The sequence below is a fragment of the Desmodus rotundus genome, chromosome 12 (assembly GCF_022682495.2).
Source record: "Desmodus rotundus isolate HL8 chromosome 12, HLdesRot8A.1, whole genome shotgun sequence".
NCBI lineage: Eukaryota > Metazoa > Chordata > Mammalia > Chiroptera > Phyllostomidae > Desmodus > Desmodus rotundus.
Genome location: NC_071398.1, coordinates 31,495,426 through 31,637,233, shown reverse-complemented (window position 1 = coordinate 31,637,233; position 141,808 = coordinate 31,495,426). Strand labels below are relative to the sequence as shown.

The 141,808-nt window shown below is 53.7% G+C and overlaps 1 protein-coding gene across 7 annotated transcripts; it reads left to right on the top strand.

Moving 5' to 3' along the window:
- Nucleotides 1-47,644: 47,644 nt before the first annotated feature.
- CBFA2T3 (CBFA2/RUNX1 partner transcriptional co-repressor 3) lies at nucleotides 47,645-137,750 on the top strand. 7 transcript variants are annotated; one of them, XM_045191727.3, is made up of 12 exons: nucleotides 47,645-48,018; nucleotides 115,503-115,652; nucleotides 118,876-118,953; nucleotides 122,175-122,416; nucleotides 122,566-122,655; nucleotides 127,277-127,458; nucleotides 128,124-128,344; nucleotides 132,138-132,223; nucleotides 132,871-133,069; nucleotides 133,550-133,618; nucleotides 135,150-135,340; nucleotides 136,292-137,750. In XM_045191727.3, the coding sequence occupies exons 1-12, from the start codon at nucleotides 47,931-47,933 to the stop codon at nucleotides 136,580-136,582; spliced, it is 1,887 nt and encodes a 628-aa protein (XP_045047662.2). In that variant the 5' UTR covers nucleotides 47,645-47,930; the 3' UTR covers nucleotides 136,583-137,750. The 7 variants fall into 7 exon arrangements, with proteins under 7 accessions (XP_045047662.2, XP_045047661.2, XP_024411718.3 ...); XM_045191726.3 differs by having other exon boundaries at nucleotides 115,500-115,652; XM_045191729.3 differs by lacking the exon at nucleotides 47,645-48,018 and adding an exon at nucleotides 82,455-82,570 and having other exon boundaries at nucleotides 115,500-115,652.
- Nucleotides 137,751-141,808: the final 4,058 nt, after the last annotated feature.

The window sequence follows — 141,808 nt, the reverse complement described above, 5'->3', positions numbered from 1 at the left end:
ACAATGTATAAAACAACTTGTGAGAGGTGCCACTGAGAGGGAGTTGGGGGTGAGGGTCCCACATGTTCAGTCAACCCCTGCCTGCCCCTCAGGAAGCCCTCTGGGGCAGCACCAGAGTGCATCCAACCCAGCATGAACCACTGTCCCAGACCTAGTCCAGCAGGGCTGACCACCCTGGCCAGTTCTGGGCCGCTGTTTGGTCCTGACCACAGGCACCACTGGGATCTTGGCGGGGACTCTTGTTATCAGAGAAGAATGTGGGGTCTGGCCATTAAGGGTCTCCATTCAGGGATGGTGTTCAGGGTCTCCCCTTGCCGGGGTCAGAGTGTGGAGGGGACCCTGTATCCCCTTCCTGAGCCTGGGTAACTGGTGGTCACTGCCGGGTCACGTCTGCCAGGCACACAGGAGCGGCTCCGGATGTACCAGAAGGGCCAAGCTCGATGTCAGCTCCACCTTCTCACAATCATTTCAGCATCCTCTTAGCTCTGAGAATGCAGCCTGCTCGTTTGAATGCATAATTAGCTGAGCAGTCTACCTCGCTAATTTCAAGGCAGGGGAAGAGAGTAGGAGGGGGTTTAGGAATTTGCATATTAATTTAGCCGAGGGAGAGAAAAATTGTTTACCACTTCCTTCTCCAGTGGCTCACAGAGGACTTAACTCTTTCCTGTTTGTTGTTTGGAGCCTTAGAAAGAGGGTAGGATGAGGGCTCAGCCAGCCCATCCAGAGCCTCCGGGCTCACCCAAGCTTCCTGCTTTGTCTCATCTCCAGGGTGGCTGGCAGGCCCCCCTTTTTTTTGCAGGTTCCATGTGAGGGCACTTATGGGGCCAGATGATACAAGCACTGGGAATAAATCTGCTAATGACCCCAAACTGTTCTCCTCAGCTGGCCCTTACTTATGGTTTTCAGGAATTGGAGATACCTGGGTCCTCCTATCCTCCCCTTATCTTCATCTATTTATTCCACAATCTCCACAGCACATCAAATCCAGTCTCAGCACAGTGATGGGGGCTATGGTGGGTACTTGTGGATGTCCTCTCCCCCCGTCTCCAAAAGTAGGCCAGCAGTAGGTTAGGCAATGATGAGAGCCCTCTAATTTCAAAGAGGAAGATGAGCTTCTGCTGGAGTGGTCAAGGCAAGCTTCCTGGAGGAGGCAGCATTTGCCCCGGGCCTTTCAAGAGGAGTATTCTTACTGGCAGGGAAGGATGTCTTTTTAAGTGATGGAGCTGGTGAAGTGCCTGGGAGGCAGAGGGCACGGGGAACTGCCTGGGGATCTGGACTCTTTGTTCTGACCAGATTCAGGGCTTGTGAGGTGTCAGAAGCTGGAAAGAAAGGCCCCTGATGACAGACAGAGCAAGGCGTGTGCCCTGGCAAACAATTAAACCACTCTGAGCCTCTGTCTGGTTTGCCAGGTGGATAATAATAACGTTAAGGTTGTTGCAGGATGGAATAACACACCATAAAATGTTGGTATGGTTGGCATGGATTGTGTCTTCAGGCAATGCCACCGCATGCTACAGTTGAGATTCCCACTCACTAGGGGAGCAGCGACCACTGAGAAAAGGTACAATGCGTCACAGCGATGCAGGCCGCTCTGTGTCCCCAGAGACGATGTGTAATGGGAGCAGTGTTTCTAGCCGAAGGCCTGATCTTCACCATGGCAGACACAAAGACAGGCACAGTATTTCATCCCCCCTGGGTCTGGTGAGGACCAGATGAGGCGAGATGTGGAGAGCCCACCCATGCTTGCCCCATATGTGGTGACCTGGATAAGAGCAGCCCACTGTCATAGTGCCTGACAGCAACTAGGAGCACAAGCTGCACACGGGACAACAAAAAACGCTTTAAAGTGCACACACACCTCAGCCACAGCAGGCCATGCAGCATTTCACCTTCCTTAGCATCGAAATGGTGTGCCCCATGTCAGGAAGTAGCCAGGTGGGGGCTGGAGGGCAGCTGGCAAGGCACCCTGAGGACCCATGGGGGCTTTGGACATGAATCACAACACACAGGACTCTGGAGAGGATGACCAAATAGACAGCTACCAGAGTCTGCAGGGCAGGGTCCAGGCCAGACACCTGCCCTCATGAAGACTCCATTTCTCTGCATCACCAGAGGCCTGGCCCGGCCTGGCCTGGCTTGGCCTGGCCCATCCTGACCTAGGACAGACATCACTAATCAATCACAGCATCTCTCCCACACCCCCCAGGGATTCCCAGAGTTGCTTTTTGCTACCTGAGTTAGATGAGCTCCGAACACTCCCTCTCAGGGCTAGTCTACACCCCATACACAGGTCACTGAGGAGCCTGCGTGTCTGCCAGCATCAAAGGTCTGGGCCACAGACCCATGGGCATCCTGCTCCCTCCAAGCTTTTCCCCGGCTGCCAGACCCGCAGGCAGCTGGCAAACAGCGCACTCTCTCTGGTCTGCAACATGGTAGGCTGGCTTCCTGCACCAGATCCAAAATCTGCCCCGAATGTTGCCCACCTTCTGGCTCAGCAGCACACTGTGACCAAGAACACAGGCTTGGGGTCAGAGACCTGGGGTCTGGGAGGCCTGGGCTCTACCACTGACTGTCCCATGGCCCAGATGAGAGGCCTATAATGGGGTTATATGTGCCTGGTACACAGCACATGCTCAGTGAAGTCAGTGCCAGTGGTCATTGACACACATGTTCAACCAACGAAGCTGACAACGAAGAGCTGCAGAACAACCAGCGGGACATGAGGTGGGGCCCAGGGATGTGCCCCTCCCAGCATGTGAGGCCTGAGGACATGGGGATGGGGCGGGACAGGAAAGGAGGGTGAAGGAAACATGGGGGCTGGCCCAGAGCTTGGGAGCTGTGGGCAAGAAGGAGCAGCGGCAGAACCAGAGCTGTTGGCTGTAGTGCGAGGAGTAGGGCTGGCATACAAGAGGTGTCCCTGGGCCACCGGCCACACTGCAGCAGGCAACAATGCACCCCAGAGCCGGTGGGAGCGAGTCAGAGACGAACAAGTCCTGGATCCCCCTGACCTTGCCGGGCCCTCAGTGTAGACCCCTCTGCTGGGGGTGAGGCATAGAGATGGGACGTACAGCCACTACCGAGCCTCTCCCTATACACTTGGTTAAGCTGCCAAGATGTGTGCCTGAGGTGTAGGAGAAGCTGGGGCACAGCGGCACAATTGCCCAAAGCACACAGCCAGTGCAGAGTGGTTTGCCCCAGCTCCCTGGCCCCTCAGAGTGTCACCTGCAGGGACTCTGGTGAGGGCTGGTGCTCTGGGAGCTCTCAGGGCACAGCCCAGGAGCCTGGCAGGTACAGAGGCAGAGGAGCTGCTCCACCTCCCCTGCATCCAGGCTGGGAAAAAGACACTGAATGGAATGTGGAAGGGCTGAAATCACTGCTGCATCTGGTAGAGGGGGAAGGAGAAAAGCCCAACCCTGCACCCTGTCTGGTCCAGGAGAGCATCACCACCCCTCATCCTCTGCCTCCAGCAAATGAAGGCGAGGAGGCCCAGGGTCAGCAAGTGGCATTGAGGGAGGGAGTCCACAGGGCTGTCCAGGGTGTCCCAGCCACCCTGAAGGAGTTCCCTAAACATCTGCTGAGGATGCAGGTTCCTGGGCCCATCCAGGCCCAGTGAGTCCAGACCACTATCATAGCCCCACTGACTAATTGTCGGGTCTGAGAGCCCGGTTCCCTCACATCTCATGTGGGGCAACAGCCTCCTGCTTCTGTACCTCTTCCTTCAGGGAACCTGTGAGATGAGAAAGCAATGGACTCAAAAGCTGAGCTGTGGGCAGAGGTGAGGGGCTGTTGCCAGGGGAGGGAAGCCAGTGGGGCACAGGCCCCTATGCATGTGGACACAGGCCCTCAAGGAACAGTGACTGGTTGGGGGGTACTGCCCTGCGGGGGAGTGGGAGCAGCTTGCTCGGCCCCCTGCCATCCCCGCTCATCCAAGTGAGCCAGGATGGCTCTTTTGTTTGGCTCCATGGGTGATGTGGGCTGGGTCTGGAGGTAATCTGTCTGCTTCCTGCAGCTGGCTGTCAGCTCACATCTGCACACCAGCTTCATTTTCACTGTCATTAAAAATCCCAGGTCTGACAGGTAGAGAAAATCCAATATAAAAACAACCACGCAGGGACCAACTGAAGCTGCAGGGGGAGCCTGGCTTCCAACCCAGGGCCAAGCCCCTTTGGGAGACAAGTGGGGAGATTGCCCAGCTCCCCATTATCCTGGGGTATTCTGGGTAAGCTAAACAGGTGTTGGCCTGCCATCAGACTGTAGGACCAAAGAAGAGACACAGAGAAAAGGCAGAAGGAAGGGATGGAGGAGGAGAGCGAACGCAGGCAATGACTTGCCCCTGGGCCACACCTGCACATCACCCTGCCCTTGAGGTCAGAGCTTGTGCACTGCGCCAGTCACATGGCTAAAACCCGCCTGTCCTTGAGGCTGTTGGACTTCCTGATCTTCTGGGCAGGGGAGGTGCACCTGTTGGGGGTCTCTCTGGGTCCTGGGGAAGAACCTGGCATATCCCTCCCTGGGTACTAGAGGAGGCCAGGTACTAGGGGTATTTGGGACACTGATGGAGATCATGAGAACAGCTTTGTTTCTTGAGATTTCTCCATCATTTGGGCAAGCCACATGTCCCTTCTGAACTTCCAGGCCCACAACTGTAGATGGTGGCAGGTGGGTGGATGCACCCAGTGTGGGCATATGAAGGGTGTTGGGCCCCGGCCTGTGTGGCGGGACTGGCCCTACAAATCACCCCAGGGTCCTGCACTTGCTTCACTCCACTAGGCCCTGAGCTGCAGTGATGTGCTTAGCTCTTGGAGGAGCCTGCCACCATCCCTGTCTCTCATGGGGTCACAGTGCACACAGGACACTGGTCCCCAGGTCACAGATCTGGGAAGTGGGTCCTTAGCACTCACCGCCCTGAAGCCCTCCCTCTGTGATGGGACAGGAGCATCAGGCCTCAGGCATTTTCTGCTGTTGGCTGGGGCTGCTGGTAGCCAGGGTGAGGACAGTCCCATGGAGAACCCAGAGACAGGCCGAGTCCCTGCGGTCTGGGGCCTTGGTTGGAGCCTGAGGTGGGCTCAGAGCCTAGGGTGCTGGCGTTCATGCAGTTGTTAACATCTGGAAAAAGTTCATAGAAGGCTTGGGAGGATGTGACCCTCCCAGCCTGGCCAGTCCCCGCCCACTTGGGAACAGGAAGACCTCCTTAAGGCAGGACCACCCACCCCCAGAGCCCAGGCAGTGTGGGAGCTGAGGAGTTGGCATGTGAAGGGTTAGCCGCTGATTATAGCTTTGTCTCTGCATCGGGTGCATAATGTGCTCATTTGCATACTGCAGTGTGCGCTCAATTAAAATGAACTTTTAATTTCTTCTAAGTAAATTACTTCTTGCTGGTACGTGACGCGCACAAATGTCAGAATAATGGGAGAGCCTTAATGAGCTGGGGAGTAGAGTGGGGTGGGGGCTGCTGGGAATAACCCCAGGAACATGCATGCATGTCTATAGAAACACACATGCATGAATGGATGCACAGACCTGTGACACAACTGGCACACTCATTCTTCTACACACAGCCTACCTCAGCTCCCCCTCAAGTGAGAGCATGCCCATGTGCACAAAAGGGCTACAGGCTCCCACCTGAGATGGACACAGACACAAGGACACATTCCTCACCAGCCCCAACCTCCGTTTCTGCAGCTTCTTATTTAACTTATAAGTGAGGATGTAAGTCTAGAGGGGTTGAAACAATGAAACAATCCTGAGTAACAACGATGTGAGGCTATTTCCCTGGCCAGTGACTAGAAGGAGCCCAGAGCTGCACTGGGGGAGAGCGGGCGAGCCCCCAGCTGCAGGCCTGAGCAGCAAACATCACCCCTTGGGCATCTAGGAGCCTGAGCCCTTATCTCCATCATCCCTCCTTCTGTGGCATCTGAGTGAAGTAGGAGGCATTACTCCCACTGGACAGCAGGGGAAACTGAGATTCTGACAGGCGATGTAATCTTGGGTCACACAGCTCTGTCCTGTGAGAGAGCAGCGTGGGGACTATCTGCCCTTTCCTCTCCTCACCCTTGGGAGCCAAGATCAGAGAATGGGGAGGTAGCATCAGCCTTCTGATGGGCAGGCAGGGATAAGAGGCAGTAAAAGAGGAAGCCGATCAATGCTCCTAGTTCCCAGGCCCCTTGCTCCAGCTTGGTATTATTTCAGCACCTTGGAGAGGACCAGAAACCACCTAGCACCCTGATCCCAGGCAGAGCAAGAGTGAGGAGGAGTGGTGGTAAGAGGCCCAAGCTCTGCCACCGGGCAGGGCCAGGGGCCATGAAAGGTCTGAGGCTTGATCACAGGCGGGACTTGATTTACTAGGAGAGTCTCAGGAGGGGTTGCAGCCTCTGCCCAGAGCCCTGCATGAGATCTATCCCCATCCAGAGGAGGAAGTAGGCAGGGTATGGGTACACATGGCCAGACATCAAGCCTCAGCTCCAGAACCCATGAATGGCTCTGGACAAATAATGGAGCCCCTCCACCACCCAGCTGTCTCCTCTGCACTTGCCTGGGTCTCCCTGGGGCCATGTTTAACCCCTGACCTGTGCTGTGATGAAGCCACTACTGGGTGACTCTGCAACCAGGAACCACCCTGTGGACCTGGGCTGGAGCCATGGCTGGACTCCTGCAGAGCCACTGCCCAGATGCCTGTGGACAAGCACCCCCTGGACCCCGAGGCTTCAGTCTTGGGGGAGGCCAGTCTTCTCAGCCTCCTCAGAGCCCAAAAGGGTCTCAGGAGAGCCAGTGACATTGTAATGCATCTCAGCATGTGCAGACATGGCTCCCAAGAGGACAGAGCAGAAGCAGGAGCCTGCAGGCATGAGCCCTGGGCCTGCAGTGCAACTTGTATTGTGTAAAGAGGCCCATGACCTTGTGGGGAGCAGCACAGACATCACTGACAATGAAGGATGAGCACCCGCTCTTAGGAGGGTGGACATGGAGGGCCTCCTGGACGAGGATGAGGACTCACCTGGGGAACTCAAGGGCTGAATGACCCAGGCCGGTGGAGGGTTTGTATCCAGGTGAGTTAGGATGAGGCAGAGGTGGTGACTAAGAGTGCACCCAGGAGAGGCATGCACGGGTGTGAACTACACGTGATGGGCATGAGGTGCAATGTCCCGTCTCAGAGCCACACACCAGAGGGCCTCAAAGGGACGTGCTGGGAATGACCAAACTGAGGGAGGCGACAGGAAGGCATAGAGTCATAGAGAGGCCACAAAAAGTGTGCGGCAGGGCCCGAGAGGTCCAAGGCTCAGACTGGAGCTCCCAAGTTGGGCTGTGAGATGATTCCTCAGCAATGGGTGGGGATCACACTGATAAGGTGGCAGGTGATGCATTTACAAATAATTTATTATTTGTAGGCCAGGGGAAGCCATGATGGTAGCCAGAGTGAAGGGCAGAGGCCCCCCAAGGCCACAGCTCCCTCCTCTGACATAGCCTAGGGCACCCAGGGTGCAGGTGGAAAGCCTGCTTAGCCCTCATTGAGCAGATAAGTAAACTGAGGCCAAGAGGGTCTCAGCCAGCCCAGCCGGGTAGAAGACAGCCTGACAGGGGTGGCCCAGCCTATACTGGCTATAGGAGGTGGAGCCTCTGCCACATCTGCCTGCCACAGTCTCTTCAAGGTGACGGGGTGGAGAGTGGTGGCAAGTAGGAGAGTAAAGGAGAGAAAGAGGCAGCCCAAGCTAAGAGACTCTGTGAAAGGACCATGCAGGTGTGCTCACACCATCCCGCTGCTCAGGGGCTCCCTGGCTCCCCAGTGCCCCTTGAACCAGAGCACTGCCCTGGCTGGGCACCTGCCCTGCAGTGCACCTCACAATCAGCCAAACTGAGTGACAACATGCTGTCCCCAGACTGGCATGATCTGGCCTCCGTGCATTTGCTCACAGAGTCTTTGCACCTAGATGGCTCTGCCCTACCCCAACTGGTTGACTGAAACCCCAGAACCAGCTCAACTGCTGTCCCTTCCCCCAGAGCATATATCTCTCCCTTCTGATCTTCCATGAAGCAATATCACACCACGCTGATGGTCCTGAGCAATTGTGCCCTGTAGTCAGAGGACAGCTGCCACAGTGGTAGTGCAGGGACACCCGCCGGGCAAGAGGCAGTACCCAGCTATATGTGCATCTCTCCCAAGCTGAGGGCAGCAGTACCCTCCTTGGGCTGTTGTGATAGCAGAGGGTTTGAGCTCGAACCCTGACCAGCTGGACAGTACCTCCAAGCTCCTGCCCTCTCTTTGGGGGAGGGGCATTTCTCCTCCTGCTCATCTGAGCACCTGTGTCTTTAAGAGGAGGAATCCCCCACACCCCCCACTGCCTCCTTCCTCCCTGTTTTTCATGCCAGTCTTTCCCCCTGGATAGGTTCTGACAATTACCACTTCCCTAGCAGCTGGGGTGTGCTGTGTGTGTGTATGTGTGCGTGTGTGCGTGTCTATCTGTGCACATGAGGTGACTGAGCCCAGCTTTCCCCCATTGCTGAAATTTACATTGAACCACAAATTAATTTCATAATTTTTTCCTCTCTAATTATGCCAACATCTGCTGCAAAGCCAAGCTGTGCACATGCATTTTAATATTCTCTCCCCCTCCTCTCCTCCTCACAGCATTGCTGTCTGTCTCTGCACTGAACTTTTCAATAATTATCACCAAGAGAAGATCTTGACTTCTATTCCTCTTGCCTTTTAAGAGGGGAGGAGAGAGAGGGAAGAGGTGGGAGGGGGTGAGGAGGATGGAGAGAAAGAAAGAATGAAGAAAACAGAGAAAGCGCAGGAGAGAGAAAGAAGAATAAGGGGAAGAAAAAGAAAGAATAAGGGAGAGAAGAAAAAGGGAGAGGGGAGGGTGGGGGAGGGAGAGGAGCAAGGGGAAAGGGAGGGGAGGGGAGGAAGATTGGCAAGTTAATAAACAGGTCTGCGCATCAGTGTCTCCAGGAGAGAGCTGTGGGGTGGGGGTGGAGGGGTGGCTGACAGTCGATTTCTTTGTTGCTGCAGGAGAGGGTGGGTCTGAAGGGAGAGAGAAAGAGGAAAGGACAAAAGTGGAGGGAGAAAGAGAAGAAAACGGAGAGAAGAAACTGCAGGTGGAATAGGGAGTGGGGTGTCGGGAGAGACAAGGTTAGGGTTGGGAGGGGTGCTTGTTTGCAGGCACACCAGCAGCCCAAGAGCATAGCCACCCTGGGGCAAGGGACATGCTGAGGGGAACCTGTGGGTCTGCCTGTCCCTCTCTTATTGACAAGTGTAGTCAAAACAAAGTTGTTTTTCGTTATCACAAGCACAGGGCCAGACAAGGTTGTGGGGACCCACTCCTTCTCACCATCTTTCTTAAAAGGGGTGGTCACCGTCAGGCAGGGTGCACTTGGCCTTGGTGCTGCTGTCTTGGGGTGACCTTGGAACTTCACTGTGAGACATTCTGTCAGGTCTCTGAGGAGAGCTGGCCTGGCATATGTATGTGGGCACCCACACCTGGCAGGTGTTTCCCATGTACACGACCCCCCACCCACTACCTTTTCCTCCCCCCCTGTGCCCACAGCCAACCCGGCCTCCACTGCCTGCTTGAGAGTCTTCTGTCAAGACTCAGGGGCCAGGGCAGCTCCCCACATGATTCCTCTCCACCTGAACTCAGAGTGGGTGTGTGCACACACGTGTGTTCACGTGTGAGTGTGCATGCGCATACCTGTGTGCATTGTGCATGCATGTGAGTGTGAGCTCACACTGTGAGAATGTGTGCACATGCGTGTAACTGCGAGCATGTGGGGTGCACATGTGTGTGCATACGTGTGAGGTGTGTGTGTTTGTGGGGATGAGTGTACATGTATGAGAATGTGCATGCACTTTAGAATGTTCACAAAGGCACAGGAGAGTGTGTGTGTATGCATGTGCATACATAAGTCTGTATATGAATATGCATGCATATGTATGCAGGTATGAGAGTGTGCACATGAATATGTGCATGCATGTGTGACCATTACACATTTGGGTATACATATATAAGTGTGTATGAGGGTATGAGCACCTGTGTGAATAAACATGTGCATGGGGATGTGAGCACACATGTGTGGGAGTGCATATGCATAAGGCGTGTACACACATGCACACACATGCATGTGTGACAGCATATGCATGTATATATGTGTGTGCACATCTGTATCAGTGAGGGTGTATGCACATGTGCGTATACGAGCATGTATGTGGAGTTCTGGCTGCATATCATCTCTGCTGAGCCCTGTAGTGTGGGGACGGACACCCAAAGAGAGACAGTTCACAGCAGAGCACCCAACAAGAGTCAGGGGGCTGCATTTTGCCCCAGCTGAGTCAGCTGGACTGTGAGAACTCAGGCAAGACATCGCCTGTCTGTGAGCCCTAGTCTCTTTAGGTGGCCCCCAAGAGTAAAACATCTGTCTGTTCACACGGAGTACCTGCACACAGTAGGTTCACCCCAACACGTGTTGAATGAAAAGTTGTGAAGCTCTGCTTTTTTCTCCATGCCCTTGGGGCTGGCCTTGGCTTGAGGATAGCAGGTTGGCATTCAGTGGGTGGGTCTTCTTTCCTGTTTATCTCTTGCTTCCCCTGAGCCCACCTTCTCTTCTCCACCCCCATGACTCCTTGCCATAAGAGCTCCCAGCACTCCCCCTGCCTCCTAGCTCCCTTTGCCTCCAGCCACAGTGGCTGGAGTGATGCGCACATTTGACCATGCTACCCTGGTTTAAAGCTTTCCGTGCTTCCTCACTGCCATTGCATTAAGTCAATTCTCCTTATTGCGGCACGAACCCTGCTCCTCTTCCTAGGTGGTTTACAACCAAGCTCTAGCCTCCCTTCTTCTAGAAGAACTTCCATGTCCTTACCAGACTGGATGAGGACCCTCTGTGGACCTCCATGGACCTTGCAGGGTCCCTGAGTAGGTGTCACTTTTTAAAAAATCTTCATCCGAGGATATGTTCATTGATTTTAGAGACAGAGGAAGGGAGAGAGAGGGAGAGGGGGAGGAACATCAATGTGAGAGAAACATCAATTTGTTGCCTCTCGTACACGCCCTGGCTGGGGACAGAACCTGAAACCTGACAACTTTTTTTTTTTTTTTTTTTTGGTGTACGGGACAACACTCCAACCAATTGAGCCACCCAGCCAGGGTGGACATCATTTAGTTTTTCCTCTATTTCTCCCATCTCACCTTAGACTCAGAGATTTTTCAAGGCAAAGTATTTTATCTCTAGTCCCAGTGCCTCGCACATGGTTGATGTTTGAAAACTTTTTGTTAAATAATGAATAGATGAATGACATAACTGAATAAATCACCAAACTTCCCTGGGTCCATTACCTCATATAAAAAATGAAGGGGCTAGCTCTCTTGTAGCCAAGGACTCTCAGCCTCATTCTTTTCAATGTCTGCTCTCAGAGGTCAGTGGTAGAGGGAGAGCAGTTTCCTCTGATTTAATAATTAATTAAATGAACCCACATTTATTGAATCTAAAATGGGCCAGGCACTGTGAAGGGTTTTTACAGATCACTATGGAGAGACCCTGACTTCCCAGGTGCTCACTGTCCAGAAGAAGATACACCAACAGCCAACCGTGCACCTGAGAGAATGCGATACAGTTCAGTGTGGGGACTGCTCTGCCCCAAAGGGATGGAGAGGAAAGTAACTGATGACAGAGCATCTGAATGGGGTCCAGAGGAGTGAGAGGGACTTTGACAGAACTGGGGTGTTTTCAGAGAGGACATTGCAAATGGAAGGCAACAGGTTGCAAAAGTAAATAGTGGGTTTCTGCCTCTGGCCATGATAAAGACAGTGGGAGTCAGACTTACCCTCCTGCTACAGATAACTATTGAACTGGACAAGGTATGTGCTACAAATGTGTTCGGGAATTGCACAGCAGTAAGCTCCACATTCACCCCAGCTTTCTGCCTGGAAGCCCTTCCCAAACCAGCATGAGGATGCAGAGCTCCAATGCAGTGCAGTGGTCTCAACAGCAGAGGAAACACAGGTGGAAGTCAGGGTTCTGAGGTGTCTACAATTTGCAGAGTACAGGGAGTAGCAAGTTGTGTAAAGGAGGCCCAGAAATCTGCACAAGGTGTTCCCTGAGTCTTTGTGTTGTAAGGTGTAATATGCAAGGTGGGACTCCACTCTGGCAGAGAACCACTAAGTGCTGCAAGTGGACTGGAGAGTCTGAAGTTGATGCAGTACCGGCGGACACTGTGCAGTCTAAACAGCTAGAGCAGACAGACCCTACTGACCATCTCAGAACTCAGGAGTAGGACTATCTTGAGATCCTGCCCTAACAAAGCCCCAAACCAAGCTCTGACAGATCAAGCCAAGCTTCCAGTAACCTCTCTACCACAGCAAAACTCAACACCCTTTAAAGCAGAGGTGGCAAACACAAAGCCCGCGGGCCGAATCCAGCCCTCCACTTTGTTTTATCTGGCCTGGCACCTTGTTTCTACCTGGCAGCAGCGCCCAGCTTTCACTGAACTGTTAAGGAGTAGTTACATTTATACAGTCCTAAAATTACATTCGGCCCTTTGAAGGCAACTGTGAGGCTGATGTGGTCCCCAGGGAAAATGAGTTTGACACCCCTGCTGTAAAGACTACAACACAATCCAGACTCCCAACAACATAGGGTTGACAATGTCTAGCACACAATAGAAAAATATTAAATATTCCAAGAAGCAGGAAAGTTTAACTGGAAAATAAAAAAGAAGTTCTGGTCAATAGAACAGACCCGCAGATGACAAAGATGTTGAAATTACAAAAGAAAGATTTAAAACAAAATGAAAATGTGAGTGAAGAGTTGGAAACTCTCAACAGAATAGAAACTATGGACGGAAAGAATGGAAAGTGTAGAACTTTCCATTCAGAATGACATAATTTCCAACAGAATGGAAAGTGTAGAACTGAAAAATGCAGAATTGGAAATGAAAATTTCACTGGGTAAGCCTAACAGCAGATTAAACTACAGAAGAAACAATTTGTTAACTTGAAGAGATCCATAAAACATATCCAAATATAAGCACAGAGAAAAAAATAGCCTTTTTAAAAATCAACAAAGACCCTCAGTGACCTGTGGGGCAATACGAGGCAGTCTATGTATGTATATAATTTAAGTCCCAGAAGGAGAAGAAAGAGAGTTAGTAGAAAAAATATTTGAAGAAATAATAACAGGTAATTTTCCAAATTTGATGAAAAATATAAACCCACAAATCAATCAAACCTAAGCAGCATAAACATTAAAAAAAACATATTGAGGAACATCTTAAAACCAAAGATAAAGAGACCACTTTAAAAGCTGCCAGAGAAAGAGACACATTACAAGGGAACAAAGATGAGAAATACAGCTGACTTCTTTGCAGGCCAGAATATAGTGGAATGACATATTTAAGGAAAAAAACTGTGAACCTAAAATTCTATATACTGCAAAAAAAGAGTTCCTTCAATAATGAAGATAAGCCCTGATCAGTGTGGCTCAGTTGGTTGGGCCTCGAAACCCTCAAAGTGAAAGGTTTCCGGTTCGATTCCCAGATGGGGCATATGCCTTGGTTGCAGGTTCAGTCCCTGGTCAGGGAATGTATGACAGGTAACTAATCAATGTTTTTCTCTCACACTGATGTTTCTCTCCCTCTCTTTCTCCCTCCCTTCCCCTCTCTCCCTCTCTCTTAAAAAAAGTGAAATACAGGTATTTTCAATACATCAGGAAGGCAAAAACAGTCATAAATGAGTATGCACTTAATAAGAGCTTCAAAATATATGAAGCAAAAACTAAGAGATCTAAAGGGAGACAAATCTATGATTATGGTTGGAGATTTTAACACTACTCTCTCAGGAATTGATTGAAGATCAGGAAGGGTGTAAACACTATCAAACAACACAACCTGACCAACATTACAGGGCGCTCCACACAACAAGAGCCAAATACACACATACATTTTTAAATACATGTGGGGTATTTACCATAAACTGTCTCAATAAATAAGAAAGAATTAAAATTATACAAGATATATTCTCTAGTTGTAGTTGGAAATCATTTACACTAAAATATCTGTAAAATTCTCTGAAATGTTTGGAAATTAAACAAAAAAACTTTTCAATAACCAATGAGCAAAACAAATCACAAAGAATTAGATAATATTTTGAACTGAATAATAATGAAAACATGAAATATCAAATTTTGTGTGCTATAACCAAAGCAGTGCTTAAAGTAAAAAGTATATCTTTACATGCTTGTGTTTAAAAAGACTAACAGTTTTAAATAAAATCTCTAAGCTTCCACCTTGAAAATCTAGAAAAAGATGAGCAAATTAAGTTTAAAATGTAAGAAAGGATATAAGGAGCAGAAATCAATGAAATAGAAATTGAAAAAACAACAGAAAAAATGAAAAACCCAGAAAGTTCTTTGAAATATTAATAAAATTAACTCCTAGCTAGATTAGAAAGAGACAGAGAGAGAGAAAGACACAAATTTCCAGTGTAAGGAATGAAAGTTAAGACATCACCACAGATCCTATAGAAATTAAAAGGGAAAAAAGAGAATATTACAAACAACTTTAATGCCAATAAATTTGACAACTAGAGGAAATGGACAAACCCCTTGAAGAATACAAATTACCAAACTGACACAAGAAGAAATAGAAATTCTGAAAAGACATATTTCTGATAACAAAATGAACTTATAATTAACTACCTCCCCTTCACACAGAAAAAGGTGGAAGCCATCTGGTCCCAGGAAGGGTGACTCATGGGTTTTGCTGAAGAAGAAAATTGTGGAAAGGTTAATGCACATGTGGTAACGATGACAGGAGTCATAATGCCACCTGCCTTTTCTGCTTCAGGCATGATGCCTGGTGATTTACCCAACTGTTTCTTACCCTCACAACAACCTTGGTTTGCAGATGAGAAGATAAGTTTCCATTAAGAGGTTTCATTTCTTGCCAAAGTCACACAGGAGGTAGCAGAGCTCTCTCCAAGTGCCCACGGCAAGGAGTGTGCAAGGAGCTGCCCAGAGCTTGCTTCCCACATCTTTTCCTTCTCATTCCCAGCCTTTAAGATGAAGGACAAAGGCCCCTGTGAGCTGTGGAATCAATCTATGTTTTCAATGTGACATCTTTCAGACAACATCCCTGCTTGCTCTCTGGATTTAGTGTCTTGTAACTCTTTCATAACAGGTGCCCCTGGAGATCAGGGGCTCCAATTTATTAATATATTATTAATAAAACAGAAATATAAATGCATATACACACATATGGTAACCATAAAATTCATCCTCCAAGCCAAGGAGAGTGAAAGGAGGTTGTCCTGATAGTTACATCAGGACTACAGGCACAGACCTGGGCTGACCTGGAAACATAAAGACGAATGGCCTGACCTGACCAGCAGGTGTGACCTCATCCTTGCTCTCAGGAACTTACTGTAATACAGTAACTTATATTGAGAGTCCACAATCACTTTACAGTTTGCACTGTGCTCCCAAGCCTGGCCACCACCCAAGGAAGCAGGTGACACTATTACTATTCCTGCTTTAGGCAAGCTAAGTGATTTTCTTGAGGTCAGAGAAGGGGGACCCATTCCAGGCCTTTCATGGCTTTCGATTGAGAGCTCCTTCCTCTCCTACAATTTCCTGAAAAACTTAGCATACAAACATGCATCTTCCCTGGCTGCATGTGGCTCAGTGGACTGAGCACTGTCCTGAGAACCAAAGGGTTGCCGGCTCGATACCCAGTCAGGGTACATGACCACATGCCTGGGTTGTAGGCCAGATGCCCAGTAGGGGGCGCTCAAGAGGCAACCACAGATTGATGTTTCTCTCCCTCTCTTTTGCCTTCCCTTCCATGCTCTAAAAATAAATAAGTAAAATCTTTTTTAAAAACCCATAAATCTATAGCTAACACATCCTTCTTGCCTCCCTTTTTGCCTTAGGTGCCAGGAAGTTCAGAATAAAACTTCAGACTGACGTGGAGTATAATAATTTATGTAATTAACCTGCCACTTCTGTTTGCAAAATTCTATTATTTCCTTGCATGTCCCAAACTCCTTTTGGAAGCCAATGGGGTACATGTTATGCATAACATTTTTGAAGGAGCCAATCTGAGTGCACAGGTGGACCTCATGATTCCCTAACCAGTCCTGTCCAACACTAAGTCTCCTGGAAAGTGCCTTTCTGGGGTGTGTCCAAATAGCCAGCCCTCTTCTCTGGAGTCAACTTGAGAGTGCTTCCCGGAGGACCCCAGACCCTCACCTTGGGGAGGTGATGGGTGTTTCTGGTGCTGTGAATGGAGCACTAACTTGGGAGTCAGGCGAGTCTCCCTGACACTCCAACCCTGCGGGCTGGGACTCAGGCCCCTCCTAGAGCCACCTCTGCAGAGTGCCAGATCCATGAGCAAAAGAATTCATGGCACACAAGGCCATGAGCCTGTCCAAGGACAGTGCTGGCTCTGTGGCTGTGCCCAGCCCCTGTTCCAGCCCCTCCACTCACACTGCCTTTGCTCACATCCCCCTTACGGAGGGCCAAAACATTGTCAGTGAAGCCCTTTGAATCTCATCCAAAATCTGGCACCCAGCCACCCAGCCTCCCTACTCCTGAAACACATTGCATAGGGCCTCCACCACAGCTCACGTGTCATTCTGCCCGGACCCTGGTGAGCTGGGAACTTGCCCATTCCCTGGACAGCCACACAGGGACTCTGCACATTATTGAGTCTCCTGAAGCTGGACCTCCTCAGGGTCCCAGGATGTGGGTGTACCAAGCCCAGCTCCTAAGAACTGAGACTGTGGAGTGAGGCTGCTGCTTACACGACGAGGGCACGGAGGCACTGGCAGACCAAGGCCACTGTGCCAGTGCAAAGAATGTCAAGCACTGTTCGAGCAGTCCCTGCACTGGTATGGGACAGTGAGGACCTGAGAGCTGCCTCTGGAGGCCGCCACCCACTGCCTGCCTCTTCACACCCCCTTTTTGGATGTTTGCTATTTTGTTATTATTGTTAATTCCTTGCCAGGTGGAACCTGGTACTGTGGGGCTTAATTAAGCTCAACCAGCTGTTGCCAAACCTGGGAATGTGATGCATGGAGGAGCCAGCATCAAGCAGTGGTGGGAGGGGACAGGGGTGGAGGCAGAGAAGCAGGTGGGACCTCAGAGGCTCTGGGGACTGGTAACCCCAGGCCCACAGTGGATAGGGTCTGAGTTTGGGAGACATGAGGTTGGGCTGCCAGAGGGGTCTTCTTGGAAGGCCTCAAGATGTGGGTGGACCAGGCCCACCCCCACCCCCTGTTGATGCATAGACCACACTCCTAAGAACTAAGACCCTACAGGACAGAGGAAGACTTTGCAAAGGGAGCTCCTGTGCAGGGGGACAATTGCCAAGGTCCAGCACCAAGGCTGTGCTGCTCAGCAGCCCCCAGGGAGCACAAGGTGTGGTATGTGGATACATGTGTGTGTGTGTGTGGATATGTGGTGTGCACACATGTGTGTGGGTTGTGTGTAGTGTGCATGTATGTGTGTGGTATGGTATATGTGGTGTGAATGTATGTGTAGTGTGTGAGTATATACTCACATGTGGTATGTACGTGGGAAGGTGTACATGTATGTGTGTGTCTGTATATGATATGGTGTGTGTATGTCTATGTGTGTGTAGTGTGTGGTGTGTATTGTGTGTACAAAACTGTCCACTTGCCCTGAGATAGTTGCATTTCATGATTTTTCTTGTCACTGGGGCCTGTTCAACTTCTGTGAAAACAGCTAGTTGGTGGGGCCTCATTTGCATCCAGAAAGCTAGCTGCAAGGGAGTCCAAAACCAAATGTTAGCTTTTCAGCCTCTCCAAAGAGAAAGGTGGTAGAATTGTAGTTAAGAGAGCAGATCTACAGTATCTTCCTCAGTCTACCCTGTGATGGCTCAAAAGCCATCTTTTGTTCAGACTTGAACTTCCAAATAACAACAGTGGCAACCAAGCATGCTCCCAACTAACACAATGCAACTTTCCTGTGTCCAAACAAGAAGAAGCTCACCCTCTCTCCAACATCCAAGACTTTTATGCTATATTCTCTCCAATGACCAAAAAAAAAGACAATATCCAAGTGAATTTGAAATTCACATGCCCTTCAATCCATCAACTCCACTTTCAGAAATTCACCTCCAATCCAGATGCTGTGTGCTTTCCCAGGGCACACAGCATCTTTGTAGAGGCAGAGGAGTGAGAACACCCCAATGTCATCACTGAGGAATGACTATGGATTAAATACAGCCAAAAGCTCATGTTCAAGAGGATTGTAGAAACAAAACTAGACATGTCAAAGGAAAAATGACAAGTCACACAACTGGGTTCCACTGTGGGGTTCTCAGTACTGGCTGAATACTGAAATTGTCTGAGAAGTCAAACACACAAAATAACTCCTGCTCCACACACCTCCTGGGATGGGCTTGGAACTTCTGTGGGTAGGCGGGCTCCTTTCCCTTCGTCAGTGTAATGTGCAGCGAGAATGGGACTTACTGTTCCGTAGCTGCTGCCATTTGGGCAGGTCCAGGATGTAAGATGCCAGACACAGGCATACATTTGCATACCCACCTGGGAATCATGCAGTCACACACATACTGTAGCTCACAAGGGTATCACGTGATCATATACACTTGCACACTCACACTCACGTGGTTGAGCACCATGCGATGCCACATGGTCACACAGATACTTGTCTGTGTGCAGCTATCTCCAGAACGGTGTGGGGACAGAAGTGCTGGAGTGAGGATCAAGGGAATATTTTGGGGGCTGCCTTACAGTGCTGGGTATTTGGCTTTTGTTGCTGCTTTTGGCATTTATTCTCCATTTAATGTTAAATTTTTTAATAAAAACGGTGCCTCCTCCAGGCACTGCTCTCTTCAAGAATAGATTTCTGGCCAGTAATGACCTTGGAATATTATTTGGGGGCAGACAGTCTGCCTCAGCAACCCCACTATGGGACTCCCATCTCAGCCCCCAGGACTAGGAGCTTGTCATGCAAAGGACCAGATGCTGCTCTGGGTGTGCAAATGATGCTGGCAGGAGCCGATCCCTCTGTGGCCTGTCCTGCTGATGGCCCTGAGCAATTCAGTCTCACTAATGCAGGCCTGCTCTGGGCTGGGCCCTGGGGAAATAAGCCTCATGGAATTAAGCCTGGAATTCAGTCCCCACCTGGCAAACAGCTGTGTCCCCCACCTGATAATGGATGTTTCAGGGGAGGAATATGTCCAGATTCCTGAGAAAGCCTATTCCAGCAAGATGGTTCCTACGAAGGCCCTCCGACACAGAAGGCATCCTTGCTTTCCTCACCCTGACCCTGGGCACTGGCTGCTGCCTGAGGTCCCTCTCCACAGCTGAAATCCCAGTGCTGCAGGCTCCTGTACAGCCTTGGGCCAAGCTTCCTCTCTGAGCTGCAGGTTAATCTTCTCTGATGGGAAGGCACTGGAGTAGGACCACCAGCTATCAGAATTGCCAGGGCCTTATTATAAATTCAGAGTCCCGAGACCCAATAGCCAGGATGGATTGAGGCCAATGAATCTACATTTAACAAGCACCCAGGTGGTTCGGATGCCACAAGTGTGAAGGTCACAAACTCAGAGGGTCTGGAGACAGCCCTGAGTGAATGCATTTTGGATTATATCTTGGTTTGCAGGTTGACTAGGGGAGAGCAGTACTTACCAGGCACCCCAAAGGGAGAAGGGGAAGCAAGGAGGTGACCCAGGAAACAGGAGAGGACAGCAGGGGCCAGGATGAGGAGAGTGAAGCACAGGCTCCTCAGAGATGTGGTGGGTGCTTGGCCACCTTTGTTCCACCTTCACAGTCCAGGCCAGTGAGCACTGGGAAGGCTGCCAAGGCAGGTTGGAGGTGGGCTGAGTTTTCATGGAAAAGCAGTTGAAAATAGCAGTTGTCCAGCAGTCCCTAGAAGTCCCCTCATGGTTTATTTTTAATTGGATTTAATTCTTTTCCATTTAATTGCATTTTTTTTAAAGCTCTCCCCAGTGGTTTCCTGATCTGAGGATCTCTCCACTTCTCTGTGGGCTGGAGGCTTAGCATGGATAGGGATGAAGAGACAGAGCCCAGGCTGCCACAGGCTGCTGTGGTCCCACAGGGAGCCTGGTCCCACTGGGCGGGCCCTGGGGCTGAGAGCAGTGGAGGTGGGAAGTAAGCTGCCCCATGTCCTTCAATGGGCCAAGCATTCCCAGAGGGGCCTCCTCACAGGTCACAGGCACAGCCATGAGATACCTGGGGCTGTCCTCCTGGGGTCCCAGCTCACACTTGGGGTGCCGTGTGTTCCCCTCCCCCATGTCACAGTCTTCTTTCCTACAGACAGCAGCCCTGAGAGGCTGTTTAACAAGACGCCAGACTCAGCCAGCTTGCCATCATGAATCCATGTATATCTGCACACATGTGAGGGGGAACCCCCGAAAACGGACTTTATTTGTAAAAAATTGTGTGTTTATCCTTACATATTTAAACTTCAGTCACATTCAAAGTCCTCTCCATTTGATGCAATACACCTATTGAGACATTTTTTCCACTGCTCAAAACTGTTTTTGGACTGGTCAATTTTGATGCCTTTCAGTGCTTCTGCCGTTGTTTTGTTTCACCTCTTCCACGTTGGCAAAACGTTTCACTTTGAGGACTTTTTTCATCCAGGGAAACAACAACAAAAAATCACTCAGGGAGAGATGAGATTAATAGGGAGGGTGGGGCATAGGGGTCATGCTGGTTTTGGTTAAAAACTGCTGAACACTCAGTGTGGTATGGGCAGGTGTGCACATAAATCACCCATCATGAAATGGGCAAACATATTGAGTCTTCAAAAATAAATTCACTGAAGCTGAATGCAGCCTCTCACAATAACACCAGCTTGTACACAGATACAGATGGGTTCCTAGAACACTCACCTAGAGAAGCCTGTACTACAAGGGGCCCACCCTCCAGAAGATAATTCTGGATGGACATATATATATCTCCATACATCTCTAACAACACATGCACACGTGTGCATATGTATACATGTACACAATGGGTATGCTTCTCAGGCAGAGCTGTGTTGGATTCTTGCACAGGCTTGATCAGGGACCCACAGGTGGAGCACATGAGAAGGAGAATCATGGCAAGTAATCCCATGGAAAATATCCTCCTTAGGAACCATGATTATTGAAAAATGACATCAACGCTAAAATTCCTTTTCTTTTCTGGAGACATGTCAGTGAACGTGTGCCCCCTTGTCTGAGTCTTAGCCCATCGCTGTCTCTGTCTCTCTTTCTCTCTGCCAGTGTCTCTCTTTCTCTCCTGCTCTCCTTCTGGTTCTCTTTCTTTCCTCCACTTCCCCATCCTTCCTGACAGTTCCTTGCCTCTCACCTGGCTCAGACTGCCTGGGAAAAGTTGGGTGGGGTGTCAGGGTCCCAGGGTAGGGGAGCAACATTTCCCGCCACTGGTTCAGCACCATGGCCAGAGGTGCAGTTCTAGAAGAACCTCTGCCCCCAGACATTTTACACCATGCTGGGCCCCACACCCCTTGTCATCACCACCCAGGACTGCATTTATTTGCTTGTCATTCCCTGGGCAAGCCCAGCCAGTACAACAGAAACAGTTGTGACCCTCTCTGTGCCAGTGGCGCTGCCTGTAACTCATGTAGCTCATTTAATCCCTGTATCTGTCCGCGGGGTCAGCACTATGATACTCATTTTGCAGACGAGAAAATTGAAATTCAGAGCAGGAAGTGACTGGCCCAGGGTCCCACAGCTTGAAAGAAGAGGAGCTAGGGATCATACTGACCACATACCCCGCCTCCCCCTTAGTTTATGCATCTTCCTTGCAAGGCTTAGAGAAAGATTGTGGGATGCTAGCCAATTCTAGATACCAGCTCATCCACCCACAGTCTATATTTGGGCACACTGGGCCACATATCCATTGGAGTCACACCTTCTAGAGGAGGTGTGTCTGTCCCAGAGCCACAGGGACTGTGCCAGCCACCCAGAAGCAGCCACAGCCCAGCCTGTCATGAAGAGTAGGGGAGGGGCAGATGGGTCAGCCATGGCTCCCTATGCCCACTGGGTACCCACTCTCAAGAGAGACCTTCCTATTATAATTCTCATTAATGATTACTAATGATTGCTGATATTTGCCCAGAGCTTGCTGCTGACTAAGAGCTCTGGATCTGGGTGAGTTGGCATTTGCTTATGAATGAAGCCAGATGCAGAAGCAGACCAGCCTCAAGGGAGGCGAGAGATGGCAGTGGTGGTCACATGATGAAGACCAGCTATGAGGATGAGTGCTGGCACAAACGGCCACCACTGGCCAGAGGGCAGCGACCCTAATATGCAGGGTCTGATGCTTCCAAGGATGTGGGGGCTCTTCACAAGCACCACATGTGCCCCAAGAGTTAGGGGAATTGGGAATTTGGCTATTCTTCCATACTGTGCTTTCTGAAACATTTCCTCTTTGTGTTCTGTAAATTTTCCTTTGAATGTGCTTGCTGATACTGGCTCAGCCAGGATGCCTTGTCGTCCCATCTGCCACTGAGATCCCAGAGGCAGGGGAGCAGAGAAGTGCTGTGGGAGGGTCTGACAGCAGCAGTCCCCGCCTCCTCGGGTGCGCCCTGCTTACCACTTGCAGCACCTTGTTGGGGAGTGCCCAGAGTTATGCTCATCTACAGACAAGGAAACAGAGGGTCAGAGAGGAGAGAGGCCTCTCTAGGTACATCCAACCAGGAGCATGGAGCCAGCTGACTGAGTGTAGTTAACCTCCCTTCACGTCAGTCTCCTCAACTGTGGAATGGATGTGATACGAGCACCCACCTTACAGAATTGCTGTGAGCATTAATGAGTGAATGTGTGAAGCAAGAGAAAAGCGAGAGTGGCTAGTGAGCGGTATCAGCGATCCTTAAACTCACACGGAGTCCCCCCAAACCGAAGTTGCATAAATACTGTTTACTTCCTCCGTGTGTGATGCACACTAATGGTTTTAAAAATATTGGTCTTTACCCACAAGTTAATCTCACAGACCACGCATCTAAAAAGCCTTGCTGCTGACATTGGAAGAACCTCACCTGGAAGAAGAGTGCCCCTGGGGAGAGAGCCCGGGACCTACCGACGTCCCTCCAAGGTCCCACCTGCTTGGCCAGGGGTCTTGGTATTTTGTTTTGGGAAAATGAGGTCCTCCCTCTTCCTTTTGTCCACTCTGTGGAAGCCTGGTTATGACACGCAGGAGGTGTAACATAGAAAGGAGCATGAGCAGAGAAGGATGAGCTGTGCAGAGTGGCTTCAGCATCTTTTCTTTAGGTGCCAGCAAGTAAAACCACCTCCTCCACTCGTTCAACAGCTGTCACTGGGGCTGGAATGCAACCAGTGTTCACTGATGTGGAGATGCTCTAGTGCTCTGCCATGTCCCTTAGTCCCTTGGCTTTTCAGTGCACAACAGCCAGGCATTCACCTGCCAGTCCCAGCATCTCTTTATCTGGCTGCTGGAGCCCACCTTAAAGCTTGCTTTGGGGGCAGCCCAAACCAAGACAGCTGAGCATGAGCTTCATGCCTGGATGCTATGTGCCAGGGTGCAGTCAGTATGCCAGGGTGCTGTGTGCACAGGTGTGGAATGCTGGGGTGCTGTGTACCCAGGAGGAGCTGGATGTGTTCTTGTACTCCTATTGGGAAAAGCCCTCCAGAGTCTTGTACGGCCTGAGGGCTGGTTTGTTTGGCCCACCTGAAAACTCACTTCTCTCTATCTCTACTGCAGCCACCTCACCACATTAGACCACTGCAGGGCCTCTGCACAAGCCAGCTCCTCTACCTGCAGGTCCTTTCCTTGTTCCTGCACTTTGTCCAAGCTCAGCTTTTCTGAGGATGTGGCATTTGAGCAGACTTGAAGGAGGTGAGGGAAGGAGCTGAGTAGACATTTGGAGGAAGAGGGCTCTTAAAAGGCAGTGTAGAATGTGCAAAGTGCCAGTGCAGAATGAGCCTGACAGTAAACCAGACAAGCACACAGGAGGCCGAGAGGAGGCTGGGGCCTCAGGGTCAGGGGGTGGGAGTCACGGAGGGATTCAGTCAGAGGGGTGGCTAGACCCCTGTCACATTCCTTACTTTCCCTTTGTAATTTGTTTGTGTGGTTGTTTGTTCAGCCTTTGTCTCTGTCAGCAGGCAAGACAGCTCAGGAGGAGAAGGCCACAGCCCACACACAAAGCACTCAGAAGGGTGAGGCTGCCCCAAGCCCCGCCCATGCTCCGCAGAGTCCCTGTGCCAAAGCCAAGTTGTTTCCTTCCGGAATCACTGCCGCTTCCAAAGACCCTGGCTGGGATACCACTCAGTCCCCTCCCCTGACTGGAGTGACCTCCACCAGGTGTCTGAACAGCTACCCCCCTTACCCCCACCACCACCAATCCTGGTCCCTCCACCTGAATCTGGAAACTTCACTTCCAAGTGAAGCTACAGACATGGAAACAATGGCTGAGGAGGGGTGGGAGGGAAAGAAAGTGAGGAAGTGTCAAGTTCTTGATGGCTGCACCCTAAACTCTGTATTTTCCACGGCATTTAAATGCCTGCAAGCGGATTAATAAGGTCTCGGTCACAGCAGCAGCAGTCTATATTTAATCTATCTGGAACGCCAGTTGGTCAGGCCGTGTGAATATTGATGGCCGGGAGGGATTGAGGACAGGCAGCCTGGCACCAGCTTTATCTCTTCAACACAGGCGGCCTGGCCCTTATCAGGCTGGCCCGGCTGTTGCAGCTGTGTCTTCAAGGGCCCGCACCCCGCCTTCCGCTGCCTGCTTTGTAATCAGAAGAAGAGAAGTTGCTGCCTTGATATTTCCATTTTTATCTCCTTTATTTACTTCTTTTTAATGTCTTTCAGGGAATATCTTCTTTGCACCAAGGCAAGGCGAGGCTGACGGTCGTTCACATCTTTCAGCTGCCCCTGGCCAGGCTGGGACAAGGGGGAGGAGGAGTGAGGAATGGGGTGAGGGGCACTGTCCCATCACTGCCCTCTTTGCCCTCAGTCTCCCTCACTCTCCCGGTCCCTGCTGCCTCTCTCCTGTCTGCCTTTTGCTTCCTTCTTTTTGTGGGTTCCTTCCCAAATGATTCATATCCTCCAGCTCTAAGCCCCCTCACTCTGCCCGTCCTCACCCCTCACCCAAATCTTGAATGCCAGCCCAGCCTTGATGATGAGGGATTAATTACAAGCAGCCTTAACCCACAACCTGGAGGGTGATCCCAGGAGTTGGGGCAGTTCCTCTGTTCCTAAGAGGAGACCGTCACAGTTGAGGAACAAGCGGGTTCAAGCCTCCTGCCCTCCACTACCGCCACAGACCTGGGCGAGCCGTGATTATCTCCTTTGCCAGAAGAGGAAGCTGAAGTTCCGAGAGGTTATCAGTCATAGTCACCCTGCTCAGCCCTGGCAACCCTTGACAGAGAGAGGAACTGCCAAGTGGCCGGGCCCACAGAGACAGTCTCGGTCCAGCATTCCGCAGGCGCTGAGGTCTATTCGCCTTGCCTGTGTCTCCTCCCCCGACTGCAGCAAGCAAAGGCAACATGTGAAGCAGCTCACGGGAAGGGCCTGGCCCATGGAAGGGCAAAAGGGGCCACCTCCTCTGCGTGCCTGGTTTAGTGTCATCGGTGCCCCTGTAGTGGATTGAACAGTTTCCCAAAAAGATATGTCCACATCCCAACCCCCAGAACTTGTAACTGTGACCTTGTTTGGAGGAAGGGTCTTTACAGATGTGATTAAGTGAAGAATCTCAAGATGAGGTCATCCTGGATTAGGGTGGCCCCAAATCCATTGACTAAGGTTTTCATAAGGAAAGAGAAAGATTTAAACACAGAGGGAGAGGCCAAGTGAGGACAAGGGCAAAGATTGAATGGATGCGGCCCCAAGCCAAGGAACGCATGGGGCTCCCAGGAGCTGGAAGAGGCAGGCAGGATCATTCCTCAGAGCCTCCAGAGAGAGAACAGCTCTGTGACACCTGGATTTCAGACTCTGCCTCCAGAACTGGGAGGGAACAGATTCTTGTTTTAGGCCTCCCATCTGATGTCACAGCAACACCAGGACACTCCCATGGTCTCCCACCTGGCTGAGAGCCCTTGGCGGGCGTGGATGGCAGTATTCTGATCCACTCCAAAGCCATAGCAACATGCCTGGTGCCTGCTACTGCAAAAATGCTCAGTGGAAGTTCGTTGAACAAGTGAATGAACCCAGGGGTAAGAATTGGTTCTGAGCATGTAAGAGCTCGGGTGACTGGGAACCCACATACAACAGGCATTGGTGCTGAGCTCAAGAAAACCAAAGGCAACAGGACAGCATGCTCCCCCTCCAAGTCCCATGTGCACCCACATTTCCAGTTCCTCACATCAGGGTACATGTGCCATCTCGGGGTTCCACTTCCTTCCTGGAGATGCAGAGATGCCGGCTCTGGAGATCTGAGCAGGCTCTGTTCAAGTCACTGCGTGGGGGACAGAAGAGTGGGTGGGGGTGGTTTTCCATTTGCATGGACATTTCTGTGAGTGGGAAATGAATTTTGGGGAGCAATTTGCTCTGGCAGCAGGCCTGGCCTGTCCTGACTAACAGTGACTGTCCACCAGGGACAGTGATCCTCATGTTTGTGGGCATAGAACCCCATCTGCGGGATGTGGGAGACATTTTGCATCTTCACAAATGGTGTGACAACCAGGGGCCGCCCCAGGAAGGGATTGGGATGGAAATGGTACAGTTGATCTAAAAAGCAGAAAGCCAAGCGTCTGTGGGGAGGGCAGCTGTGTGCCGCTCGGGATGCCTTATTTTCCAGATTTCATGCTGGAGAACAGAAAGTCGAGGCACTGGTGGGGATCGATGTGGTTTCTGTCACTAAAGAGAGAAAAGTCAAGGCTGGAGATGATGCATTGCCACACCTCTGGGAGCCACAGAGGTACTTGGCTAAGCTGTTGTTCCCGCCGGCGGCCTGAGGAGACCACACAGTATGGGGTTGTCCCTTCACCCTTGCAGACCGAGGCCTGCCTATAGCCAAGACCCCCCATGCATGTGGGACCAGGCATGGGGGTAGGTATATGAGGGCCACTCTCATGGGGCCTCCGGTGATTGCATCTGGGATGGGGTGGGTGGAAGCGGGATACTCAGAAGTGGTCAGAGCAAGAGAGAAACACCCTGGTTGGAGGGGAAGGACTCCCAGGAGGATGGGGATGGGAAATGTTTGGGCCTAGGACCCAGGTGTCACTGCAGGGAGGGGGAATGTTTGGGGAGCTGTCCATCTGGCCAGGATGGCAGACACAGTGAAGGAGAGAGCAATGAGAAAGGATGAGTATTACTGGGTTAACCCATTGGGGTCCCAATGAGAGGCTCCCCCAAAGAGGCCGAAGTGGGAGATCTGGGAGGGCTACCCCCACCTAGATTCCTCTTTCCTACACACGTGCGTCCCACACCGGCAAGGCACTAGGGGGCTGGAGGAGCAAGTACAGCAGGCCCAGGATACTAGGCTCAGAGGAGGTGGGAGCTGGAAAAACCTGAAGGAAGCTAGAGGACATCCAGGTCACACAGGGCAGTGACAACACAGCCAGAACAGGCCTCTCATAGCCTGGCAAGGTTGTCAATGGGCGGATGATAGCCCCCGGGATCACACCCCAGCTGTCACCCCAATTCCTCACAACCAGCACAAAGCAGACACTGCCATCACCCCACTGTGCTGCCAGAAGCGCTGGGGCCAAGAGCTGGAAGGTGCCATCAGTCAGGATGAGGCAGAGCCATGGGGTAGGCCTCCTGCTCTCAGGCAGGGCCAGGGCCCCTCCACAATTAAGGGCCATTAGACCGCCAAGTGAAAAGCCCTCATTAACTAATAAAAAGTGCTTGCCCTCCCTTGTCACGTAATTAGTGGGAGCAAGGACTTTAATTAAGCTCTGTCCAGCTTGCAAAAGGCCACAATCACTGCTTCACAGAGGCCAGGGCTGGGCAACTGCCAACCGCACCTACCTGCCTCTTCCTCAGTGGGGCCCCTCCTTGCCCTCCCTTTCCCTATGGACACCCTCCCACCAAAGATGGGGTGTGTAGCTGGGCACGGGGGCTTTTCCCTCTCTCCCAGCCAGGATACAGGCTCCATCCCTGGTCAGTCTGCCGTGATTTGGGGCTTTTTGCTCTTCCAGTTAAACCTAAACCTACTTGATCCTCCTTGGAGCCCTCCCACTGCCCCCCTTCCCACCCACCCATCCTCTCCCAGCCCCCCACCATGCCCTTTACCCCAAGCCCCCAGAGACAGCCCTTTCTTTCCTGCCTCCCCCTATTTGATCCCAGGGGCCTCCCGGGCAAACCCTCCAACTCTCCCCTCTCTGCTCCTCACTCCCAGAACCAGACCAACTTCCCAACCTCTCCAACTTTCCTTTCTCCCTGGCCTGCCAGGGAGACAATGTCAGACCCTGGCCTCCTGCCCCAGACCCCCTGCCCCCCGATCCAGCTCCCTGTCCTAGTTTCTGCTTGAGGTAATCAGGCCTCAGGGATTCCACCTGCAAATACCTCTTGGGTCAACCCAGACACTCGGTCTCTGGGGCCTGAGTACAGACCAGGTGCCCACAGCCACTCATGTGGTCCACCCAGACACCTACTGGCTCCAGAGCTATGAGAGAAGACATTTCAAGCTGCCCTGTATGGTCCTTTGTTGCAGCAGCCCCAGGACACTCATCCAGTGGGCAAGGTAGCCCAGGCCCAGGCTGTGGACCATCCTTCTTAGCACATGGGGCATGGACACTGGGGTGTGATGAGGGACACCCAGGGCTCGGGGTGGGGGGGGATGGTGGCAGCACCCACACTATCACTTTCACAAAGGTGCCAGGGAACTTGATAAGGAAAGGAGGTCCCCACCAGGAAGCACGTCATTAGAGATGTGCCACCCTCCACTTGGGACAACATCAAAGGCCTCCAAAGACTCTGAGCTGGGACTGGGAGGCCAGGTGAGGAAGGGACACAGGCAGCCCAGGAGAGGGGCTGTCCCTAGAGCTGAGAGAACGAAGGTGCAGATGGGTTGGGGACAATGATAATCGCCACACATAATGAGCTCTACGTGCCCCGGGCTTTGCTGCACACATGGCATATTTTAGCTCCTAGATTCTCACACAGCCCCACAGAGTAGGCACTACCTGGAGGAACTAGAAGTACAGGCAGAATACAGGACCTGCCCGAAGTGTGCAGTGAGCAGAGAGGCCTGTGTGAGACCAGGTGGCCTGGCATCAAGGTTCATGCTCCACTGCTGGTTCTTGTGGTGTGGATAGTATAGTTGAGGTTGAGGACACCCCTGGGGCTGGAACACCATGTTGCCAGCCTCATCCTCTGCCAGGAATGTGCTGGGATGCACCAGGCCACAAAAGAGCCAGCCCAGGTTGCCTGGCCTGCTGTCAGCTGAGAGAGCTGCCAGGCCGGCCAGCTGTGAGCCAGGATGCCGGCGGCCAGGGGGCACAGCTTCCCACCTGTCTACTCTCCCAGGTGGCACCTATTTTTAGTGCCAAGGATTGAGAGCTGTGGGGTGGGCTCAGGCTCTGCAGGTGGGGTGCCCACCACAGGCAAGCTCAGCTGGGGCCACTGGTCGAGAGGCCAGCAGGCTGGAGAGGGCACCCTGCCAGGCCTGGCTGCCCCTTCTCCTGAGCCCCCTGTCTGCATTCCCTGGACTTCCTCCTTTCTCTCTGGCAACACCTTTGCCACCTGGCCATCAGGACACCATGCTCTCCAGCTCTCCCCACAGCCCCTCCACTGGCCCCATAACTTAGGAAAGTGCAGGAGTTGGTCCCTGGCTCTCTTCCCTCTCATTTGCGCCTTCTTCCTGCTTGGCTTAGATTCTCCCTTCCCCCTGGCAACTCCCTCACTCACACACAGGACCAAAGTGTCCCTGAGCACCGCTGCCAGGCCATTTCACCAGCAGGCGTCTGCAACTGAACACACGATGAGCTCCCGACCCTCCTCCACCAGCCCATCTCACCTGGGTAGCCCGCCCTCCCACACACCTTAGTGTCCTTCTCACCCCTCCTACTCCCCACAATCACCTGTCAGCTCTACCTTCACCAGCCCCAGAATCAGCCTCCCTCCTCCCTGGTAACCCTGGGTCCAGGCCACCATCAGCTCTTGTGGGATTCTTACCACGGCTGCTCGCTCCCCTTGTCCGAGTTTGACCAGTCCATAGCTACACCCTGGTGACACCCTCACTCATGCAAGGCTCTGTGGCTCTGCATGACCTCTGACTGCACCTTCTACACCTCCCACTCCAGCCACAATGGCCGCAGTGGTGAACACCAAACCAGCTCCTGCCCCAGGTCCTTTGTGTCTTCTGCCTTGTCCACATCCTCCCTTACCTTCATGTCTTTGCTCTAACATCCGCTCCAGGGGCAATCATCCCAGCCTTGCCCCCTCTACCTGCTGTACTCCCACACCCCACTTCTCTTCCTGGCTGCAATTTTCTCCGTGAGTGCATCACCCATTAGCAGAGTATAGATCCCACTTCCTTGTTTTGTTTATTTTCTGTCTCCCATCATGGGGATTTGTGTCCATTTTGCTCATGCTGTGTCCCCACTTCCTAGAACAGCACCTGACACACAGTAGGTACTCAATGAACCTTTGTTGACTTAGTTACTCATAATTGCTCAGACTTGGGGGGGAGGAGACAGATGCACAGGAAGACCATTTCTGGATGGGGGAGATGCTCAGGTGTGGCACAGCATGGTGTGTCCTACATAGATGAAGATACCTGGTTGGATGCAGCCAGATACTCAGTCTTCCAGAAGACCAGGCAGGTCCCCCAAGTTGGTAGCCCTGTCTTACCCCCATTTAACCCTCTAGTCTGGTCCCTACAAATGCCAGATCATCAATAGCAGATAACAGTGGACTGCACGCATTTAAGCAAGTGGCCCTAGTTGTAGAAAATGTGCCAGCCATGGCATCTTTGCTGGGTGACATCAGTGCAGCTCCCACCTAACATGGTAAGCGGCCGCTCACCTAGCAAACAAGGGTCCTTCTCATTCCATCAGGAAAGAGGTCTGCAGGTGTGGACAACAGCACGCATTTCAGGTCTGCCCCAGCACCATGCTAGATCTCCAGCCCACTGTCCACTTCACCTTGATACCCAGCAGAACATCACAGTGGTCCACAGAGCAACGACACCAGGTTAACTGGACCAGATGAGCAAGAAGCACACTGGAGGCCTGGGTGAGATTCATGCACATCAGAGCATGGAGATAAATCATGCAAAGATTCAAGGGTGTGCCATATCAGTGAAAAAATGCAAGGACCACATTGTCTGGGGTGTGCCAGAATGTCTCCTCCAGAGTGAAGAACAATTTCAGCTTTCACATCCCACCTCTAAGAAACAAGCTTGGTCAGGCCCAGGAGGTATGGAGGCAGTGTACAAGAGAATAGTGCTTCAGTGCTGGGATCATGTTCCAGGGGCATAAATGCTGCCAGTTGTGAGGGGACCAGGCGGGGAAGGGCTCAGCAGCAGGCCCAGGCTGTGGTATAAGCAGTCCTGCCACTGACCATCTGGTCTGGTGTGTCCTACAGCCCAGGGGCATCTGTGGTGAGAAAAGACATTGTGTGGTGTCCATGGAAAAATTCCAACAGGAGAACTGAAATGCAGATGCCAAGGGTTCTAGAGAAGAGCATACCCTCTGCAACAGAAAACTATATCCCTACTCAAAAGGAAGCTCCTGCATGCTGCCAGGTCTTGAAAAGACCAAACAACTGACCAGATATAGCAAGTGACAGTGCAGCCAGAGCTTCCCATCATGAGCAAGGTTGTGTCAGCCCCCCAAATCCTAAGGCCAGCAGCCATCCATCATCTGAAGGAAGTGGTCCAGGCAGGATGGGTGGGTGCAGACAGCTGCATGAGGAAGCAGGCCCCTACCTCACCCACCGGCACCCCTCTCTCAGTGTACATCTATTGCTACATGGGGGCTGTATGATCACCTGACAGGGGAGGTTCTCAGGTGGGTCATTCCTGAGTGTTGCTGTGAGGTGACAGTGGCAAGTTGCTGCTCTACATTCCCACTAGGGTGTCACCTTCGAAGAGAGTGGTGAGCAGAATCCTCCAAGGTCAGGGCTCTGAATGGTACACTTAGTCATCCACTTTGGGTGGAGAGGGGACTGGCTCAGGGTAAGGTTAAGCATAAAAGCATGGGCAGTGGACAATGGCTTGGCCTGGTAATGGGCCTTGAAGGAGAGAGATTGGAAATTGGGGTCTAGGACGAGGCATGAGGATGGACATATGGGAATGGGGACTGAGTCTGAGACTGTGTCCCCCTGTCTGTCATGCATCCTTTCTCTTTGGCTATTTTCATGATTTTCTTTAGCTTTCAACAGTTTGACTATGACGTGCCTATGTCTGGTTTCCTCTCTATTTATTCTGTCTGAGGTTCGCTGAACTTCTTGGGTCTGGAAATTGATGCTTTTCACTAAATTCAGGAAAGTTTTGGCTGTTATTTATTTAAATATTTTATGCCCAATTTCTATCTCCTTCCATTCTAAGATTCCAAATGTAAATATATTAGAGTTTTATATTGATCTACAAATCACTAGACTCGGGGTTTTTTTTTTTTCAATGTTTCTTTAAAATCACTATCCTTTAAAGGAGATTATTTCTGTTGCTCTGTCTTCAAATTCACGAACACTTTCTTCTATGATTTGTAATTGATATTAATTCCATCTGGTGAATTTTTTAATTTCAGATATGTACTTTTTAGTTCTAAAATTTCTATGTGTTTCTTTTTTAGTTTTTATTTTTCTGCTGGGAAATCCCATTGTTCCCTCATTATGAACATCTTTTTTTTTTTTAAAGCATTTTTAACACATTTGTTATAGCTGCTTTGAAGTCCTCATATACTAAGTCTAATATCTGGGTCACATGCATGCCTACTGCTACTAACTGATTTTTCCATAGACTCTGGGTTAAATTTTGCTGTTTCTTCACAAGTCTAGTTATTTTGTTATAGTATTTTGAGTATTGGGAATGGTGCCTTATAGAGACTGGACTCTATTTTTTCCTTTAAAGAGTAATCCCCTTCTTCTTCATCTTTTCCTGCCTTCTCTGGTTGTAATTGAGTATTTTATATGATTCATTTTATCTTCTCTCTTAGCATGTAAATTCTATTTTTTAAGAAAATATTGGTAGTTCTACAATTTACCATATACATTTTAAACTCACTTAACCACCTTCAAATAACATTATATGGCTTCCTGTGTATTACAGTTACCTCATATAGTGCATTTCAAATTTCTCTCTCTCTTCCCTGTGACATTGCTGTCATTCACTTCACTGATCAGTAATATCACCCAATACATTATTAGTATTATTGCTTTACACGGTTCTTATAGATCCATTAAGAAAGAGAAAAATAGCCCTGGCTGGTGTGGCTCAGTGGATTGAGTGCTGGCCTGTGAACCACAGGGTCACCAATTCGATCCCCAGTCAGGGCACATGCCTGGGTTGTGGGCCAGGTCCCCAGTAGGGGGCGCAGGAAAGGCAACCACACATTGAGGTTTCTCTCCCTCTCTTTCTCCCTTCCTTCCCCTCTCTAAAGATAATAAATAAAATCTTAAAAAAAAAAAAAACTTTTAAAAAAGAATGAGAAGGCCCTGCTGGGTAGCTCAGTTGGTTAGAACATCATCCCAATACATTAAGGTTACTGGTCTTACCAGTTTGATCCCTGGTCAGGGCACACACAAGAATCAACCAATGAATGCATAAATAAGTGGAACAACAAATCAATGTTCTCTCTCTCTCTCCCACCTTTTTCTCTCCCTAAAAATTAATACAAATATATATATTCTGGTTTCCCTTCAGGGAAAATAAATCTTTTGCCTTTTACTTAAAGTTAATAAATAAAGAATTTTAAAAATGAAAGATTTTATTTTACCTTCATTTGTTCCTTCTTTGGAACAAATGCTTTTTTTTTTCTTTTCTTCTGTTTTTTTTTTCTTTCTGTAGACCCAAGTTCCTGACCTATATAATTTTCTTTCTGTCTGAGCACTTATTTTAACATTTCTGGTGATGAATTCCCTCAGTTTTTGTCTGTCTAAAATGTCTTTATTTTTCATTCACCTTGAAGAATAATTTCACTGACTTCTAGGTTGGGGATTTTCTTCACTAAACACTTGAAATATTTCACTTCACTCTCCTCTTGCTTGTGTGGCTCCTGACAAGAAATTCACACTTCACACCATTGTTCTTCCACAGGGGGGATTACCCCTCTGGCTTCTTTCAAGACTCTTTCTGCCTTTGGTTTTTTGCAGTTTGAATATAATATTCCTAGCTGTGTGTTACATTGTTGTTGCTGTGTTGTTTTTATCCTGAGTGGTGCTCTCTGAGCTTCCAAGATCTGTGGTTTGGTGTTTGTCATCAATTTTGGAAAGTTCTTCATCATTAATACTTCAAATATTTCTGTTTTCTCTTGCTTTTCCTCTGGGACTCCACTTATGTGTATACTACACCTTTGGATGTTGTCCCATGTTTCTTGGATGTTTTCATTGTTTCTTTTTGTTTTAGTTTAAGAATTTTCTGTTCCCCTACCTTCAAGTTCATTGATTGTTCTCAGCTCTGTTGAATCTACTAACGAGCCTGTTGAAGGCATTCTGCGTTTCTGTTATGGTGTTGATTTCTAGCATTTTTCTTTTCTTTTCTTTTTTTTAGAGTTTGAATGTTTCTGCTCACATTACCTGTCTGTTCTTGCATGTTGTCCACTTTCTCCATTAGTGCCCTGAGCACATTAATTACAGTCATCTTAAATCCCCTGTGTGCGATGAGAGCTGCAGCATCTGTGCCACGTTTGAGTCTGGTCTGGTGCCTGCTTGGTCCCTTCAGACTGTACTTTTTCTTGCCTTTGGCCTGCCTCCTAACTTTTTTTAATTGTTTTATTATTTTTATTTTATGCTGGATTGATAATAGTTCCAGAACTTTTGGTGTATGGGGGGTAGGGGGTAGGTTCTAATCTGAGCATTGGGAGACAAGGGCAGAGAAGCAGACGAGTGCCCTCAGGGGCCTGGGCACCTTGTGCTGTTTTTGTGCCCAGTCTTAATGGAGACAACACGGCAGCCATGCCCAAAAAGAGCCTGGTAACCAGAACCTCATTACCTCTACCAGGCAGGCTGCCCATGAGGGACATGCTCATCAGCGGAGAGAATGTGCAGAGCGGGTGGGGTCAGCCACAGGCCCAGGGTCACCTGCAGTGGTTGTCGATGTAGTCCTCCACTTCTCCTAAAGCCTTCCTTAGAAAACACTAGCAGAGTTCATGTTTGCTCGTACAAGGGGCAAAGCTCTGAGGAGCCAGCCTGCCTCTACCTTACAATCAGGCGGTGGATGGCATTGTCCAGGTGGGTGAAATGGCATAAACAAAGGCTAGAGGTCAATTCCACAGCAGCCCATTTACCTGTACGCTCTGGCCGACCATGGTGGGAACCTTGGGCAGCCTGAGGCAGGAGAGAGACCCTGACACTCTCTTAAGTCCTGGCCTACCCTGGCAGCAGCCCTATCACAGACCCAGAAGGCCTTAGAAATTGGTCCTTAAATTGAATGCAAGTGCCCTCAGTAATGAAGAAATAATTCACTCTCAATTGGCCCAGGGGACGATCTCTGCAGCAGCCTTTCCCAAGCTCCAGCAGGAGGTTTTTCTGCACTGGGATCCACCAGGCCCCATGACTGGGCGGCTGGGCAGGGGGTCTGCAGCCCCAATCAGTAACCCCTCAGGAGCAGCAGTAAGGCATTTTCAATCAATGCTGCTTTTGACTCAGTCTCAAAACCTGTATTATTGGCCCAATGGGGTGTGACTGGCTGCTTAAGGGTTCGTCCAAGGCTGTTGGGTGAGACTAATGTGAAAGGCTACAAGGCTGGAGGCCAACAGAGCAGTGCCTGGGCTGCAGCAGGTTATTGCGCTGTGTCCACACTGACTCGCTACAGCCCCTCCCCAGGAGCCCAAGCCCATCTTGCCAGTTTAAACCTTACCCTGGCCCCACATTGCACCAATTCTCTGGGAACCCAGGGTTGGCACAGGGGTGAAATTCAGGGTATTTAACTGTCCTGGATTGAACTGAGTTTCCCCAAAATTTATGTTGTGGGCCTGACCCCCAGGACCTCAGAATGTGGCCTTCTTTGGAAATAGGGTCATTGCAGGTGTAATTAGTTAAAATGAGATCACTAGTGTGGATCTAAGCCAACATGGCTGGTTTCCTTATATGACTGGGAAATTTGGACACAGACAGACACACACAGGGAGGACACCCTGTGAATATGGAGGCAAAGAGGAGTGATGCTTCTACTAGCAAGGAACATCAAAGGCTGCCAACAGACCAGCAGGAGCTGGAAGAGGCCTGGACAGGTTCTCCTCACAGACTCAGAAGGAGCCAGCCCTGCTGACACCTTGATCTCAGACTTCTGGCCTCCAGAGCTGTGGAAGAGCACATTCCTGTGCTTGAAGTCTCCCCGTGTGTGGGACTTTGTTTCAGAGCCCCGGGGCACTCCTACACATAGCATCTGAGCAGGCTTGGCCATCATGTGGGGCTGGAGCAGGGTCCCAGAGCACACCCCACCCTGGCCTGGCATCACCCCTTTAGTTGCTGGATGGTGGGGGGGGTGGTCTTGGGAGCCTTGGTGGGAGGGGTGGGGGTAGCCAAGACAGGGTCGGGGTCCCAGGGTCCTCAGAGTGGGGAGCACAGCAGCTGTTCATAGATGTTTCAACATCACACCCAGAGCGGTTTCACCGAGCTCCAGAGCATTTCCATTCTCCCAAAAGGAAACTCTGGACCAATGGCAGCCACTCCCCATTTTCCCCAAACTCCCGGCCCCTACAACCACAATCCACTTTCTGTCTCTGTGGATTTGCCTCTTCTGGACATTTCATATAGACGGAATCAAATACATGTGGCCTTCTGTGAACGGCTTCTTTCCCTCAGCATATGTTTTATGATCAGCATTTTTATAGCGAAATCCTGTAGAATAAAATGGAAAATATGAAAGCTGGGAAGCACAAACCTAGGACCCAGCAGGTCACCCCTGCACCAGGAGATGCAAGAACATCAGTGAACGTGCTTGTAACAGTGCAAACCCAGAACAGCCCAAGGGACGGAGAGAGAGAGGCCACTCCTGATAAAGCAATGTCAGGTGGGACGACCGTGCACACACAGCAGCTACACTCATCACCACGGTACAGGAAGCAAAGTTCTCGTGATCCTAGTCACACACTGAGAAGACTACACTCTGCATTTAGGAAGAAACAGAGGAATGGCTAAACAGTGAAGCAAAGCAGGGGTGTGAGCCTCATGGAAGTCAGGAGAAAGGTTATGGGGGGAAGGCAACAGAGCCACTGGAGGCCACCAGCCACTGTGATGCAAAGGTGTGTTTTTTAACAATGAAAAGGTTAAGGAAATGCTAAGCTACATAAAATAGAAGCATCACCACTCTCAGAAGGGTAACGATAGTGTTATCTTACACAACTTTTTCAACATAAACATACATGTGTATATGTTTGTGCCTCAGTGTTCTCATCTACAGGCTGTCCTGTCATTCTTCCCCCAGCCATATCCAGATTCCAGCCCCTTCTCTCCATGCCTCCCCCACCCCACGGCCTTCGTTGTGTGTGTATACACACACACACACACACACACTACACATACAAATTTTATGTCTACATATACATCCACACATATAAGCAACGTGTTATTTATGCAACACACATGAGCATGTAAATATCAAGCAGGATATAAAATGTATTTCTCACTATCACCCTGGCTGGTGTGGCTCAGTGGATTGAGCACCGGCCTACAAACCAAAGGGTTGCTGGTTCGATTCCCAGTCAAGGCACTTGCCTGGGTTGCAGGTCAGGCCCCCAGTAGAGGGCATGTGAGAGGCAATCACACATTGATGTTTCTCTCCTGTTTCTCCCTCCTTTCCCCTCTCTCTAAAAATAAATAAATACAATCTTTTTTAAAGATGTATTTTTCACTATAGATTATTCTCAAAAAAGCTTGAAATTCACAGGTCTGGGCAGTTCTTAATAAAAAACACCAAGATGGCCCTGACTGCTGTAACTCAGTGGGTTGAGCATCATCCCGCAAACCGAATGGTCTCCAGTTTGATTCCCGGTCAGGGCACATGTCAGGGTTGCAGGCCAGGTCCCTGGTTGGAGGCGTGTATGAGAAGCAACCAATCAACATTTCTCTCTCACATCAATATTTCTCTCCCTCTTTTTCTCCCTTTCTTCTCCTCTCTCTAAAATATATAAATAAAATCTTTACAAACACCAGGATGCCCACTTGACAGATGAGGCACTGAGGTTTCTGAGGGATGGGTAACAGACGGGGGCCTGGGGTCCCTGTGTGGGGAGCCCTTGCTCCGAGAGCCTCCTCAGGGTCTGCAGGAGCACTGAGTGGGTTGACTCCTGGCTCAAAGTCTCTCCCACAGGCTCTCAGCTGTGACCACTGCTGAGAGGACACAGCCTGGGGCAACTGGCATGGCCGCTCAGCAAAGCAGAGCTTGCCTGGGTCCCACATCTCAGTCATTGGGACCAGAAGATATGGATGCCTGAAACTTGGAGGAGACTCTGGTTCAAATTCCAGGTTTGCCGTCTCTTGCTTGGGAAACTGTGGCCCTCAGTGCCCACCTTGGTTCAGTAGAAAGGGACACAGGAGAAAATAAAGGGCCTTAAAACGAGACTACCCTCCTGCCCACCACAGCCCCCATAGCCACAGCGAAAGGCCACTGCATGCCTAGTGAGAACTCAGGGTGAGGCCCAGAGGGATTGGACAGGTGGACGAGGCCTTGCAGTGTTCTCCCAGGGCCTGGGTGTGGGTCTCCACGCCTGTCCAGGAAAGGGCCTAGTCCCTAGGACTCGGCTGCAATGGTCTGTCTCCCTCTGGGACAGGCCCTGGTTCATTCATACCCAGCTAGCCAACCCCTGGGTCTGGGGCCACCACTCACTTGGCTGTCCCTGGAACTGAACAGGCAGTGACTACAGGGGAGCCTCATGGGCAGGTACCTGGGAGGAAGTGGGCATCTGACAAGAGGAAGGGGGCAGAGTGGCCACATATCGGGCCTCAGTGTCCTCATCTACAGGCTGCCCTGCCATTCTTCCCCCAGCCACATACAGATTCCAGCCCCTTCTCCCCATGCCTCCCCCGCCCCCTGGCCTTCGTGGTCCAGTCCCACCCTCCACTCCTGGATCACAGCCTCCTCTCTGGTCTCCTGCTTCTGCCGTTATCCTCCTTCATGGGGATTTAGGGGAGGGAGGGACATCTTCCTTTTTCCTTTATCTTCCCCTCCTGAAATAACACCAGTAAAGGTGTTCATAAGATGATGTAGACAGGTCTGATCTGAGCCTCAAAGCAAGATAAAAAACAGTCCTATCTGTTTAGTTCCAACCTCATCTGAGCAAAGATCTGAAGGAGGTGGGGGAGTGGGCCACATAGCCCCTGGGGAAAGTGGTCCAGGTGGAGGGAACCGCAGGTGCAAGTGCCCTGAGGAGGCCGTACCTGGTACCTGGCACTGGGCTGTTCTATGACTCCATTCAGAGCAGAGTCCTTGGCCCTGTCCCTACTGTAACCCCTTGGCCAGGCTTACACAGTGGGGGCTCAGGGCAAAGGGGCCAGCTGGACTTGGCAGGAGTGTCCTGCCTCCCAGCTGGTGGGTGAGGCTCTTTGTGGGTCCTGACACAGGTGGGGGGAAGAGTCAAGCTCTTCCAGAGGAGGGGGTTGTTTTGGCTGCCAGGATCCTGGGGCTGGGAGGGGCAGCGGAAGTGGGGGGAATGGGGCAGCAGGTGCCTCTTCTAACAGCCTTGACTGGCTGCCAGTCGCTTCTGAAATCCAGAGCACATCTGCGTTCATCAGTTGGCCAACAGATGGGCCCCGGTTTAATATTTTTGGATTCGGTTAGACTTGGGGGCTGATGTGAACCCATACTGAGAGCAGGTGTGAGCAAAACAGCTTCGTGCAGCAGGGTGGGGTGGGAGGAGATTGTCATGGTGAGGGGCAGAAGAGAGGGGACAGGAACTTGCTTGGGGCAAGTACCTGGGAGCCTGGCTAAAGATGCCCCCGGGAAAGGATCCTCATTTTGCACCTTGGATTTGGCTGAGGATTTGGGTAGAAGCTTCTCGAAAAGACACTGGGACATTGCAATTCCCAGTCCACCCTGGCAGTGATAATGGGCAGCCAGCAGGGCTGGGCCAGGGGAGATAAATTGGGAGAGAGGCAAAGCAGGGCTGGGCAGGGCCAGATGGAGGGTGTCAAGGTTGATTTTCCCACCAGCAACTGCTTTTGTTACTTAATCATGTCACAGACAGGAAAGCACCCACCCCCACGTCTAGTATCTCGGGGGCCACCTTCGCTGCCAGCCCAGGGGAAGTTCCCAGGAACCAAGATAAGTCTGCCGGATGCAGCCTCCAGACTTCAGAGCTCCAACCAGGATCCTGCAGACAGCGACCCCTGGGCAATTGTTTGTGGTAGGAATGGGAGATGGTGCCGGCTGAGGTGCTGGGAGTGCGGTGCAGGAAGATGTCCTGCAGCCAAGGTCCTCCACCAGGTCAGCTGCAACGCCAGGCCTGCCTCACCCAGGGCTCTTTCTGCACTCAGGGCTCTGCAGAAAACAATGTGCTTCCTCTCACAACACCCTGTTATTCCTGGCTGATGATAGGGAAACTGAGGCGCAGGGCAGTCCAAGAGCCTGCTCCAATCACAGCCATGCAGTCCAGTCACAGCAGGCTCAGTGCCAGACCATTTGCTCCACCAGTATTCAGTGTTGCATCTCTTCCCAGCCTTGATGGTCCTATGAGACCGGATATGTTTTGTGAATGTTCTCTTGTTCCTAAGGAGGGTGAGATTCTCCAGGCATTAGCCAGCCATCTCCCAGGGCCTCCCGTGATTGCAGCTGCGAGTTCGGTTCTCAGTCATGGTGAGGCCTTGGGGAATGAGCTCCTCCCTGTGGCTCCAGTCCAGGGGAGAGAGAAAAGACTCACGCAAGGGCCACCACGTGGAACCAGACACAGGCCATGCTGGTCACATCCAGCTTCCTGAGGCCAGTACAGAGGAGACTGCAGCTCACTCATTCATTAGTGCATTCTTCCATTCAGCAAGTGCTTATTGATCACCTACTGTGTGTCAGGCATGGCCCCAGGTGTTGGGGACATGGCAGTGAAGAAACAGGCCTGCCCTCCATAAATATAAATATCAATATCTGGTGATTAAAAGAACAGCTAAAGGAATCAGGGACACATCATTTTAAAGGTAAGAATTCAGATTTTAAGTGGGAATAATGAAGCTAGCCTCTTCTGGGCTCTTTATAGGCACCAGATAGCAGACCTGGCATTAACATGAAGCCACATGGGCCTCCTGGAAGCCTCTGGGAGAAAGGCATTGCTGAGAGGGCACCAGGCTCCCTCACGCACCCAGCACATATTCCTGGGTAGCAGAGGGAAACACCATTGTTGCTCCCCAAGGAGCCTCTGGAGGTGAGAGTTATACAAAGTCTGTCTGGCAGGGAGAGTTTGCTGCCTCCCAACCCTCCACCAGGAAGAGAAGGGCCCCCTCAGTCTTCAGGTGTGAATATGCTCCCCGGCCCCTGGTACACGATTCATTTGTCTAAGTCCCAGCAGAGCTACCCTGAGCCTCTTGCCAGGAAAGACTCCTGTACCCCATTGTCATCATTTGAAGATGTATTGTCCACACCCAGAGTCCACTGTGAAGGGTCACCCTTCTCTCCTAAACTCTCCCCCACCCCCTGCCACAGCCTCAGGAAAGCACCACCTGTCCTTCCAGTCCTGCCTCCTCTGAGCCTTCCCTTCCATCTCCACCCTCCCTGGTGAACATGGAAAGCTCATCCCTCCCAAAGGGAAGGACTGTAGGGATGTGCACTCCCTCACTCCTGGCACAGCTGTGTGACCCACATAGCCAGTAAACTGAAAGGGGAGAACTGCCTGGAGGTTCTGGGAAAGATTTTCCTCTTTGGATCCTTTTCTTCCATCCTTGAAAGCAGTGGTCAGAAATCACAGTAGTTGAAACTATAGCAGCCGACTTGGAAGCCCGAGGCAAAAACCAGCACATAGAAGATGGCAGAAGGTGGGATGGAAGGAGCCAGGGTCCCTGATGACATCAGTGACTTTCTGCACCTAATCTAGCACCCTTCCTTCAGGTTGCCAAATAAGTAAATGTCTATGTTTGGTAAACCACTGTTAGCTGGATACTGTGGTACTTGCAATAGAAAGAATCCCAAAAGAAATGCAAAGTCTTGTGCCCATGAGTCCCTGGGCTCAACCTGGGCCACTGTCATCCCTGCTTGAGGGCCAGTGATGGAGGGAGAACATGAGGAGGAGGAGACCAAGATGGCTCTGCCACTCACTGCCTGGTGACTTTTGGCAAGTCACTGAACCCCATTCCCTAACTGGGCCTCTTTCTCCATTGGAAATTGGGGAGGGCCCTGTAGCCCCCTGGGGGACCCTCCTCTAGCACACCCCAGTTGGGAACCATGACACTGGGCCATCTCGGAGGGTTTTGCTAGCTTAAATCACCCTAACCCCATGACTTTAGGATAGGATACTTGAGCTGAATGTGGGGAAAGGGGCGGTGCTGGGCATCCTAGAGAAGGGGACTTCACAAAAACTGCCTGGAGCCACACATGGAGGATGGTTTGCTCAGGGCCTGGCTGGAGTGCTGAGCTGTGACTTGGCCTGGCTTCAATGGGAGATGGTGAGCCAGTGACTGCTCTTGATGGGAGGTATATAATTGGTCCAACCTGAGTCCTGACTCTGTTCCCATCTTCCAGGGTTCCCAGGCATCTCTCAAACTCTGCTGGGAGGAGTCTCAGTCTGTTGGCAGGAGGAGGCAAGAATTCAGAGGCCTTCCATGTGGCCAGGGGAGGCATCTGAGCCTGCCTTCTTCCTCAAGAAGATGATCCTGCGACAGGCCATCTGGTTTACCCACTGGGCCACAGGCAAACACCTGGCTTTTCCCCTGACCTGGATCAGAGCCAAGAGTGAGAAAGAGAAAAATAACAACAATGCTGCTTGGGGCTGCCAGGCACATGCAACCACTGTGGCCAGCACTGGGCCCAGCTCTTTGCACTGCCCCCATCCTTAGCACCAGGGCTGTAGGCTTGGTCATACTCCATTCAGCATATGGGAAAAGTAAGGCTTGGGAAGGTGACAAAGCAGTTGTCAAGACAGAGGGCCAGGACTTAGGCCCAGGTCATCAGACTGCAGACACTCCCAGGGGGACCCCAGCAGCCACCAACCCCTGACAGTCTATCCTGTGCTTGCCTCATCCCTGCTGCCACCTTCGTGAGAAAGAGAGGCAGCTTGAAGAGAAACCATATGGCCCAGATTCCTGACTTCCTGAGAGACACACATGCACAGGACCTCATCTCCCAGCTACTCTTGCGGCTGCAAATATTTACATCCAAATATGTCCTTATATGCCATATTTTTGCCTTAAGCAGCCTGGGAGTCTATCCTCACACATTGGGAGGAGGCAAGGCCTGACTTAGGAGGGATTTGCCTTCCAGAGGAGCTGATGACAATCTTGGAAACGTTATAGAAGGTTGGTTTGTATGCCCGAGCCAGTCTCCTCCCCTTTTAAGCTGCTGCCAACCCCAAGGCAGGATGGAGAGGAGAAAGAAAGAGCAAAAAGGAAAAAAACTATATCAAAGCCCAGAAGAGGCTTCTTTCTGTTTTTTCTGAAGCAAACACACTGTGCCCAGGTCAGCTGAGCTCATGGTCTTGTGGACTCAAAGGGAATGCAATTATAGCCCATCCCTAAAGCGAGGGCTGGATACGGCTTCTCTGCAGGCAGGGCAGCTTGGCCAGGGCGTGGGAAACTTCAGCCCGAAGAGTCAGAGAGAAACCAGGAGCCAGGACAGAGTCAGTGCCCAAGGTCTCACCCTACCCCACCCTCCACCTGGGGCTCCTCAAAGTGAAAGTGGTGGGAAGGGGCTTTCCCCTTTGAAGCATGGTTGATCAAGGGAGAAGAGTGGGCAAGACCCCAGGACCCAGAGGATGCGGCTTTGCAGGCACATGGTCTGGGGCCAGGCCCATCCCCCCACCCCCAGGAGTGCTGGGTCATGCAGGAGTGACACTCTACAACATCCCTCTCAGGGCCTTGGTTTCCCATTCAGCTGAATGGGCTGCCTTGCCTGCCACTCGAGAAGGTGAGCGGCTGGTGAGGAGCAAAATAGATCAAGGGTGGGGCCAGAGGGGCTGTGTGTGGGAAGGTTGGGGTCGTCATCGCAGCAAGATCCTCCACCTTGTTCCCTGGCCACCCTCCAGGGTCTATCCAGGCTGCATCCCAAACCCCAGCTGTCTGAGCAGGTGACATGAGGAGATTGCTCTGAGCTTCTTAGTGATGGGGTGTTAACAGTCGCAGTCTCCTTGTGTGCAGAGCAGACTCAACGAGACCTCGAGAAGCTGTCGGCACATTTCAGTGCTCAGTAAATTGGAGCTTTACTGTCATAGCTGTCACTGTTAGCATTTTCATTTCCTTCCTCCAACTCACTCAGGCACACACATGGCACCTTCCCCATGGCTCCGAGTTTGCTCAGCAGCACCCTGAGCTGGAGAGTGGTGGATGAAGCATCCAGCCCTAGGCTGCCCTGAGCAAGAGCATGGGGCAGGTTTTTCCTGCCCCATCCCTGTCACCCACCACCACCTGGTGACACCTCATTTGAGACCTGGACGCAGAGTTTGGCTGCCTGCTAGGCACTGGATTAGAGGGTGCTGGCCTGACTTGGCTTACATGGAGCTGCCCAAATCTCCCCATTCAGCCTCCTCCGGGGCTGCCTGGTGACTTATATCCCTGTTCCGGGGCTCTGTGACTGTAGATGTTACCCCTCTAAAGAAGCACCCTCTTCTTTAAATAGGACTGGTATAAGACACCCATGGTATGTGTTTCCACTGATTTGTTCATCCATCTATTTACCCACCCATTCATCCATCCACCCACCTACCCATCCATCCATCCATCCATCCGTCTACTCATCCAGCTAGCCTGCCACCCACCCACCCATCTACCCATCTACCACTTGCTGTCACTTACCCATTCATCCATCCATCCACTCAGCCATCCATCCACCATCATGAACCCATCAACCCATTTACCTATTCATCTACCCAGCAGTCCTGGGACTCCTATGTGCTTGGAGAAAAGGCAGAAATATGAAACCCATTCTGGTGGGCTTCCCTGCCCACCTGCACCTAGGGTCATCTCCCCTCTGGCTTCCCTCCAGCTCTCTGACTATTTTGAAGCTTTCTGAAAGCCTGAAGATGGGACTCTCTCAGGGCCCCTCTACCTGGGCTCTCCCCACCTCCCTACAGTCAATCCTAACTGATCCCTCAGTCACAACTTCCAAATCACCTCTGCTAACAGCCTCATGGGCCACATCTGTTAGGGGCTTATTGAGCAGGAATAGGGCTGTTCTGAGCCCGTGTATGACTCCAGAGTGGACCCTCATAGTATTTGTAGGAAGGCAGTAAAGGAAAAAGTGGGGGAGGTGGAAGGAAAGGAAGAGGGGAGGTCCCTGGCCCCCTCTACTCTACTCTCCCTGCAGATGGCAATGGTCTCTGAGGGAGCAGCTCTGGGACCAAGAGGGACCAGCCCAGGACCCCACCCCCTTGCACCACCTCCAGCTGCAGCCGCTTCCTCCTCAGCTCTTTATCTTCCAGGCCGCCCAGCTCCAAAAGCCACAGCCAACGTCTGCTTCCCCACAGACACCAACTACCCAGCCCGGGGCAGGGGGTGGGGGACAGGGAGCAGGCACATACCCCCAAGGTGGCCAACAAGGGACCAGGGCAGACCCCACTCATGGGGAACTTTCTTATCTTTCCAACCCAAACTCTGGCAGCCCCAATAATTAGAAAACCAGGCAGGACAGAGGACTCATCACAAAAGTGGAAGTATCCCATCTGCGAGGGGTGCTCCCACAGGTGCAAGACACTCAAACATCTGCCTAGAGCTGGGTGTGGGGGCTGCCCCACCCAGGCTGCCGTCCTATTGGCTTCACAGAGGGCTTCTCAGTTCCTGGCTCAAAAACCCACTCCCACCCGCCTCTTGAGGCCTGGAAAACAACAATGACAGTGACAAGAATACTAATATCAGCTCTCAGAGTCACAGCTGCATCACTGCACACCAATCGTGTGGCAGACCACGCGCAGAGTTTCAATGCAGTGTCTCCTCTCCCAGAAACAGTCTGGGAGCTGGGACCACTACAATCACAATGTCATGCCAAGGAGGACACTGGCCAGGGGAGGTCAGCAAGGCTGACCCTCAGATCCTGAATCCCAGTCCAAGTCAGAGCATGGGAAGCAAGGAAGGGCCATGAGGACAATGGTGATGCCCAGGGGCTGGCCAGGCTCACAGACCCTCCTCTGCACGTGAGCTCTGGAGCCATGTACGGAGGCCACGCATGTGGCAGCCCCTTCCAGGAATAGTCTTGACCCTATACGGACTCTAGAAGTATGCCCAAACTACTATGACAGAACTGGCCTCTGAATAAGGACAAGGAGGAAGGGAAGTGTGTACTTTTCTCAGTGCTTCCTTCTGCACTGCTTGAATTAGTCACCATGTGCAGGCATTACCTAAAAACTCAATTCAATCAAAATGGCCCAGAAGCCTGTGTGTCAGCTCTGGGTCTGCAGATTGCACACGGTGGCCTGGGTGAGGCCACTGCACCTGCAGCTGTGGTTGGTCCCCAGGGAGTGGGCCACAGGGCTAGCAGAGGGGCATGGGCAACAGGGCACACGTCTCCTTTGTGAAGGTGCTTGTTATCTGCTGGCTTCCCACAGTGGTGACCTTTTTAGTGCTTATGATGTGCTTCCTCTTTGCCAGTTAGGTGCCCAGAAGAGAGGGGACTCCAGGACACCCCCTGGTGTCCAAGTGGTTACAGAAGGCTCTGATGTGGTTTGTGGAGTCCCTCAGACTGGGAAGCAGCCCCAGCTGCCTCAGCAATTCCATCCATGAGCCAGAATTGGCCCCTGTTCCCCCAAGGTATCTATTGAGAAATGGGTATAAAGGGTCTCAAAGGAGCTCTCACCCAGGAGGCCAGGACCCCCACAACACTGTGCAGATAGCCAAGCACAAAGAGGGGGCTCCTGACAGGTGGTACTTCCAGGGTGGGTGGGGCCAGCAGCCCCAGGCAGCTGCTGCAGAACCCTGAGTAGAGAAGGGCAGGCCAGAGCATCTGGACCGTACCAGAACTCACCTCGAGGTCTGGTTCTAGGGACACAGTCGATGCTGACAGAGGGTTGGTCCCAACAATGGGGCTCTAGGAAAAATCTGGCTTGAGAAGTGGAAGGAGAGCCTCTGACCACCCCAGGCTGAAGGCAGGGCCAGGGCCAGGAGGGTGGGAAGACAGGTGGGTGGGGCTGGCAGGTAGAGAATCAGCCAGGATGGACACTGACCCCATGTGCTACTCTGAGCCCCCACCCAGGCCAAGAAAACACACCCAACAGGCCAGGGTTCAGGTGGGTGGGGTGTCACCGGCCTGCGGTAGGAGGAAGTTGTTGGAAAGTCAGACCGGAATGGCTGAGAGGGAAGGCTGGGCAGGGCCGTGTCCAGATGGTTCCTGTTGAGGAAGCAGTAGGCACAGCTGCATGGCTGCTTCCCTGTCCCCCAGACACACTATCACGGTGATACAGCTGGTTGCCTTGCCTGCAGGCTGCAAGGAGACCTCCCCCCACCGCCAGCCTCCCCAAGCCCGCCCTGAATCACATGAGCCCCTGTGGCCTCCCACCTCTTCCCCAGGCAGGCGACAGTGGATGCCTGAAGGCCCAGAGCTGACTGGGACACAGAAGCCTCTGGTTCTCAGAAACCCCAGCTGGCCAGGGCCCCTCATCTGACTCTTGAGGCCCCACCAAGTCGGTAAACGCACTTACAGCCAAGCTCGACCCTGGTCCCACGCTGGCCCCTGCTGGCCCCTGGAGGGCTGTCTGCCTTGCACCCAGGACTCAGTCTCCCGGATCCACCTCCAGCTCCATGTCCTACGTGTCCCTGGTGCTGGATAGCAGGCTCTTGGCATCCACCAGCTGCTCAGCTCCCCGGGGTCCCAGAAAGGGCGGCCCAGGTAAGGGGGTTGGGGGGAAGGGAGAGCAGCTGGAGCAGGTGGCTGGAGAGGGTGACATCTCCAAGCTGCTACTTGCCCAGCTCTGTTGACAGCTCCAGCCTGCTGTGTTGACTCACCTCAAACATCCACACAGCCTCCCCATAGGGCACGTCCTGCACAGCTGGGGCAGGTGGCTCATGGAGGACCCACCAGGTGCCAGGCTGGGCATGTGGGCCCTACCCAGAGGCAGATGCTGGAGGCAGGGGCTGCTGAGTCCCATTAGGAGAGTGGGTTCTGTGTTCCTCAGTGGGTAGGATCCTGGATTCAGTGAGGGAGGTGATGTGCAGATGGGTGGAGTGCACAGCGCCCCTCTCCTGGGAGACCCCAGGATGTGGAGATTGGATGAGGAAACTGAGGCCAAAGGGGAGAGGGCCTAGCCCAGGACCCCAGAGCGAGTGATGGTCCACACTGGACCCTGTCCCTGCCAAGGATCAGCCCTGCCAGCGTTTCCGCCCTTTTCAGCCAGTGTCAGAATGACGTGGGGGGCCATGGAGAACCTGGCCTCTGTCCTTCCTAACACCCCTGACTTCAGCTGTTAAGTGCTTGGAGGCCCTGTAAGACCTCATCCCAGGACACAGGGGCCAGAAAAATTATAAGCAGATGGTCCCCTTCCTTAACCTATAGCCACATGACCACACTCCAAGGAGACTTTGGAACCTTCCAGAGCCCACAGCCCCAAGTCTCACTGCTGCAGTCTTCTCCAGGGACCAAGCAGGCCCCTGACAGCCATGTTCAGCACCCCAACCCAGGGGCAGCCCTCCCTTCTCTGCAGAGAGACCATGTTCCCTGAGCAGGTTCCCACCTGCCGCCGCGCAGGGGCCCAAGGGCCAACCCCCTGCGACTGGGACTCTGTCAGTCACTCAGACGCATCCCAAGCTGGAGTGGTCTGACTTCACAAACAGGAACAAGCATGTTTGTTGGCTTCTCCTAATTGAGAAGAAGATGCCTACGGGGAGGTGCCAGGTTGCTGGCCCTGTGGGGGTGTTCTGGTCCAGTCCAGTTCCTGATGGGCACCACAAGCAGCCCTACCTGACCCCTCTGTCCTGGAGCCAGCAGCCCAGTTCTGCCACCCGCCACTGTGCCCTGGGCCAACCTCTCCACACCTGCGCCTCAGTTTCCTTGTGTGTCAACCCCCATTCTCCTGCTTCCCGATGGAGTATAGGAGTGGCTCTCAAAGGCCAGGACAGGAAAGAGGGGAAAGGAGGGTGGGGTGCGCATGAGAACTGCTGGTTGCTGTTTTGTTTGGATTGCGGGGAGTTTGAGGGGTAATGAACTGTGAAAGAACTTAAGGCCAAGAGGTGGCCATGAATCTGGCTGCACTCAGGTCATTCGCCGTGTTGGTTGGGCTGCAGATACCTGGGGCTGATGGTCTGGGTGGACCTCTGACTCAAATTCTCAGCCATCGATTTATTGACCTCACGGTCATGTGCATCCCAAGAAAGGCACTGCTTGCTTGGGGTGAGGGAGTTCACTGGGAGGAGGGAAAGTAGTATCTATTTGGTTAGTGGTTTGGGTTGAGGGCTTACCTGGGCACGAAGGTCCCAGCTTTGTGACACTGGCTTTTAGGAGCTCATGTCCCATCTTCTCTAAATTACCTGACCCCAAAGACAGCTACAAGGGGAAACATCCTGCCTTGCCCCTGGGCTCCCTCAGGGAAACAAATGCTGGGCTCTGTGGTGCCAGAAGGCAGCACCAGGGAAGAAGCCATGGGATGGGCTTCAAGGAGCCCTCCGGGGGCCCTGAGGTCCTAGGAGGGCATGAGAGGCCTTCAGGCAGCATAGCTCCCCATGCAGCTTCCCGGGCCTGCAGTCTTCCCCAGCATCTGTGAAAACCTTTGGGACCCAAAACCATGTTCAGTGGCTCTAAAGTATGGAAAGAACAGTAAATCCCATCTTTAAAGCTGAAGTGTAAGATTCTTTCTGTCTGAGAGCAAACATAAATAAATGCTGCCCTGCTGTTTGGTAGGAGATGGGAGAGGAGGGGGCTTCAGGGCTGAGAATGGGGGAACCATCGGACCCCATGGCCAAATGCAGGGTAGCCCTGAGCAGCCTGGCCCCTCTCTGGCCCATCCCCTCAGGAACTAGTGTTCTCATCAGCCCCACTGTGGCAGAGGGTCCGGGACCCATTAGGACCCCATGGTGCTGAGGAGCTGCTGAAGGCAGGTGACAACCTGGGGAGAAAGGAACGGCCCCATTTAGAGGAGTATTTGCTGTGCTCAGGTTTATTAGGTGCCTACTATATTTACTAGGAGCTATGCAGGAACTGGGAACTTGTCCCCACAAGCCCACTTTCCAGATGCGCAGACTGAAGGTCAGGGTGCTGTGCCCCCACAGAAAGGACAGGTAGGCCCCAGGACACTTGGAAGAGATGTGGGGAGTGGAGACCTTGAAATCTGTTCAAGATTTAGCCTGAAGCAGAGGAGGCTTGTGTGTGTGTCAGGGGGTGTGTGAGTATTGGGAGTGGTGACCCCCCTGAGCTTGCTCAGTATCACCCAAGAGGCTAACATGAGATCCAGGTAACAGAATTCAGCTTAAGCACTGGATAGTGGGCATCCTGTCACTGGAGGAGTCCAAGCAAAGGCAGCCTGAGATGTTCGGGGTATCAGGATGAATCCCACGGAAGGCACTATCCTGTGAGGAAGCCTGAAGCTGCCAGATCCCAGCCTTGGGTCACCTGATCTAGAGGCAGGGTTCAGAGGCCACCACAGTCACCAAATGGCACAGGCTCCTCCTCCCACCTTGCTTTCCCTCCCCCATGCTGCTCCTCCCCCTCTAGCTGCTACCTGACCGTGGGCTTTTCTCTGCAATGTTCTCTGCCTGGAATGCTCTTCCCGCTGTATTAATTTTCTGGGATTGCTATAACAAATTACCATAAACCAGTGATTTAGAACAACAGAAATCTATTCCCCCCCAGTTCTGGAGGCAGAGTCTGAAACCCAGGTGGGGGCAAGGCCACGCTCCCTCCAGAGGCGGTCAGGGAGGGTCATTCTGGCCTCTTTCCCCTCCTGGGGGCTCCAGGCATCCCCGGCTTGTGGCCAATTCCCTTGTCTCTGCCTCCATCATCACACATCCTTCTCCATGTGCGTCTCCATGTCCTCTCCTCTTATAAAGACATGTCATTGGATTTAGGGCCACTCCAATCCAGGTGACCAGTGCTCCAACTGTCCTGCCTGCATTCCATGCAGCAGGATTGGGGGGAGGTGCCCAGAGCCTGCACAGCCCACACTTTCACAGTGCATGGCTAGGGAGTGGACACATGGCCTCCAGCTGCAGGGGAGGCTGGGAATGAGCAATCTGAAGCTGGAGGAGTTTCTGTCTTGACCCGCTCTGCCCCAATTTTTATTCAGCCCTGGCCCCTGTGGGGAGATGGTCAGGTATGGACACTGGTAGATTCACACAGGGAAGGCCCAGGGCATCTGGGATTAGAGCATGTGTGAAAGGACATCAGAGTCACAGCCTCTCTCTGCAGTGAGGGACTGAATGCCAATCCCACAGTGACCGTCTGACCTGTGATATGGGAATAGGGAATGACTGTCCATCCATGTCTGTGCAAAGTACTGTTAGTACTTACTTGATTTTGCCTGTACCATCGCTCTTGCCCCTACTCTGCTCACTCACTGCAGGGCTTCTTCCCAAAGTGGCCCACCTCACCCCCCACCTCCTGTTCCTTCCTTGTTGACCACACAGTGCTGGGGGCTCCTGGGTCAGGACTGAAGCTCAGAGCCTGCCAAGCTGCTGTGACTGCCATCACAGGAAGTACCGAGGTTCCTAAGGTCACACAGCAAGCAAGAGCAGAGGCCCAACCGAACCCAGTTCTGCCAACCCCGAGAATGGATACAGAGGCACATGGTGTGAGGGCCCATTTAAGGTGGAAAGCTGGCCCCAGAGCCCTTGCCAGATCAGGTGGCCCTGGCAGGAAACCAGTAGTGCAAGGATGGGGCAATGGAGTATGGGTAGCTGGCAGAGGAGCCACTTTCAAAGGCCAAACATAGTGGCAGGGACAGCACAGAAGTCTGGGAAGGGGGTGAGTGGGGGTAGAGAGAGGGGGGGACAGGAGAGGGAGTAAGGGCTATGGATGTCCAGAGAGCCAGGGCACTCCCAGGAGGGTAAACTGCAGAGCAAACATCCACCTCTCTCCTACCCCAACCCCCCACATCTCCCAAAGCCCCTGGACAGTCCCCAGGACCAGTGTCCAGGGCACAAAGCACTGGAGCAGGGGCTCAACTTTGGGACCAGTAGATGTTCTGGACTGAGTCCCACAGCCAATTCCAAGTACAGAGCCCCCACCCCGGTGTCCTTGAGTCAGGAAGGGGAGGAAGCCTGTGGAGGGAAGACTCTGCTCCACGCCAGATCCTAGGAAAGTAGGTCTCCTTTCCTCCCCTGGTAAATGTGGAGTGCTCTTTCCCTGGGACCCACAGTTTCTGCTAAAACTCTCCCATTCCTTCACCATCCCTCGAATCCTCAGGGCAAGCCTTCTGAGCCAGTCAGCAAGAGGCCACTAATCACCAATGTCCTCCTCATTCATCAGACCCTGAATCTGAGCCTAGGAAGAGACCCACAGGGCAGGGTGTCACCCAGGGGGACAGGGTGTAATCCAAGCCAGCTTCTTGGAGGAAGTGGTCCCACAGGGGCAGCTGGAGGAGGCAAAGAACACTTTCACTTCTTGACTTGTCCTGAGAAGAAAGGCATCCTTAACCTGTCTGCACTGGGCTGCGTGGGGCTTTCTCATGCACTTTCACTTCCGTGACTGCAGTTGACCAGATGTTGTACAGCTGGGAAGAGGGGTCTGGGGAGAGGCCCAACCTGGTCGTAGCTGAGCCAAGACTCCCCAACCAGTGCTCCTTCCTCAAGATGTCCACTCGGGATGGGGCTGAAGGAGGGGAGAGGGCCAGGGCAGCCATGGCAGGAGAAAAGAGGGGCTTCTTCCAGCGCTACCCACCCTCTAAGTGCACTCCAGGCTAGCCAGGCGTCTGTGGACTCCAAGTCATTCTTATCAGTTGTTATGGAGCCAAAGTTGTTTTGCAGCAGACACTAATGAAGTTCTCATCATCAAAACCATGGGCACATTCCGCTGGCACGTGGCTCTTTTCCTGTCCCTGCCCCAGCGCCCTCTTGGCCACAGTGCCCCAGGGCATCTGGGTCAGAGGCCCACACTTTCACATACCCCTTCCTCCGAGCTGGCAGATCAGTGGTATGGGGTGCAGCCTGCCTTCAGCTGCGCTCACCTGAGTTGACACCTGAAGATGTGGACACCTGAAAGAGTCTCTACTCAGGCTCGGCTGCCTCTACTGCAGGTGGGAGGACACAGGTAGTGTTGCCAGGGGCTCAGCAACCTTTGGATGACTAGCAGGGAATGCACCAGGAGGCCGGTCTCTCGAACAAAACAGTCTTCTGAGTGTGCCATGATCTGCCTCAGACTCAGCGAGCCCTGACTGACAACGTGGGAGAGGGCCTCTGTGGTTGTTTCCCGCAAACGCAGGCTGCTGGAGGGGAGGGGACAGGCAGAGTGAGACTGGCGATCCCATTCCAGGCTCCTTTCTAGCCCCAGGTATGGCTTCCTCCCAGCCACCCTTCAAGGCATCAACTTGGTTGTACAGGGGAGGGCACAAATCAGAGAAGTCAAGGAACCTGCCTAAGGTAACACAGCACTGCTGTTAGGGCTGGAGACCTCCCCTTCTGCTGAGCATCCTTCCCAGGAAGAGATGTAGCCCAGTTGGGACTCGGGATGGGGATCCCTTTTGCACCCACAAATTCTCATGTGAAAGCCACGCCCTGCAATCCACACTCTCAGCTGGATCCTCCTAGAGCCTTCAGTAGGGTCTGCCTGCTCCATACCAGGGAGCCCAAGGCAGGTGCTGCCTGGTGCCCACAGCTGACACCCGGATTAAGCACATCCCAGCTGATGGGGCATAGCTGCCTGCCCATCCCAGTATTCTTGGGGAGCCCCGGCCCCTCTGCTGGTTGCTGTTTTGAAACCTTTTGAAAAGTGAGCTCATCCCTGCCCAGGTCTAAAGTGTACATGGGTGTTTGAGTGCCCACTCCATCAATCTGAGAGTTCTAGAAGGGTATGGCCCTCTGAACTTGACTTTCACTCTTGCGGGGGACAGGTGCAGAAAGGAGTCCCTCTGTGAGAGGGCCACTTGCCAGCATGGCACTCACAGCCCTGAGGGACACTTGGCCACACCCCTTCCCTGGGTCTGCATAGCTTCACAAGCATGTAGAGGGGATGGAAGGTTCAAGACAGGCGAGGAGGCCTGAGAAGAACAGGGAGGTGTCAGAGGAGGCTGCTTTGAAGGCAAGACCTTGGGCAGAGTTCTGTACTCTGGTCTCTGTAGTCTGGGTTCCCTGAGTCTCAGTTTGCTCCTCTGCAAGGGCAGCGGGTTGGACCAGAGCAGTAGGTGAGATAGGAGGGCTGGGCTGGGAACCAGCTCTGACATCTGACCCATGGCCCAGCAGGCTTGTCTGGGATGTGGGGATGACAGCCAGCATCCACAGAGGATAGGGGATGGTAAGGGACACCCCCTTCACCCATACCCACCTGGCCCAGTGCCCAGCTCGCCTTCCAGACCCGCCTTGCTCTCATACTCATGCCTATCCCTTCCTGGAATCCTGGCTGTGACCCCCTGCAGACCCTCCCCTGGCAAAGGCCACTTGGTACAGCTGAGAGGGAGCCCATGGAGAAGGAAGTGGGGGATTTACTCTGCCCTGCGGGCTCCCAGTGCTTCCTCCTTCCTCCCAAATCGTGTACATTTTGAGTGTTGTGGAAAGCCCCAAGTTCACAGACCCTAGGAGGGGGGAGTGGAGTGGGAGGAAGGACAAGCAGGAGGGGCAGGAAAGATCTACACACTGGCCCACCCTCCAGACTGCTGGGGCCTGGGACCCCAGGCCAGCTGGGGCCAGCCCAGCCACCTCTGTCTGAGGCTCAGGGCTTCCTCAGAAATGGGGCCCCTCTGCTGAGTTCTGAGGCTGAGAACCTAGGGTTTTCTCATGCTGGGCTCTCTTATTCAGAGATCTCAGGTCTCCAGCTCCTGCTCTGGGCAGGGGTCCTGCTAGCCAGGGCATGGGACCCCAACGCCCAGAGCTCAGAGAGGTTATAGTTTGCCAGAAGGCCTCAGGTCCTGCCTTGCTTAGGACCCCCTCTTGCTGGCCTTGCTCCTACTGCTGCCTCAGCCAGAAGAGGAAAGGGTCTTCTTCCCTAGAAGTGCTGCGCAGCCCGACTCCCTCCTTCTTCCCGCTTGTTTCCCAGGGGTCCTCAGTGCAGCGTGTTGTCTCTATGTCCTCCCAGCCCTGGACGGACAGACAGACAGAGAGATGTCAGAGCTCATTCTCTCCCCTCCACCACCACAGAATTTCCTAGACCAGGGTTGGGACCAAACAACCTGAAAGCAGGCGAGAGTCAGGTGACAAAAAGTGCAAGTCAGAACCTGTGTGACTCCCCTGTTTTTGGCCCTCAAGGGCATTGCACCCCGAAATTCTCCAAGGCCCAGGAGGCCAGCTGAGGAGCTGAGCTTGGTGCCAGACTCTCAGCCAGGGCTTCCTTGTCTGCAGCTGGAGGGACTGTCCCCACCTGGGGGGCTCTCCAGGCGAGGGCTCCACCCAGAACTTCAGGGCAGAGAGTGCAGCTGGTGCAGGGGAGATAGGAGCATGCAGCTTCCTGTCGGAAACTGAAACTGCCAGGTGCTTCCCTCCCTCCCAAGGTGACCCAGAGACAGCTGGACCTGAAGTCCTGCAGCCCCACCCCTCCGGGGCTGCTCTCCTGGGCAGGGTCAGGAAGCTCCCTTTTCGGGCAAACACCTGTGTCCACCCCAACTTGGCCTCTCACCTCTCCCCACACCATGCACCTCTGAGCCCCAGTTCACCACCTGTGGAATGCACTGAGGTGGCCTCTGCCTCCTGGGGAGTACAAGCGGTGGAGTCTCCAAGCCCTGCCTCCACCTGGGGCTGCCGGTCCGACCTGCGCCACCTTGACAAAGGGTTTCAAAGTCTTCGGACAAAACCAAGGAGGCAAAATACCTTAATCATTTTAATTTGAACCCTTGTAAAAATGATAGCATTTCAGATAGATCAAATGTAACAGACTATTAAAGCCAATTTTGCTTATTTCTCCTTACTCCTTCACTCTGGCTGCCAGAACACGAACATTTCACACAAGGCTCACATTCAAATCCTGCTCCAGGATCTGCTCTGAGTCCATAGGACCCAGGAGTCAGGAAACGCAGTCCTCACCTGTCACCAGCATCTGGGCCTCTAATGTGCGCCTTGTGCATCTCACCCCTTTCTGTTGGTGGCCAGACTTTAATTTAAATTATGAAATAATTCACGCACACATGCACACACCACAAAAGCCCCATCAGGGAAGCCAACAGGGCAAAAGGCAGGCCCCCTCCCTGCCCCTACCTCGTTAAAAAGGAATTTTATAGACTCAGTGCCCCCTACCCGGAGGCCACCCTCCTCTGGGGTGGTGAGATGGGCTCATGAGCCGTTTCAGGCCAGGCTGCTGGGGCTGGACCCAGCTCAGCGTCCTCAGCTGGGTCTTGGCCACGCTGCTCAGCCCCCACCCCCAGTCTCCATTCTCTTGTAAGTAAAACGGAGCCAGTAACACCTGTCAGTGCTCAGAGCCGCTCTGTGTGTCTTTTCCAGGTACATCGTGCCTTTCTGTGTTTTACATTGTTACATGTTCTATGAATTCTTTTGCAATTTTCTATTTTCTCTCCTCATGATCATTTTACAGGGCATCAGTGCCAGTGGCTCCTTCACGGTTGTCCTGTGGTCATACAAGCCCAGGCAGGGCCAGAGGATGGAGCCATAGGAAGAGTCCCTCCCAGTTCTGGGGGAGAGGCCTTTTGTACAAAATGTCCAGGAAAGTTTCTGGAGGTCGTGAGCATTAGTGCGTGGCTCCTGCGGGAGTTCCTAGTTCTCCAAAGCCTAGGCAGGAGGCAGGGCACTGAGTGGGGTGCCTCAGAGCACATGAGGGGTCTCAGCCAACCGAGCCTCATCCTTTCTGAACACAGGTTCAGTAGTCAACCCAGGTGAGGATGTGAGGGGAAGTCCAGCTTCGATGAGTAGGTGGGAGAGAGCCAGGGAGGTGGGGCACCGGGCCCTTGCTCTGCTGTGTGTGCAAGCGCTCCCAGGGACAGAGGCCCTCCACGGCTGCTGTGTGCTCCTGCTGAGGACGGGTTAAACCTGCAGTGCTCCGGGGAAAGTCCTGGCATCGTGTGAGATGAGAGATGTAACCTTTGAAGCATGAGGCCTCCGAGTAAGCTGGGAAACCCCACTCCACTCCAGGAGGCAAGAGACAGGGTTCCAGGCAGTCAGGGGAAAGGCCTTGGCCCTCCGTGGCGCTTGCTAGAAGGAAGAGGAGGCTGAGGGGACTTCTGTGGCTGCTATTTGCTAGCTGAGCCCCTCGCTGCCTCCTACCCCACCAACATCAGCCACGGCACAGATGAGGGGACCTTGGCCTGTCCTGGAAAGGTCAGGAGACTGAACTAGTGGGAGGACATCCCCGCTGGTCCCTTGATTAGCCCAGGAACATGTGATAGAGCAGTGCCTCATGCTGCTGATAGGGCTGCCCCAGCTCCTGCAGTCGGGCCTGGAGTGGGCAACACAGGAGACTGCAGCTGCCTCTGACATCACAGCAGCCAGCTGGGACACCGGGGGTCTGTGGGAGCCCAGTGGGGACCCTGTGAGGGTCCAGGATAGGAGGTGGAGGTGATCATAATCACATTTCCCACTCTTGGAGCTCTTAGGGAAGCGCTTTCCTTCATCCTCTTGTGTCTGTGAGGGAGGTGTGTCGGCACCCAACTTTGCCCCTGTGCGCCAAGACAGAACAGCAGTCACTCAGTGGGGGAGGGACCTGCCACGTATTGGACATCAGGGCCTATTCTTGAGGCCAGTGGTTCAGTGTTTTTTACTTGTTTTTGCTTGCAGGCCTTCTGAAATGTTCTTGAAAAGCCAAGTCCCCTTTAAGGTGATACTTCTTATAAAACGGCCTCGCTCTGCTCAGTCACACCCAACCCTAGGGTTGCCTCTTTTTTGGTGGACAACAATGGCCCAATGGGTACCAGAGAAGTTTGCAAAAGTAACAATTAGCTACATCCCACAACCTGGCCACAGGGTCAGGACTTGGCACTCCCCCACAGCCTCCGCGCAGCCCTGCATTAGTGAGTGCCACACAGAACACACGCCTATTTCACAAAAACCTTCTGACCCGGAGGCACCCAGCCCACTCGGTATGAATCACAGCAACACAGCAGAGGCAGGACCCAGGGACCCTGGGGATCATGAACCTCGAATATTGTACTGAACCAATGCCTGAGGGTAGGACCCGTGGCCATGGTGACGGCGGGCCAGTTTGCCACATCTAGGTATTGTTTAAAGAGTCACAACGGTTGTATTGTGCAGTGTGCTATGCGTTTTCTACTGTAGTACACACCTATTTTATGAAAACCTTGAAGGTGCAGATTTAGTGCACTTGAATAATGGAAATGTTGCCACAGAATCAAACTGCCAGGTTGGTCTGCACTGGAAACCATTCTACCCAGATTGGTGCTTGTCTGCTTTTAACTCAAATAAGCCTATTATTAAATGACCCAGATGTCTCACTTTTGACTTCCAATTCTGATATAAATGAATGGATGCATGGATGGATGGAGGGGTATGTGGTGGGATGGAAGGGTGGATGGACGGATGGTAGATGGATGGTTGGATGAACTGGTAGAAAAGAAAGAAAGTAGGCAGACAGGCAGGAAGAAAAGTTCAATGTATACCTTTCAAAAAGGTAAAAAACATAAGCCTTAAATGAACGTGTGTCAAAGATATGTCTCTCTCATTGATAAGGGAACCAGCAGAGGGCAAAGTTGATTCCATGAAGGGATAATGCCTCACAAAGACCAGTAAACCCGTCAGTAAAGCACAAACTTTTCTATGGAACAAAAGTAGTTTGCAACTTGTCCATTTCCTACAACTTGACACCTAACTTGCAGAGTCTGGGACCCAATCAGCAATAAATAGAAAGTCAACATAGGCATGTCCCCTAAGGGCCACTGACCCTTGGCAGCTGCAGGCTTGACACCAAGAGAACATGAGGAAGGCGGGGGGTGGGGGGCGTATGGCATGGGAGCCTTGGTGCTTTTTGTGCCTTGGGGCAAAGCACTGTGGTTGGATTTAGGCTGCACACAGAGAAGGGTCAGAAGGGGTGAGGTGAGAAAGGGGAATGGGCAGATCACAGGCCCCCCTTTTTTCCCAGAATAATCTGGAAGTCGAGGACCTCACAGATTTCTTTAAGCTCTCTTGCCCAGGTAACTGGAAAGTCCTGAGTGCATGCTCATTTTGAAGATCCCAGAAATAGGGCAAGAGACATCCTGCCTGCTGCAGGGGACAGGGCTGGGCGGGCGGGGCATGGGGGGGATTCTCTATACTCTCTTCACTGGAAAACAGAACCCCTATTCTTTCTGAGGACACCACTCAAGCCAACTGCCCTCCATTCGGCGCCCCCCCCTTCATGGTGAGGAAATAGGGACTAAGAGAAATGACCCCAAACCCTGCCTGCTGCCTCCCCGCCCACTCTCTGCTACTGTCTGCAATTCAGCGGAGGTATTATCATGCAGGTCTGCATTTTGCCTGGTCATTTCACTGCCAAAACAGTGAAGTGGCAACATTAGCTGAGAGAATTTGGGAGAATGATCTGGTAGAAGCATGGATGAACCTGCAAAAATTATACTAAGTGAAAGAAGCCAGACACAAAAGGCCTCATTCCATTCAAAGTCCAGAACAGGCAAATCGTCAGACACAGAAAGCAGATTAGTGGTTGTCAGGGCCTGGGAGAGGGAGTAACAGGAAGTAGCTGCTGAAGGGGATGGAGTTCACTTTGGGGGCGAAGAAAAGCCCTGAAAGTAGGTAGAGGTGATGATCGCATAGCCATGTGAATGCACTTACTGCCCCTGCCCCGTTCTCTTTAATGTTTTTTGTATTGTTCTTTTTTAAGTGGCTAAAAGGGTAAATTTTATATTCTGTGTATCGAATCACAATAAAAAAGCTTCTATTTCTTTTTCTAAAAAAGCATGGAAAGTGAGCACTTCATCCAGGCTTCAGGGCTCCCGCTGACCCATCCAATGCGTGTCCTGCAAACAGGGAACAGTGACCTTGCCCCAGAGAACCCTGTGTCACCTCCCCTCTCCTAGGCTGTGGCCAGTTATCTGCCTCCTGCTCTGGGCCTGTGCAGCTTCCTCTGGCTTCCACTCCAGATTCCAGATTTGCTGTGGGAGGAGCCAGCCCCCAGCATCCTGCCTGCTGCCCTTAGCCGGGTGCTTATCTGCCCAGGAGCCTCCCTGCTGCCCTGGGGCAGGGGGAAGGGGAGTGGCTAAGAAGAGAGGACACAGAGGCCCCTTCTTTACCTCCTCTTCTGCAGGCAACAGAGCATGTTTATTCAAGCGTGTTGTCTGACCTCCCTGAGCCACCTGTGCACAACTGTAATGCAGGGTGCACACTCGTGTCCCCTTCTGAGCAGGAGGGATCAGGGGACATCTGTGTGCAGAAACCAGTCAGGGGGCTGGAACGTGTGACTCTCAGGGTACAGGGCGCCAGGGTGTGTCCTCCCCATTATAACACCAGGCTTCTGGGAACATCTGTGTTGGGGGCATGCTAAGTGCCTCCAGTGGGACAAGGGAGATGCTGAGCATGACAGCGCTCTGCAAGGCTCAACCAGTGTCACGTCTGAAATGCAGCTGCTGAGAACCACTTGGACATTTGAGTCCAAGTCCATCTCTCAAGTGGACTTGTGGGTGATTGTCCGCACTGACTGGTCTGGGCTGCAGGTGTGGCCAATCTAACACAGCACATTTCTGCTGAGCTTGGATGAGGTCTCAGCATTCTTCACCACACAGTGCTCCCATGGGCCAGGGCACTTCCTGCAAGTCCTGGGTCAGTAGTCACACACTATCCACAGGGAACAGTTGTCCACCCCCCATCTATGGGTGACTGATACTTTTTAAAATGCAATTAAAATGTCATGCCACAGTCAAGTTGCTGTAGAAGCATCTACCACTCTCACTTTCCACAGTTCTCTTGTCTGAGCACCAACCTTAGTTACTGTCCTGGGTGAGGATTCATGTGGTTTTTCTAAATCCTCTTTACACACCCTTTATGGCAGCTTTGGTTGAGTGCTGACCTGCAAACCAAAGAGTTACCGGTTCAATTACCAGTCAGGGCACATACCTGGGTTACAGGCCACATCCCCAGTAGGCAACCACAGATTAATGTTTCTCTCCCTCTCTTTCTCCCTCCCTTCCCCTCTCTCTAAAACTAAATAAATAAAATCTTTTTTTAAAAGTGTAGTTTTAAAAAAAGAAAGAAAGCACTAGCGACATCAAGCAGGATGGAAATAAGGGAGGCCCAGAACAAAAAGAGCACAACCCGCTCAGCTCAGGACAAGGCTCTGGACAGACCTGTCTGGGTTCTGATGCTTCCTCCGCAAACAGGACTGCAGTGGAAATCAGATTCCAGGTAAACAGAATTTCGGTGTGTGTCCTAACTACTGACTGGGACACTCTTACACTGAAAATTCTTCACTGTTTATCTGAAATTCTAATTTAACGAGGCATTTTGTATTTTTTTTTTCTTCAATCTGCCAGCCACAAACATGAAGGATTTGAACCCTGTATCCATAGGGTTGCCTTTAGCTGCAAACAGCAGAAAATGAATAGCAGTATAAACCGGGCTGTTTGGTTTAGTCCATGTAACAAAACACAGAGGCACTTCTGTCAGGCTGGTGCAGCTATGATGACATCTGGAACACAGGCTTTTTTTTTTTTTTTTTTTCTCATTCTCTTCTACCATCCTCTGATTTGTAGCTTCCTAGTTGCAAAGTGGCTGTTACCTCCAGGCATCACATTTGCCTTCCACCCAGAAAGAAAGAGCAAGAGAAAAGGTGCAGAGGACAAAAACTGGGCTAGTCCTTTTTAATAAGGGAACTGTTGTAGACACCCAGCTCAACAGACTTCGTAGGGTCCCAGTCCAAATCTCTAAGGCTCTTCTCACACCAGAACTTCCTGGCTTCTAATTTCACCTCTCCTCAACTGTCTTCAAACAGTTCCAAACCCATCACCCCATCAACCCAGCTGTGGCCCCAAGGAGTCAGCATAGCAGGTGACACCACGACCATTTGATGAATGGCAGTCTTCACTGAACTTGGAGGGTGAGGAGAGACCATATCGCCCGTGGCCCCTGCTCTGAGGCATCGTCACCACACCACTCTTATCTAAATGGCCATCCCAAGAGAGTGAGTGGGCAGTGGCAGCAGTGACCTGAGGCCCCAGGCTCTTCCCTGAAGGGCCACATTTTTCTCTGCAGGTTTCTATTGAACATCATCCAACAGAGCATCAGACTCCTCTCCCCTGGAGTTTTACTAAACTTTTTAAACAAAAATCCAGCCTTCTGCCCGCCCTGGGGCCAGGATGGGGGGCTGGGATAGGGAGCTGGTGTTGTTTGGACACCAGAGCTTCTCTTTTCCAGTTTTCTTTCCATCACCTTTCCAAGCTGCCAGGGAGAAAAGGGGAGAGATGGGAGCTCCCCTGGGCCTTTCTCTCCCAACTTCTCTCTCCTTCAACCCTTCCTTCCACCCTGCTCCTTCTTGGCTTCTCTGACAATCACAGCGTTGTGTTGATTCACTTCTAGTAGATTTATCTCTCCTGTGACTCAGCTGTAGTGGGGTTGCATGCCCCATGCCACCCCCGCCTCTGTCTTCACCAGCGGCCCTTGCAATAGTGCCCCAGGCCATGAGCCTGCACTCAGGCCCTAAGCACCCCATGCCCCTTCCAGGCCTGGCTTTGCACTCATACTCTGTTAGCTGCATCCCTCCCCACAGACCCGCCTTCATCTGCTAGGGTGACTCTGACCTTGCTCACCAAGGAGGCCCCCTCTGCTCTCTGATGGGGAGGCACCCCCGACTGTCATATCCCCCCAGTGATCACAGCACCTATCTGTGTGACTGTCCAGTCCCCACTTGTTAGAGCAGGGTGGTGTCAGTCCCACAGTTCAGCACCCTCAGCACCTGGCACACAGCCTGCCCCGGAGTGGCTGTGAGTCAACAGATCTGTGAGTGACCCCACCCCTCTATCAGTGGAAAGGGTCTGGGCCCCACTCCTGCTTCAGTCCTGTTGAACTTGAATGCTTGTTGAACATGAACGGTGTAAGGTGAGGTTTTCACTCTGCTCACCTTCAGTCTCCAGCCCTGGAGGGTGCCTGGCACAGCCAGGCACTCAGCTCACAGTGGGTAAGCAAATGAGCACCTGGAGGGCCCAGCTGGAACAGGGGCTCAGAGAGGAATCCAAAAGGTGGCCTCAGTCTGCAGGGGGTGCCAACAGAGCTGGCTCTGGTCTGATACAATGGAGCCTAGGGCACCGGAGTCCCCAGGAATGAGTCCCTGGGAATCCCTTCCTCAGGCCAAAGCAGACCACTGAAAGGAGACTGAGCGGGACTTTCTGTGTGCCCCCAGCCTCAGTTCCCCACCCCACCCCTACCCTGCATCTAAGAAGTGGGAATCTTTTCCCCTCTCCCATCAGGGTTCTTCTACAAACAAACCAGCATGTGGTGCCCAAGGACGTTCAGAACTTGAGTGTTTCCATGTGAGAAACCTTTCCTCCTCCATCCCCACCACCATCCCCTGCCTGGCTTCACCCTAACATCCCTCCCAAATAAACTTCTCCTTTCCCTCCAGGAGGAGTTCCCCATTCGAGGCAACCACACCGCCCTCAACTTCTCCCTGGAGTTTCAGGTTCTCAGTTATTTTAGGTCTTCTTCCCCACACGGCCTGAGCACAGAGCCCTTTCCTCTTCGGCAGGCACGGTTGCTGTGGTTCCTGGGACTCCTGCTCCCCACGCTGGGTCTTCCTTGGGCCTTGGGCCTCGCTGCCTGACACACTGCTGGCTGCACCCAGCCCCTCCCCAGCCCTCCTCCCTCCCCTCCCCCACCTGCTCAATCGATTCTCCCCTTGAGCAAGGGAAAGAGTGTGCACTTCAGAAGGTGCTTTGGTTCTGGGTGTACTTTGATTTTAAAACTGCTGTCTTGAGATAACTCACATAACGTACAATTCAGCCATTGAACATGTACAGTTTTGGCGGTTGCAGTGCAGTCCGAGCTGTGCACACGGCATCGAGATCTAATTTTAGAACATTTTCATCTCCCTTAAAAGAAATGGTGTAGCCTTAGAAGCCACCCCCAGCCATGGCCAACTACCCATCTACTTTCTGTCTCTGGATCTGCCTGTTCTAGATATTTCACAGGAATCGAACCATGCGATATGCAGGCTTTGTGTTTGACTCCTCTCACTCAGCATGATGTTCTCAAGCTTCGTCCACACTGCAGCATGTGCGAGGGCTTCATTCTCTTTCTGGCTGAACCATATCCCATTGCCAGTACTGTGCCAGCCTTCGAGTTAGCGTTGCTCAGCTGGGAGAACATGGCATCCTGGGCGTGAACCAGCTCTGCCACCTACATGCTGCGTGCCTCTCTTGTGAGTTACTGCCCCTCTCTTGTCCTTGACTTGCAAGTTGTATAACAGAGACAATAAGAACAGTCACTCAGGACTGGCATGAGGATTCAGTGGGTGTGGGGAGGATGCATGTGGAGTGGCTTGCCAGTGCAGGTGGGAGCTGACACACTGATGCTGGCTGTCATCTCTACCACCACCCTACCTGGGTTGCCAGGGGTGACCAAAGGTGCCCTGAGTTTGTGCTGTGTGCATAACACTATTGTCCAAGTCATGTCCCAGCCCCTCAGCAAGTATTGCGTTTGCTGTCAGCTTGGGGCCCAGGGACTGCAGCTGTGAGATGGAGGTGTTTTGGGGGAGTAGGCACAGCAGCAGTTCTGGTGAGGAGTCCCAGCAGCAGGCTGGGTTTCCTGACTAGTGAGCGAACTCTAGAACCTTCCAGAGCACTTGGGGAGAGTAAGGATTCTGGGCTCCTGGCAGAAACGCATCCTCCGTGTATCTGACCCACAGCTGCCATGGGACACAGTCATGGGACTCAAGTCCAGGGGTGGCTTCCGTTCTGGGGGAGAGTATGACAGATACTCAGAGAGACACTTTGGGCTTCAGCTACTGAGTTGTGTGTTCTGGGACTTCGGGTTCTGCATTTACACCCTGGCTAATGCACAGCAATGAGCCAGAGGGTAAGCCCTGTGGGAGCAAGTGGGAGAGCCTACAGAGCCTTAGCCTCTGCCCTCAACCACCTGCCAGGGGCTGACCATGCTCCGGGGAGCAAGGTGGTCCCTGGGGACAAAGCTGACCTCAAGTTCCCCCAGGAAGAAGCTGGGGGCACTCTGTGTCCACGGGGCCAGGAGGCTTTGCTTGTGATGACTTTCTCGTGATGAGGGCTGTCATGCACAGCAGCCCCGACTCAGTGATTATCCCCCTGTGCACACAAGAAATGCAGCCCTGCTCCCCAGGCCTCTCCACGAGGGGGGCCTGCTGAGCCTCTGGGGGCTGGGGCCCCAGGCCACGGTCCTCTCCACCACATGGCTGACATCCCAGAGCCCCCTCCCCAAATTCCCAGGGGACAGTATATTGTGCTGTCCTGGCCTGTCAGCTGTGGCTGAGGGGTAGGGCCACAAGATAGCTCTTGACTCTTAGTGTGATGGAAGGGGGGTTTGTCCTCATAGGCGGGAACCCTGTCATGTTGTTTGGCCTCCACTGTGGTTGGCAGCACCTGTAAGAGGCCTTGACCACACTCAGGCATGTCGAAGGGGCGACGCACACAGCAACTAAGGAACATGACTGTTTAGCTCAGAATTTGGAAAAGAGCCTTGAGCGCATGAGCAGGGATGGGCGCCTTTGGGTTCTGCTAATCTCCCATTCCCCTGCAGGCTCAATTCTGCCCACCAGCACTCACCCCGCCACAGGCAGGCAGCACTTGCAGCCCCCATCATAATCCCCCTGGTGAGCAACATAGCAGAAGGAAAGCTTCTCTACCATGCTCAGTATGGGACCCCAGGAAGGATCTGGGTGTTGCCAGCTGCCCCACCCCCCGCCCGCAGGAGGCCAGAATGAAGGTGTTTTCCCAATGGTCCTGTCTGGTCAGGGGCCCACCTCATGGCCAGCGGGCAGGTCTATTTCCAGAAGAAGAAAAGGGGTGCCATGCCATCTGGGCACCCCGAACCATGTGTCTCCCCATGCCCGGTGCTGTCTGCATACCAGTGTAGGAGCAGGTGAAGGGTTGTCCATGTCCCTGTGTGGCACACAGAGACTGAGGCTTAGAGAGGTGCTGGGCCCCATGAGGTCCAGAAACCAGAGGGGAGGGGGAGGCTAGATGCCTCAAGGGAACCCCACAACTTTATGTTGTTAAAATTCATGAGACTTAGTCACAGCAAAACAAACCCAAATATTTATTTTCCCAAGAGGAAATCATGATTTTAATAGGCAGAGATTCCAATCCCTGAGCACTGCATAGCAATGAAAGCTGCTTTGCCATCCAGCTCTCACACGCAGCCTAAAAACAGAGAAATTCACAGGTCAGCGCCCCTGCCTCCCTCCCCAAGTGGGCCCCTGTGCCTACATTGTCCCTGCCAGGCCCTTCCCTCTTGCCCTTCAGTCAGGTCCTGCCCAGATGCTCTTGCTTCCAGGCCAGTCTAGAAATCTGTCAGCCACTGAAAGCAGCGTCTCAGGGAAGGATCTGTGGTTCCTCTTTCTGGGTGGACACCAGGTGCACTGAATCAGCTCTTCCTGCACTCATTCATTCATTCACTCATCCCTGGTGCTGCCTGGCCCAGGAACACAGGGCAGGAGGCAGAAGTAAGGTGTGATGGTTCATCTGCCAGGAGTATCCGACTTTGGGGACCCAAGGCTTGCTTCTGGTCTTTTCTGCCACCCTTTGTCTCACAGGTGCCCTGACAGGGCAAGGAGGAAAGAAGGAGGGGCCCTTGCCACCTATAGCCAATCTCTTCTGTCAAGAAAACAGCTTTCCTGGCAGTGCCTTGGCCAAAACGTGTGGGTGGGAACACAAGGGACAGCCTGGCCCTGGCCCCCTGGGTCAGACCTTCTGCTGGATGGGCTCCTCTTCCTCTGAACAAGTGGGGGCCTCTTGGTAAGAAAAAGCCTTTGGGAGCCCCATGCCCCATCAGACCCCAGCAGTGGCTCTCCTCATAGAATTGAGGCGCAAGGACTGCGTGGAGGGAGCAGAGACCCCTGGCGTGAACACAGAGCTTCCCTCTCTTAGGCTCAGCCTCCGCATTTGTGAAATCAGTGGTTTCACCCGGCAACCTCAGAGGTCTCTTCTCCTGTAGGACAAGGCCCCTCCACCCTCCCCTCCTCAGAGCCAGGGCAGCCCAGTTGGCAACATCTTTCCTTCTCTGTGTCCTGCCATTGAGGGTCATAGATAGAGGACAGTGGTGGCAGTGCCCTGGATACATTGTGGACAGACTGAGGGACAGGGAGGGCAAGGGAGATCTAGGGAGCCCAGAGGACAAGGGGCCGTATCACCAGCACACACTTCCTGCTCTGCTTCCTCATCCCCCATTGTTGCCCCTAGGACAGGGGGATTTTTTTTTTTTTTGAATTTTTTTTTTAATTTATTTATTGTTATTTAATTACAGTTGTATGCCTTTTCCCCCATCCCTTCACCCCACCCCAGGTGAACCCACTTCCCTCCCCCCTCTCCACCCTCCCCCTTGGATTTGTTCATGTGTCCTTTATAGTAGTTCCTGTAATCCCCTCTACCCACTGTCCCCGCCCCCACCCCCCACCCCCGCCCTTGCTATTGTTACATTGTTCTTAACTTCAATGTCTCTGGTTATATTTTGTTTGCTTTTTCCTTCTATTGCTTATGTTCCAGTTAAAGGTAAGATCATATGGTATTTGTCCCTCACTTCCTGGCTTATTTCACTTAGCATAATGCTCTCCAGTTTCATCCATGCTGTTGCAAAGGGTATAAGCTCCTTCTTTCTCTCTGCTGTGTAGAATTCCATTGTGTAAATATACCATAGTTTTTGGATCCACTCGTTTGCTGATGGGCACTTCGGTTGCTTCCAGTATTTGGCTATTGTAAATTGTGCTGCTATGAACATTGGGGTGCACAGATTCTTTTGGATTGGTGTTTCACAGACACATCCCCTAAAGCAAGGGACATAAAGGAAAGAATAAACAAATGGGACCTCATCAAAATAAAAAGCTTCTGCATGGCTAAAGAAAACAGCACCAAATTACAAAGAGAACCAACAATATGGGAAAGCATATTTGCCAATGATACCTCAGACAAGGGCCTGATCTCCAAAATATATAAAGAACTCACACGACTCCACTCCAGGAAGACAAACAACCCAATTAAAAAATGGGCAAAGGACTTGAACAGACACTTCTCCAAGGAAGACATACAGAAGGCCCAGAGACATATGAAAAGATGCTCAGCATCACTAGCCATCAGAGAGATGCAAATTAAAACCACAATGAGGTATCATCTCACACCAGTCAGAATGGCCAACATAAACAAATCCACAAACAAATGTTGGAGAGGATGCGGAGAAAAGGGAACCCTCGTGCACTGTTGGTGGGAATGCAGACTGGTGAGGCCACTGTGGAAAACAATATGGAATTTCCTCAGAAAACTAAAAATGGAACTGCCCTTTGACCCAGTAATTCCGCTGCTGGGATTATACCCTAAGAACACTGAAACACCAATCCAAAAGGACAGGGGGATTTTTATGGGCGTATTTAAGGGACAAATCAGGAACAGGTGGGTTTCTCTTTGTGGGCAAAGATGGCCATTCCTTTTCTCAGCCACTCATTCAGCAGCAAACAAACACAGCTAGCCCTCCGTGGGTTCAGGATTCTTCATACCCCAGAACACAGTGGGGGCAGGGAGCCAGAGCCATAACATCAGGGGTCCCCTACTTCTTGGGGGGACCCAGGAATAGCTGTGACTGGGCTGTTTAGGGGGCACGGTGGGGGGCTCTCAGCAGCCCTGGGAGGAGCTTGCTGGCAGGAGCAGGATGTTTTGGAGGCAGCTGTATGCTTACCTGAGGAGGCTGGATCTAGAGAGCAGTGAAATGGGGGACTTTATCTCAGGTGGAGTGACAGGACCAGATTAATCTTGTGGAAAGCTCTCCAGGTGCCCTGCAGAAGGACTGGAGGCCATTCCGGCTCAAGAGATAATAAACAGTCTTGTCGGAGAGGGAGATGGATGTAGGCTTGGAGATCATCCATCCCAGGGCCTGCCCAGGTCTCAGGCTGACAAATGGACTTCTTCCACCTTGGCACCACAGCAGGCAGGCCTGTTCTTATTGCTCATGCTCACAGAGCTCAGCAGCCTGCAGCAGCTCCCAGCAGCACCCAGCAGCTCCCGGCCCAGCTCTCAGAGGGCACAGTGGGGCTGCCAGGGCTGGGAAGTGCCAGGGCACAAACTACTTCCCAACAGGGACCATGGGGTGAGGTGTGTGTCAAGATGTGTGGTGGCTGGTGACAGAAGACCCCTGCCCCCATGTCACTCAAGGGAGCACAGGCAGGACCCAGGGTCTGAAATGTGTTGGCTCTAGGAACAGGCTCCAGGAAAGGCAGGATGGGACTGCCTCGGGACCCTAGGTCCAGCCAGGGTACTGCAGGAACACCCTCCTGCTCTCTCCAAACAGACGACCCTACAGTTCTAGGCATGACTCCTGAACAAAGAAAAGAGAGAGTCCTCTGTTCCAGGTCAAAAAATTCCAGAGAAGGATTGTAATTGGCTCAGCTTGGATCACATGCCCTCTTTTTCTAAAAAAATTATATTTTATTGATTATGCTATTACAGTTGTAGCAATTTCCCCCCTTTGTGTCCCTCCACCCAACACCACCCCCATACCCTCAGGCAATCCCCACACCATTGTTCATGTCCATGGGTCATGCATATAAATTCTTCGGCTTCTCCATTTCCTATACTGTACTTGACATCCCCATGGCTACTCTGTAACTACTTATTTGTACTTCTTAATCCCCTCACCTCCTCAGCTATTCCACCACACCCTCCTCCCATCTGGCAACCATCAAAATGCTCTCCATATCCATCATTCTGTCTCTGTTCTTCTTGTTTGCTTAGTTTGGTTTTTAGATTCAGTTGTTGATAGATATGTATTTGTTGCCATTTTATTGTTCATAGTTTTGATGTTCTTTTTCTTAAATAAGTCCCTTTAACATTTCATGTAATAATGATTTCGTGATGATGAAGTCCTTTAGTTTTTTTTGTCTGAGAAGCTCTTTATCTACCCTTTGTTTCTAAATGACATCTTTACTGAGTAGAGCAATTTTGGCTGTAGGTCCCTGCTTTTCCTGACTTTGAGTACTTCTTGCCAATCCCTTCTAGCATGCAGTTGCTTATGAGAAATCAACTGACAGTCTTATGGGAACTCCCCTGTAGGTAACTAACTGCTTTTCTCTTGCTCATTTTAAAATTCTCTCTTAATCTTTAATCTCTGGCATTTTAATTATGATGTATCTGGAGTAAGCATCTTTGCATCCATCTTGTTTGGGTTGCTTTGTACTTCCTGACTTGTATATCTATTTCCTTCACCAAATTAGGGAAGTTTTCTTTCATTATTTTTTCAAATAGATTTCCAATTTCTTGCTATTTCTCTTCTCCTTCTGGCACCCCTATGATGCAAATGTTGGAACTCTTGAAGTTTTCTCAGAGGCTGCTTACACCGTGCTCTTTTTTTTTTAATTATTTTTTCTTCTTGCTGTTCTGGTTGGTTGTTTTTGCTTCCTTATGTTCCAAATCATTGATTTGATTCTTGGCTTCATCCAGTCTTCTGTTGTTTCCTTGTAAATTGTTCTTTATTTCAGTTAATGTACCCTTCATTTCTGACTGGATCTTTTTTGTGCTGTTGAGGTCCTCACTAAGTTCCTTGAGCATCCTTATAACCAGTGTTTTGAACTCTGCATCTGATAGATTGCTTATCTCCATTTTGTTTAGTTCTTTTTCTGGAGTTTTGATCTGTTCTTTCATTTGGGCCATGTTTCTTTGTCTCCTCGTTTTGGCAGTTTCCCTGTGTTTGTTTCTATGTATTAGGTAGAGTGGCTATGACTCTATGTCTTGGTAGCATGGCCTGATATAGCAGGTGCCCTTCAGGGTCCAGTAGCACAGCCTTCCCTATCACCCAAGCTAGGTACTCCAGGAACACCCTTTTTGTGGGCTGAGTACACCCTCCTTTTGTAGTTGAGCCTTGATTGTTGTTGGCATGTCGATGGGAGGGATTTATCCAGGCCAGTCAGCTGCAAGGACTGGCTGTGACCACTGACCACCAACCTCTGCCCTCTGTGGAGGATCAGCTGTGCAGGAGCAGGGTGGTGGTGATCTGACATTTTCTGTAGCTGTCTACTGGGTATGCAGGCTCTTGGGGTTCATGGATGGTGCCAGCCAAGGTACTGTCCCCACCTGTATTCTGTCCTTGGCCACCTGCATGAGCTATAAAGCTATTTGAGATGGCTGTCACTTATGCTGGGCTTGGAGATTCCCAGGTGAAGCCAAACTCTGAATCTAGGCTGGCTGCTGCTAGTGCCAGGCCTGGGGCCACTTAGCAAGAGGTATAGAGGGTAGGGACTCATTGAGTCCAATTGTTGCTTATTTGAAGGGATTTAGGAAGTTGTGAAGCATGATCCAAGACCAGCCATTCATATAGAAAAGTCACTAGGTGGGCCCATAAGCTGGGTGGAACGGAGTCTCAGAGGATCTTCAGGGCAGGGCAAACAGTGTTAGCCAGGTTGATGGCGTCTCAGATATGGTACCCACCTGCCAACTCTGTGGCTCTGTGGGGGGAGGGTTCAGAAAAGGAACAGTGGCCTCTGCCTCCCTTTCTGTCTGGGAGAAAGCTGTCCCCCAGGTCTCCCCTTGATGCCAGATACTTCAGTTCCTCCCCATATGCCACTGGTGCCTTTCAAGCTGCTGTCCTGGTGCTGAAGCCCAGAGGGAGTGAGTCTGAGTAAGTCCACATATGGGTTCTTTAAGGGGAACTGCTTGGGACTCCAGAATTTTCTTCTACTGACTCAATCCCCATTGGTTTTTGCAGCCTGAACTTATGGGGAATTATCTTCCTGGCATGGGAACCCTGGCTGGGGGCCTGGTGTGGGGCTGGGACTCCTTACTCCCGAGATATCCCTGCCAAATTTCTACCCACCACATGTAGATGTGGGACCAGACCATTCCACATCTGTGCCACTCCTACCTGTTTTGATGGGTGATGTTTCTTTAATTCTGTAGTTGTCAGACTTCATTCAACTCAATTTCTGATGGTTCTGAGCAAGACCTGTTCTAAAGTTTAGTTGTAATTTTGATGTGGTAGTGTGAGAAGGTGAACTGTGTTTACTATGCTGCCATCTGACTGGGAGTCTCCACATGCCCTCTTCTTGGCCCAATGACTGTAGCTATGGGAGTGGAGCCATGAGACTGGCCTTCTGAGCCCTGGGGCCTAAGAGCAGGCCTGTGACCTGAGTGAGGGCTGAGAAGCCCAGGCCTGGCACTGGTCCATTACATACTCCAAGTGCACTTTTAAAACCAGCTGCTATTTTTCTAATTTAAAAAAAGCAAAAATAGCCCTTACTGGTATGGCTCAGTTGGTTAGGCATCATCCTGCAAAGCAAAACGTTCAATTCCCACTTAGGGCACACGCTTGGGTTGCATGTTTGGTCCCTAGTCTGGGCACATACGAGAGGCAACTGATCAAAGTTTCTCTCTCACTTCAGTGTTTCTCTCCTTCTCTTTCTCCCTCCCCTCCCCTCTCTCTAACAATAAATAAATAATTTTTAAAAAGAAAAAATAAAACAAAATATAAATCCAAATATGCAGATAAGAGGAAAGAAGGTGAAAATAAAACAAATGGGGAATAGTAATACCTCTCAGAGAGTTACATGAAGGTTAAATGAGACACCGTCACTAAACAAATACTCATTGAGAGTGTACTACTTGAGAGGCCCTGAGGACATGATGGTGGAGACAGGCATGCCCTGCCTGAGGAAGAAAGAAATAGTGAGCAAACAAACCACAGACAAGTATGCTAGAAGTGAGATGAAGGAAGGCAGGTCCCACAAACCAGCTCAACGAGAAGGCCCTTTGGCCTCTCTGAGGCTGCAGCAAGGGGCCGTGAGGGATTTCTGGTGGAGGGGGCGGTCTGTGCCAAGTCCCCGAGGGACGTGCAGGTGGGCTAGCAGGCGGGCCATGTTGCAGTGCAGGGTGAGAGCATCAGAACAGTAACAGCTATTACTGTTTCATTGTCATCAGACCCAGTCCAACTCTAGTCACTGGCTCTTAAGGGAAGTTTGAAAGGAAACCCTAAAACTTATTGTTTCTTTTGTATTTCTTCTTGTGAGATACATCTATTCATATATTTTGCCCATTTTTATCTTGTATGTTTATATTTTTCTTCTTTGCAGCAATTTTTGTATGTAAGTGCTATTAGTTCCTTGCTACACATGCTGCTAATACCCTCTCCCAGCCTACCCCTTACTTTTTAGACTGGTTTATGGCCTCCTGGGTACACAATTATTAGTGCTTATGTAGCCAAGTCTATCCATCTCTTCCCCCCAGGTTTCTGGCTTTCCTTCATTTTAAATGAATATTATATGATGCCCTATGTTTTCTTCTAATGCTTTCACTGTTTTGTTTTTCACAGTTTATTCTTTAACACAAGTGGAGTTTATTTTTCCAAATGAAGTGAGGAACATGCTTTTTTTCCCCCCAGAAAATGGAATGGTGAGTTGTCCTGACAGCATCTGTGGAGAGTGCATGCTTCTCCCAGGAGTTTAATTGTCATCTATGTCCCACTGACACTGTCTTTTACATGTGCACAGTGGCAGAGTTTGCCACCAAATAGCCTGGTTCTCATCTGCAATGAAACAAAAAAGATGAGAGAGAACTCGGAACTCATCTTGGGGCCACCCCACAAATGTGGGAGCCAGTGAGAGGAAACTGAGGCTCAAGGAGCTTTGGTAACTCACCTCCAGTCGGGTTGGGAGAGTGAAGGAAGCAAGGAATGAATGTGAATGAGGCTGCTTCCCAGCGAGGCTGCCTCATGCCGCAGCACTGCTTTCTAGAAAAAAATCAGAGAATTCGAGAAGCACAAAGTTGGGGGGGCAAGGTCAGCCACTTGAGCACAGAGCCCTCAGGCAGCTGGGCATTCCCTCCAGATCCTTACCAGGCCTCCACCTCTACACGGATTTGTTCCTTACCCTTCACTTGATGACAGACATGAGCAAAGCCTACTGCACTCCCCTGTTAAATAGAGGGATGGCGTTCCCCACAAGGTACTAGGAGTTACCTAACTGCAGCTTTCAGGTGGATGTTTGTATCACTTCTACCTTTCATTGTTACACAGTGCTGTTCATATAATAAACATCTTCTGTAGATAAATCTGAGCATAGAAAAGCTGGATTGGTGTACAGCTCTTGATTATTATTAAAATGCCCAGGGAGGAAATACTACCAATGGACATTCCTGCAGCCTGTTCACCTGCACCATCATCCACCATGGATAGTTTCATTTTTAAATTTGGCCTTTTCTATAGGTGAAAAAACACTACCTGAATATCTAGCCCACGGTCTTTTGAACCGTAAGGTTCAATGTTTTGCCACACCTTGTGATTCGGGGTACTTGTTAGGTGAGAAGTCTGTGAAAACCTTCCTTCTCTAACTTCACCCAGAATCCCTTGGGAGACCTGGGGGTCAGCATGCCACCAGGAGGCCAGGGGTGCACAGAACCAACCACTTCAGTGAAAGTGTCTGGTCCTGCCGGAGAGGGTGGCCGAGGGCTGTGCTGGCACTGCCGCAGCTGTGCATGGGTAGCTGCCCAGGACAGACACCACATCTGGGCCTTCACACCCCTCCACAGCAGCTCCCGGCCCCTTGAGAGCTGCCTCCTCCTTGGCCACTCATGCTTGGTTCCTTTCTGCAATCTACAAGGGAGATGGGCCACCTTCCACAGCCTTCTTCCTGTGACTGGCACCCTCGGTGTGGATGGGCAGGCCAGGGGTGGCAGGGCTGACTGGCCAGGTAGCAGGAGGAAGGAGCAGGGTAGGGTGTGCAGCAGTGCAGCACAGAGGTGTAGGCTGCGGCCCTAGGCAGAGTTGTCTCCATTCCTGCACAGCCACCTCCCTGCAAGTGCTCGGTCTTCTGGGCCTCAGTTCCTTACCTGTTTGTAACTTGCCACAGGGCTTGTTCCAGGATTTGAACAAGAGGGTGTTTGAAAGCACCTAGCAATGCACCTGCACAGATGGGAAACAGCAGGCGGCTGCTCTGCCCAGGAAAGCTCCTTCTCTGAGGCTGCCTGGCTGGAGGCTGTGTCTGGCCCAGCCTGGAACTGGGATTTTAGCTGCCTGGTTCACACACACAGTAATTAATGACTTTGCTGGGAGAACTTGACCCTACAACTCTCTCAGCTGGACCACCATCCTGCTTCTTTGTTTAGTGTCCCTAACTAACGCTTAGACATAGCTAAAAACACATGACCTGGAATCAAATGGTTGGGAACCCTGGAGGCGTCTCCCAGGACTCTCAGGCATCTGGGGATCCTGAGAGACCCTGGAAAGGCCCTTAGAGCCATCGCCAGAGGCTGAAGGAAGTATACTTATGCAGCAGCTCCTGTCCCTCCTGGGTGAGGGCTGCCCAGGCCCTCATTCCTCCCTACATGCTCCTATGCAGTGGCCAAGGAGAGCCATAGAGCCAAGAAGAGCATGCTGATTCAGGATTCCAAGACATGCTGAGTTAGGTGGGGGGATCCCCACAGAAGAATACTCAGGGATCTAGGCTGGTAAGGGTCTGTCCAGGCACTGCTGGTGCCAGCTGTCCCCATGCTCCAGCCACATCCTTAGTCCCTGCCCACATGCCATGGCCCCACTTCTGTGCACACCCTCTGGCTCCTGGCTACCTGCCCCTCTGCCCTGTTCTATGGGTCTCCTTGGCCACTGCATAGGAGCATGCAGGCAGGGATGAGGGCTTGGGCAGCCCTCACCCAGGAGGGACAGGAGCTGCTGCATAAGTATACCTCCCTGAGCCTCTGTCGATGGCTCTGAGGGCCTTTCCAGGGTCTCTCAGGATCCCCAGAGGATGGAGCTCCAGTAGCCCTAGGAGAATGGGCTGCCTTTAACAGTTCCCTCCCTCCTGGTCTCAATCCCACTCCCTTGCCTGGGCCTCTTGGTAGCACCCACTAGGCACCTACTGGCTTTGTCCATTTCCACCTCTGGGGTAACAAAGGAAGACAGTGCCCAGGCACTTATTTGCTTTCTCCCTCACCCTGGACGAGGCATTTCACCTCCTGGAGCCTGCTACCCATTCCCAGAATCCAGGGAGTTTAGCCCACCTGCAGGGCTGGTGTGATGGGAAGGGGGAGCCTGCCTGTGAATGGCTTGAGACTTGCTTTGTTGTTGTTTCCCAAATTCTGGCCTTAGACCACCCAGAATCACCTGCAAGAAAACACAGACTGATGACTGACTGTAAGAGGCAGGTTCCTGCCCTGCCAGCCCTTTAACCCCATCCCTGGGGAAGGAACTGCAGGGCTGGGCTGAGCCAGCTGTAATGGAAGTCCTGCCATTATTTAAATTTTTGATATTTTGCTCATCATGAGTTTTTGTCATTGATTCTAATATTTTCAATATTGGGTTTAAATGTGATTTATCTCAGATATTGAGTTCTTTGGTGTCTCCTTAAATTTTGCTGCTGATCACTTACCACCCTAATCCCTAGTCTGTTGGAGTCTGCATTTCACGGTTGCTCCAGGTAGTTCGGCTGTATGTAAAATCGGGGACCTGGTGCATCAAGGGTGATGATTAATAAGTCACAGTGGCCCTCGGATGGCTGAAATCTAGGAAGGCATATGGTCAGGGTGCTTTTGGTTGCAAGAAAGAGAAACCTCACTAAAACCATATTGAATAATAAGGAAATTTATTATCAAAATAGCAAGTCCAGAAGTAGGGTGAGTTCAAGCTTGGTTGATTCAGTAGCTTGAGCAGTGCTCTGAGGAACCCCATTCTTTCTGTCCATCTGTGTCCCCCACCCCAATGTCAGCATCATCCTCAGAATGGTAGCCACAAGGCAGTGGCAAGTTCAGGATCGCCTCCAGACACTGCAGTCCAGGAGACTGCAGTTTCCTTCCTGCAAGTTGGAGCTAGGGAAATACACAGAAGCCCCTACTCTCACATCTCACTGGCCAAGGTTGGATCACATGCCCACACCTGAGCCAATCACCAGCAAAGAAATGAGCTTCTTTCTGAACAGCCAGAAGGGTGGGATCTGCTGGTCAAGGGCTGGGTGGAGTCCTAGAGTGGCTGGAGTGGGGAGAAATGGAGACCTAGACCAACTGGGGCTTGCACTTGCCAGAAAAAAGGAGGTGACAGTGCAGGGTGGGGTGGTGGGCCAGGGCCCAGGCAGGTAGGGTTCCTCATGGACACCCCAAGAAGGCATTTCTGTTGAATCTGACAGCCTATTTCTTGCTGACAAGCAGAAGCACCTGTGTGTGCACAGAGGGAGGTGCTGTTACCCCTGATGCTGCTGCCCCCACCTTTCCTGACCGTTGGCTGGTGCAGTACAACTTTATGCTGCTGCTCTGATGCCAGGTGGACAGGCTGATCCCATGGCCCTCTGCTCAGCCTTCCTGGTGTATCTCTGCCTGGGCTCTGGGTGGACCTCCTCTTCTGCATAAGGGACCATACCCTGGATCCTGGTTGGGTCAGTCTTGGGCAAGGGGCCAGGGGAGAAGGCCAAGAGATGCTCCTGGGGGCAGGAAGCTTTCTAGCTAAAGACAGGACTTCTGCTTTAAGTTTCTTTCCCTCCATAGTTGACCTAAAGCCCTGGAATCTGATGTCCACACCTGTTGGCAAAGACAGGACGCTCCCCCCCCCGCCCCGCACCAGTTTCCCCTCTCCACATACACACAGGCCTGAGCATTGTCCCTTTCCCCAGCATCCTTTCTATAGTCACCCACCCCTCACTTTCCAAAAGAAGACCGGGACCCAGCCACTATGCCTCACCTCCATCTCCGAGATTGCAGCAAACACATCTGTTAGCAATTCTGGAGATTGTCAGGCTTTGTTTGCAACAAAACTGAGGGGCAACTATGGACTTGTCAGCTGATAGTCATTCAAAATCATTTTCAATCAAAATCACGGGCAGTCACCATGTGGTTCAGGGCATCTGACTGTCGGAAGGAGGCCACAGTGATGTCACTAGAGCACAGCAGCCTTTCATCCTGATCTATTTATGTGATTGAGATTTCTCGGGTTTTCACATTAAAAACACACCATAGGAATGGCATTAATGCCCAACCCTATCTTTTCCTGGAAATAATGTTCATGCACAAATATACAAACTACTCAAAAACAAAACCCCTGTCTAATCCATCTTTTTATAAGTATTTTCAGTAAAAATATACTTTTTATTTTATAATTCTCAAAATGCATACTAAGTTTACATCATTTGTATCGGCTGCATACTATTCACAGTTAATGATAATTCAATTCAGAAGACAAATCTTAACATAAGAAAGTGTTTAAATCTTGATTTTTGAATTTTTTTACGTAGTTCTCTGTGATAGGGGAGTCAAAAGACTTTCAAACTAAAATCTATTAGGATAAAATTCTGTTGGGTGACAGGGAAACATGCGTTAGGAGAAGAAAGAGCTGAGTAAAAATTCAGGTGTTAAAGAGGCTATTTGTGTATATTTTTCCAACTGCACATACCCTTTAAAATGTCATTGATATCTCTTTTTAATTTGGTCTGCTGCCTTTTTTAATTAATATAATTTGTTTTCAGAGTAGTTTTGGATTTACAGGAAAACTGAACAAAAATCATGGTGCGTTCCCAAATACCACCCCCCCCCAGTTCCTTCTATTATTAAGGTCTTTCATTGGTGTAAAAACTTGTTACAATTAATGAGTCAATACTGATACATTATTATTAACTAAAGTCCAGGGTTTACATTAGGGTTCACTCTTGATATTGTACATTCTATAGGTTTGGACAAAAGTATAATGACATGTATCCACCATCATAGTATCATACAGATCAGTTTAACTACCCTAAACACCCTCTGTTCTCCATCTACTCATTCCTTCTCTCCTCCAATTCCTGGCAACCACTGATTTTTTTTTTCTTTTAGGAATGGGAAGGGAGATAGAAAGAGATCAATGTGAGAAAGAAACATTGGTCAACTACTTCTCATACACTTCTCGACCAGGGACCAAACCTGCAACCCAGGCATGTGCCCTGACTGGGAATGGACCAGCAACATTTCACTTTGTGGGACAATGCCCAACCAACTAAGCCACACTGGTCAGGGCAACCACTGATCTTTTTACTGTCTCTGTAGTGTTGCCTTTTCCAGAATGACATTGAGTTGGAATCATACAGAATGTAGCCTTTTCAGACTGGCTTCTTTACTCGCAATATGCGCTTTAGTTTCCTCCAGTGGTCTTTTCACGGCTTGATAGCTCATTTCTCTTTATATGTGAACAATATTCCATTGTCCGGACGGAGCACAGTTTATCTCTTTACCTTTTGAAGGACTTTTCAGTTTCTTCCAAGATTGGGCAACAAACACCCATGTGCAGATTTGTGTGTAGACATGTGCTCAGTCCTTTGAAGAAACACCAAGCAACATGATTGCTGAATCACATGGTAGGAACAGTTCCATTTCGAAAGAAACTGCCAAACTCTCTGCCAAAGTGGCTGCACTATTTTGTGTTCCATCAGCAGTGAGTGAGAGTTCCTATTGCTCCACATCCTCACCAGCATATGCTGTTATTAGTGTTCTGTATTTTGGCGATTCTAAGAGGTATAAGGTGGTATGTTGTTTTAATTTGCATTTCCCTGATGACCTGATGTTGAGCATGTTTTCATGTGCTTATTCACCATCTGTGTATCTTCTTTGGTGAGGTGTCTGCTCAGATCTTTTTCCCATTTTTAATTAACTTGTTTGTTTTCTTGTTGCTGAGTTTAAGACTTCTTTGTATATTTTAGATAATTGTCCTTGATCAGATACGTGTTTTGCAAATATTCTCTCCCAGTCTATAGTTTGTCTTTTCATTCTCTTAATAGTGTCTTCCGCAGAGTAGAAGTTCCCTCTCCAAAATGGAGTGGAAGGTGGGGGTGGGCACTAGATGCTGGTGGAGAGCTGGCTTCACCTGAGGAGGTCACAACCCAGGAAGATGGGAAGGTAGCTCCTCTTAAGTGACTTGGACTCCTGCCTCTGTGGACACTGGCACATTGGGACTGCAAGGGGCAGGCACTCACTCCCAGCTCCACTGCTCTCTGCTGCCACCCGCCTGCTCTGTGCCCCTCTGTCCAGTACTTCAGGGTGGTGCCTTGCCTTGGTGCTGACTTGCCCATGATTGGGTCTCCTGTTAGGTGTGTTTTGCCTTGCTCACTAGACTGCAGACGTCTTTTGGGTAGGGAGGGGATTTTTCTCCCTAAATGTCATTTCACAGTGCCCAGGAGTTGTGACTGGGCCATTGTAACAAGAGAAGCCAATCCACGCGAGGCAACAGGGAGACCAAGTGGGTGAGACGGCATCACGGGTATTCAACCTCCACCCGTGTTGGCTGTATGGCTGAGAATAGTTATGCATCCTGTCAGAGCCTCAGTCCCTCCACCTGTAATGTGGAGGTGCCAGTAGCATCTGCCCGGCAGATGGGCGAGAAGTGGGAAAATGCAGAGACAGTGCTCAGCTCAGTGCCTGCCTCTTGCAAACCCTCTTCCATGCCGACAGCTGCCGTCAGGACTCTCCAGGCTGCGATGTGGCCAGGCTGGACTGGCTGTCAGTCTGACCCATCACAGCAGAGGAAGAAGCCCTACCTCTGCAGGCTTCTTTCTTCCCACCAGCCACCGTTTCCTCAGATGGGGACAAGGGAGCCCTTCAGATTGACACAAGGCTCAGGGCATGGTCTCTGTGATTGCAGTTTTATTCTCAGGGTTTTGGGATCAGTCATGTCTCAGATGGACATTGCAATCGGTAATTCAGCACAAAGAACTGAGACAATGATGTGTTGTTTATAGGGGTTAAGTTGCAGGGGACACCCCCACCCCCGGCCTAGGTTGGGTCTAGCTTCAGCTAATGCTCATGGGAATTCAGTGGTTGTTTGGAGAGGCATTTACCTCCCTACCCAGCTGAGAGCCCCCCTGAAGCTGCTTCAGACTGTCTGTTCACTGTTCATCACCCCACCTGGCCCACGTTTTTGCATGTTAACATCTCTGAAATCTAGACACATCTAAGGGTTATAACGTGGAACATGTTCTCAACTTCTTAGAGGCACATAAAACACTGGTGCATTTTAAAATCAATGCTATCTCAGAGTCCATGGAGTAAGGGAGTCAGCATCAACAAACATTGGTGCATAAAGCATGTGGCCTTAAGCAACATGCCTGCCTCTTGTAGATCTGCATTCTTCTGTGAAATGGGCTCAAGACCCTCTGCTCTTCTGCAGTGACTGGACTGAACCCACATTGAAGCACATTCTGAAAGCCAGGGGAACAGTAGTTGTCAGACATTTGTATTACAGTTAAATCATTCACCATACCCCCTCTTATTTCTACAAGGACAGAGTCCAGAAGGTCAAGGGTCTAGCAGAGTCCAGTAGCCACCATGTGGCTACTTGGTGACTCAGCCGACCAGACCTCTGACCAATGCCCCTGGGGGTGGCCACAGGAGGGTGGGGCAGGAGCAGTCCTCCCCTCTCCCAGAGCCTCTCAGTCCATTTCTGGTTACCTCCTCCGCCCAGCTTAGCGTTGGTGGGCAGAGCCCCGTCAAAGAGAGGCCAAGGGTTAGAGAGAAACAGGCCTATGGGGTAAATCTGGAGGAAGAGGTACATACTTGGCACATCGCTATACTTTTATACTTGAGAATTGGGCACCTTGGACCTTTGCATGCAGATTTATGCCAAATGAGATGCAAATCAAGGCCCTGCTCTTCTGAAGTTCTGGCCCCTCTGTTTCCTAAGACTGTGACCCTGGCACCCTCGCTTGCCTCCAAGAAATAAAGTATGTGTGGGTTGAGGGAGTAAGGAAAGAAAAAGACAGCGATTTTACTAAAATGTACCAACTGGGCAAATACCTCAGATATGCCACAAATCACTTGAGGTAAAGTAGGTAAAGCAGGTAGGGATGGGGAGGTGGGGGCACGCGGGGGAAGAGGAGCGAAGCGGGGTAGGAGAGGTCCAACCCTGGCAGTAAAATGAATGATAAGGAAATGAGCGCAAAGTACCTGCAGTTGCCGGGGCCCCAGAGGCCCAAGAGCACCGGATTCCGCGCTTCCTGCGTTTTCTCCTTGATTAACTCCCGACCCCCCCCCCACCCCTCCGCCAACCCCCCTCCGTGCGTGGGGTAAGCGGACCCGGGCGGGCGGCAGAGGGAGGGCGCCCCCTGCCGGCCCGACGCGGAGGCGACCGGGCTATTCCCGGGCCACGCGGCGGGCGGGCAGGCGGCCGGAGGAGGGGCGCCTGCCGCTCGCCTCCCTCCTGCCTCCCGCCTGGACGCCAGACGCTACGACTCCTAAAACTGCTAAGCGGGAGGCCGCCGACTGCTAGAGGTGGGTGTGTGCTGCTACGGTTCAGCTTCAGGCCCCAGCACGCCCGCCCAGGGCGCGGCCTGTGGAGCCGGCGACGGTGGGCGCAAGCGTAGGGTCCGCCACACGCCGCACCTGCACTCCCTGCACGGCGTCCACACTGCTACCCCCCCGGCACCCCGCGCTCCCGCGCATTCACTAGGCGCTCCTCACTTCGCGGCACTGAGCGCTACTATCGCGGGTATCCCCCGCTTCGGAGCATCGCTCATCCCTCTCTCCACCGCACCCTGCGCTCTCTCACTACAGAAAAGCGCTCCCCCAGGATCCGGTGGCACCCCCCCGAACCCCAACCCTCGCACGGCACCCGGCGCACCAGCACACACACCCCACTCCCACTCGTCGGATCAGCCCCCACAGAGCCGCCAGCTATACCCCCCAGAGCCCCTGGCACGGGTGGTAGGGCGCGCCCTGAGGTCCGCGGCTGCCCCAGGGCAGGGACGGGGGAGGCAGCGGGCCGAGGCCCTCCCCCGAGCGGGTTCCGCACGGAGTTCGGATCCCTCACGAGCGGCCGGCGCCCCGGGGCGGAGCCGAGCGCGATGGGCGCCGAGAGAGAGGCAGGTGGCGCAGCGGCGGCGGCGGGGGGCAGGAGGCGGAGGCGGAGCGCGCCGGGCGGGGGCCGCGGGGCCCCGTGAGACAGTCGGGGAGCGCGCGGCAGCCGGAGCCGGGCGCCCGCGAGCCAAAGGCGCGGCGGCTAGACCCGGCGCGGCCGCGGAGGCCAGAGACCGCCCGGGGCGGTGCTCGCGCTTTGTTCCTGGTCGGGCAGCCGGGCGGGCGGAGCGAGCAACCGTAGCCGAGCCGGGGTATGGCCCAGGCGGCCGCCCCGCGCGCCTCGGCCCCGCCGCGCGCCTGATTCTGCCGTGGCGGGAGAAGACGGCGCGTGGATCACCCCCAAGTTACGGAGGCGGGGTCCGAGTTCGAAGGAAAAGCCACTTCAGGAGCCAGGTCGCGACAGTGCGATCGCCTCCATCCGCCGGACCTCCGGACCGTAAGTGCCCCGTCCATCCCGCGTGCCGCCGTCGCTGTCACCGCGACTTCGCCCGCGGCTGCGGTCCTGCGGTCTTCTTGCAGCCCTTCTTGCAGCCGCGCCGAGTGCACCGGCGGCCCTCAGCAACCCCCCTCCCCACTTTGCAAAGTTGGAGCCCATGGCAGGGTGGGGCCAGCCCACTCAGCGCCCACCCACTTGGGCTGACTCTCATCCCCACCGCCATGCCCCCCAGGGGAACTGAGAGTTTGACCGCTGGGGATGTAGTCAAACTTAAGGTGGGAACTGCGTTTGGAAGGTGGAGAGTCCCGCAGGCTCCCCTGACATATCTGGGCTTCCTGACAAAGGCCCTGCGCCTGGTGACAGGGGACTGGGACGGGGCACAAAGGGTGACCCTAGGAGCGATAGAGGTGCCAGTGACCTGGTAAGGAGGGTGGTCAAAGCTCCCTCGAACCCCTCCCTCTCTTGTTTTGGTCCCTGGCTCTCCCCTTCAGAAGAGTGGTAGTCAGGAGTTAGGTGGTCTTGGGGTGAAGTCTTCTCAGACACCCCCAGGGGGTCCTGCCCACTCTGAATGGATGGGGAGGGGCTTGAAAGCTTTCCAGGGTCCTGACAGCCCGCGGTGCCTCCGTGCAGCCCCGTGGCAGCGATTGTGCTCCCACCCTTTGGGGCCGGTCCATCTGCGTGTAGGGCAGGCTGGGAGCCAGGCTGTGGGAACCGCAGGGAGGGAGGTGTGAGCCGATGTGGAGGGACAGATGGCTGGAAATTCAGCCCTAGATGGGGTTACATGAAGCAGAAGACAGTGGGGCTGGTGGCAAGCCACATTGTGAGCCACTGGCCTCTGAATATAACCCCGGCTGTCCCTCCTTCTAGCCCCTGGTAACTGTGTGTGCTGGGCCCAGGAGCCACAGAGAAGTGGGTAGACTCCTGTATGTGTGGGAACCCTTGTCTTCCCCTCCCCCCAAAACTGTATTCCCCTTTATTAGAGCCAGGGCCTGTTCCAGAGGTCAGAGAGAAAAATATTTCCTTTGAGAATAGAGGAGACCTTATGCACTGGTATATGGTGAGCTGAATAATCGTCAGGCCCTGTCTTTGACCCCGTGGCCAGGATACTGCTTCATTATGTCTAACTGGGTGTGTGTTTCCTCCCCTAGACCCAGAAACAGGAGGTTCCCAGGGTGGCCACCCTCAGAGGACAGGGGTTGGCTGGGGACACAAGGGGGTAGCTATTCTGTGTCTTAGCATTGCAAGTTGCTGCAAGGTTCGAGAAACTTCTTGAGGTTGAGACCCCAGGAGAAAGGTCGGCTGAGCCTGAGAGGGTCCCTCCCTCACCTGTGCCAGGTGCAAGGCAGCCCCTGGTACCCTGGCTGCAGCACAGGGGCAGGGAGGTCCTGCTCACAGTTCCTGGGCATGTTTGTTCAGAGACCTGACACTGACATGCACTGGGGTCGAGCTGTGTCCTCTGCCCCACCCTGCCCTTCTGTCCTCTGGACGAGGGAAGCTCAAAAACTCAGCAGGGCCCAGGAGGCAGACGGTCGGTCTGTGCAGCCAGCACTGCCGTGCCCACAGAGCAGCACTCTCTGGGGGGCTGTGTGGCCAGGCTACTCTCATATGTTGAAAGGGAAAAGGAGAGAAAGAAGATAAGCTTAAGCAGTGAGGACAGATGTGGCATTCCTAGCTCCCCGAGAGCTAGACAGACACGGAGGGAAGAGAACATCACATTAGGACCAATTTTCTGGTGGAATCCAGCTCTCTCTGATGGTGCCTTGATCTGTGTGTGATGGGAGGAAGAGACATGTGTGGCACCTGCTTGCTCACAAGCCCAGCTAGGGCTGGTGGGCTGGAGGATCTTAACAAGATATCTCCCTCCAGGACCCTCTGGGGCTGCCTCAGGCCACCCACCAGCCCTTTTGGTCCACACTCTCTTCCTCTGTCACCAGGTTATCCACATAATTGAGTTACCACCTCCAGGAAATCTCTCTGATTTGGCTCCACATACTTTCATTTCTGCATGACTGGAAGAAATTAATTTTCCTTCCTACGCAAGGATCTGGAGACGCCGGAAGGCTGGGTCACTAATCCGAAAGATTCAAGCCAGCAGGGCTGCCACTTCTCAGAGAACCAGCCGATTATGCCCCAGGGCAGCAGGAAGGGTGGGGTCTGAGCAGAGCATTTCCCTGCTTCCCAAAACCTTCCTGGGGCTCCCGGCCTACCTCCCCGTCCCCTGTGGCTTCATGAGTGAGTGGTGTTTGAGGTCATCTGATTCATCCTCAGCCTGCTATGGCACCAGGATACTCAGGATAGTGGTTGAATTCAACTGATCTGATTGCCTCCCCTGTCAGTGAGTGGGGTGCACACATGTGTGTTAGGAGTCCAAAACAGGAAAGAGGCTCTGCGACCCACCTCCTTGGGGTATGGTGAAGAGCTAGCTGTGCATAGTAGGTGCTCCATTAGGGGAGCTCTCAGGAAAGGAGCTGGCGTTTCCGTGGGGCAGCTCTGTCCTGCTCGTTGCCTCCTGCACTCGGCTGCCCACTGCACTGCCCTGACCAGTCCCTGCCGTCCGGACGCCGTAACAGCACTGAATGTCTGCGCCTTGTTGAGCGGTTACTATTGGCCAAGCCCTGCTCAGCACTCGCACTCACCGTCTGAGTCTGCATAACACCTGCAAGGCTGGTGGAACCTTCCCTGTTTCACAGATGCCCAAGAGAGGTGCAGGCTCTTCAGGCCCAGGAGGGGAGTCTGGGTTCTGACTGTCCCCTCCTTTCCCCCACACAGTATAAAAGCAGCCACCTGGCTTCTGGCCCCCACTGCTTTGCTGGCTTCCCTTTGCCTGAGGTCCTCCTGCCCTCATCCCTGGCCTTCCTGTCAGCATTCCTTCTACACCTGTGGGGACAGGTGGCTGACTGCTTTGTGTTGACAGGGGTTAATGTCTCAGATATCGGAACTCTCACCTGGACGCGCCTCAGGCATGGGACACACAGTTGTGATGCACAGCTGTGACTGACACAGAGGGTTCCTGAGGTCAGGGGGGAGGAAGAACACCTCTGCCCTGGCCAGGTCACGGGTGCCCAAGGCCAGCCCCATCCCAGCTGTTGCCAGTTCACACCAGAGCTGGGAGAGGATCATTGCTGTTCAAGACCCTCGAGAAGCCTGTGGACATTGTCTGGCATCCAAACGTAGCATCACATGGATAGGAAGCACATCTGAGCAGCTGGTGTCACCTCCCAGGCCTGGAAGGAGGCAGGTGGCCTGAACTTTGTCACTTGTAATGCAAGAGTACAGCCTTGCCATGATTTCACCTATTGTACAGAACTGGCCCCAGGAAGTAGCTGTCACCCACTGCTCATTCACTGACCAGACGGTGAGTGAACACCTGTGCCATGCCAGGCAGGGGTAGAGCAGTAATAATGCGGTATCAACAAAAACTCACTGTGCGAGGCTCTGTGCCAGCAGGCTCCCTGGCATTTGACCTCATAACAACCCTGAAGGTGGGTACCCTTGCTGTCTCATTTTCCAGACAGGGATGCTAAGGCCAGAGAGGCTCACGAGAGACAGGTGGGCAGGCTCCACACTGCTGCTCCCATAGGGTGGAGGTTGGCCAGGCCCCTGGAGCTTTCTCCTTTTGGAACCCTGAGGGCCAGTGGGGGGCCCCCAGGCACATGCTCACTCAGAGCCTCTGGAGATCTGATGTGCACCCATGCCTGAAACCACTGCCTGGTCCAAGCAGGGGCAGGAGGGGGCTGGGAAGTCCTGATTGGCGGGTGTGGCCTTGGAGGGTCAGGGCTCACTGGGAGCAGTGCAGAGGGGTTGGCAGGCTCTTTTTGGGACTGTGTCACAGCCTCTGGGAGATTGGGTCTTCCAGGTCCCTGCCAGGCTGGGCGGGCATCACACTGTGTATTACAAGACATCAGTCACTCACTGGCTTATTTTGGCTCATGCTTGTGGCTCTCGGTCTCCTCAGGACTATTCAGAACAATGAACCACACCTCCAAATCTTTTCCTGGGGTCCTGCACCCAGTCTTACAGGCAAAAAGAGCAGGTCTGTTTCTACTTCTGTGGTTCCCCAAGACTGGGACCTCCTCCCCTTTACATGGGGCCCGGATAAGGCTGAATGGAGGGCAGGGGCTACAGGAGAAGGCCCAGCCCCCAAGTGCCTCTGAGGGCTGCCTTTAGCCAAGAACGCTAATGCAAGCAGGGCTCTGCTGTCTGGAAACAAATTCCTGGAGTGGAAGCCTCCCTTGCAGCATCAGTGGAAAGACCCAGGCAGAGACCTGGCGTTCAGGATGGAAACTTATGATGACGAAAGTGATAAATAATTGGTACCTGGTTCCCACTTCTGAGTTCACAGCCAGACCCAGGGCGCCGGGCGCAGAGCTGGGCTGGAGCCTCAGACATACGAGAACCAAAATGCGCTCCCCGCCGCGTCGTTTGCAGCATGGTTTCCTGCAGCAAAAAAACAGAAGTTAAGGCTTCTGCTTTTTGTAATTCGTGGGACCTCACGGTGAGCCAGATGTCACTGGAAGGAAAACAAAGATTCGTAATAAGGAAGATGTCTCTTCGCCAAGGCGCCAGCGCCCCCTCTGCTGCTCAGCCACACGCTCTGGGCTGCCTGCCTCCTTCCTGTTCGCTGTCCACATACACTTGTCAGCCTTCCAGAGCCTGAGGTGCTGGGAGCCACCCAGGCTGCCCCTGGGGCTGGGAGTGTGGCGGACATGGCAGGAGGAGGTTTGGAGAGGATGTCCTAGCTCTGGGGCATTCTTCTGTTTACTTGAGCAGAGGGAAGTCCACAGTGAGGGAAGGGCAGGGGGAGGACGGGCAAGGCAAAAGGCCTCTGGACCTCTTGGGGGCAGGTCAGGAAAAGTCCTTGCACACTGATGGCCCTGGGTGACATGTGGGACTCACAAGCTCTCTCTCTGTGGTCCTGACCTGGGAGCAGCCAGGAAAGGGGAATTCCTTCGGCTGCCCTGGGTCCCTCTTACAGGCAGGGATGGGAGGTGTTGAGAGGCAAGGGGGGGTCTCAAGACCAGAGGAGGCCACAGCTCCTGGCTCAGCTCCAGGAACCCCTCCCCCATTCTCCAAGGCAGTGGGGTGGGGAACAGGCAAACATGCTGGCTTCTCTGAGTCCCACTGGCTGGGTCTGAACCCCCGATTCCTCTCCCAGTGGCTGTGTGACCATCAGCAAATCACTCACCCTCTCAGGGTCTTCGGTTTCAAAAGCAAAATGCAGACACGGGCTCCTGTCTCCTCAGGTTGTGATAAGGTATGAAAGATCCACATGTGTCTGACATGTGGTTTCTGGCTCATGGATGTGGTGTCATGTCTGCCAAGGGAGAGGGGGACACCGAGTGTGCTGTCCTGGGGTTCACTGGCAGGTGGGGCATCAGATGTCTCTGCACTCAACCGCTGTTTCTCCCTCACTGCCAGCCCGTGCGCCTGTGTCCTCCTGCGCAGCCCAGGCCCCTGCTCCTGCTGACCTGCCTCCTCACACGTGGGGACACAGCAAGCTCAGAGTGAAGCTCTCTGTGCCCTGTGCCCCCTGAGGACACAAGCTTCACTCCCTTCCCTTTCACAGAGAGGAAACTGAAGCTGGGGTCATCACTCCTGATAGCTTCGTGGTGGCAGAGGTGGGGTTTCCACTTGGGAACCCGGTCATCTAATTGTGGAGCCTCTGTGTTTCTGCCATACCAGGTCCCCACACAGCTGGTGGGGACTTCTCCCCAGGCCTTGGGATTCCGAGGTCCTGGTCTCTTGCCAGAGGGGCAGCAGCTCCTCTGTGGACCATGGCTGGACTGTCACCCTGGCCTCAGGAGCCCTTGTATGTGTGACTGCACCTGTGGGTGTGGGTGTGAGTGTGAGCATATATTGTATGTGCATGTGCGGGTGTGAAAATCAAGCAGAAGAAGGAAGTGTGGCCTCCACCTGACCGCAGCGGGGTACTCGCAGGAGAGCCCAGGCCGAGCTAGGCAGCCAGAACTGGTAACAGCCGAAGTGTGTGCTGGATTTCAATCTCCACCTGCTTGTCCCAGCCCAGCTGCACTGTGACAACATGGCAACTTTGTCTAAGTGTGACCAGGGCTCAAGTGGAAGCCAGTGTAGAAGTCAGAACAGACTTGCCCCAGCCAGAATCCCGTACCCCAGAGACCGAAGTGAGCAACTACTGCAGGGACCAGCAAAGCCTGGACGTCGGTCACTACATACCCTCATGGACAGTCCCAAGATGCCTGTCACTACAGAGCTACACAGGCTGTTGCAGGGTGCTTGTCACCACCCTATTACATGGACAGTTCCAGGACACCTGTCAGTACACACCTACATGGGTTCTTGCAGGACACTTGTCACTGGACACCTCCACAGACTGCCCCAGGACACCTGTCACTCTACATCTACATCGTCTTTCCCAAAATGCCTGCCACTACACACCTATGTGGACTGTCCCATGACGCCTGTCACTATACATCCACATCACTGTCCCAGGACGCCTGTCACTCTACATCTGCGTGGGTTTGTCATGGCAGAGCCCCATTTTGGGGGTCAGATGCCCAAACTCTAAACCAGCCCACGTGCTAGCCCTTCACTGTGGCATTTTTATGGCTCCTTGGAGCTTCAGCTACTTCCTGTCCACGTGAAACCTCTTTTTGAAATTTCAACAACTGTGGCTGCTGCACACCTGGTCGCAGGGCCCACCACAGCATGTGGCGTGGTCTGGTCAGGGCAGCTCCGTTTCTCTTCCTGAGTCAAAGTCAGAGCTTACAGTGGCCCTGGGAGCTTCTAAGTTGGGGAGATAACTGTGAAGTCCTGGACTCGGTAAACCTTAATGTCACATGGTCAGAGGGCTTTTATCTGATTCCCAGAGGGCCTGAGACCCCTCTAGGGGCCTGAAGCCCTTTCCTGTGTGGTGTGCCTCACGTCACAATGGCCTTCAGCCCAGTTAGACCTCCTGGTTTAGGAGATTACTTGGACAGACCATCCCATAGGGTCCTTCCCAGGACTCTAAGGGCATGCCTGCATATAGCGGGTGTGTCTTTAGGTAGAGATAATAAGACGCCCGCACCACCAGCCCAGGGCGGCTGCCCTCCCTGCCCAATTGCTCAGCCCCCCATGGACAAGAGCAGAGAGGCTGGAAGGAGGGCAGCCGTGACTTTCCCACATCAGCGCCGCCCACAGGTAGGGGCCCAGCCTCGTGGGAGGAGGGTCAGCCTGGCCCCTCACACACCTGTGTCCCTCACACAGAGCTGGGGCTCCCCGATCCTGTGGTCAGCACACAGGCTCCTGAAGGGAGGGGATGAGGGGGTCGCAGCCTGCCTGCCTCAGTCTCCGCACTGGGTTTTTTTTAAATTGTGCTAATATACAGAATATAAAATTTATCATCTTAACCACTTTTAAGTGTTCGGTGGCAGTGAGTGCCTTCACATTGCTGTGTGGCCATGACCCCCGTCTGTCCACAGACCTTCTCAGTGTCCCAAATTGAACCTCTGTCCCCATCAAATGCCAACCCCCACCCCACCCCTGGGCCCTGGTGACCATCATTTCACTTTCTGTTTCTGTGGATCTGACTCCTCTCAGGACCTCGTAGGAGTGTACTCATGTGTTTGCCTGTCACTGGCTCATCTCACTGAGCACAGTGTCCCCAAGGTTCACCTGTGTTGTAGCCTGTGTCACAACGTCCTTCCTCTTGAAGGCCGAATAGTGTTCCATTATGTGGGAGAGTGCGTCGGGTTTAGCCCTTCTTCCGCTGCCGGGCACTGGGGTCGCTCCTTCCTCGGGCTGCTGTGAGTAATGCTGCTATGAATGTGGATGTACAAGTACTCTTCAAAACTGTGCTTTTAATTCCTTTTGGTGTGCACCCAGAAGTGGAATTGCTGGGTCACGTGGTAGTTAGTTCTATTTTGAACTTTTTGAGGAACCTCCATTCCACTCTTTTTAACCCTTTTTGGGTGTGCAATTCAGTGGCATTTAGCACATTAGTACTGTTGTGTAACCGTCACCACCACCCAGGTCCCCCAGATTTTCATCACCCCCAAAGTAGACCTCACACCCATTTGTGTTCACTCCCTAGTCCCCTGCCCCAGCACCCGGCAGCCACTAATCTTTCCTTCTCTGTGGATTTGCCCATTCTGGACATTTCATATAAATAGAATCTCACGACCTGTGGCCTTTGTGACTGACTTCTTGCACTCAGCAGGCTATTCCTGAGGTTTGTCCACATCACGTGTCTGTACCTCACTCCTTTCTAGTGGCCGACTGAGCTTTGGCTGCAAGGGCAGGCACATTTTGTGTGTCCATCATCAGCTGGTGGATATCGGGACTGTTCTGACCCTTTGGCTTGTGAATAATCTGTTGTGAACATTTATGTGCAAGTTTTTGTGTGGACACGTGTGTTTAGTTCTCTTAGTTATCACCCTGGGAGGAGAATTGCTGGGTCCTGTGGTCACTCTAGGCTTAAGTCATTGTCCACTGGATTTCAAGGGACAAGTGAAGAGAAGCTACCTGTCCTGATTGCTTAGGCTTCCCTGAATATATCGCTGGGTCCTTCCACAGTCTGTGAGGGTGGTCACGGCCATCCTCTTTTCACAAGTGACCACATCATGGCCTGGGGTGGTGAATGCAGTTGCCCAGGGTCACTGGCTGGTGGGGACGCCCTCGCCAGGTGTTTGGAGAGGATTGTTTGAACAGCAGCAGCCAGTCTGCCTGCAAGCTGTCACTATATTTGGTTCCACAAACAGTTACTGAATCTCCCCGGCACCTGCGTCCAACCTCCGTGGCATGAACAAGACTCTGCATCTGGTCTCCCAGCTTCTATCCTTGCCCCTCACCTGGAAGGTACCTTGGGGTCCTCACATGGCAGCTAGAGGGGTCTCCTTCAAAACCAGTCAGATGTGGCTCCTCCAGGGACAGACCAAATTGCCACAGTGGCTTTGAGGCCACACAACCCCACCCCCCTCCCCCCCCATTTTTCACTGAAATCCACCTTTCCTGCTATTTCCCAAACTCACAGGCACACTGCCACCCAGGGTACTGGCAGTCCCTCTGCCTGCAGTGCTCTCTCCCCGACACCGGCATGGCTCCTACCTGCCTCCACCAGGTCTCACTTGAGAGTCTCCTTTCAGTGAGTGCCCATTCCTGCTGTTTCTCCACAGCACCCCCACTCTCCCTGTGCTGTGCCTTTTCTTCTGTACATCACTTCTCGTCTCCCTCCTAGAAGGTCAGTTCTATGATTGCAAGACTTCTGTCTGTGTGTTCACCCCCATGCCCCAGCGCCCAGACAAGCGCCTGTCCCACCTGCCCCCCCCCCCTGCTCCGCATCTCACAGCGCTGATGAGGGTCCCTTGCTGGTGGGGACACCCTCGCCGGGTGCTTGGAGAGGCATGTTTGAACAGCAGCTTGTCTGCCTGCAAGCTGTCGCTGTATTTGGTTCTACCAACAGTTATCTCATCACCAAGTCTGTTTCCCAGCGCCCTTGTGGGGCCATGGAGGGAGGCAGCAGAGGGTCAGCCTGGGCAATCTGCACAGCTGACATTGTTCACTCCCCAGCAAATATTTCTCAAGGGCTCGGTCAGGCCAGTCCTTCCTCAGAGGCAGGGCAGGGCTCATCCTCACACCAAGTGATCCCAGAAACACTCACTAGAACGGGTGTCTGTGCTTACAGAGAAGCCATCCAGTTCCTGTTGTTGGGGTGGGAACAGCCCACCCCAAGCACAGAGGAAACAACTATGCACCCACCATGTGCTGGGGTGCTTGGGTCAGCAGTTTGGACAGGTCCTGGTGGGGACTCTGTGTCTCTGCCTTGGGATGTCTGGAGCCTTGGCCACTGGCCTTGGCAGTTGGGGCTACCCGCACAGGAGGCCTGGTGATGCAGGGCATCCCGTGTTAATGTTGGTGCCAAGTATGGCAGCTATTAACAGAGCAGCTCCATATGGCCCCTCCCCCAGCCACCCAGAACAGGAGACTCCTCATACATAAGGAGTCCATGTAGCATGGGTGGGAGGGGACTGAAGCCCACATTCTTCAGCAAGACACCCAAAAAAGTATGGAAGCTGTCAGATGTGAAATCAGTACAGGACCCTGGCAGTGTGGCCCCCAGCAGCTAATGCAGCTGCTGTGCCTCTGGGCACGCTGGGCTGTCTGGACACAGGGAATAATTAGAACACCTAGATCCTGGCCACAGTGCACAGGATAATAATTATTCATCTCTCTCCAAATCTGAAGTCAATGTAGCCCTCAATGTGCAGCATAAATCCAGTCCCTCCTTCCTCCTCTGACCACACGTTATGGTGGGGGTCTGGGTGGTGGACTACAGTGACGCCAGTTTCCAACTGTGGTCTCCTCCCTGACTGAGTCCCAGGAGTCTGGCTCGGGGGAGGGGGGGGCGGGGTCATCGCTGCCCAGCCTGTGAGATGCTGGCAAGGAGCTGGGTAACACTTAGTTGAGACAAGCCTCCCATTGGAATGTAGCTGGTGTGGGTGCATATTTACCCCTTTCACAAATAGCCATCGAGCGCCTGCTGCTCTCGGGCACTGTGCTGGAATCGAGCATGCAGACCGCTGCCCTCAAGGGGCTACTACTCTGTTTGGAGAGAGACAGACAATAAATGAAGGAGACAGGTGACGCTTTCTCCACTGAGGGCCCCAGGGAGGGTCACGGGCTGGGTGGGAGGTTGCTGACCAGTCAGATCTGGCCTCTCTGATAAAGTGACAGTGAGCTGAGGCCTGGAAAGGGAGGGAACCAGGTGGCCGTCAGGGCATAGCCTCTCTGGCACAGGTGACAGATGCACAGAGGCCCGGAGGCATGTCCGAGGACCAGTGAGAGGGACTTGTGAGTGGGAAGGTGCAGGGAGGAGGGCAGGGAGATGACAAAAGGCCAGGAGCCAACTGTGGGCCCCGAGGGCTTTGTGTAATCGGAGGTGGGGGTGTGAATGCTAAAGCCTGAAAAGACAGTGTTTCCTGAGAGCCAGGCTCTGTCCTATCCTGCAGGGTCTGCCTGACTCACCCCCCTGGTAACTACATGGCAGCAACCCGTGTGCCTTGAGCCAGACCCCCACTCGCAGCTGGGCCCTCAGGCCTCCCGGATGCATCCCGAGCTTGCAGGCCCATGGGGACCCTTCAGGTTAACGGAACTCCTCTGTGCAGGAGCCCATGGCGAGGCCCCACAGGGCAGTCCTGCTGGCCCGTCTTCCACCCCACATCTGGCAGGTTCGGGCGTCACCCATGTCCTTCCTAAATAAAGCTCTTGGCTGACCACAGGTCATCTGTGTTGATGTGACATGTGGCGAACCTCCGCGTCAAAACATTTGCCATGGCTTGGCCTGGCGACCACTGCCAAGTGAGAAGAGGTGGAGGGATGGCTGCTTGTCCCCTGAAACCTGCATTACACAGTGATGGTCACAAGGTGGACGTTTCAGAGACCAGCCAGGGCCTGCGGGCATTCTGGTGGAGTTTGGTTCTGGAGGGGTAGGCTTGTCCAGCTTGATATTGGTGGAGAAATTCATTACCCCTTTTAAGAGCCAGAATAACCCCGATCTGCCCCTCACCTGTGGGCACTGGGCATGTTACTCCTCTGATCCAACCCACTCACCCCAGATTCCGGAAGCTCGGTTTTCTGGTTGGCGAGTCTTGTCTGAGTGAAGGAGAAAGTGAGCCCTACAAACACTTTTGGGACATGCACCGCAGCAGGGTCACCCTGCCACCAGAGACCCTCCTCCTGCCACATCAGGGGCCTGCTGGCAGGGTCAGGCCAGTGTGAGGACACTTTGGAGACAGACAGGGAGCCTTACCTTTGCCCATTGTCCTCCTCAGCCTCTCTCTTAGAAACAGCCCTATGAAAACTTTCACACACCCCTGGTGGAGAGGGCATGCACCCCACAGCCTGGGCAGCAGTCGAGGCCTCCCCACTTCCCAGCCGCAGGCAGGCTGTCCTGAGGGACACCTGGAGATAAGGGTGTAGTGGCCCCAGAAGTCGATGTAGCTCTGGAGCCTCCACAAAAAGGCGTGACCCAGCTCTGGACATAGCCTGGCTCAGCCTGTCTGGGGTGAGAGGAGAAATCCTGGAGCCAGCAGGGTGGCCTCAGTCATGTTCCCACCCTCTCAAAGCCTCAGTTTTTCTTGCTGTCAAATGGGAGATGGCACCCCCCACCAGCCTCTGAGCCTCTCACCTTAGGATGGATGAGAAGAGCATGAGGAAGGTACCCTCGACACCTACCCCCCCAAAAAAACCCTGAGGGCTGTTTTGACTCAGCAGATCTCCTTGGAGGTTCTGAGACCATTTGGTAGAAAGAGTCAAAACATCCAGAAGGTTCCCGCACTTGGGAGGGAGGCAGTGGAGCCTGGCTCCTCGCTCTTCTCCCCCAGAGCAGCTGCCACCACGGCTGTACCAGCCTCAGGGCCATCTGCCTGCCTGGCACCTTCCCAAGACTAGAGGGAGGGGTCCAGGCAGGGCTGGAGACAGATCCTCTGCCTCTAGGGACATGGCCTGCTGTTCTGGGGCCAAGTGATGAGGGCTCAGGCTCCTGCCCCCCTGCCGTGGGAACCAATGCTGGGGTTCTACCTGGGGGCTGGGACAGTGTGTGGACACTTGGAACTCTGGACTTGACCACAGTGAGTGCTTACTTATTGGGGGCTTCTAGTTTTCCCAGGACTGTCCCTCTATTTTACTGTCCATTCCACTGCCCATGTCACCCATGAGAGATGGAGAACATCATTCTCATCATTCTGTGACTCTGGATGAGAAATAGTCAGCCAGGTGGGAGGCGGGTTTTGAGGTCAACCACCCCGAATTTGTTTACTCAACAGGTAAATTCCTTGTGCTGGTTCTTCCACCAAGGGTACTGGCCCCAGCCCTTGACTCGGGGTCTGCCCCCATGAGCCCCAGCCTGGCCCTTTACTCCTCAGCACTCAGATCCCAGGTGGGGGTGGTGCTGGACCTGAGATCCCCACAGTCTGTTCCCTGCAGCCATCTCCAATTTGAAGTCCCGACCAGCGAGTCTCTGGGCTCCTCCCTACAAGCGGGGAGGCCTCCCTGATGTCTGGACCACCCAGGGCTGTGGGACCGCCAGCGGGGTGTTTCTCACCCGAAGGACAGGCTTTGGGGATGGACTCTGCTTCTTGGCTGCCCCTCACAGAGCCTCCCCTGTGTGGACACAGCCCTGGCTTTGTCAGGGTGAGCCGGCCCAGGACTGCTGCTCCAACCTGGGGGGCTCCCCAATACACTGTGGGAAGCCCCCAGCCCCTTAATGACTTTACTGCTATTAGGCTGCTTTATTGCTCAAATTGGTTAAAAGGCCCCAGAGAAATGGGGGACCCTTACAATGGCTGGTGGGTGTTGAAAGGAAACGTGCATTGCCCTGGCCAGGTGGCTCAGTTGGTTGGAGCGCCGTCCCGTACACCAAAGGTTGAGACTTTTCTCCCCATTCAAGGCACATACCTCGGTTGTGGGTTCAACTCCCATTTAGGGCATGTATGGGAGGCAACTGATAGATGTCTCTCTCTCTCTCTCTCTCTCTCTCTCTCTCTCTCTCTCTCTCTCTCTCTCTCTCTCTCTCTCTCTCCTCCCTGCCCCTCTCTAAAATCAATAAGCATATCCTCGAGCAAGAATTTAAAAGAAGAAAGGAAGGAAACGCATTGCAGAAGGCCTGAAAGAGGCTCCTGTCTCATCTAGGTCTCAAGGTGCAAGTCCCCCAGCCATGAGTAGGGTGGGCCCACAGCAGCTTGGGAAACCACCAGGCAGCATGCTTGGGGGTCAGCTTGGGGGCCTGCCTGGAAGGGGAGGCAGGCAGGGAACAGAGGGCAGAGAGGCAGGAAAGCCCGAGAATCCTCACACTCACACTTCAAGGCAGGGGTGAGGGTCTCCCCATTTCATGAGGAGAATTCAGGCCCAGCCATGCCAAGGGACTCACTCAGAGCCCGTGCCCAGACAGTGAATGTACACCTGACTTCAAACCCAAAGTTGTACCCGCCCCGCACCAGCCTGCAGCTAACGCTCACTGTCTGGGGCATGTTGTGAAGCTCCTCTAGGTCTCTCCCTCTCCATTTGCCAAACTGGGGAGACTTGACATTTGGAGAGACCACAGTGGGTCCAGGCAGTTGTGTGAGCTCAGGCTGGGGACCCTGCAGAGCTGCACTGATGGGGTCTGAACCCCAGCTCTGACCTCCTTCCCAGCTGTGTGCCTCAGGCAGTTATTTAACTTCCCTGGGCCTCAGTTGTCCCATCTATAAAATGGGGGTATAATGTGTTTTACTTTTTTGTTACTATTATTGTGTAACAGAATGACCTCACAAGGCTCTTGGATTAAATGAGTTAATATTTTGTTGGCCACTTAGCGCTGGCCGTTCCCCTCTCCTCTCTCCAACGTTGGGACAGGGTTTCAGGCAGGTGCTCACAGCTGGTGTCTAAGGAGTGCAAGCAGCCTGGGGAAGGGGTTTGCCCCTGGGGATAGGTGTGGGGTGGGCTCTTGCCTGTCCATTTGTGTATTGTTGACCCATCCCTCGGAGAAGGACCCTAGTGCAGACAGCCCCCTGAGCAGACACCCGTGGGCAGTTGAAGAGGCAGACGGTTCTAGAACACTGTGGGCCTCTGGTTTCTCATCTGTAGAGTGAGGGGTGGACTGTACCCTAATTCACCGATGTGTGGCATACCTTCCATGCTGTTAATCTGATGCTCGTGGCAGACGAGGCTCATCCTTCTCTGCCCACTGTGACGGTGGGGGCAGACGTCACTGACTGATCGAGGCACTCCTTCCCCTCTGAGCCTGACTGAGGTGGCAGCCTACTCCCGGGGCCGCACCAGCACCTGCGTGATTGGACTTGCATGTGAGCAGAACCCCGTTAGCCACTCTGGTTGGATGGGCTCTGAGGGCAGCCTGCCGTGATCACTTCAGCACCACAAGCCGTGGGAACCCAAGGGCAAGACGGGGAGAATGACAACCACTTGTGTCTGTGGGAGGGAGGATGTGCGGATCTGGGCCAAAGAAGGATTGGGAGGTGCCTGTGGAAGGAGAGGCCTGAGGCAATGAGACAGAGCGCCCGCTGCCCAGTGTGGTCCCGAGACCTGTCAGACTTGCAGACTTGAGGGCCTACCCCACACCTAACTAACTCCCCAGGACAACATTGGCACATGAGTTTGGCTCACTGTGATATAAATGGTGCGCTCGCCACGAGCCCTGGAATTGGAGTCCTGGCTGAGAGTCCAATCCTGCTCTGGCAGGCACGGGTGATGTGACCCTGGACAGTTCCTTGCCCTCCCGGCCTGCACTATAAATGGGAATAATGCACCCTTGCTGAGTGTTCATGGGTGAGGTTCCTGGCTTACTCAGTGAGTGTGTGCTGAGAGCCTCCTGCATGCCCTGGGCTGGGTAACAGTGAAGCAGATGGGAGACTGAGGGGGAAGACAAGCCACAAAAGACACGCCTCTGTGGAGGTGTGGGTGAGGATGCTCCCTGGGAGGCCTGCAGCCCCATACAACACACTGAGCACTCAGCAGGTGCTCAGTAGCAGAGGTGCCTGTTAGGGAGACCCTGGTGCCTCTTCCCTAAGGCAGGACTTCCTGGATGGGATCCAGGCCTCCAGCACCCCCAGCTGCCTCCCTGCCCCACAAAGTGTGGCCAGGACATGAGTGGGGCCCCCTTGAGGTTCCTCCTCCCTCTCCACTGACAATGGGGCCATAAGGCAGAGTCCTGGAGCTGGAGAAGGCTGAGGGGCAGGAAGAGGTGGGGCAGAAAGAACATGCAGGAGGGGGGCTCCACCCTCCCTGGGTGAGCCGGGACACTGGACACCCTTGACCAACTGGCCCCCCTATGCAGGAGGACCTTGGGAGGAGGTGCCCACTCGGCAGCCCTGATCCGGGGAATCCCGGCTGGCACCAGGCCACCACCTCCCTACCACCATCATCCTCCAGGAGCCAGACACGTTCAGGATCCTTGCCAAGTTGGGGGGGATGGCACTCCGCTTCTCCACTCCAGCCATCCTTTCTGCTGCCTGCGTGTAATTAACAGAGTAATTAAAAACAGGATGAGTTAATTGGTATTCATTTATGTGGCAGATGTTTTTAATTGAGGCAGGAAACAATTTACCTGTTTACATAAACAATGGCAAAGGCAGGCTTGTAAAACACGTTTTTTTAATATTTTCCTCCCCCTGCTGAAAAAGAAGAATTGGAACCACTTGGTCTCCCCTGCGCCCTGCCTGGTATGAGAGCTGAGCAGGCACTGCCTGGAGGGGAGGCCCGGCTGGGGGAGGTGCAGGAGGTTCAGGCCAAGAGGAAACATCTGTTTAAAAGCTTTGCTTCCAGAGGAGGCTGTTTTCCTTAAATTCAGAGAGAGGAGGTGTTGTTCCCAGGTTATGGGGATGCCAGCAGGGCTGAGAAAGGGCAGGGGCCCCTGTCCTGCCAAGTTTGGTGCCCCTCTGGGTGTGGGGGGGAGGCTTACCTTTTCCACAGCATTTTTGGTGGCTTACTGTTACACAGCAGAGCCAAACCTGCAGAGAGTCAACATATTCCTCCATCACCCACACGGCCACCTTGCTCGTGGTGACCATGACGCATAGGGCAGACCTAGGACATCTGGTATCAGTCAGTTGGTGCAGGCGCCAAGCTTCTCAATGACCGAGGAGGCATGTCATGTGTCCAGCATGTGCTGAGCAAGAACGATGGGCCTGCTGCCTGACCTGCCCTGGCTTTTCAGGGTCCAGCCCTTTCACCGCCTGGGTTCAGGGGCAGGACAGGCAAACCTGTCTGCCTGGAGAGTGCAGCGGAGGGCCTTTGAGAAAGCAAGTGCTCAGGGAGTTGCCTCTTTGCCTGTGGGCACTGATTTAGCCCTTGCTGTGTGCTTGGCTGCAGTAGTAAGCTTTGTGTGTGTGAGGTATACTTTGATTCTCCTGTTAGCACTCAAGGGACTAGATCACCATCCCCATCATACAGGTGAGGACACAGAGCACAGCCTTCGGGTCATCACCAGAAAAGACACACACACTGCAAAGCGAGGGCAACACTGATAACAGAAGTGTCTGACTGGTTGGCACCTATGTTTGCTTGTTCTTACAAGGTGAACCTGTATAGGATTGTATTTACACAGGAATAACTGGAAGGGTCCATGAGAACTGTCAACGGAGGTGACTTCGGGAGGAGTGGGGGCCCTTTTCCTTGCCCCTGTCTCTTTCTCGGCTGGGGGGGGGCAGGCATTGCCAGGAATGGGTTTGCCCTGTGTGACCATGACAGTCCCGGCCAGGGTCAGGCTGCCAGGCTTACCAAGGACATGTTGCTGATTTCTCTGGAAGTCGTTAAATCGTGGGGTTCTTAGGAGAGGCGACGCAGGAGAAAACCTTGGCCAAAGGTTTAGAGAATGCGCAAAAGCTCTGCACTAAAACCGGGCTGTGGATGCTCCTGAGGCCCTCAGCGCGTCCGCAGTGGGGGTGTCAGGCTGTGCCCTCTGGGTGAGGTGCAGTTGGAATTTCTGGGATGTTTGCTGGTCCCTGGGGCAAGAAGATGAAACGCTCTGGAATCTGTCAGGGAGAAAGGCCCTGGGGAGTTAGTGCCCCAGCTCAGCATGCCCAAGGGGTGTCAGGCTGCTCTGATGCTGCTGAGGTTACATCCTAAAATCACCAGCAGCCAAGGATACCTGAGGAGGTGAGCAGCAGCTGGGGCCGGCGGTGCCTGTGGCGTCCTCGGGACTCCAGCCCTGGACCAGCACTGTGTACCTTTGGTGAGGGTCTGGGCCTCGCTGGGCATCTGGAAAGTGAGGACAGCAGTGGCCTCCCTGCGTGGTAAGCACTGACCTCAATCACGACTTAGCTGAAAAGCCCCTGCATGGAATGGTCCCATAAGGGCTGCCTTCACCCATTCTCTGCAAGGGGAAGAGTGAAGGCAAGGCTGGAGGGCCACCCTGTGATGAAAGGTGCAGAAGGGCCTAGGGCCCCCAAAGGGGGGGGTCTTCTTGCAGGCCTGGCTTTGTCCCTGGGTGTGCAGGGTTAGGGCGTCTCCTGGTTGGTGCCTTCAATGACAGAACTGAGAGGACGTGGAGGGGCATTTGGGAGTGCGTGTGCCCCTTCTCAGGTCCTCGATCTACAGGGTGCTGCCTGTGGGGTGGCCTCAGGCAGCACCACCTGGCGCAGATGGTGCCACAGCTCAGTCACACCAGGTCAAGGGTTGCCCTTATGCAAGTGGGGAGGTAAAAGGCAAGAGAGACCCTGGGAGCAAAACCAGCCCAAACCGCCTTTTCACTCCCTGCCTTTCCCAGGAAGTCATTTCTAAAAATCTGTTTCAGCTGCTTGTGTTTGAAGACTTTGCATCCATCGCAACCTGCGGTCCCTCAGACCCTGTCAGTGGGGCTTGTGTCCCCACCTTTCAGGGCAGGAATCAAGGCTCCCGTCGCTGTTTCCTGGGTGCTACAACCCCTCATCCGTGTCTGTGCCTCACGTTGCACCTGTGGACTGGGTCCCACAGGCCCTATGGTGGAGGGGCCGGGCCAAGGCTGGTGGGGGGACTGTCTGGCACTTAGGAGAGACATGTGCGAGATAGACTGCCAGGCCCTAATTATTATTTAGCATTCATACGAACAGCATTATTTTAAAATTTGGCAGCATTTCTCTGGAGAGTTTAAGGTGATATGCAGCCAATTTGCACATTTTTTAAACAATGAAAACATTTTGGGAATTGGTTAAGCCTTCGTGGCGCCTTGTTGCCGGCAGAGGAAAATCCTCAGTGCTTGGCCCGGTTTTCCAGACCCTCCACAGACTGGCTGGACCTTCCACCAGCCTGCCTGCCCTCTCCCTGCCCTCACCTGCAGGCAGAACTTTATACTTCTGGTTTGTTCTTGAATTCCAACTGCCGTGCCTGCGACTGAGCTGTGCCCTCTGCCGGGGATGCCATCCCCTCAGCCTGCCTTCAGGTGTGCAGACTTTACAGCCTTCAGGACCCAGCCACATCACCTCTCCCTAGAAGCTTCTCTGACACTCGATGCCCCCCACACAGCCCCCCCATCCTGCCCGGCCCAGGGTGTGCCTGCAGCTATTTGTGAGACTTCCCGCCTCATCCCAGCTCTGAGCTCAGAGGGCAGCATCCACGGCCCCATGAGTTCCTCAGATTTCATCAATTCCGTTTCTAAAATAAGTAAACTATACTGGTGTATGTTTGCTAACTTATAAGACAGTTTGTAGTTATCTGTTACTTAATGTGATTGTCTCCTTCCTGGGTGGGGGTGCACAGGGCTGGTGGGCAGCAAGCAATTCAAAGATAAATCAAGGACATAGTTTGAAAGGAAGGGAAGGCAGAGAGAAGGAAGGCTTGCTCCCCTCCTCCCCAGGTGCAGTTTCTGTTTCCTTCTGGGAATACCATGTACAGATTAGATCATCGTTAAGTATCTCAGGGGTGTTCTGCAACCTTTCTTGGGCTCACATCCCCCATAGGAAATGCACACACAGACATCACACGTGCACGGGCTTTACATGTGCTGTCCCTCTGTTGCAGCCCTTGGGGGAGACGAACTCTACCATTGGACTCTGTTCAAATCTCAGCCTAGGTGTCCTTTACTCCAGGAGGCCTTCGCTGAGTCCCCCCAAGCAGGCAAGGCACCCCCCCGGGGTCTGCAGCCCCCAGCAACATGTCCTAGCTGTGTGTGCGCACACGGGTGTGCACACAGCAGTTGTGGGGTATTCACTTAACAGGCCCTTACTTAATCCTCACAACATTGTCCTCAGCATGCAGATGAGGAAATCAAGGCTCAGAGAAGCAAGGAGCCTTGCCCATGGTCACCAAGATGATGTCAGGAGCTGATCTCAGGTTTGTCTGAGCCCAAAGTGGGCTTTTTCCACTACTGCACGACCCCATGTGGTGGCCTGTATCTCCACCTCCCTACCACCTCCATCACAATTAGGTCACAGCACTACCCATCTACTCACCCACACATCTACTGACCTATCTATCCCTCCACCCACCCACCCACCACCCATTCCTCCATCCCTCTACCCACCCCCTCAGCCATCCGTCCATTCACAAATTCATCCACACATTCCTCCATCCGTCCACCCATCATCTATCCACCATCCATTCATCTATCTATCTACCCATCCACCTATCTACCCATCCATCCACCAACCCACCCATGATCTATCCATCCATCAATCCATCATTCACCCACCCATCCATCCACCTCCTACTTACCCACTTATCTCTCTCTATATACCCACATCCCCCTGTGCCCAGCTACCCAGGCAGCCACACCACCACATTCATTGTCCTAGCCCCATTCACACTCAGCTGGGTGCACCATGGCAGACGGGCCACTTCTCCTTGGTCTCCAATGTGCATGGGAGGATGAGAGGGGACTCCAGAATACCAGGACCGGTGCTGGGAGAGGAGGGTGTCCCCTACTTTTGCTGCCCCTCCCCCAGCCTGGCAGCCCCCCTTCTGCAGCAGGGGCCCAGATGTCAAGCACCTCCCCCGCAGCTCACAGCCGCAGCAGCTGGGTGAGGAATGTGCTTCCTTTGTGTGCTGGCTGCAGGGTGAGCAGCCTGACATCTGGATCATGTTTGCTGCCCTTTGGAGAGCAGGGAAGGGTTTCATTCCAGCACTTTAAGCTCTCTACCCTCCCCCACCTTTTAACTCTTTTTTCAATGCCCAGATGCTGTGGAAGACTGGATTCCAGAACCATTTGGGGCTCAGGTCCAAGGGAATGGGGCATAGGTGGTCCATCAGAGCTCTGGGCTCCATGGCTCAGCCAAAACCACAGACTGTTCTTGAAGACACCAGCAAGAACATAAGGGCTCTGACCCGCTTTCTAACCAGGAATCATTGTTTCTCGTCATTTTTCTGCACATATGTTTACTTACAAAATGGAATTACATGCTTTTGCCACCTTTTTTGATTTTCACTAATGGGTCACTTTTCCATATCATTAGATAGTATTCCATCTATCATGCATCACTTTTGTTATGTGATGTTAAGTGGGTATTTGAAATATAACACACACACACACACACACACACACACACAGATAAGTATGCAGCCTGATCTTCATAAACTGTTCCAAATAACAGACATTACCTGCCCTACTCCCAGGCCCTGATCCCCTCCCTCTTTGTCAGGGGAATGCCCATCCTGACTCCAAGACCATAGACCAGTTTGCCTGTTTCTGACCTTCATATATATGGTAGCATGTGGCATGTCCTCCTTGGCATCTGGTGTCAGCCACTCAGCCACATGTTTGTGAGATGCATCCATGTAGTTGCACCTCTCCTTTTTCTTTGCTGTATAGTATTCCGCTGTGTGTATCTGCCATGACTTGTGACTCTTCAACTCTTGATGGGCGTTTGGGCCTTTGTTACGAGGTGGCTGATGAACACTCTTGTTTCTTGCTGCTGATGTACATGTGTTGCACATCTGTTGGTTCTGGGCCTAGGATTAAAACCACCGTGTGCAGGATGTTTGATAGTACAGGCTGGTAGGTGCTGGAAAAGTTTCCAAAGTGAATGTGCCTACAGCATGGTTTTGAAGGCTCTACAGTGTTGCATTGACCAGAGTTTATTTAACCAGCTCTCTGTTGGAGTCATCTTATTTGTTTCCTGTTTTTCACTCTCATAAATAGTGCTGTGCTGAGCATCTTTGCAGGTATCTGTTGGCAGGCATTCTGACGATGTGCTTTGATCACATTCCCTCCGGTGGTTTTGCTTGTCTGTGCCAAGCCACCACCAAAGGAGGGAGGGGGGCCCTGATTCAACTGCCATTTGCCATCTGTACGTTCCAATTGGTTGATCTCTAAGCTCCCTTGCATCTCTAATATGTTGTACTTCTAAATGCCAAAACGTATCTGCTAGCTACTGCTGTGTAACAAACCACCCCATAACTTAGTGGCTTAAAACAACCACCATTCTTTGGCCCACAGTTCTTTAGGCTGGCAGTTTAGGCAGGCTCATTTGGGTGGTTCTGGTCCCAGCTGGGCTTGCTCTTGGGACTGTGGTCAGCTGTGGGTTTCTGATTAGCAGCTCTGCTAATTGTGGTCGGGGCCTCCATCTGACTGGGGCCTCAGCTAGCGCAACTGGGTAAACTGCCCTGCATGTGTCTCAGCCTCCAGCAGGAAGGTCAGCAAGAGAGCAAGTGGAGCTGACAGCCAGCCTGTGCATCCAGACTCACAGTTGTCTGACCCCACTTCCACCACATCCCATTGGCCACAGCAAGTCCCACAGCCAGCCCAGATCCAAGGGCAGGAAGGCAACTCTGTCTCTGGGTGGGTAGAGCTGCAGTTACATCACAAGGGGTGTGGGTCAGGAAGAGCAAAGAATTAGGCCACTTTGCAATGCATTTACCTCACAGGTGGAGGGGATCTTAGTAGCCATAACCAAGCTTCATTGGCTGAGGGTTAGACTCCAACGGTTCCTTGGTCCTCAGACACCACGAAGGGGTGTATTGCCCACTTACACAGGGGAGCTGCTTGAAGGGGCCACGGCAAGAGTGCCGGTCCTGACCCCAAACCCAGCCCAGGCTCTCTGCAACCACCATAAGCTGAGCTCTCAAACATGCATAGACGGCGTCCAGGGCAGCAGAGGGCAGGGGGGAAGCACACTCTTCCCTAGTGGTCGGCCAGTAAGCCTTCACAGAGCACCTACTAAGTGTCAGGCAACTATCCAGGCTCTGTCTGGGGCCAGTGCACAGAGAGACAAGACCACGCCATTGGGAAGACAGGCAGTGGACACAAAGACCCACATGGCCAATGATTGATTATAGGCACTGACAAGTGCCCCAAAGCAGGTAAGAGGGTGATGTAGCAGGAAGCACAAGGTGGGGGCAGTTCTGACTTGGGTGGGAGGGGAAAGCCACTCTGAGGAAGGACATTTGAACCCAAACCTGAGTACTGAGAAGGAGACAGCTGCACGAAGGTGTGGGGGGAGTGTTCCTCCAGGTGCAGAGGGTCCATGCAGGACAAGTGCGTGCTGGGCAGGAGGGACTGCAGGGCAGACAGAGCACAGGGAGGGGCGAGGAGGGTACACTCGATCCTCCCACCACCCGTCAAGTGGTTTTGACCCATCTTCCCAGCTCCTTTAACGAGCCCCAGGCTCATCTGCAGGTGTAATTTGGGCTGTGCTTTTCCAGTTCCAAAGGGGTGGGGGGCCAGCTGGGGTTGGGTCCAGTCCAGTTTTGCAGCATCTCGGTGGTAGAAGGGACCTTCCCACCCCAGCATACCGACTCCCTTTACCACTGATGGTACATCATGACTGGCCACTGCCAAGTGCCCCCCGTAGCTGTGAGGGGCTTCCCTCTGGCCCCAGGACATCCTCCTGTGGACTTGCTCAGCATTGGACAGAGGCTCACTGCCACCCCTCTGGGCAGGCACTGAGCACATCCACAGTGAGAGGCAAGCTGTGCCACCGGCCAGCTGGGAGTGCCCCCTCAGAGCTAGACACACATTGTGGGCTCTGCTGTGTGATGGTCATGTGCCTGGGCAGGTGACGCCACTAATGTGTGCCTTGGTTTCCCTATTTCTAACTCCGGGCCCTAACCCTCAGGACTTTGTCAGGAGAGTTGAACGAGACAGGGGTTTCAGAGCCAGGGCACAGAAACAGCTCTTGGCAAAAGAGAGACTATTCAAAATCGCAGCTGAGCTCAAATGCTGAGGACAGGCCCCTCCTTCTGGGACCCCGCAGCAGGTGCTCTTCTGTGCCCCACGTGTGCTGGATGCTTCCTGTGGATTAGCAGGGTTTGCCCGCCTTTGCTTTGTGGGGTGGGGTCTGTTCTCATCCCCATTCTACAGGTGAGAAAACTCAGGCCCAAAGGAGAAAAGCCGCTGAGAGACTGAGAGGGGTGAGGATGAAGGCCAGCCAGAACCCGCCTCCAAGAACGGGAGCCAGGTGGTTTCCAGTTCCCGAAGCCCTTCTGGGTTCCTTTTCTAAGACCACCACCACCCCCAGAAGCAGGAGTTATGAGCCCCCTTTTACCGATGGGTAAACTGAGGCTCAGGGGCAAGCTGGGTTAATTTCCCCGAGTTCACAGTAGTTGGTCACAGAGAAGGATGGGAACCCTGATTTCCTGACTCCTGGCCCCACACTGTTGCCATGGTTACCAGCATCCCTCACAGTCATCACCCACAGACCTAGGGGTCGGGGTCCCTGGGGCCAGACAGCCCAGGGTGGCTGAGCACTGTGGGAAGGGCAGTGGCAGGCAGAGGAATAGCCTACCCCGGTCAGGCCCTAAAGACTGGGAAGGGCTGGGTGCGCTGGGCCAATGTTAGGGAAAATACTAATCCTTGTGTTTTTATATTATTACTTATTCATTGGGTGGCAGAGGCCTTAACAGAAACCAGATGTGGGAAGTAATTCAAGTTCCAGTGCCTGGGACTCATTAGGCTGCACCACCCCCAAATCCCCTGCTTTGCCAGCGATCAAAAATGAGTGTCCCCCTGACATTGGCCTTGGGGGGTGGGGGTGGGTCCCTCTTGGTCACACCCATCAATCTGGAGTGGGGGCCGCTAATGTCTTGGGTTTATCCTGAACACAGCAGCCCCCCGCACCCCTTCACCGCCACCCCAGCCTGGGAGCCCCCTGCCATCTGTTTTCGGAACCTCTGTGACGCGGCTGCTGCCTGGGGGCTGCAGCCTAACTTTTCCCTCCATGTATTCCCATCACGAGGGTCCGGAAGAGTCGGGGTGTCCCACTCCCACCAGGAAGTTTGCTCTCAGTGGGGAGATCACTGGGCTTACTTGAGACCCCCGGGGTCCAGGAGGGAAGCCCCCACCCTCCCCACAGGAAGGCCTTATGGGGAGGAGGGAAGGCATTTTCGGGGCCTAAGCAAAGGTTTGGAGGCTCAAGCTCCCCCCCTCCTCTGTGAGAGAGACCTGGCCCCCACTCTGTCCCACACCCCCTTTGCATCTTGAATTCCGGACGCTCTGGCGAAGGGCCTGCCTGTGAACTGGCAGTGTAGCCCGCCCTGTCCCGCCTGCGAGAGACTCCCTGACACGCGTGTAGCCTCTGTGCACGTCTGGGCTTGATTTCCCCTCAAACACACTCACATTTCCTGTCTTTCCCATGAGTTTGGTGATGGACTTACAGGGGTCAGGGTTATTTGTAATTAGCAGAGGGCTGTGGGCCTGAGAGGGTCGAGGGCCATTGTAACAGGAGGTCTCTGAGGGAGGGAGGGAGTGAAGGAGCAAGCCAGTGAAAATCCCGGCGGGCACTGCATGTTGAGGAGTTGGAACTCTGAGCCAGGCAGCCTTGTTGAGCTGCAGTCTTGGAGGAACCCCTGACCCCACCCCTGACACCCACCTGGATCAGGACTTTGTCATAAGAGAAGGCACGTGGGGAGGTGGCAGTGTTTAGGGACGGACTTTCAGGGAGAGGGGTCAGTTCTCACATCTGCCAAAAGGAAGGCTGTGGGGTCAGGAAGTGTGGAACAATCTTGCATTGATGGGCTATCTCCCTGGGTTCCCTTGGTCATAATTCAACAAGTATTTATTGAGCACCTACTGTATGCCTGGTACTGTCTCGGACTCTCAGTTTTGCATTTGGGCAAAGACATGGTGGATGCAAGCAGACCTCCAGGTGTCGGGGAAGGAACACTTCGCAGAGGGAACAGCCAGTGCAAAGACCTGAGGCAGAAGCAGCTAAGCATGCGATGGGGGGAGTGCAGGGGATGAGGGCAGAGGGGACAGCCAGTCACAAAGGACCCTGTGGGCTCTCAGGGCATTGGCTGAGGTGCAAGGCCTTTACTTGTCTAGGACTGTGCCTTAGAGGGAGCGCGCTTACCACTCTGGTTCCCAAGAAAGTCTAACAGAAGGATTTCCCTTGGCAGGAGTTTCAGGGGAGTGGCCCACTGCCCACTGAGGCAGAAGCTGGGAATTCAGAGACTGGGGCCCAGTTCCCAGCTCTGCTCCCCACCCACCTGCAGAGCCCTTACCTCTCAGGAGATGGTGGGGATGTGGGTACAGGCTGGTCAGTGTCGCCTATTTGTAGAGAGCATGGTGAGGGTGGTCTTGGCCAGACAACCTCACAGAGGGGCTTCCCTTCCTTCTGCTCATCTGCACCTTCCCTACAAGGAAGATGCACTCTGTGCAAGATGTAAAAGGAAAATAACGGGGCGACTGTTCCAACTTTGGTTCCCTGTTGTCCTCGCCGCCATCCGTCACCGAGACCGTCAGCGGCTGTCCTGTGCACGTTCCGTGCTCTCTCCTCACCCCACTTGCAGAGGTGGAAACTGAGACTGGGGGCAGAGCGCCCAGAGGCCCTGCCAAGCCCTACATCCAGCCGGTTTACAGAGGGGGAAACTGAGGCACAGCGTCCTTCTTCGGGTGCGGGGTCCCACACCAAGCTTGCTTCCTGCCTGGAGGCCCCGGGAAAGGTGTCTGCTCATACTTCTGAGGCTAGCCTCTTCAGGATGCTGGGGACTTGAGAGAGGCTAAAACCTTCAGGGCTCCCCCCTCACACTCCCACGGGTCTCAGGAACCCCTGTCTGCCCATCAGCTCCTAGAAAGCGGCCTGGGGTGGAGCTGCGTCTACCCCAGCACAGCCAGGCCCCAGGAGCAGCGCCTACTCAGTTTCTACATGGGATCGTGTCCCAGGACCCCACAGAAAGAGTGGCATCTGGGGCCAGACAGCCTGGCTTCAAGTCTTCTTCACCCTGTACCTCAGTTTCCTCAGCTGCTCACCTCACAGGCCTGGGGCAGGATGAAGTGGTTTATGCAGGGTGCTTAGGTCAGGGCCCTAGCTTTGTTACCTGTCAGTACCTGTGCAAAGGGCCTGAGGCAGCAAAAGCTGAGATTAGTTGTTATTACCTGTCATTACCTGCCACCTTCCTGTATCTCACCACTTTTGTAAGAGTCAGATGAGGTAGCAGCAGAAATCAGACTATAAAAGATCAAAGCACCAGCTTGTTATCTCAGCAGCAGTGTGGATTCGAGGAGGGCAAAGCCGGGAGGATAGCTGTGCTGATGCTAGCAGGTCCTCCTCCCGCAGAGGGTTCCAGAACCCCAGGGCTGGGAGCACTGGGCTGCGGCCAGTTCTCAGCCGGGCATGGCGGGCTGGGAACCACAGGCGGACACCGACAGTGATGGATGGGGTGGCTTGTTCCGGCACATTCCGTGTTCTTTCCCACCGACTCCGCCTGGCCTTGGAGCACTGCTTCCTCTGTCAGTGGATTAGTGACATTTAGCTGGGAAGTGGCTATGCTGTCTGGGAAAGACAGGGTGTCCCACGGGCCCTGGGAGCATGGGGTCTGGGAATGTTCCTTAGTGCTGGGAGCAGGGCAGGGGGTAGGGAGCTCTGACAATGCGGCTGGAGGAGGAAGCCCAGATCCCAGGGGCTGGAGAGGACAGGGCGCCTCTGCCCACCCCCTGCCCTCTCATTCCCTAGGATGTTGTGAATTGGCTCCTACACACTCAGACGGAGATCAAAACACCACTCAGCAGTCCCCCATCTCTGTGCATCCGTGGTGGGAAAGACAACAAAGAAAGCCTCCGTAGGGGGACAGACAGTTGGAAGAAAGGCACCTTGAGCAGCATGCCTTGTGGGTAGATGGGTGAGACACTAGGTCCACATCCAGCCCCTTCTCGGCTCTAAGCTAGGAAGGTCTCTGAGCCTCTCTGTGCCTCAGTTTCCCCATCTGTAAGATGGAGAGGAGCACCTTCTGCCTCCGAGGGTTTGTGGGAAGGCTACACAAATCAGCTGGCCAGTCTCGCCACATAACAAATATTCCTTTCCATATGCTCTGGGGCTCCCTGGTGCTGGGTGTCCCTGGCCTCCCTACTGCTCACCTCTGAGCCAGGACCACAGGGTAAGGGGTCCGGCACTCCCAGAGTTATGACCCCCTGTATTGGTACAGGGCTACTGTCCTCTGGCTGTGACACCACGTGGGGCCCCAGGAGGGCTAATGGGACCCACAGTGTCAGGTGACAAGCCTCTGAGCTCCTGTGAGGTTAGGCCCTCATTTCACTAAGCAGGCTTCTGCACTTGCAAAGCTGGGCCTGATGGGACATTTAGAAAGAAAGAACCAGGGTGCCCATGTCAGCAGGGTCCTGGGGCTGTCACCAGCATTGGCTTTGCCCCCTTGCTGCTGACAGGCTAGGAGAGGCGCGGGGATGCTGGTAGCTGTCTCTTATTTCTTCTTTCCTGGGCGCTCTGAGATCCAGAGAGGGCCCCGTGGACTTGGGAAGATGGTCCTCACACTCACCTGCCCAGAGTCGGGGTACATGGAGCATCACCCACTGACTCAGAGCAATGGTGGCCTCCTGCCTCCCACGCCAGGCCCCAGGCAGCTGCCCTTTCCATGTTCTAGTCAGCCCATGTGGCATCCTGAGCAGCGCTGGGTCTGAGCCTGGCTGCTTTGGCAGTTGAACTCTCTGATCTCCCCGGTGACTGTGGTGCACAGGGAGCTTGAGGGGCTGTGGACGCCTGAGGCTCAGGACCTGCTGTCCTTCCGGCTCTGAGACCCTGAACAAGTCCCTTTCCCTCTCTGAGCCTGTTTCCCCAGCTATAAAATGGGCGTGATAATGGACGGGACCTGCCTCCTACTCTGAAGGTGCAGTGAGTCCAGCCGTTGGAATATGGAGTTCCTAATACAAGCCAGTTCTGGGGGTTGCCTCACTTTTCCTGACCTGAGGGGTGGGCAAACTGATGTGTGGGGAGCACCTGGTGAGCCCTTCATGGAGGCAGCTGTTATATGTTCATCTTATAAGAAAGACAAATGTCCAGCTGCCTGGGCCCTGCCCCACACCTGCCGAATCAGGGCCCTCTAGAAAGGGGGCATGTTCATGGGGACCCCCACTATTGGGTAGAGGGTCTGTGGGTACTGAGAGCCCCCAGCTGACCCCAGAATTGAAGCCAGGGAACTTGAGGCCTGGGTGGGCACAGAGGGGACAGTGCAAGCTCGGTGTTCTGGTGGACCAGGCAGGCCTGGTCTGCCCCTCACAGGCAGGTGACCAGGAGGGCCTGCCCGAGCCTTCTGGGGAGGCTGTGAGGATTCAGCAAGCTACTGTGTGAATGTGCATGGCATGAGCCCAGCTCCACCTGGGTCTGAGGACACCTAAGAGTGGGTGCTGGAGGATTGGGGAACCAAGAATGGGGAGAGAAAGAGTACCTCATGGGGCTCACCCGGGTTTTCCGGGCAGTGGTCTGCACTTGCTGGGAGCTCTGCCAGCTGAGCCAGCTTGTGCTGGCTCCCTCAGCCACCTTGGTGGGAAGCGGCAACTGTACCCCTCACTGACACCCAGCATCCAAGAGTACGACCCCTCCCCTGCACTCTCACATTGCCCCATGCCTGGGCCAGCTTCTGCTCTCACTGGCTTATGGGGCACAAAGTCCCTCCTGGCTACCTTGGGCAGAAAGGTCTCGTGAGAGCTGCCAGGGGTCTGAGCCTCCCGGTGGGTCTGGGGTCCCCTGGGGAAGCCTTGGCTCTCCCAGTATGAGGCCTTGAAGGGGGCGGGGCAGGAAGCCAGGACCTGGAGAATGGGGCTACCCCTGTCTGGTGGCTCCTTAGAGCCTAGAGAGGCACCTGCTTTGCCCTCAGGCCACACAAGCCTGGTAAGGCCTGGTGAAGCCCCATGTACATGGAAGCTGCCAAAGGGATTTAGGCCAGACGAACGATGTGCACACCCCAGACCTGCTCCTTCTGCCGTGCAGAGCCTTCAGTGACTCCCGCTGCCACACATTCAGTTCTCCCTCACCAGCCTGGCCCCAGCTGACCTTCCTTCCCGATTCTCCTGCACAGCTAGAGCCCTGAACATCCTCGCCTCTGGCCTTTGTGTTCTCAGTTCCTTGACCACAAGTGCTGTTCCTCACCGTCTCCACACCACCTCTGCCCCTCCCCGAGGGCCCTCATCATTGTCTGCCCTCTGGGGCAGTGTCTGTGCTGAGGGCAGCCTCAAGGGCAGGGTCGCAACACGTGAGCTGCCCTATAAACCTTGGCTGGATTTCACTGAGTGCTCAAGTGTGCTGGCCAGTCACCTGGTTGTCTCATCTAACCTCCCACCTGCCCGGCGGAAGGTGCTCGGCCTTTCCCCCTGTATGCCAGGAGTAGAGAGCCTCAGAGAGGTGCGGTGACTTGCCCCAGGTCACATAGCCAGGAGGCAATAGAGCTGGGACTCAAACAAGATTCAAGAAAGACTCATGAGGTCCCAGGGTGCACCTGTGGTCCCACCACACTCAAACCCCAGGGCCTCCCCCTGCAGCCTCAATCAGCTGGGGTTTGAATCCCAGACCTGACACCTCTCATGCAGCGAGAAGGGTGCCTGTTGGAGACAGCTGGCACCTCGAAACCCGCAGACCCACGTGACTGCCGGCATGCCCCTCACTTACTCTGTGCCCTGCGTGCTCAGTGCCTATAAACAGGGCTTGGGTGAGAATGAAGGGAGCGATGGCTTTCCAGGGCCAAGAGCAGGACCTGCATCCTCTCCTAAGTGAGCAGTGGCCTCAGGCCTGTCTCCATCTCTTTTTCTGCCAAAGGAGGTCGCTGGGCCCCAGCAGGCATTATGGGATGACTGTGTCCAAAGCCCGTCCGTCTCTCAAGGGCTGTGAACATGTCAAGTTGGTCCCACCTGGCCCCTTCCTTTGCCTCTCGCTGCCCGTGAGGCTGTTAAACCAAGCGCGAGTAAGGAGTGCCAGTTCACTGAGGTGGCCCTGGCAGGGTGCCCCTGCCCCTCCCAGGTGGGGTTTTCCTTTATCTGCCTTTCTGGTCTGTTTGATCTCTGGGGCTCCAGACAAGCCCCAGTGTGGAAAGGCTTTGGAAAGTCGGAACAGGCCCTTCATCCTGTGGCCCAGCCTGGCATCTGAAACACCCTTCCAAGTGTGCTGGTGGGACTGCCTGCCCTGGGGTGACCTGGTCAGATGAAGGGCTGGCCAGGACAGCCTGCACCCATGGGGTGGCCCAAGGTCCATGGCGGCTAGCCATGCTTACCTTCTTTGGTTGTCACCAGGGATTGGCCACTGGCCCTGCAGCCAGCCCTGGTGTTGATGGACCCCACAGCTGTGATGCATGTGCGCCTGGCCGTCAGACTCCTGACAGGCAGGCTGTGGGGGAGGGACAGGGCGCCCAGCGGGAGGGAGGCCAGCAATTGCAGCTGAGTGGACAGCAGGTGCTGTGAGGCTGGGTGGCTGCTGACTCTGGCTGCTTCCCCTGCATGGGTCCCAGCAAGGAGGGCTTTGCTCCCACCCCATGGGGCCCTGCAGTGAGGAGAACTGTGAGAGCCCCTTCCCGGTGCTGCAGATGGGTGGGCATCTCCACTCTGGAGAGGGAGGTAGGGGCAGATGTGGGGAAATTTGCACAGTATTGGGCATGAAATAATGGTAAGTGCCATTTGTTAGCATTATTAATCACCATCCCCAAAGGCAGGCCACCCCAGACACTCATGTGTGTCTGTGTGTCTCACACCCCCCACTCGTGGGGGGGCCTCTAGGAGGGAGAATGCAGGGGGAGAGCAGAGGGGACAAGAACTGCGGTCACAGAGAGACTGCTAAGGGGGGTTGCATCTGACAGTGGTTCTGCCCCACCAGGTCCCCAGTCCTGAGTGAGACCCCCACGGGGTTAGCAAGATGAGCTCAGGGCAGTAGGGGCTGCGCCTCTTCATGTATCAGGAAAAGAATGTGCCCCTTGACAGCCCTATGCAGCCCTCAGCCTTGTTCTGGACAGCTCAGGCCTCTTGCAGCTACACCCTCCAGCCTACCTGAATGGACTGACCCCAGCCCACCCTCTGGCCCAGGTGGCTAGAATGTCAGCCACCTGTGAACACAGTTGGGGCTTATCTGCAATTGGCCAGGCCCTGGGACTGGACCTGGCTTTGTGGACAGAGACAGGAGCCACCACCTTGGGTCCAGCTGGGTGTTCCCCACTGGCCCAAACCCAGCTGCTGGGGCGGGGGGAGCGGCGTTGACCAGGCACTAGGTTGGGGGTGCTGGTCCCCTTCCCTCTCAACCTGCTTCACTGGCTTCCTCTTCTCTCCTCCCCCAACCTTCCCCACAGCAGCGGACAAGAAGGAGAAGAAGGCTGCAGCGATGCCCGACTCCCCTGCTGAGGTGAAGACACAGCCCCGGTCCACACCCCCCAGCATGCCGCCCCCTCCATCCTCTGCAACCCAGGGCACCACGCGGCACCCCTCCTTCACGCCCCACACAAGTGAGTAACTCCAGGGCTGGGCAGAGCGGAGAGGTGCCTCCGAGACCCCTCAAGTTGTCTGAGGCACCAAACCCTGTTCATGCAAGTAGAGCCAGTACTATGGCCCCTCCACCCTAAACCCTTAAACACTCCCCAAGAAGCTCTTGAGAAGGAGGATCTCATCTCAGCTCAGAGCCCAAGCTGAGGTCCATATCCCAGCTCTTCTACTCGGTAGGTGTGCGTGCCCTTGGGCTAGCTACTTAACCTCTCTGGGCCTGGCATTTCTCATCTAAAAAGCAAGGCTGGCCATAGCCCCGCCTCACCCAGCTACTGTGAATACAAGTGAGTTAACAGAAGCTCTCACCCAGTGGCCAGCACATCGTGAGTGTCCCGTCAAAGTCAGCTGTATGTGCAACTCAGACCAGTCAGACAGCAGGTTACCAGAGCACAGGTGAGTTCAGTCAGGCCTGCACCCTGCCAGAAAGCCCATCGGAGGTGGCCTTCAAGGAGCTCCGTGTCGGCTCAGATACACCAGGGGCTCTGCAGCCAGGCCTCAGCAGGTCAGCCAGAAACTGGAGTTAGCAGGGCCTCAGCTACCAGCAGCAGGGTGGGTAGAACAGACCCTCGGGCAGTGTCTCGCCAGCCCAGGGTAAGTCCAGGTCAAGCATCTCGGCACTCACAGCAGCTCTGGGATCTCTGAAGCCCACAGCCACTGCTGGGTCCTGTTCCGTAGAGTCAGAGAAGTTGGGGACTCAGTGAATTTGGGTGCTGAACAGTTGGGAAGGAAACCCTTGGGCTTGGGCCAGTGTGGGGATGGTGTCCCCTGACCCCAAGGCCAGGGGCTTAGCAGTGTGTTCTAAGGGTTTCTGGTGGGCAGTGGAGAGAATCCATGGGCCACCCCTCCCCTATGTTCAGAGGCCAGAAACCCCACCCTGGGAACCTTTCCCCAGGCTTTGAAACCCAAATGAAACTTTTCCTGGGGAGACAGGAGCCTCAGACTCCTTAGCCTGGGGCTCCTAGTTCCCACTGGGCTGGGAAGGAAGAGCTGTTGCCTCTAGCCAGGGCACAGAGCCTGGGGTGGGCCGCAGGACCAGGCCTGGATGTCTTTATGCCTGCACATAAAGGAAGCTGGTTCTGCCACCCAAGGACAGCCCCAGCTTTGTCATGGACCAACCTCCCTCAGGAAAAATGGCATTGGCTTGTGGGCTCAGGCTCAGCCCCTTGTTTGTAGGATGTTGGCTTAAGCTAGTCGCCTGGCCTCTCTGAGCCTCAGCTTGACAAATGGGGTGATACCACCTGATTCCACATGTGGCAGCCCGGAAGCACAGAAATCCCAGCACACAGTAGGAGCTTAGTGACCAAAAACCCTTCTCTGCACCTTCACCTGTCAGAGAAGGCACCAGCTCCCCATTTTTACCAGGTCTGGGCCGAGGTCTCCATGCATCACAGAGACTGGAGCAGGTCTTGGCCCTGCCTCCTGCACCAGGACAGGGCCCCAGGCAGCAGGGCGCTCATCCACCACTCTCAGCCCAAGGGTTCTTGTCTGCCTGTATCAGCCACCCCAGAAGGGGCCAGAGGCTGGGCTTTCTCCCACACACATTCTTGCAAGGCCACTGTGGCCGCCTGGCCATTCCACCCTCTCTTTCAGAAGAGTCAGTCCTCACCTCTGACTGAATCGTAGGCAGCATCTCTGTCCACTCTATAGTTGCCACCCTGTCAGGGCCCCACAGGCAGAGAGGAGGCACGAGCTATGTTGAACTTCACAGCCTGTACCTCAGCCAGGGAGGAAGAGGAATGAATTGCTCATGACTGGGCGGCAGCAGCTCCCAAGAGAAAAGACCGCAGGCCCCCACCTAAAGTAACAACCCAGCTTGTGTTCACTCCAAGCAGAAGAAACCAGCAGCTACTTGGCAGTCAGGCCAAGGGTCCGAGCTGGGTCTCCAACCCTGACAGGCGCTTGTGTCTCCCTCAGCCTACTTTTCTTCTTGGTCCAGGAGCCCGTGTTCCAGAAAGCCATGGTCTGGGGGCCAGATGTTCCAGGTTGGGGACAGGGCTAGGGTCAGTTGACACTGTGTTTGATGAGGCCTGTGAACAGATGTGCGTGCGGGCAGCAAGCCTGTGTGTGGCTCTAGGTCCTCCCCTCATACCCTTTGCATCCCCACGCACCCCCACCATTGCGGGCTCGTACTCCTGGATTCAAGGTCCTAGCTCTATTTAGAGCACAGAGGTCATAAGAGACAAGTCGTTCTTTTCTAAGCCAATGCTTTAGTTTCATCGGGCTGCTGGGACCATCTATCTGAGTGTCAGGCCACCTCCAAGGTGGCCTCAGACTTTTTCCCTACCGAGGAATTCCCTGAAAGTGGGGTGGTTAACCACGTCCTGCACCTGGCTGGTGGCAGCCCAAATAGAAGACGCCCTTGCACTCAGCCACGGATCCCTGCCAAGAGCCTCCTCAGCTTTTCCGGGACCAGCCTGTGAGCTAAGCTGACCAGAGGCTGACCTTGAACCAGGCTGTGGTTTTCTTGCCCAGTGACTGCTCTGGGCACAGATTCGTTTTGGAGTTGAAGCTGTCCTGTGGCCAGGAAGGTGCACAGGAGGACTAAGAGAAGTCTGGGGGAATGTACGGAGCTACTCTACAGCTGGGAGGACCCCCAAAGGGCTAATACTCCATTCTTCCCTTGATTACCCCCTTTGACAAGGGGCTCACTCTCTGATTAGGGCAAGACAGTTTGTCTTCTTGCAGCTTCCTCTCACTAACTCCAGCTCAGATACATCAAATCTCCCTTCCTGTTTGGTGCTTTCTCCCCTCCTGGCAGCTCATTTTGGAACCACCCCTGGGTTGTCTGTCAATGAAGACCCCAAGCCCTGATTCAGGAGTCAGTTCAGGCTCCAGGCCCCTTGAGGATGGTGCTGAGTGGGGTCACCAGGTGCCTTCCAGGAAGAGAGCTTTCTAAGAATCAGGATGTCCCACCCATGCAGATGGAGGTGCCAAACCTCTTATAGACCCCTAGAAGGTCCTGCCAGAAATGTCTCTAAGAGATTCCACCATCCAGCTTCATCATTTTACAGAGAAAACTGAGGCCCAAAGAAGGGAATGACTGACCCAAGGTGGTGACAGTCCTGATCCCCAAAACTGCTGTCAAGAAGCAGAGAAGGGTGGGCCCAATTGCAGACACCCCACGGGGCAGAGCCACCTGCCCATGGCCCCTTTCTTCACAGAGTGTTTTTCTTATTTTGCTTACAGATCGAGAGGATGGGCCTGCGATGTCTCTGCCCCATGGCCGTTTTCATGGCTGCTTAAAATGGTCTATGGTCTGTCTTTGTAAGTAAAATAACAAAAACCACAGGCCTCACAGGAGGTTCTCACCTGCACCTTCTGCCCTGAGAAGGCTGTGCCTCTGGCCCCACTTGCCTGAACAGCCCACCATTGCATCTGCATGTCGGTGAGGCCTAAGCAGAGGTCCAAGGGACAGGCCCAGGAGAGAAGAGCAGTCAGAGTTCTCAAACCCCCAATCACAGCCCAGCCCTGTTCCTCACGAGCTGTGTGACCTTAGGCAGGTGGACACCCTCTCTGTGTTCCTTTTCCCCAATCCACAAACAGGGTGAATATGGCAGATCCCGGAGTTGTAAAAGGGTAGAATGTCAGTGCAAGTTCATAGCTCAGCATCTCAAGGGCAGATACCAGCCTGGGTCGAATTCCAGCTCCTCCTCTTCCCAGTCAAGTGAACTTGGGCAGGTACCACCATCTGTGCCTTGGTTTCCCGACCTAGAAGTCATCAGACGCCATTAGTGGAGTCGGCAGGATGTGTGGCACACACTGGATGCTCAGTGGGCACTTAGTCACTAGTGGACCTTTCTGGCAAAGTGCTCAGGCCACATCCAATGTCCATAATGGGAAGTTTTCAAGGAGCGACGCTCAGAGTATTTGCCAGCCAGTGTCAGGTCAGGTTCCTGCTGCAAGCCAGCTGGGCTGCACAGCCCAGGCATGGCTGCTGAGTAGCTCTGTGCTCCAAGAAGAGGTGACATAACAATTGTGTGGTATTCATGTCCTGTGGCACGCGATGCTCCTTGCCGTTGTTCTGTGATGCCTGGCCTCGCTCTTTTGTCCAGCCCGTCCACTGAGCTGCAGTGCTCTCAGGGCTGCACGATTCCCAGCCCCAGGGCCACCCTGCAGCAAGGAGAGGGCTGGCGTGGAAGCTGTTTTTGGTTCATCATCCCAGCCTGACCCATACCCAGGCCCGGGGCTGGGGGAGCTGCGTGGGTGCTAGTGTGTGCCCCCAAACTTCAGCCGGGGACACGTGTGCAGTCTAACTTAGTAACACACCTGTTGTGGAATGAAAGCACTTGTGGCTGGGGTTATTTTCGGCATCTCTTTAGCAAGCTGCTGAGACTGCCCGGCAGCCCGAGGGAGGGAGCACAGGCCAGCGAGGGCAAGCAGGCCTCCAGGAGGACCCAGGCACCGAGGGCAGGCTGGTAAGGGAGCTGCAGGGAGGCCAGGCCCAGGCTGGGCCAGGGGCCGTGGGTGGGGACCCAGGCCGCGTAGACAGCCATGCATCTTAGAAGCCTCTGAAAGGTCCAGACCCCAGGTGATAGCCCAACTCTGCCACAAGGAATGAGTCCCCCACTGCGGAGAGGTCTTCCATGGCGAGGGGCTATCTCTTGACCTGGCTGGAGTGACCGCCACTGGCTGTCATCCGTCTTGACCAGGGTGTGCGCGTGTCAGTGTCCACCATGGGGTTGGCTGGAGCTCTCCAGCGAGACAGAAAATTAACACAAAAGTGGGATCTTCTGGTCTAAGCGTCCTCTAGATGATGCCTCAGACAGGGTGAGGGGCAGGGCCTCTTCCCGTCCTGTGTCTGGAGTTTACTCTTCATCCAAGAGCAAGGAGCATAGTCTGGGAGAGGCGCCTCTCCTGTGGGACTGTCCCAGAGCCGGTGTGTCACTGCTGGGGCCCACACAGTGCTTCTAGGATCATCCAGACCAGGGAGGCAAACAGGTTTCAGCTTGCATGGTGGCTGCATCTCCTGGGGCAGGGGAAGCCGTGCTGCGAAGGTCTCGGGCCCCAGCAGCAGGGCGCTGGGCTCTGTTCCTGTGCCCAACTGTCCTTCCTCAGGAAGGAAGCAGCACATCTGTTCTTGTGTCAACCTGGCCTTCAGTGGTTTCCAGACTTCTGCCAAGTGGGGGCCAGTTACTGATGAGCGATCACCCACACATAAAAGCAATCAAGGTTAAGCGTTTCTGGCTCCTTCCAGTGATGGAAGGATAACTTTGGTTCTCTAAGCCACAGAAGCCTGGAGTGGAGGGGCCAGGTACCTGTGGAGTGGAGAAGCTCCACTCCTGGTTTGGGCCAAGGGCTATTTGCATATGAAGGAATGGGGCCAGGCCCCAAGTCTCACCTACATCTAGGCTAGTTCAGCCAGTTCTGGGCCTCAGGCAGGATGCCTACTCCCAACCCCTGTGCCCAGAGTGCCCATACGTGCAGGACAAAGAAGCAGGCAGATGAGCGTACAAGGGGCTGAGTGTAAGAACATAAGTGAGCCGCCTGGAGCTGGCGCCTGTGTAGCAGCTGAGGACACAAGGTGTGAGAGGCCCCCAGGTTTAGCAGTCAAGCCTCAGGCCTCCCAGGGGTATCCTGTTCTCCCAACTTTTGGTCCCCTCCACCATCACCAAGGGCCCTGAAAGCCTGTGACCTCTAACCTCTCTATAGACCCTAGAGATCACCACTAGGGTTTCTGAGGCTGGGGGACAGGCATACAAGTGGTCAGACACAGAGGGCTCCCCCAGACTGCATTCTGAAGGCCCTGTTACCCAAGGGTGAGGGAAGACATCCTGCCCTAGGACCATTTCACAGCACCCCTGGCCTCTGCCAGTCCTGGGACTCCCCAGGACGATAGCCCCAGTGGGAGGGCCTGGGTACCTAACAGCACTGCTCCTGGGGCCCCAGCAGTGTGCTCACGGTAGGCCCCTCAGACAACTTGCTTGTCCTCCACATACAGCCTGGGGCCCGTGTGCACATATCTGCCCACACAGCAGCCACACAGCAGCCAGTGCAGGGCTCCCCTGCCAAGCTCCAACCCCACTTGTCCTGGGGTGTCCCTACCCGGGCCTTGGCCACAGGCATTGGGGGCTTTGTGTGGGCAACAGCACCTCTTTGGGAGTGGGCACATTCAGGGCTGTGGTAATGTAGGTGGGGTTACCGGCCCCCCAGGGTGGATGAGTGGCCCCTCCCAAGAAGGGCTGAAGTGGGCCAGCAGACCCCTAATAGTGGAGAAGCCCCTCTGCCCATCTGCAATAGACACTGAGCAGCATGGCTGAGAGGTAGGTGAACGCCAGGAGGCACAGGGGCCTGGAGTTCCCCCCGCAGGGTGTGGAGGGCCTGAGCAAGCAGCCCTTCCCCCTGAGGACCTGGGGCGAGGCTACACCTGTTCAGGCCCCAGTCTGCGCATCTGTAAAGGGTGTTGGTGCCCCCATCCCCTCCTTGTGACTCTTCTCGGGGACTCCAGCTCTCTGCTGTGCTCCTCATACCTCCCTCTTCCCCTACAGTAATGAACGGCAGCAGCCACTCACCAACGGCCATCAACGGCACCCCATCCACACCCAATGGCTTCAGCAATGGCCCGGCCACCTCGTCCACGGCCTCACTGTCCACACAACACCTGCCCCCAGCCTGCGGGGCGCGGCAGCTCAGCAAACTCAAGCGCTTCCTCACCACCCTGCAGCAGTTCGGCAGCGACATCTCCCCAGAGATCGGGGAACGTGTGCGCACACTTGTGCTGGGGCTTGTGGTGAGTCTGGGCAGCGTGGCCTCAAAGGGTGTGTGTCTGCTGAGCAAGGACACGGTGACATGGGGCCATACCCAGCCCTGGGGCCTGCTGCCCCAGGAGGGCTGGGTGGACGGGGCTCAGGCTGATGCCTGGTGGTTTTTTCCCCTCAGAACTCTACACTGACCATTGAGGAGTTTCATTCCAAGCTCCAGGAGGCCACCAACTTTCCATTGCGCCCATTTGTGATCCCATTCCTGAAGGTAACAGCAAACCCTACTCCTTCGTGCCAAGACCTCCCCCAGAAGCCCAAGTCCATTCCTCGCAAGCTCTGATCCCACATCATGCTCAGCCCATCAGTGCCCCAGGGGAACAGCTCTGACCAGGCCAGATGAGTTCGCTACTGAACCAAGTGCTCTAAGACAGAATTCCCCAGTCAGTGCTATTATTATTGGCCAAAGGCACTCATCTGCTAGACAGCTGTTTTTTGAGTGCCTACTATGTGCCAGGTACTGTGTGAGGCTTAGGGATATAGCTGTGAGCAAAGCAGACACAGGCCCTTCTGGAGCCAGCCAGTGGCCTGGAGGGAGAGGAGGCAGCCAACCAGCAGTAGCTATAAACTCTGTGGTATGTGACGTAAGGAGGGGGCAAATGAGGGGGACTGAGGAGAGACAAGAGGGAGCCTGGTGGATAGCAGGGCACAGAGCTTTCCTTCCAAGCATGTGCAAAGGCCTTGAGGCAGGGTGTGCTGCTGCGTGTGAGGGACCATGAGAGGGCTGTGTAGCCGGAACACAGTGAAGGGGAAAGGGACAGTGGACAGATGGAGGGACAGATGGGTGGACAGACAGGTGGTGGGTGGTTGTGTTGGTGAAAAGGTGAAGAGCTGAGTGCTGTCAGATATATAAAAGGTTGTGTGGTCAAACATGGAGGATAAACACCTGACCAGGGCCTCTCAGCATCAGCACCAGGGGATTATGGGCAATGCAGGTCCGCTGAACCAGAACCTACATTTTAACAAGGACAAGCACAGGTCTAGACTGTGTTAGAACAATGTCTTCACTGCAGTACTTCTCAGGGGCTTCACTCCCCCAAACGAGGCTCAGCTACCTCCCAGAAGGGCCCAGGTAAAACAGTTCCCAAGTGTATTTGTCCCTAAGACCCTTTGCTGCTGTGCACCTCCCAAGGCCTGTACTCTGCGGGGCTCACTTGGGAGATGCCACACAGAGTATTGCTGGCATGCTCCTGGGGCTCTCATCTCCCAAGCCTCTGAGATGCGACCAGAGTGGGCCCCATCCACTGCATGGTGGGCCCTGGTGGGGCTGCCTTCCAGAGGGTCTTGAGGATAGACCAGATGCTCCCAGCTTTGAGCGCTGCCCCTACAGCTGAGCCCCTGTTGGCCTGGACCAGGCTGGCTCACCCCTCCATGCCTCAGTTCCTGCAGCTGTGAAATGGGAATCATTTTCAGGCTGTAGGGAAGATTACATAAAGCAATGCATGTGAAGAATTGGCTATCATCATCTGGGGATTTTACGACGTTCTGCAAAGGAGGCATGCTTTGTGAAGCTCTTTGGACAATGTCCCTGCCATCCCCCAGCAGCCCTGTGTGGAGGGGCAACACAGGCTCAGTTCCCAATTAACAGGTGGGGAAACTGAGGCCCTGAGGTCTCCCCTGCTGGTGGAGAGATGGAGCCAAGGCTGGAACTGGATCCATCAGACTCCAAATGCCCTGCCTTCACAGGGCATGCCCAGGTCAGCACCTTGTTCCCTACACCCCATGGCCAAGGGAGCCCCACGTTGTGCCCCCACATCTGCTTCCTTCCCCCCTTCCTGCCCCTCCCACCCACACCCCACTGAGCTCACACCCTGAGCTGGCGACAAAGAGGCTGCTGGCATGGAGCGGGTTTGGGCCCATCTGGCAGTCATTTGCAATTCATTAGGGGCCCTTCCCTTCTCGCTCCTCCTTTCAACTTACTGCTGACTCTACCGCTCCCCATCTTTGGGGACACGGTGCGCCTGCTTCTGCTGTCGGGTCAAATATTTACAGCAGATGTCCTGCCCGCCCCATCAGCTGCCCTTGTTTATCCGAGGAGCAGGGGTAGGGCCGACATCCGTGTCCCCTGCTCGCCGCAGCCAGGCCTTGCCCACTCACTGCCCACTGTGCCGTGCACCCCAGCTTCCTCCCAGGCACACCCCATGAAGCTCTGGACAGGATGTGCCCAGCCTAGCACTGCCTGTTGAGGTGCCTCTCTACCTCAGTTTCCCCTCTGCCCACAGCAGTTCTTGTGTGTCATTAGGTCATTTGTGCCTAGATTGCTCTTCCTGTAGGGCGCGGGGCCTGCCTGCAACACCCAGGGTCTGGGACCCTACCAGGGCCCTGGGCAGACAGGACTGTCAAGGACACAGAGTCCACTCCTCTCACGGACGTGCAGCTCCTGTGGTGCAGCCAGTTCCATTTCCAGGGCTTGTTGACAAGGCTCTGGCCTGGCGCCATGGTCCTGCCTGGGGAGTAGCCCCTACCCTCATGTTGTAGGAGCCCTGGCTGCTTTAGAATGCAGAGCACTGTGGGGGATCCCAGCGGGAGTGCCCCCTGCCTGGCCTACTGTGCCCCTCCATTCCTCCTCTGTGACCTTTGCTGGCACAGTGGTGGTGCACCAGGCCTACCATGTGGGCGGCACTGATGCACCCTCATGGCAGGGCCCTTGTTGCACTACAGAGGTAGGAACTGTGGCCGACAGTGCAGTTCCGGCAGCCACCTGGCTCAAACCCTGGCTCCAACAATGGGCTTCTAAAAAACTCCAGCCTTGGTCCTCTCCCCCATCACCTGGGATGTGATAACCCATCTTATGGGTCTGGGAACGGATAAGTTAATTCCTAAGAAGCTCCCAGGAGGCCCCTCACGTCCAGGATGGGAAGACCAGGTGCTTTTCACAGCTCCAGTTGCAGATGAGGCAGAAAGAGGAGTTAAGTGACTTGCCCAAGGTCACACAGCAGAGTGGGCTGGCTGGCCACAAGGCCCACAGTCATCCAGTCTCTGTGGGTATTAGAGGAGGTACCTGGTGAAGCAGCTGAAACATCATAAACCATAATTAAATAGGAGAGGTCAGCTCAACTAACCATTATTGTGATGGTTTTTGCGAACCCCAATTTCCCTCTGGCCTGAGTTCACATATGTGAAGAGGGTAGTTCCAGGCTTTTCTGCAGCATCAGAACCTTCATTCAGACAGTGGTGCTGAGGCTCAGAGAGCTTTTGCCACCATTTTAGTCTGTCCAGCATCAAAGTGGTGAGGCCTTCCTGGCGCCTGGACCTTTGGGGCACAGTGGGGACCACTGCCTGGGGGAATCTTCAAGACATGGCTTTCCACAGTTTCTACCCATTTCTTCTGGGCTGGGGTCCCTGCTCCCCCCCCCAGCCAAAGACCCCAGGTCCCCGGCACCCTCTCCTGAGCTGAGCACTGTGTATGGCAGAGTGGTGGAGCTTTCCAGAAGCTAGAAGAAGCTGCCCTGCCCAGCCAGTCTCCACCCATGGCCCTGGCTCCCAGCTGGCCCCAGCCGGCCAAGAATCCAGATGTTTCCACCACCCCAACAGCGACCAGCCGGTGCCCGTGCTGTCCCCACCCTGCCAGGCCAGCCAAGGGGAAGCTGCTCAGGAGAGGAGGGGCTGGCAAGAGAGAGAGGAGGATGTTTGGCGTCTTCAGACCTCCCGGGACCTCCTTTCCCAGCTCTTGCTCCTAACATGTTCAACAGATGGCGGGCTGGCCCCCGCTCAGCTATCCAAATAGAAAAACAGGCCTGGCAGCCGGCAATGCTTGACAAAACTGCATCGGCTGCTTGATTGGGTCTGTGTGCGCTAATGGGTTCTAGGGAGGCAGAGGCAGGAGAGGGCTGTGTGGCAGCTTTGAACGCCATGAGAAAGTTGGGGAATTGTATTTATTTACAAATACTTAGAACTCTGGCTCTCCCAAGTGGCCTGCTGCTGGGCCTCCATCCAGCCCACTCCCCCCTCCCCACAGCAGCCCTGGGAAGACTCTTCGGAAGGCGCATGAGGAGCCCACGTACTGCCCAGCAGTGCATTCTGGGCTGCCCAGAGCCAGGGCAAGAGCACAGGCAGGAGGGCACAGCCATTGTGCATGGTTGTTACAGGAGGGATCTGCATTTGAATCCTGTGCTCCCCCCAACATACCATTCCACCCCCCCATGCCCTAGCGTCCTTCCTGTAAATGTGGAACCGAGTCAGTGTCCATTCCCAGTGGTTGTAAGGACCACAGGTGGTACAACCTCAGGCAGTGACACATGGGACTGCTCAGAGCGGCACTGGCACACTGACATACGTAGTCCAAGCTCCAAGCTTCGTTCCAGGCTGTGCAGGGCTTTCCACCAGCACATCTGGGGTCTAGAGTAGGCACATTGGAGTCCTACCCCCAGCGCCTCTGCAGTCAGCTGTGTGCAGGGCTGTCCACTAACCCTCTCAGAGCCCTAGTTTCCTTCTCCAAATAGTGGGTAATCCGGCGCCTGCTTCCACAGGGCACAGGTAAGGAGTCATCATTATGAGCCCCTCCTCGTCTTCTCCAGATGCCACATGGGAGGGAGCTCAGTGAAGTGGAAAAGCCCCAGCCTGGGAGACCAGGATCTGGGCTCAGGTCCCACAGCACCCCAAATTACACTGTGCACCCTGGGGGGAGGCATAGTCCTGCCTAGCCATCCTTCCTGCCCTTATACCCAGGTCATAGTGGAGAAACTCAATACCCAGAGAGGTCATGCAACTTGCCCAATGTCACACAGCAAGGCTGGCCATCATCCTCCCTGCCTGGTATCAGGGGAAGGCTGTGCACTCTCATGCCCTGACCTCCATGAGCAGCAAATCCAAACCCCCTCTCCCCACCACAGGCAAACCTGCCCCTGCTGCAGCGGGAACTCCTACACTGCGCCCGCCTGGCCAAGCAGTCCCCTGCCCAGTACCTGGCCCAGCACGAGCAGCTCCTGCTGGATGCCAATGCCTCTTCCCCCATTGATTCCTCAGAGCTCCTGCTCGAAGTCAATGAGAACGGCAAGAGGAGGACACCTGACAGGTACCTTGGGGGCTTTCTGTGGCTGGGGAGGGAGACAGTGGAGGGACCAGACTTGACTCTGGTACTGAAGCTCCGCAGGCATCCTAGTTCCAGTGCCGAGGGAATTCGGGTCAATGCTATCACCCGCAGTGAGTGAGCAGGTTGGTAAAGTTCAGCCTTTCCTGCAAGATCCACCGCACAGGCTGAATCTCTGCAAGGCTGCTCTGTCAGGCTGTGGTGAGACCTCCTGAGGACTCAGATGTCCCCCTGGGTGGACAAGGGAGTAAGCAGGAGGGGAGTCGGTCTGGAGAAAATATGATGGCTATTCCCTCTGTGCTTGATGTGTACCCCAAGTGTCCAGGAGCCTGAGGTACCCAGGCACATGGGCTGGCCCTCATTATAGGCTGAGATGGGTTCTTGTCCTGCTGCCAGGAGAGGGTGTCTCTCTCTCTTCATTCTCCCGATAGAGGCTCAAGCTTCATGACCACTGGGCCTGGAGCCTGCACACCAGGGACGGGAATCAAGGCTGGGCCCACATGGACTGGTCTAATCTCTCTCTGTCTATGTCTCCCCCTTGCTCTTTCTCTGCCCACCACCTCTGTCTCCCTCTCATCCTTCCTGCTTGGACCTCTATCCACGGCTCCTGGCTCCATGACCACTGGCCTCCTGCCCACTCTCCGGGCCAGGACCAAAGAGAATGGGTCAGACCGCGACCCGCTGCACCCTGACCCCCTCAGCAAACGGCCGTGCACCCTGAGCCCCGCCCAGCGCTACAGCCCCAGCAATGGGTTGCCCCACCCCACGCCGCCACACTACCGCCTCGAGGACATGGCCTTGGCCCACCACTCCCGTGACCCCTACCGCCACGCTGACCCCCGGGAGCTTCGGGAACGCCATCGGCAACTCAGTGAGCAGTGCTCTGGGGGTGGGGGGTGGCACACGTGTGCGTGTTAGCAGGAACACGCATGTAACTGTGTAGGGGAGGGGGCATTCGAGAGCCACTATGTGCACACGTCTGTCCAGGAAGGACTCGGGAAATGGGGATAGAGGAAGGGTTTGAGTGGGGAACTGGCCACAGGGCCCAGAGGGCATCCCTACCCTGGCTGGGCTACACCTGGAAGCGTCTGAGGGAGAGCCACCTTTCCTGGGCCTCCCCCTTGGGAGAAGTTCAACATCCTCACCCTCAGGTCCCAAGAGGTCCCTTTACTCCCCAGGGGGATAGTTGTGGATGCCACCTGTCCTGGGACCCCAGCTGGACTGAGGCAAGTACAGACAGGTATGGGGCCTGGGGGACCTAGAACCACTCAATTTGAGGGGCTCTGACCATCGGCTGGGCACACACCCTTCAGTTGCCCTTGGTTCTACTCAGCTGTGTTCATCTCCTTAGTCAAGAAAAGGGACACTGCCAGGCTCTACAGCTGGGGCAGAGGGAGGGCAGTAAATTAGGTTGCTGGGCCCAATTTCCACATTGAGGGGGTTGCTTCCCAAACAACACCCAGCAATTCTTGGACACCAGCATAGTGTCCTACAAGTGAACTCAGTTCTAACACTCTCTACCTAGAAGTAGCATTAGGTCCCAAAGGGTTAAGGGTTTCAGTCCTACAAGACTGCCCACCCCCTCCAAATGCTGGTCACAAGTCCAGGTTGTCACCTGAGCTTCTGACCAACCAACTGTAAATCAGAGGTTCCCACAACTGCCACCTTGGCGTCAATGAATTTCTAGAACGGCTCACAGAACTCAGAGAAACATTTACTTACCACAGGGCAAGGTATGGGGAAAGGGCAAGGAAGTTCCATTCCCTCTCTGGGTATATCACTCTCTCAGAATCTCTGTTCATCAACCCCGAAGCTCTCTGAACCTTCCTGTGAGGTTCCGCCAAGGCTGCATTACGTAGGCAGGATTGATTGAATCATGGGCCACTGGCAATTGATTCACCCTCCAGCCCCTCTCCCCGCCCTGGAGGTCACGGTGGGACTGGAAGTTGAACCGTCTACTTGCATGGTTGGTTCTCTGAGCAACCAGCCCTCATCCTGTTCCAAAGTTACCTCGTTACCATTAACCAAAGACACCTTTTCCACTCTTTATGCTTAGGAAATTCCAAGGGTTTGGGGAACAGTGAGCCAGGAACCCTGGATGAAAACCATGTGTGAGAGATATATTTCAGTCATCTGAATGACCAAGTATTTCCTATAAGTCACATTTCACAGGTGGGATGCACAGGCCAGCTGGGAGGAGACCATTTGTGGGCAGTTCTAGCATGTGAGGTGCCCAAGTCACAGGAGCTGCAGCCACTGCCTCCAAGGCTTGGCCAGGCCCTCTAAGAGAAAGCAGACACCCCCTAGGACTCATGAGCCCTCACTGAGCCCCACTGACCGACCACACATGCCCATCCTGCTCTTGGAGTGGAATGAAAATGAACACGGAAATGCCAGATCCATTAGAGCGTGGTCACTGGGTGAGCTGTGTGGAGGAAGGAGATAGGGAAGGCCCCAGTATTGGGTGGAGAGGCCCTGGTATTGGTTGGAGCAGGTGTTTCGTGGTGGGAGCGAGGGCTCAGGACTGCCTTGTCCTCTGAGCTCCGATGATTCCCAGTGGTCTGCCCTTGGGTTGGTCACGTGACCTCCATGCCTCAGTTTCATCCTCTGTTGGCTGGTTCTAACAGGAGTCTCAGCCCTCAGAGTCATGTAAGGACCATGGGAGTTAACAGAGTGGGTGCTGTGAGTGGGTGCTGGTGCAGAGTGGGTGCTGTGAGGCCCAGCTGTTACCAATAACAGTGGCAACAAGTCTGGGGCAAAGCACTCACCTCTTGCTTGCATTATTACCCTTTACTCAGTTCTTAAAGTGGGCCATGATACATTCTGATACATGTGTGACATGTTAGCACACCCGTGTCACAGATGAGGAGGCTAAAGCCCAGAGAGCATAATTGACATGCCCAAAGTCTTCTAGCCACATCTACCTGACCACTGACCATCTGCTGGGGACAAAGAGATGAACAGGACCGGCCTCTATCCTAGTGTCTCCCCAGTATATTGGAAGAGCAGCCTAGAAACAGGCAGAGGCTCAGGGCCCCAGTGAGGAGCCCAGAAGCAGGGTCAGCAGAGGCCTTGCTCCATACAGGCTGTCTCCTCACTTCCACCCTGTGTGAGCTCCCAGGGCCCCTGCCTAGGCAGCAGGTGACAGTGTCTGGCTCCCTGTGGTCGGGTCAGGCAGGTGCTATTCCCACCCGATCCTGCTAATGCAAAAATAGATGCCAGCTGTCCAGCAGATCTCCACCACTATTTTGGTCAGGGCATTGGCGAAGCCCCTGCCTCTGCAAGCAACAGGGCAGGGCTGTGGACAGCGGACTGTGTCTGCCACCTCACACCCCTTCTACATTTGGGAAGGCAATTTGAGTTTCTGGGGCCAGAAAACCCTTACAAGGAGAAGCCTAAACAGACCTCAGCCCAAAAGCATCCATGGCATTGTGTCACCCAACACAGGCAGGGGCACCCAAAACAGTGAGGGTGGGAGCACTTGGTAGGTCCAAAACTATAGGGGGGCCATGATGGGGACACTTGGATGCTGCCGCCCTGGCATCCACTTCACAGCTCGTGGTGGTTTTGTTTCTTACTGGGAGAAGGGCACCCCACTGTTTCAGTCCCTGGAGCCATACCAGCCAGCGGCTGAAGGCACAGCTCTGCTCAGCATGACCTTGGGCAAACACATCCCCTTCAGCAGCTTCAGTTCTCCCGTCTGTGAATTGCAAGACAGCAGAGCCTCCTTCGAGGTCTGTGCAGGGATGAAAGATGTGAAGCACTTGTCACAGAGCCTGCTTGTACCTGGGCTCTCCCCACCAACATGCCTCCTAAAAGTCTTTTTACCACCCCTCCCCGAGATAGGAAAGGTAGGGGAACTAAGGCCCAAAAAGGCTAAATGATGGTCCCAGGTCCCACGGGGAATGGTCCTCAGGACTACTGACTTCCTGGCCTCTTGTCTCCCGAGACCACAGTTGGACTAGTTCACTTGAGACCCAGCAGATAAGTTGGAGAACTTGCCAGGCCACAGCTCAGCCAAGGGGACACAGAACAGGACCCTCCAGCCCCGCCCTGTGGACTGACATAGACTGTTGGGAGTTGGGAGGGAGGACTGAGACTAAACAAGGAAGCACCTACAATTACTAAAGAACCAGAGATACATGGGGCTTAAGGAGTTCTGAAGGCCCAGGGGTGCTGAGGAAGAGGGGCCTGTAACCTGGGTTTTGATGGGTGCATAGGAGTCCAGCTGGCTGAGAGGAAGGGGTAAAGCTTGGGCTGGAGACAGGCAGTCATCACACGGAGGCCCTGGGGACTTCTGAGCAGTCATGAGGCCCTAGAAGTGAGGTCTGAGGCAGCCTTGGTTGGCAGTAGGGGACAGAAAGGGTGAGAACAATGGGATTTGGAGGCAGGGAGGTAGCAGAATGGTGGCCAAAGCCAGAGCAAGGGATGGGGATACAGTTCTTTTCCTCCCAAGCCCTGAGTAGAGGCCAGGCCTGTTTCTGACCCTCTCAGTGCAATGGGCAAAGGGTCAGTGCCTGGGGTCCTCTTCTTCATCCTCTCTATCTTACTCAGGTGGGCACAGCGTATGGAGGGGCCTAGGGAGCACAGGGTGGGGCTTCAAGGAGTGTGGGGTGGGGCCTGGGAGCTGGGATGGGGCCTGAGCATCCATTCCCGTTCTGCAGCGGTCCACGGGTCACGGCCAGAGGAAGTGATCGACCACAGGCTCACAGAGCGTGAGTGGGCTGAGGAGTGGAAGCATCTCAATAATGTGAGTGTCCACGACAAGGCATGGGTGCCGCAGCTACTCCAGGGGCTTTGCCCAACCTGTGAAGCTGTGGGGACAGGGCTCGGGTGGACTCCCTCTGACTCTGTGCCCAGCTGGGAGGCACACAGTGGGGCCTTGGGGAGCAGGGGCAAGGCCTTGGGGAGGACAAGGTCTGGGACCATGGGGGTGGGGGAGCACCTATCTCGGCCCACCCTGGACTTCCAGTCAGCCATGTAGAACCTTCCTTTCTCACTCCATCAGAGAGTCTCCCAGAAAAAGGTCACTTGGCGTGGGGGTAGGACACCTCCAATACCATTTCCAAGTTTATCCTTACCCCTGCTTCCTTTTAGGGGGAAAGCCTAGGTAGAAGATATGGTCCCCAGGGTGGTAAAGGAGTACCTTTTTTGCTCTGGTCCGTGGGGCAGACCACACCTCGAGGTTGGCAAAGCAGGGTCCCAAGCCCCCTGCATTCACTTAAGCCCCCCCCCCCCCCCCCCGCAAAGTCTGGTGCTCTCTGGGGAGGGAGCAGTGGGCTGTTTCCAGCCCTGCCCCAGCTGTTTAGGGGTCTTTCCAGGCAGTGGGGCTTGCCAAGGCCTAGCAGCGTGGGAAAAGGGCCCTGCGTGCTTAGGCGACCCGACCATCACCTGCAGCTCCTGAACTGCATCATGGACATGGCCGAGAAGACACGGCGGTCACTTACTGTGCTGCGCCGGTGCCAGGAGGCTGACCGCGAGGAGCTCAACCACTGGGTCCGGCGCTACAGCGATACTGAGGACAACAAGAAGGGCCCCACGACCACCACCGCCCGGCCCCTCGGCAGCTCAGCAGGAGCAGAGGGGTCTCAGCTAGGTGCGTGGTGGTGGGGAGAGGGGGCAGACAGAACAGACAGAGTGATATAGAGAGCAGCATGGTGGTGCAGGGGACCCTACACAGTACATGAAGGGGGTGCCCAGGGCCGAGGCCAGCAGGGCCCTCATATAGGCTCCGCATAAAATACCACCCAAAACAGTTTCACTTGAAAAAGGGGTACCTTGTTTGCTCTGCAAAAAGATGCTGCCTGACCCACTAGGAAGCCCAGACTCAGAGCTCCGGTGGCCTGCAGGTCTCCATGCATGCCCTGGATGATGATCATGGAAACCAAGAGAGGCTCCCAGTAGAATCTGAGGTCCATCAGTCCAAAGCACCTCCTTTCCAGACACTGCTCTGCCCGGCTCCCTAGCAACTGATACAGCCTTTCCACCCATGGGCACCTGGGACCCCTGCCGAGTGCACACTCATGCCGTGGCCCTATGACCCTGTCCTGTGTGTGATGCTGCCCCTGTGTTTCAGACGTACGCCGGGAGTTCATGCCCAGGACCCTCTCCAGCTACATGCCCGAGGAGATCTGGAGGAAGGCTGGTGAGTGGAGATGGTGGCAGGGCTGGAGGGGGGGTATGGGGGGGTGGGCCATAGGCCCAGATCCCCTTGTCCTCTCTGTCTATAAGGAGCTTCTTTCTGTCTGGTGGGGGTGGCTCAGCTGTGCCCCCAGCTCAGGGCAGAGTTCACAGGGCTTCACAGGTGGGGCTCACAGAGGGATCGTAGTGCACTTAGTATCCAGGGTAGAACGACTGTCACCCAATACCTGCCAGGGAACAACAGCATGCTCAGTAAAACAAGCAGGGGCTCAGGCCTGACACACACACAAGTGTGCAAGACACTGCACATACGAGAGAGGCACTTAGAGCTGGAATCTGTGGGCCTTCTTGCCAGTGTTGAGTGCGGCAGCAGGGGAGTGTTGTGAGATCATTCATTGCATTGTGGGAACAGACTTTGGGGAGGGGCTGAGCAGAAGCTAGAGCCCATGGCAGTGAGTGCCAGACCGGCACGGGGGAGGGTGCAGAGAAGAGGCGGGATCCCAGATATGTTTTGACTTGTGGGTAGATTCAGTGTGAAATGTGACTTAGAGGTAAATAATCTCAGGATCTTAAAAGCCAGAGTGCCTGGCCCAGAAAGCCAGGGTCCCAGCTCAGAGCTGGAAGCTGAGGGGCCAGACAGGCAGCAGCTGCCCAGATCAAGGCAGGAGGCAGACCTGGACAGGAAGACAGGAGTGCTCATTTCCCTTGGCCTCTTCCCTTCACATCCACTTGGCCCACAGTAGGGCCTCATGGGACCCTTGGTGACAACCATGAGGAGCTTGGGTGGTGACATGGGGGCAGGCAGCTACAGATGGCACTGCCAGCAACTCAGTAGACAGTGTGCAAACACTCGGATGGGAGGCCTAAAGGCCATCTTTGCCCCTTAAATGGGGTCCCTGCTTAGCCCCACCCTAGCCTTTCTCACACCATGCTGCAGAGCAGTGCTGCCAGGTAAGCTGAGGCAGGCTGGAAAGGCCACGGGGGTGGTTTAGTAGTGGGTGGGGCCATGTTGTTCCCAGGGTCAGAGAGCAGGGTGCAATCTGAGCAGGCTCTCTGGCTGCAGCAAGAATAGTGCACTGGATCCTCAGTCGTGAACAGGCAGCAGTAGCAAGTGTGGGGGAGATAGAAGAGAGCTTTGGGGGAAAATTACAGTGCAGAGCCCTGGACGGACATCCCCTGGGCTATTGCCAATGGGCAGCAGGACAAGGCAGACTGTCCACAGGGCAGAACAATACAGCTGTGGCTCCCAGAGTGGGTGCTGAGACCAGCAGCAGCAGCAGCAGTACTTGGAACTTGCTAGGAATACAGATTCTAGGGTCCTCCCAGGCCTCATGTCTCGACTCTGGCGCTGCACGCAGGGGTTTGAGCACACTGCAGGAGAGGATGAATTTGGAGATTTGCCCCATGATGATGCTTGCACACCCGTGTGGGAAAGTTCCTTTGTGCCCAAGCCCCACCCCCAGGGTTATGCCTGGAAGGCCCGGGAGACCTGGGTAGGCTGGCCCATGTGACCGTGGCCACATGTCCTTTTGCAGAGGAGGCAGTGAATGAGGTGAAGCGGCAAGCGATGTCTGAACTGCAGAAAGCTGTGTCAGATGCTGAGCGGAAGGCCCACGAGCTCATCAGCACGGAGCGTGCCAAGATGGAGCGGGCCCTGGCCGAGGCCAGGCGGCAGGCCTCGGAGGATGCCCTCACTGTCGTCAACCAGCAGGAGGACTCCAGCGAGGTAGGAGCCCACTCCACAGTCCAGGTCCAGGGCTGCTCTGCCTCCTGGGCAGCCCTGTGAGCCCTCAGTGTCCCATAGCCTAGTTAGGTGCATCCTGTGGGTGTCCCCATTGTACAGATGGAAACTGAAGGCTTCAGGGGGGTGGTAACGTGCCTAAGGTCAGCCTGGGAAGTGGCAGAGCTCTTATTTGCATCCAGGCTTGCAGCCACCAAAGCGCATGCTCTCTCTGACCTGTGAAAGCAGGGGCAGAGGAGGGTGTAAAGACCCCAGGTAGCATCTAAAGCACCTCCTCAGCTCCTGGCACACATGCACGTGCAGGAAAGTTTGAGATTGTTATCATGCTGGTGTTTGGGCATGAGGCCTAGAGCATTTCAGGCTGGACCTGCATAGGGAAAAGGGTAGGGTGTCAGGCAGGGCTAATAGCAGTGATACCTGAGCATTCCTGGAGGAAGTGGGCCAGCATGTGGGGATGGGGAACAGTGACGTCCTGGGAGGGGGCCAGGCAAGCCTGGCCCAGTGAGCATTGCAGGAGACCAATGGAGCTGAGCAGAATGAGCCGGGGACAGCAGGAGATATTGGAGTCTGAGAGGCTTTGGAGGCTAAACAGGCACCTGGCCCCTCTCCAGGGAAGGTTTGGACTTCCTGTCCCATGACCCGGGCGGGGCCTTCAACAGTGTCCCCACCCACCTTTCACTCACATGGCTAGAGTTGTGCAATGCTGCAGTATGAGCCCACTCCCCCAAAATGCCCCAGCCAAGGGACAGTGTCTGCCAATGGTCACTACAGGCTGTAGCACTTTGGGGTCTTTCTGTCTCATTTGACACCCTGGCTGGGTCTAAGCCAGTTTGTTTAGAGGGTGTATTTCCCCATTCTGCAGCCAGGCTGAGTTCTCTGGGGATATGGAGTGGCCCAGCCCTGGCCCACCCCAACCATCTCCTTCCCCCAATCCAGAGCTGCTGGAACTGTGGACGCAAGGCCAGCGAGACCTGCAGCGGCTGCAATGCAGCGCGCTACTGCGGCTCCTTCTGCCAGCACAAGGACTGGGAAAAGCACCACCACGTGTGCGGCCAGAGCCTGCAGGGCCCCTCGGCAGTGGTGGCTGACCCGGTGCCAGGACAGCCCGACGCCACCGTCAGCCTGGGCCCCTGCCTGCCCACAGGTGCCGCCAGCCCTAGCGAAGCTGGGTCCACAGGGCCATCTCGCCCAGGCTCCCCTGGCCCGCTGGACGCCGCACCCCGCTGACCCCTCCCAGACCCACTGCTCGGCCCACAGACGTTCGCCCACCAACCCAGCCGGGCCCGGGTTGCCGGATGCATCGCCGGGTCCTGGGAGCCCGACCATTGGAGTCACTGCTGCTACTGCTTCTCTCCAAAAGAAAACACAGAACCAACAAAAACTGCATTCAACGCAACTTCCTCAGCTACCTGATGATCTCACGCAACAACCTCTTCCAGCACCCTCAGAACCTCCCACTGAACTTTAGACAGCGGAGCAGAGCGGACACCAGCTGGAGCACCACCGGCTTGTCCACTGCCCTTCCTCCCCCCTCTCTCTCCTCCCCTCCTTTCTTATTCCTGTCTTTACAACTTTCACATGCTTTCTCTTTAATGAAAAAAAAAAAAAACTATTATTTGGGGGCTTATATTTTCAGTGAAGAATTTGGGGGGATTTATGGCAAAAGAGCTACTCAGAAATGGACAAAGAAAACTTCGGGGGTTTTCCCCTTCCTGATTAAAAATGGAAAAAGAAAACTGTTATTTTATAGCAAGAGATCTGAGCCTCTGCATCACCGAAACTACCCCAGGGGTATGTGGCCAATTCGGTGAAGACAGTGAGAAAGACTTCAGTTTCTGACCCAAGAAGCATTTTTGATTTCAGGTTTTTTTTTTTCCTTTAATGTCAAACTCTTTGGCTTTAAGTAGAAATCCAAAAATTTTTTTTAAAAGTAAAGGAAGCATACCTGTAAACTACCTTGCCAGCTAGCCAGCCAAGGATGCCGCACACACCTCTGCTCCAAAGGAAATCCAAAAAGCAAACAGGAGAAGTCAAAACCCAAAATTTGTTTCTCACTGCCAAAGGATTTTTTCACTGTTTTACTCCACTCTTGGGTTTGTTCAGATGTTGGTCTTTTCTTTCAGTTTTGTTTTTAGAGTTTGGGATATGGAGGTTTGGAGGGTTTTGCCCAACAAGAAATGATGTTTGTTTCTTTTCGACTACACAGCAGCACCTTGCTGGGCTCAGGGGGGTGGGCCTTGTGGCCCTCTGCACCCCACCCGCCATGCGCAAGAGGGTGTCTGCACATGCACACAGAGCAGGCCCAGCCGTGCGTTAGTTCCGCCACATGTGCAGGGGAAGATGCCTCCGTCTGTCCTCACGCCCTCTGTGAATTTCCATCACACTTCATTTCTTCCACTTGTGAAAAAAAGTGCTAACGTGTCCTTCCCAGAGAGAGCATAATTCTGAAACAAACTGTGACAATCTTTTGGGTTGATTCTTGAGTGCTTTTCAAAGCACAAGGTGACAGCAACTGCACCTGTAATGACTGCTTCTCCATGTTTTCCTCCTCTACCTCTTCTCCCTCCTCGATGTCGCCCCACCCAGCTTGTCTTTGCCCCCATCACCACCCACCCGCAGTGTCCCCCGAACCTACTCTTCTTTCTTCACACTTTTGCAGAAAAAGAGAAAAAAACTACAAACAATAATCCGCCCTCTCCACACCTTCCGAAGACTTAGTCAGCTGTGTATAACCTCACTCTCTGTCCAGCTGATCCTCAGGGGGAATGTCCCCTCACTCGATCCCTGTCCCCCTACCCAACACAAGTCCCCCAGCGATCTCAAGGAGGAAATAAAGGAGTGAGGAGATTCTCACGTTTACTCGATGGGAGGACAAACAGCAGCATGGTCCTCGATCGGGCATTTCCTTCCATCACTGTGAGAAGTTCCCAGGACTGGAGTGCAATATGGAGAGTGACCAGCTACTGAAACCGGGGTCCCTGGGGGGCCCCACCAAGAGGCAAGAAGTCAATAGTGTACGTTAATGTGAATGTATATAGTCCTTGCAGAGGTCCAAATAATGATACTCATGATGATAATAAAGAAGAGATGTTTGCCAAATAAAAAAAAATTAAGAGAAACTGCAGAAGTATGTAAAGTGTAGGAAACTGACTCTCAGAGAAACCTGAACTGTGGTCCCACAGGGGGCAATGGGTTTGTTTGGTTCCTGCCATTGTTTTCAGAGTTGTAACAATTCACTCTGTGAGTCTGGAAAAGAAAGATTCCATCTGGTTCCACAGACCAGGTGCCATCCCGTACCACACCTGACAGTGAAAACCCAATTCTGAAATAGACCTAATTCCGAGATAGATCTATCTTATCCTCCAGAAAGTTCCCCATCCCAGTCGCCATCTCTGTTGCTTGGAGTGTGGGCCTGTCAGCCTCTCAGAGGTTTGCTTTTGTGGGTTTCAGAAAAGTAAGGATCAATTTGGGATTTGGGCTCTCAAGACAGTGCAGGCCCACCTATCATGTTCCCAGCCTGCTGTCTTTCTCTCCTGTAAATGTTGAACCTATTAAAACTGCGGCTTCAGATGTGCAGCGAAATGGGTTTGCCTCCTTACAGGTGGGCGCTTTGGACTCTGTTCCCACAAGGTTGTGTTGGTAAACGGGGTGTCTGAAGAGTGTGTGCCCTGGATACGCTGGGGGCCTAGGGGAGGAGGGCTAAGGCTCCTAATCACTCACATCCCTCTGTCTGGACTTAGGGGTGAGGCCGCTGGTCTGAGGCAAGTCACGGAGGAGCCCCTTACCTGGGCAGGCCTCCATTTCCCTTCCCCTTGCATGGTCCCCCCTTGGGGACAAGCAGATATACCAAGGACACTAGCATGTTGGCTGGCTGGCAATGTTCAGGCTAGACCAACATCCAGGGCAGGACCCTGGGCTGAGGGCCTGAGGTGAGGCAGACTCTCCCACTCCAGCCTTTGGGAAGAGGGTACCCTCAAGCCAGCATAAAAGACTTCCTGGTATGGTTCTCACATCTAGAACCCATGTACCCAGAAGCACCCCCTGGTGGGGCTGCAGAAGCCTAGCATGAGGGGCTGGCCACAGGCCCACAGGCAGAGCACCTGTCGGCTGAGAGCATCCTCAGGAACAGGATGGCAGCCAAGTGGGGTGGGGCTGGCAGGGAGGAAGCCAGGTCCAGAGTGGACGGGAGGGGATGACCTGATGAAGGCAGCTCCTCCGGCCCGGGGAGTTCTGAGGGAGACACTGGAGCTCCCGTCCATGTTTAGGGAGCTGGCGTTTCTGTCAGTCACAGTGCTTAGGCCCCATTTGGCCAAAGACCTCTCAATCAAATATGGAATCAGTAGCTCTGGGGGGAGGACTAGTGATGCTAAACATGATTGTCCATGCAGCACCTGTGTCGGCAACCGGAGCGCCTGCCTTTCTTCTGCAAAGAAGGGATGTAGCCTCCTGCTCTCTGTCAGAGGCCAGGCCAACCTGCTCTGGTACCTCCTGAGCTTACAGACTACTGACCAGGGGTGTGGCATGCAAGGGCCTCCTCCCCACAGGTAACCGCCAAGATTCAACACGCAGGCGACCCAAAAGCTCTGTGAGATGCGGCTACTGGAAGCCTCCTTCCCCACAAATCAAACCAAAATGGCAGCTTTACCTCTCCTGTTCTGGGCCAAAACTATGATCCCAAAACTAGGAAGGCAGCAGCCAGAGCCCGCAGCCCACAGACAGGGGACAGCACCCTGGTGTGTGACCCTCAACCTTTCCCATCCCTTCCACTCATCGTCTCTTTATTTTCCATCCTGCCCTAGACGCAGGCTGTTCTTTCTCTTGGGATGTGTCGCCATCCCAGGGTGGTGTCTGGGGAGTATTTTGTTTGCGAAGACCAGTGCCTCCCATTCCATTCATGGACAGGCTGGCGCACCCCAGACCTCATCTGAATGGAGAGGGCTCCCGTTCCCGTGGCCCACCAGGACACAGGAAGGCTTGGGTGTTACCAGGAGCAGATAGGAAAGCTGGGGAAAGTCTCAGGGGTCCCAGAGGGTCTGGGCTGTAGGACAAGAGAAGCCAGCCTCCCAGGAGGGGGCCGCCCTGTGGGCTCGGTGAGTGGGGTTACTCATCAGGTTTAATGGCAGAGGGAGACAGATGGGGAAGGGGCAGGGCAGTGTTGGTTTCGGTTTCATCCCAACAACGTGTTGGGGAGAGATCAGCTCAGGCCCTAACTTTCACCTGTTTGCCAATTTTTCCAAATATATTCTCAAAATGACACCAAAGCCTTGTCTCTCTCATCCATGCATCTTGCCTGTCCCAGCACACTCTAGCAACAAGTCCATTCCCATAGGCCATGTACAATTATTTATTGATTCTTTTGTTTCCTCAGTTCATCCTTCTGACCAATCCAGTCATCTGTCTGGCCACCCATTAACCCTCCCACCCATCCACCCACTCACTCACCTATCCACTCATCTGACCATCCATCCACCACCTATCCACTCATTATCCATTTATCTACCCATCTACTCATCTGTCCATCTGCCCATCTATCCATCCGTTACTCTATCCCAGCTGTCACTTGATCCCATCCTCCCCCCATTCATCCTTTGACTCATCCCCTTGCCTTTTCACCATTCACCCTTATACACACCATGCGTGGGTCTGTCCATCCATCCTCCAGTCCAACCCACACAACCATGCCTCAGTCCATCCACCCACCCACTTCTGCATGCACTGAACCCAGCAGCACCACCAACCCCCTCTGCATTCCAAAGCCTCCAGGGTGCTTTGGACCCTCCTATGACCTTGGCTGCCCTAAAGGAACCCATCTGTAGGCACGGCCACCCCCTCCCAGTGCCCCAGTTATTGTTCCGGACCTGCTCCAGAGACAGACCAGTTTCTATTGCAGGCATTATGGGCAGACTGGACCGAAGTCCTAGCAGTAGCTCTGGCCAGTCAGCACCCACTGTGGGCCAGGAGTGTGAGTTGAGAGGTAGTCCATACACCTGCTCAGGAACCCTGCGGCCAGAGCCATCAGTCAAGGTGATCACATTCCCTGAGAAAACCCCGACATTGTGGGGTGGGGCTGCCTCTGCTCTCCTTGCCTCCAGGGGTCACTGTGCCCAAGGAAGTGTCCCCAGGAAAGGAGGGGAAGCGGAAGAAAAAACCCAACGCTGGCCTCCCCCCAGACCCCAGCTCCTGGAGGCCCTCTTCCCCCCAGGTGCTCATGGTCACACTGCCCCACTCCCTCTCCCATCTTCCATCCTAGGGTCCTGGGCAGATGGGAATTTGCTCTTCAGAGCTCTGGATGATGCAGGAACAGGCCCTGCTCAGGCTGAGTTTGGCTGATGGTGATAGGTGTTCCTGGGAACCAAGACGCCCAGTAGAGGACCCTGCCCAGCTCTCCCCAGTGGCCTGTTTCCACAGGCCCTCAGGCTCCCACACCACACAGGGCATCTTCAAAAAAGGGGG

Excerpts from the sequence above, each read along its gene's own strand:
- CBFA2T3 (XM_045191726.3), top strand. The coding sequence starts at position 47,931 with ATGTCCTACGTGTCCCTGGTGCTGGATAGCAGGCTCTTGGCATCCACC. Across the intron at positions 48,019-115,499 it reads TCCCAGAAAGGGCGGCCCAG|CAGCGGACAAGAAGGAGAAG; the intron begins GTAAGGGGGTTG and ends CCTTCCCCACAG. Across the intron at positions 135,341-136,291 it reads AGCAGGAGGACTCCAGCGAG|AGCTGCTGGAACTGTGGACG; the intron begins GTAGGAGCCCAC and ends CCCCCAATCCAG.